This window comes from Astatotilapia calliptera, chromosome 19, assembly GCF_900246225.1.
Source record: "Astatotilapia calliptera chromosome 19, fAstCal1.2, whole genome shotgun sequence".
Lineage (NCBI taxonomy): Eukaryota > Metazoa > Chordata > Actinopteri > Cichliformes > Cichlidae > Astatotilapia > Astatotilapia calliptera.
Genome location: NC_039320.1, coordinates 29,668,223 through 29,784,053, shown reverse-complemented (window position 1 = coordinate 29,784,053; position 115,831 = coordinate 29,668,223). Strand labels below are relative to the sequence as shown.

The 115,831-nt window shown below is 41.8% G+C and overlaps 5 protein-coding genes and 1 pseudogene across 7 annotated transcripts in view; 2 read left to right on the top strand and 4 right to left on the bottom strand.

Annotated features, from left to right (window-relative positions):
* gabrg1 (gamma-aminobutyric acid type A receptor subunit gamma1) overlaps positions 1–12,859 on the top strand; it is a 13,488-nt gene extending 629 nt beyond the window's left edge. The window contains exons 2-9 of the mRNA XM_026152452.1: positions 3,327–3,487; positions 4,822–4,889; positions 5,430–5,650; positions 5,904–5,986; positions 6,714–6,851; positions 6,994–7,146; positions 8,734–8,933; positions 9,025–12,859. Coding sequence (XP_026008237.1) covers positions 3,327–3,487; positions 4,822–4,889; positions 5,430–5,650; positions 5,904–5,986; positions 6,714–6,851; positions 6,994–7,146; positions 8,734–8,933; positions 9,025–9,306 — 1,306 coding nt within the window. The 3' untranslated portion in view covers positions 9,307–12,859. The remainder of the gene's footprint in view (positions 1–3,326; positions 3,488–4,821; positions 4,890–5,429; positions 5,651–5,903; positions 5,987–6,713; positions 6,852–6,993; positions 7,147–8,733; positions 8,934–9,024) is intronic.
* A 5,108-nt stretch (positions 12,860–17,967) lies between these two features.
* Positions 17,968–24,367, bottom strand: LOC113012419 (glucosamine-6-phosphate isomerase 2). Of its 2 annotated transcripts, XM_026152627.1 has the most exons (7): positions 24,050–24,367; positions 23,558–23,696; positions 23,362–23,463; positions 21,604–21,786; positions 19,862–20,046; positions 19,017–19,191; positions 17,968–18,515 (listed from the first exon to the last, which is right to left on the bottom strand). In XM_026152627.1, exons 2-7 carry the CDS (start codon positions 23,679–23,681, stop codon positions 18,457–18,459), a joined length of 828 nt encoding a protein of 275 aa, XP_026008412.1. In that variant the 5' UTR covers positions 23,682–23,696; positions 24,050–24,367; the 3' UTR covers positions 17,968–18,456. The 2 variants fall into 2 exon arrangements, with proteins under 2 accessions (XP_026008412.1, XP_026008413.1); XM_026152628.1 differs by lacking the exon at positions 24,050–24,367 and having other exon boundaries at positions 23,558–24,043.
* Positions 24,368–28,221: 3,854 nt separating this feature from the next.
* On the bottom strand, positions 28,222–31,747 carry cox8a (cytochrome c oxidase subunit 8A). The gene is made up of 2 exons (XM_026152701.1): positions 31,509–31,747; positions 28,222–28,580 (listed from the first exon to the last, which is right to left on the bottom strand). Exons 1-2 carry the CDS (start codon positions 31,623–31,625, stop codon positions 28,485–28,487), a joined length of 213 nt encoding a protein of 70 aa, XP_026008486.1. The 5' UTR covers positions 31,626–31,747; the 3' UTR covers positions 28,222–28,484.
* rrh (retinal pigment epithelium-derived rhodopsin homolog) lies at positions 29,949–67,643 on the top strand. Of its 2 annotated transcripts, XM_026152700.1 has the most exons (8): positions 29,949–30,658; positions 44,424–44,546; positions 47,008–47,198; positions 54,288–54,387; positions 59,679–59,832; positions 66,151–66,319; positions 66,721–66,899; positions 67,096–67,643. In XM_026152700.1, exons 2-8 carry the CDS (start codon positions 44,435–44,437, stop codon positions 67,199–67,201), a joined length of 1,011 nt encoding a protein of 336 aa, XP_026008485.1. In that variant the 5' UTR covers positions 29,949–30,658; positions 44,424–44,434; the 3' UTR covers positions 67,202–67,643. The 2 variants fall into 2 exon arrangements, with proteins under 2 accessions (XP_026008485.1, XP_026008484.1); XM_026152699.1 differs by lacking the exon at positions 29,949–30,658 and having other exon boundaries at positions 44,201–44,546.
* Positions 67,644–80,246: 12,603 nt separating this feature from the next.
* Positions 80,247–80,795, bottom strand: LOC113012715 (oxygen-dependent coproporphyrinogen-III oxidase, mitochondrial pseudogene; annotated as a pseudogene).
* A 33-nt stretch (positions 80,796–80,828) lies between these two features.
* Positions 80,829–114,296, bottom strand: enpep (glutamyl aminopeptidase). The gene is made up of 20 exons (XM_026152794.1): positions 113,159–114,296; positions 111,810–111,951; positions 110,769–110,903; positions 110,538–110,658; positions 107,795–107,949; positions 105,532–105,645; positions 105,302–105,436; positions 104,380–104,445; positions 104,191–104,256; positions 101,187–101,347; positions 97,330–97,412; positions 96,022–96,158; positions 95,779–95,834; positions 95,528–95,678; positions 91,193–91,266; positions 84,319–84,423; positions 83,566–83,739; positions 83,139–83,279; positions 82,481–82,562; positions 80,829–82,322 (listed from the first exon to the last, which is right to left on the bottom strand). The coding sequence occupies exons 1-20, from the start codon at positions 113,794–113,796 to the stop codon at positions 82,176–82,178; spliced, it is 2,883 nt and encodes a 960-aa protein (XP_026008579.1). The 5' UTR covers positions 113,797–114,296; the 3' UTR covers positions 80,829–82,175.
* Between the last annotated feature and the right edge of the window lie 1,535 nt (positions 114,297–115,831).

The window sequence follows — 115,831 nt, the reverse complement described above, 5'->3', positions numbered from 1 at the left end:
TTTGTCAGCAAAACAGTTTGGCTTTCATTTCAGCGTTTTTCTCAGTCGCGTCTAATAGATTTTTATTTGACCTCCATACAGGTTTATTACTGAGAAGGTAATAAGGCTTTATCTGTCTTGTTACATCAGTAGAATATCCTGGGGCTCTTCGTGAACACATAGCTGATTATTTAGTTCTTGGACTGACGCAAAAGACTTCTAATACTCAGGACTTCTGTCACCAAGGTGTAAATTATGTCATGACTCTCTGAATCAACTTCAGCTTTATTAACACAACCCTGGCACCAGTTCTCTGAAACAGTCACTTTAAGGACTTTGTAAGGTAAAAACAAATATTTGAGAGAGACTCATCAGTTGATGTGCAGCAGACCCAGGTTCAAGGAGCCGCATCCATCTACTGTGACTAGTTGGGGTTTGGTAGGAAGGAGAAAAGAAGAAACGAGAGCATAGAGAGACAGAAGATTAAAATTAATGCAGACGCCAAAAGAGGGGAGTGGAGAACTGAATAACTGCTCAATGCATCATTGGAAGTCCTCCAGCATCCTAAAGCCTTTAGCTACAAAAATGAGGCTTGGTCCATAAGTATAGTTAAAAGTATTCTTAAAAGGAAGGTTTTAAGCCTTCTCTTAAAAGTAGAGAGGGCGTGTCCGGTAAATCCTAGCTCGGAGCTTATTCCACAGGAGCCTGATAGCTGAAGGCTCTGCCTCACATTCTACTTTTGGAAACTCACCAAACCAAAAATAAGCCTGAAGTCTAAGAACAAAATGCTTTACTGTTAGCACGCAATACTAACAGGTCTTTAAGACGTGATATGGCCTGATTATTCAGGACTTTGTATATGAGAAGAATCATTTTACAAACAATTCTGGATTTAACACAGAGTAATAAAAAAGGATATCTATCCCACTCTCACTCGTTTTGGATCAGCTGAAGTCTTCTCAGGGAACTTTTTTTTAACCTGTCCTGTCCAGCAGTTGTAGCAAGCAGATTAATGGTCTAAATGCTTTGTTGTGCCAAACATATTTCCCAACAGGGCCAACGTAGACTCTCTGTAGGCTCCTCTTGGTAATGTTTTGGTTGTGTTATTATCCATATTATTGTCTGTGTGGATATTATGCTGGAGCAGGCAGTGGGTCTAGAACAGATTGGCAAAAGATAAGAGAAAAAAGTGGAGAGAGGAAAGAGAGAAAAGAATGGTGATGGGGGAAAATCCAGGAGGAAGCAAACAGACAATCTGGATCTGTAACAAAGCACTCACAAGCAATACACGACACCTGAAAGACAAAACAAGAAGGTACACAAGCAAATATATATTTTCACTGTGTGTGTGTTGGTGTGTGGGTGCATGTGTGTTTGTGAGTGATAAAGAGAGTGGATGTGAGCGTGTGTTATAAAGCCTATTTGAAAGAAAAAGGTCAGAAATTGCAACAATGGGAACTTTCAGGGAACTTTTAGAAAAGCCTGCTAATAAAAGTCTTTTAAAAGGAGCAGTCTGTAAGAAACCATAGTCGGGATTCTGTGAATTCCAGCCTAGAATTAACAAATGCATGGTCATGTTTCCCAGCAGCCTGAATGAGATAGGTCCAACTTTAGCAATATTTTAGCAGAGATGACAGACGTCCTGGATATTTGTTTATTCTGGATATTTGTGGCTGTTGCTCAGGTATTAGAACAGGTCACCTACTAATCGGAAGGTTGGTGGATCAATCCCTGTTTGCTCCAGTCTGCATGCCAAATATCCTTGGACAAGATACAAACCCCAAGTTGCTCTTTGATGCATCCATTGGAGTGTGAATCATTGAAGACTCTAGTGGACCCAGGCTCACCCAAACTGGGAGCACTGAAGATTGAAAAGCAACAGAGAAAATAACGAAACAAACAAAAAATATGTGTAACAGTTCTGTGGAAGCTCAGGAATTGTGCTTTACTCTAAAATTGTAATAGTGTTTCTATAACGTTACTCTAACCTGTGAGAGATTTTGCTCAATAAACAACTGCGTTGCACCCCTGTCCTTTTATCTGCTTAATATTGCTAAAAGAGAAGCGTTCTGTCTCTGAGTGATACTGAAAAGCTAGTTCATGCAGTTATTATTTCTAGGCTACTTTAAAAGCCTTCAGTAAATCCAAATCACTGCAGAAAGAGTACTTCAGAGAGACCACTGAATGATCTGGGTGCAGCTTTCATGTGGTGTGGCCACTGGAGTGAAGTGTGGGTAACCAGGAGGTAACAGTGGAGGACCCCGACCACTGAATACCCAGTTTTTTTTTCTCTACTGTGTTATATTGAGCCTCCCACTCCAACAGCTTACAGTTATGATTATGATGTTCTTATTGTCTTCAATCAGTGATGAATAGTAAGATGTTCTGGCTTTGCGGAGGGCTTTCTTATAAAGCAGCAAAACTATTTCTCCAGGCTAAATGATGATCCTCTAAATTTGTGACACGCCATTTCCTCTCCAGCTCACGAGTCATCAGCTTCAGGCTACGTACTAAGTTCCTACACTTGGCCTTCCACTAAGTCTGCACAAACAACTCTCAACAACTTTTGTACTTATTTTATTCTGAGTGCTCAGTATGCAATTAACTATTAAAGTGATCTAAAATTAATTACAGTCCCCATACCGTTTGCTGGGGATTTATTCATGGATTTATTACTTCCAGGCTGGACGACTGTAATTCATTATTATCAGGAAGTCCTAAAAACTCCCTGAAAAGCCTTCAGCTAATCCAAAATGCTGCAGCAAGAGTCCTGACAGGGACTAGAAAGAGAGCAGATTTCTCCCATACCCCTATAATATACTACATTAAATCCAGAATAAAATTTAAAATCCTGCTCCTCACATACAAGGTACTGAATAATCAGGCCCCATCTTATCTTGAAGACCTGATAGTACAGCCCAATTGAGCATTTTGCTGCCAGACTGCAGACTTACTTGTGCTTCTTAGGGTTAAAAGTAGAATGGGAGGCAGAGCCTTCCACAAACAAACCCTGACAGGCACACCTGTGAGGTGAAACCATCTCAGGTGACGACATCATGAAGCTCACTGAGAGGCTGAGGGTTGGCAGCGCTGTCAACAAAGCAAAGGGCGGCTGCTTACAGGAATCTGAAATATAAGACATTTTTATCCATTTTTCTTTGCTGCATCATTCCTTATATCTTGTGTCATATATTTAATGTCCTCAGTGTGTACCTACAATGTAGAAAGTGGTAAAAATAAGGAACCAACCAATAAAGGAGAAGGTGTGTCCAAATGTTTTGCTGGTAGTATATGTGTGTGTGTGTGTGTGTGTGTGTTTGATTTTCACAATGTTTTCTCCTCCACAGTTCAGCTATTGAACCCAGTAAACAGGACGAAGAGGACTATGAAGATGTACCCATAAATAAGACCTGGGTGTTATCACCAAAGGTCTATGAGAGCGATGTAACGCTGATCCTTAATAAACTGCTGCAAGGTTATGACAACAAACTACGGCCTGACATTGGAGGTACATCACTTCAATTTAGCTGACCTAAATTCACAATTATAGTTATCTTAAGGGACTTTTCATTGTATGATAAAGATATTACAACATTAAGTCATGTGACACTGTGTGGCAGGCAGAGCTTGGACCCAAATGCACTTAGAAACAAAGGGAGTAACTAAAGAAGGCAACTTTATTTGCTCTAACACCATACTACAAACAAAAATACAAAAAGACTAACAGAAACAACCAAAAAACTAGAGAACTAGTGACAGAGAACTAGGAGGCTCAGAGGTTATGAGGGGAAATACAGCGTTCACAGGAGACATGGGAACACACGACAAACAGGGCGACATGACAACGAGCAGAAGGAGACTGAGGACTTAAATACACACAGGATAATGAGAGGAGGCAACAGGTGGAAACAGAGCTGGGGTTGATACAGACCAACAGGACAGGGGGAAGAAAACAGGATACAGTGTACACAGGACAAGAGACTGTCAAAATAAAACAGGAAGTACGATAAACAAAGATTAAGACACAGGCAGGACAGTGAGAGCCGGGGGAAAAGACAGACATGACTGACTGAGAAGACAGAAAGGGAACATCAAACACGGAGACAGGAGATAAACAACATGAAGACAAGGCTGACTAAACACAGGACTGAGGAAGAACTCTAAGATTACTAAGAACCGAAGGCCATGAACCTCAGAATCACATAGAATATTCTTAATAAGCAGTAATGTCCAGAAACACTGGATCCAAGACCCAGAACCATGACAATTATAGAGTGATTAAGTCTGCACTGCATGCTTCCACAAGTATTTAGATAGACTCTTATGAATTCAGATTTAATGATAAATATTTTTTCTTTCTTTTTTAATTAAAAGTTCAGTAAGAGTAACGAGTCACCTCATTACTGTTACATAAGTAAAGTCTGTGAAGAATATAGTTCGCCAAATAGTGTCGCTCAGCATATGAACTTGTGTGCTGTCGTGAGTATCAGCTCCCCTTTGGCTTCTCTCTTCCACTGTCAGGTTGTGCAGAGTTGATCTTCAGGGCAATTTTGGAATAATAGTAGAATAATAGTATTATTGTATTATTCTATACAATATAAAGCGCCTCGAGGCCACTGTTGTTGTGATTTGGTGCTATATAAATAAAATTGAATTGAATCTTTGATCTTCCATCTTATGCAAACACGAGAGTTGCTGTTTAGAGTTAAATTAAGACACATCTTAGAAAAGGTCAAATAATTTTCCATCATTTCTGCAATTCTGACCACGCTTTCAGTAAACATAACTTCACCCCCACCTCCAAATCAGTGATGTGCAGTATATCTCTCTGTTGTGTTTCAGTGAGGCCCACAGTGATTGAAACAGCTGTGTATGTCAACAGCATTGGACCAGTGGACCCTATCAACATGGTAAGCCTGCCTCTCAACATATCTCTAGATTCTTTATCCAGGGTTACTGAATGTCTTTACAAACCTGAACAGTATCTGGACAACTTGTATTCATGCTACAGTTTGAATGCTCTTTCAAAGAAGTCCCCTAACAGTATTTTTCCATGGCTTTCAACTTCAACCCACTGAGGAAGAGTCCTCCTTGTTGAAAACTCTGTTTAAATAAAGTGAAACGTGGTTCACAGTGCCAACAATTTATTAAGGGGAAATCTCAATATTTAAGATTGTAATTGATTTAATTATTTAGCAGTTTTAACACTTATTTAATGAATGTTGATCATTTGATTTCACTCTCTATGGTCAACATGTCATCAAAGTCATTCAAAGGCATTTGAACAAACTTGTGTCATTTTTATAACATCTCAGTGAAAAAAGAGAAGTGATAAGAGAACATCTGAGTCAAATATGCAACACATTATAGAGGTGGCAAAAGCAAATTCTTCTAGTAACTGTTTAAAAATTGTTCTGGTTTGTTTGCATGATTCCCAACATCTGTTGCAGGAATACACAATTGACATCTTCTTTGCCCAGACATGGTATGACAGCCGCCTGAAGTTCAATAGCTCAATGAAGCTGCTCATGCTCAACAGTAACATGGTAGGCAAAATATGGATTCCTGACACATTCTTCCGGAATTCCCGAAAATCAAATGCCCACTGGATCACTACTCCCAACCGCCTCCTTAGGTTGTGGAGCAATGGGAGAGTCATGTACACATTAAGGTAGGACAGTTTTGTAGCCAGTTTGCTAACGTCTTTGAAAGTATTTGTCATTTGTGCAGCTTTAGTGTGTACATCTGCTTTTTGTCATGTAGTTCTCTTTTAAGTGAATCCAATTTGTCAAAGTCTGATAGTTTTTTATGTATTTACGCTCTTAAATAAAGACAAGACATACAGTGACTTTAATACTATTAGGCAGGGAAAAACAATTCCGACATATATTATTTTTTTTCTGACATAATTCTGTTTCTGTCAGGTTGACTATAAATGCGGAGTGTTACCTTAAGCTGCATAACTTTCCAATGGATGAGCACTCGTGTCCACTGGAGTTTTCAAGCTGTAGGTGGTCAAACATATTCCCCTCTCATTGCTGAGTCTGTCATCTCAACTGCAGTTTCTGTAATTTATCAGAAAATCATACCGACTAAGCCTTTATTCGCCCTCTCCTTGCCCACTGCCCCATCTGCTTGAGGCTGGCTACTTTAAGCTTGTGCCAATCTATCATCTACTTCACCAGGAGAGAGAGGAAGCCACACAGTCCCATGTCTTGGACAGACTTAATGAATTATGCACTTTTTTCTGTGCTGTCACGTTGTCCGTTTCATCCTTCATTTGTCACTTGCATTGTGCTTTGGCTGCTCATCTCTTATTGTCTCAATCTTCTTCGTAGTTTCGCTTCTTCCATGCTAGAAGAAGGACAAACGCATTACAGACATTTGGTGTAAAAACAGCTTTTCATACTTTTTTGTTTATCTTGTTAATGAAGTCTGAGCATGTCAATGCAAATAAAAGTTGATATTTGCTTTTATCTTAATCAGAGCCATTGTATTTCCTAAACATAGGCCTTTCTTAAGCTTTGTTAACATGTAACCCATAACCTTAGAAGTATTAGAACGACATCCTTAAATGTGCATTTTGAATCATTTAAACCTTCGAACATGTAAACATTATAGAAGTCAGATGAATGTATAAAGACTTTTCCTTTTTTTAAATACACACCTCAGGTGGAGCTTCTTGTCAAAAACACAGTTATGTATGTTTAGGTATGTTTATGTTTGGGCTGTAGATGGTTATCCTAAAAACGAGATCATGTATCGGTGGCAGAGACGAGCAGTAGAGGTGGCGGACCAGCGGTACTGGAGACTCTACCAGTTTGCCTTTGTGGGGTTGAGGAACACGTCTGATGTCGCACACACGCAATCAGGTTAGAGACTGTAACCAAGTTCACTATCATAGTATCAAAGTTGACTTTAATCTTATGCTACAAGCTGTCGTTGTTTTGTGAAAGCAGAGAGTCAACATTGTCACGTGAATTTGCTTTTGCCCTTCATTTATTAAACTTTCAGGGGAATATGTCATCATGACAATCTTTTTTGACCTGAGTCGGAGAATGGGTTACTTCACCATCCAGACCTACATCCCCTGCAGCATGATTGTGGTTTTATCCTGGGTGTCCTTCTGGATTAACAAGGACGCCGTCCCAGCACGAACATCTCTAGGTTTGATCATTTAATTCAGGCACAGATAAAATCAGGCTGTAAATGTTTCTGTAAATTACTGTAATATCCTTTAATCTTTGAAATATTTCTATATAATGAGCTGCAATCAGCTTTTGACTATTCTTACTATAAATTATACAGCACACATTATGGTCTGTGATATCTGAAAGTTGAGGGTTAAGTATTCTCCCTGTGATGGTGTTACTGGTTTAAGGTATGCAGGACTATAAAAGGAAGATTGCATACTCTCTGCCCAATAAATAAACGTAACCTTATTTTTCACAATCAGCCAGTCTTAAATTGAAAGTTGTTTACTGCGTTGCTTTTTCAGTGGAGTAAGTGTTTCATCACTGCTCACACCAGCGTCCCTGTCCAGCACATCCTCATCACTGATAGACCCGGCCATACGAGGTCGTGCTCTGTGTCGTGTCATAGCCAGAGGTCGTTCGGTTACAGCATACACTCTATCCTCTGGGTCTTTTTGATATGATGCCTTCTTCTGTGCTCACTGCGTCTATGGGGATGGTGTTCGCCCACCCAATGTATATTCCAGTGGACGATGAGAGTCAAAACTTAAAAACTGATCTATAGATCGCCTTGAGGCGACTGCTGTTGTGATTTGGAGCTATATAAATAAAATTGAATTGAATTGAATTAACAGGTGAAGATGGCAGAAGTACACATATGCTGTACTTAAGTAGAAGTACTAGTGTAAAAATATACTCCAGTAAAAGTACTATTTTGTATTTTTACTGGACTCTTTCACATCCTGCTGGTCTGAGCAGGGAGACAAGGAGGCCGTTTATGTGGAAAGACTGATCAATGGTTATGGCAATTTGTATATTAAGGATCATGAAACTGACCTCATGGCCCGTGTTAGTCACGTGTTAGTCACGTGTTAGTCACTGGTGCCAGTTTGGTAATTATGCAGATTTACTTTTTTAAGGCTGGGAAGACCTGCGGTCATTGAATGCATGATGGAACCACTGAAAATGCTGCTTCATGTTGAACAGAATCAGCTTTCTGTCTTGTATGCTTCCACTCTTGCTATGCTAATTCTTTAGAAACTTTGGAAGCATTGTGGTAAACTCAGTTCATATTATTTCACTTCCCCTGTCTCTTATCATGTGTGCCATGTGCTCGTGAGCAGGAGCATTCACAGTGATATAGTAAAAGGACACAATAGTGACTGAACACTCAGCTATTACATATAAATTAGGTGAATAACATATATGTGTTTTTATTTTTCCTTTTCTTTATCCTGTCATAATTTAGATGACTAATGAAAAGTAATTTAACCAAATAAATGAATATTTGTTATGTTTTACTTTGAACAAAGTTAGGAAACAATGTCCAAGTAAAGGCTGATGTTGCATACACATTAAAAATATTACTTGTCTGTTCTGCAACGTAGAAGTTTCCTTTATGTCTTTAAGTCTTACGAGGTGCTGCTGCTTATACTACTGCAATTCTTCCGTTCAAGTCAAGCTAAAAACAAGTCCAACATTGAAACCACCTTGTTTTTATGTGTTCATGAATATTTGTAGGACTGATATTCTACCACTAAATTCGTCTCAATCCTTTTAGGCATCACCACAGTGCTTACCATGACGACTCTCAGTACCATCTCCAGGAAGTCCCTGCCAAAGGTTTCCTACATCACCGCCATGGACCTTTTTGTCTCTGTCTGCTTCATCTTCACCTTTGCTGCTCTGATGGAGTATGGCACTCTGCACTATTTCACCAGCAACAGGCAGACAAAGAAGTCTAAAGCCAGCAACACACAGGTACCAGATTTTTATTTGATCCCTTCTTCATTAAAGAGCCACAGCATCAAGTACTAACACGGGGAAATGACTGTGTGTGTTCCCTCTACAGCAGAAAGCATCAAGCATGGTGAATATCCGGCCCGGCCCGTCGCTGTTGCAGATGAATAACATTGTACCCTATCACGGGGAGGATGATTACGCTTATGAGTGTTTAGATGGAAAAGACTGTGCCAGCTTCTTCTGCTGCTTTGACGACTGCCGTTCAGGTGCCTGGCGTGAAAACAGGATGCACGTGCGAGTTTCCAAGATCGATTCTTATTCACGAATATTCTTTCCTACTGCTTTTGGCCTTTTCAATCTGGTTTATTGGATAGGTTATTTATATTTATAAAACTGGCACCTCAAAGGACAACCGGAGTGTATCATATACAAAATTTCCCAGAGACTGAGCTACTTGTATATAGTTAGAAATAGGAGGTAGTCATTTTAACGGCTTACTGTTACCAGCCGTCCGATTCCAGCAAGATGCAAAAGTCAAAATAGGAAAAGAACCCTGAATTTCATTGAAGCTATAGTTGTGGACATTTGGAATTACATCAAATGTTTGCACGGGTTAAACTCGAGAGAACACGGAGGAGTTTTTGGCGTCACTTTTTAATATAGTTTGTTTATTCCTTGCCACTGTGCTATTGACATTGTAAAGTAGGAAGAAGAAGGTGCATTGTAGCTGTAATATATAATGGCAAACTATTAGATTTTTTTAACTCTTTTAGAAAAGCCAGTAGCTCTTATCATATAACTAACCTGATTGTCAGCAGGTCAGCAGCCAATATTTGAAATATCAGCAGTGTGTTTGAGAAATGTCTGGTCCTGTTGGTCATTAGTCGTTAAATAGCTGAAAAACCGGAGCATCAACTGGACCAGCTTCTGCTCAGAATCTAGGAAGGATAAATTTGTAGTATTGGCCAAACGTTGAGTTGTCGAGAAGCGGTGGTTTTTACAGAGGCCTGATTTTATATCATAACATCATAAAGATGATGCACTGCTGAAGGCACAATTCTGAATTTAAAGGAAGAATCAAACTAGACTTGCATTTCCTTTTATACATTTTTGCTGCGTATAAAACACAGCGTGACTTTTGCCACATGACAAAGAGCAAAGTGTACTGAAACGTTTTCAGTAATATTGTCTTAGAATTACAACATTTTCAACAACATTTTAATGGCAGCTTTCAACAATTTAAGATTTTTACTTAAAGCTTGCTTTGTTTCCTATTTTTCCTCAGAGATGACAGAGGCTCATAAATCTTGTAGCTATGTATTTTGCAGTGAGGTAGAAAGCACCATTCACCATATATCACTGTTTAAGTCACGCCAGTGGAAATTTGGACTCCTGTTCTCAAAATGATGATCTTAATATTTTGGACTTCTGTTGTTCTGCAATACTCAAATCAAAATTAGGGCTATGGCTAAAATCATTCACTACTTGCTGGATATTGGACTGTACAGTAAATTTCTCATTTGCTGTCTGGAGTACGGAGAGAAGTTACCTTTGAAAGTGTTACGAAGTTGTGATATGATCCACAAGCGTGAACTAAGATTTACAAATCAGCGATTTCTGTGGGACTTGTGCAGACTCACAAGTGCGGCTCCACATACAGACACAAAGCAATGTGACCACACAGGAGCTGAACGTAATAAGTTGTGGAAAAATAATCAGTATTTATTCAGATTTGGTTTAAACACATTTGTAAAATAGTTTCACGTGCTTCATATTTGTGTCTTGCGCATTAGTGAGTCCACAAAAGTTACACACAAATCACTGCACACATTTGTAAGTCTAAGTTTATGCTTGTGGATCATATTGTACGCATTCGTAACCATTTTAAGACAGATTTCTCTTCATGATGCCATCAAAGTATCCCACAATGCCTCGTGAAAATAGCGTATACCTGATGGCCAGTACCTGAGCATTTCCTACCATCGTGCTCAGCACCAACAGAAACATGTCAGATGGAGAAGAGGAAAGAGAAGGCGGTGCCTTTGCTTGAAGATTCACTGTTAAAGAACTACTTTTGGATTCAGTGTTGTCAAAAAAAGTGCTGCAGTTTTAATTTGCGACAAATAATGTAAATCATGAAGCTCAAACTTTGTTTTTAAAAGGGCTCAGTACTACGCAATTGTGGTGATGTTAGCCAGTGTTAAGATATTGGATTTTATATAAACAATGACTGTGTGTACTAATACATTTAGGATTGGGTAATTTCCTACTGTTTAACAAATGTGCAAACACAAAGTGCTGAAATGAACTCACAGCATTATGAAAAAATACTGAGAATTACATGTAACTGTTGAAGGACGCAGCTTTCATTCCTAAAAATACTCATTCTTAATAAATGTACTAGTTATGGTTTAAGGAGCTCCAAAGACTACGACGACCTGGATGACTGAGAACCTTCACAGATATACTAGTTATGCTAGCGCATACTATGTGTCTGCATAGAACTGGTAAAGCAAAAAGAGATTAAAACAAAGGTCAGATTCAATTCAGTTTTATTCATGAAGCGCCAAATTACAACAACAGTCGCTTTATATTGCTAGGCAGACCATTCTTATTCTTTAAAACGTCAGACTTGGAGATAATATGAATAGATATGCTACAGCAAACTCTCCCATAAGAAAACTACAGATAATAGTTTAGTGCATTTTCAGATACACCAAAGAAACATTAAATGACATTTAGTAGAATACTGTGTATAAATGTTACACTTTAGTTTCTTTGCATAAATTCTGTGCATGTCTTGTTTTGCTGTGGGGGGGGGGGGGGGGCTGCAAATGTAATCAGGTCTCCATGCACAGTAGTCTTAACCTTGCCCATAGCGTTTCCTTATAGCCATAACACAGTTGTTCTGACAAAGGTGACATGAAGATGATTTACTCGCTCGAAGGTGTCAATAGACATGTCATTCTCAAAGAAGACAAAGAAGTGGTAAACTATGCAAACATTGACAGTGTAGTTATTGTTAAAGTGTGTTCATTTCTAGTTAACCGTCACTGATCGAACCAAATTATGTAAAATAAGGATTACTGCAATTATTAGTATTAACAAAACAGTAAATAATTAGATAACAGATCATTAGTAATGACGTTCGAGCTCTGAAACCAAAAATCAAGCAGAAGTCTCTGATCTTCTATAGAAGTCAAATATGTCATTTTTGCTGATTCAGGTCAAAATAATTAAAAGCTGAAAGAATGCAGTGCAGAAGTTGATGCAGCCTTATAATCCTGTTACTGTACCAAAAGGAAATGACATACATGGTTTACCAAACTGTGGCCTGACGCTCATCATGACAGTGCTTTTAAATACCACAGATTGCATTTCAATATAGTGCTGATGAGATAAAATGATATTTTGCTTTTGATTACTAATCGTTCATAAAAAAGTGTGCATTTTGTCAAAGCTGTGTCTTTAGTGTTAGCACTGATAGCTTGTCTATGGCGAGACAGGGTCTACAAAATGTGATGGTCTTTCATTCGCCACAGCTTCAACACACCCCTCTTGTAACTTAAGATGATTCCAATGCTTTTTATTTATTAAAACAAATATAACAAATGTTTATTGCTTACAAATACCTGGAATGATTACCTAAATATTTGCTCTAATGATTGAATAATATTTTCCACAGCATTGTTTTGTAAAGTAGCTCATTTTAAAAAAAAAGTGCTGTTTTCATTCAGCCCAGAAACCTCAAAGCATGTTGTGTGATCATGAGCATTGTGAGAGGAAGACTGGTATAGAGCTGTATGTTCATTCTACTCAAGCCATATTAACACATCTAGCACACATCTGTGATACAGTGCCATTCTCTGTAATTGTTGCTCATACTGTATTGTGGCTACTATCTCAATACACTGTGACAAAATAAATCAGTGCCTAAAAACGGTTCCAATGGTTTTACATGACTGGATGTTGAAGTGGGAAAACCTCACTAATGTTTATCATGTGAGAAACTGTCAGTCAGTATTAACCATGTTTTTTCAATCAGTATTTCATAGCCTGCCACTGAATTCGTGTATTTATTCCAGTCACACAATTACTTTTAGCCATGCTTCTTGTGATAGTTAACAACTTGTTGTTTATGCAATTGAATATTTTGTTGATGATATTCCTTATATAAAATTGTTTATCTATTTTCTTTTAAACTTGTCCTGTCCGGCAGTTTCAGGAGCACACTTCTGGACTTTGTTGTGTCATACACATTTGCTTTGCCAAGAGGAGCGCTATAGACTCTGGGTTCCTCTTGTTAATCTTATTTTATCTTGTTATTCACATTATTATCTCAAAGTCTTATTATGCCAAAGGTGACGGGTGGTGAGGGCCAGAATAAAAATCAGGATCTATACAAAAATCTTTGCTCCGTTAACCTGACTTCAGCCCAGGAAGCCTTAAGCATTGGTTTTCGTCTTTACCTGTTCTGGCTCAACTGGGTCCTTCTCTGCAGTTCACTGTGGAGGTCGATGCTTCAGGTTCTGGGGTAGATGCAGTGTTGTCCCAGAGAATGATTGATAAAATGCAGCCCTGTGCTTTCTTTTCTCATCGCCTGTTTCCCACAGAACACAGTTATAATGTGGGGGACCAAGACCTAGGCTTCTCCACTTCCTTGTCGGTTGCTCACCTGTAAGAGATCAGCTGATTAGCTCACCCGTTGCTCATCAGGTTATTATTCTGGCCTCTTAAGACTGAAGCAAACAGTCAGTCATCATCAGATCATTGTGTCAGGCCTCAGTCATGTAGGGTTTGCTTGATTTCTGCCAGTCTAGTACTGGAATTAACCTGTTTCTGTGTATACTTCTCAGCATTTTCTGATCCCTGTAAGCTTTAGTGACTGATTGCATGTCTTTGGACAACCTGTAAAATCTTTGTCATCTCTCTGATGATGTCACAGCATCACAGACAAGGATTTTCTTTGTCCACTTAGTCTATAAATAAACAGGTCCATCATTCTGTTGGTTTCTTGACAAGTTCAGGTGGTTGAGACATTAACTAGGGTGGTTCTTAGGTGAGGTGTTTTGGAAATATAAACCCTGGAAGAAGCTCAAGAAATGCTGGAGAGATTATGTGTCATGGTTCACATAATCTCTCCAGCATCTCTCAGTGTCTCACCAGAAGAAGTGGAGAAGATGACTTTGAGGAGGGAGGTCTGGGCATCTCTGCTTAGAATGCTCATCCCGCAACCCTGAGCCAGCTTTGACAAGTCAGACAAAGCAACAGCATCAAACTGACCAGCAATGGCAGCAGTGTCTTGCTGGAAAAGCTTCTCAATTGCATCTCAAAAGGACTGCCACATTAACGGCTCCAGTGAGAGAAATTTAATTCAGTTCAAATAATGCCAAATCAGCTACTTATTGGAAGGTTGGTGGTTCAATCCTTGGCTTCCCCAGCCTGCACGCCAAATATCCTGGGGCAAGATACGAACCCCAAGTTGCCGTCCGATGCGTTCATCGGAGTGTGAATGTTGGTTAGTTTGCACTTGAGTTTAGAAGTGATGTGAGTGGGTGTGAAAGGGTGTATGAGGCATGTGGTGTTGAGAACTCCAGGAGAGTAGGAAAGCACTATATAAGAATCAGACCCCAGTATGTGAGGCTGCAGGACTGTGTGCCTGAGGTGGTAGTCTGTAGCACGGGGGCCCCACAAGGAACAGTGCTCGCCCCTTTCCTCTTCACCCCGTACACTGCAGACTTCAGTTATAACACGGACACTTGCCATCTCCAGAAATTCTCGGATGACGCCGCCATTGTGGCCCGGGTGTCGGAGGGAAACGAACTGGAATACAGGGGGGTCATCAACGACTTCGTCAGTTGGTGCAAACAGAACCATCTTTGCATCAATGCCAGCATGATGAAGGAGCTGGTGACTGACTTCTGCAAGAAGCCACCTCCTATTACACCAGTGAACATCCAGGGTTTGGACATTGAAATGGTGGAGGAGAACAAATACCTGGGTGTTCACCTCAGTAACAAACTGGACTGGTCCACAAACACTTTACAAAAAGGGTCTAAGTCGTCTCCACCTGCTACAGCGGCTGAGATCCTTCGGGGTGAACAGGACACTCCTAAGGACGTTTTACGACACTGCGGTGGCGTCTGCTATTTTCTATGCTGTGGTCTGCTGGAGTGGTGGAATGGCAGAGAGGGACAGGGGGGAACTCAAACTGGTCAGGAGCACTGAGCAGCTCGTTCAGCAGTAGACTTTTGCACCCACAGTGTAGGAAGGAGCGCTATCGCAGGTCATTCTTACCAGCAGCTGTCAGACTAAATTACACAGTTTAACATGGTCATCCTACTCATCAGCTTGTTTCACTGTACATTTTATATATAGTTATGTACAGTTTTTCTATACATATTCTGTACATTGTTACCTGTATGTACGAACTTCAATCGCTTATGTAAATAGGACCACCTTGTGTCTTCCTTTTATATTTTATATTCCCCTTGCTATAAAAGCTGTGTAACACCCACATTTCTCATCTGTGGGAAAATAAAGGTTTATTCTATTCTACTACCAGTCAGAAGTTTGGACACACCTTCTCATTTAATGGGTTTTCTGTATTTTCATGAATAATTACATTGAAGGCATCAAACTATGAATGAACCCATGGGGAATTATGCAGTAAACAAAAGAGTGTGAAATAACTCAAAACATGCTTCATATTTTAGATTATTTTGCTTTGATTCTGCTTTGCACACTCTTGGCATTCTCTTGATGAGCTTCAGGATTTCGTCACCTGAAATGGTTTTCCAACAGTCTTGAAGGAGTTCCCAGAGATGCTGAGCACTTGTTGGCCTCTTACTTGTGGTTGCTAGCATATTTAAAAGTTGTAATGGGAACCAGTTGGATTCAGAGGAAGAGACACCCTGTTTACTTTTAAGATTAGGTTTAAAACTTATAGTTTTAGCTTATAGTTAGGGCAACACAAACAAAACATTGAAGAAGGCGCAGCAGCGCCTCTTCTTTCTCAGGAGACTGAAAAGATTCGGCATGAGCCCCCGCATCCTCAGGACCTTCTATCACTGTGCCATTGAGAGCATCCTCACTGGATGCATCACCACCTGGTATGGCAACAGCACCGCCTACAACTGCAAAGCTCTCCAGCGAGTAGTGCGGTGCTCTGAACGGATAATTGGAGGTGAGCTTCCCTCCCTCCAAGACATCTACAGGAAGCGGTGCCTGAGGAAAGCGGGGAGGATCATCAAGGACTCCAGTCACCCCAGCATAAACTGTTCAGACTACTTCCATCAGGAAGGAGGTTCTGCAGCATCCGGTCCCGTACCAGCAGACTGAGAGACAGCTTCTTCCATCAGGCCATCAGACTGCTGAACACGTCATAGACACCTCAGCTTCACTACTGGAACTTTAACATTATGCACTCCATACTGTACAGTAATGCCACTTGTTCTGCACATATTCAACTCTGTATATTTTATATATTTTATTTATTGTTTACTCTATTTAATTTGTAAAATATGTGTACACACACACACACACACGTAGAAAAATATTTAGTATACACATCCAGAAATGCATATACTATTATATATTGTACATATATTTATTAGTTTCAGATGTAGCCATTCTTGTATTTTGCACATCTCTGTTGCTTGTGAAGCTCGCACACAAGAATTTCACTCACATGTGCTGTACCAATGTACCTGCACATGTGATGTGACAATAAAAGTGATTTGATTTGATTTGATTTGACACTGGCAACACCTAGGCCAAGTGTTTTTGACCCATTAACACCATTTTTTGGGTCATTTGCTGGTTTGCTCTTTAAACAAATTATGTAAATCAACAAAGGCAGCTACAGATATAAGTCTGGGATCCTCTTCTTTGCTCTCCCAAAGGCAATAAATTCCTCTCCCTTTGGTTGACACCACTGGCTATATGGGACAGAGCAGCAGTGTATCATATCATATCGTTTCATTTTATGTATGTTTCCCCCAAAGTCCAACAGACAGAACCAATATCAATGATAAAACCTTGGGTGTAATAAATACATTTTTTTTAAAAATAGTCTTCAAATTTACTTAAAAAACACAGATTCAGTTCAATCATCTTGTTACATTACACTATTCTGCTGGTAAACAACTGTAGAATCACTGTGAACATCGTGTGGTAGGGGTACACAAGACCACTTAGACCAAGATCATGACATATATGCCGACATTATATTGTGATTCTGTCTTCCCATATGGTGATATCAATGTTCAGGTATAAATGTGTAGTTTTGTATGTATCAATATATGGTCAAGTGATCAGGGCTGTGATAAAAATATGTTTTGTCACTTTTGTTAATTATCCCCACCAAATCAAAACTGATGTATGAGCCCAACCCAAGGCTTTGGACATTTGTAAAATCCTGCTATGAGGCGTAATCAGATTAGGCAATAGGCCACCTACGAAACAGGCCCTTGCCTTCTAAGGCCACATCCAAGTGAGACGGATCCATGAATGACTGAATGTAGTGTAAAGCGCTTTGGGGTCCTTAGGGACTAGAAAAGCGCTATACAAATGCAGGCCATTTTACCATGAAGCAAAAAGTCAAGCAGCCGTTATTGTGAAGCACATATACAAGAATGTGTTTCAAGTAAAGTTAGGACAAATTAAATTTATGCTGCAGTCACACTGCATTTCAGTACACTCAGGTGTAACAGCATTAATTAATTACATAGGAATACACACTCGTCCAGTAAGTGTATGAAACCAACACCTTACATGTCTGGGACACATGTTATGAACCCCTTGTAAAAGAAAACTGGGTGGAGTTTTTCACTTTGACACTAATTTTTGTTCTTTGGCAGTGTGAAAGAAAATCATCCCAACAGAAGGTTTTCTAACAGGAGCATTAAACCATATCTCAGTCTTCAAACACTGGGAACATCACCTCAAAACCACTCACAGTATCCACATGTGAGACACTCAAATCCACCGACCGATAATTATTGTTGGACAGTAACAGGCTCTCTTTAATTAATTGACGAGGACCCTAAAATATATCTACATGTACAGTGTTTATTTGGTTGACAAGATTTGACCAACATACACATCACATTTGCTTCTTTTGTTGAACTGTTGTCCGCACATTGTTGCCTTCTACTTTGGGAATGAATATGGACAAAGAGTCTAGGTTCGCTTCAACCACCAAACAAATTTGGGCGTTTTGTTTATGGTCATTACTTTATAGAAAAAAGTAATCCTGAAAAAACGAGTTAAACATTAACTAGTTTTAATTAGTTAAAGATTAAACAAAACACCTCAGATAGGTAAACTTGTGTTATAACTACATCGCAACATAAATGAACAGTGACCTTTCACTAATAATCAGTAACAGTCTGAAAAGAATAACATTCAAAGTAAGTTTCTGAATAAGCAACATGCACAGTTAAGGACTCAAACACCAGCTCTTCAGACGTGGAACAGATGTTGAATCCAGAAATCATTGGTCACAACCTTCAGTTGTCTTCCTTATTCACTGGCTCCTTTACTGGTCTTTTATGCTGAGCACTGGGTCCACCAGTTTATTATGGACATGCATTAAACCTACAACAAAAATGAAAAGAGTAAAACAAACTGCTGGGATGTGGACTCAATGCCTGTCAAATATCTAAGCTAATGCTAATCTAATGCTAAGCATATATAAGTAAATATGTAAGTTTGCAGCTCTCGGTCTATTTGTGTAGCTAAATTTAAACACAAGTGTGTTAAAAAAAATGTACTAGTTAAGGTTTTCCACACATTGTTGATTTTATTCTACAAGCTTTTGCATTTTTCAACATATTTAAATATGTTGCATGAGGAAAGTTGTATAAAGCAGTCAGGTAGAGAAACATAAGAACCAGCCCATTTATCATTAGTTAGCTAAAGCTAAATTGTTTGATCGCTTTAAGGATGACATTTTAGTCCTTTTGGTTCACATACCTGTACTTACGGTACACATTTAAGTCAGTTAGCATTTTTCTAATCAGTTACCTGCACTGTAGCTTTTTAGTTAAAAATAAGCAGGTATTAGAAACAGGCACACACAACAGGAGTGACTGGTACCTTTGAAGTATTTGACAGTTTTGACTCTGAGTTCCAAGGTGGCATCCTCATCACAGACAAAAATGGTGCGTGGGTGCTGCTGGAACGCTGATACTGTCCACATGTGGTTAACTCCCTCCTCTATGGCTTTGTAGAGAGCAAAAGCTTTGTGTGCTCCCGTGATAAGAATCATCACCTGAGCAGAGGAAAAGTGTGTTAAAGTTTTATTGTACTGAAATGACTATATTTAGCAGCAGCCACAACCATGGTTATTCAAGCAACTTTATATTGTAATTGTTATTCGTGTGTGATCGAGTACGTGACAGGAGTGCTGGACTTTTTTCATATATAAATGAAATACAATAGACACTGTTTTTAATGCACCTATCCCAAATTAGATCCTGATTCGTCTTTAATGGTGAGAGAGACTAGTGAAAACGTCCGTTTGTAGTGGTTTGTTGGAAGTTTGGAGATAGTAATGTTCAAACTTTTGCAGTTTAAAAGGGTTGGAAAGAAGGTCAGTGGAGCATTTTTCAAAAAGTACATCTTGACAAGTATTTGATATATGAAGCTAAAGTTTCACAGCACTTATTATTTATGTTCAAATTTTTTGCACGATAACATTTTTGTACAAACTGGAGACGGCCGAGTAGAAAATGTCTGCAACTTGAGACGGAGTAGCCCTTACAGAAGAGAAACAGTCTCAATAAACATCAGCTGGTAAAATATTCGCTGTCAAAATTCTGCGTGCTGGCTTTTCTTAAGGCCTTTACACACACAAGAGGTAAAATTTGTGCAAATATTTTGCATGTAAAGTGTGTAAACAGGACAAAAAAAGGACTGAAATAAGTGCCCTTTAATCTGACCTCCTTGGCATCCATGACAGTTCCTACACCAACAGTCAGAGCCATTGTGGGAACCTTGGAGAGGTCATTGCCAAAGAAACGAGCATTTGCCACAATGGTGTCCTTTGCGAGGGTTTTCACTCTCGTTCTGGAAACCAGGCTGGAGCCAGGCTCGTTGAATGCTATGTGACCATCAGGACCAATACCTACAGAACAAAATTCAACAGCATGTGGTAAAGAGCATAAAATGAAATGAATTGATCCCTATGACATAGTAGTAGGTGCTGCAACGGTGACATTTTGCACATAGTTTTCTAACTACTTCACTCCTTTAACAACACAGACAAAGATGCGAGGGCGACATATTTTTCTAATTTCATCTACAGCGGCCGAGGGAATTCAAACCTTTTATTTGCCACAATCAGCCAACCTTACTGTTCAAAAAGCTCTTACGCCATCTGACCCTGAGTTCATAAGAGAATTACTCATTCTCTGACGCCTGGCTGTGTCCCTACGCATTTTAATCAGACTGTTATTGACCCTCTTTTTAAAAAGTACAGTGCATTTATGTGGACCTCAGATCTCGAGGGCTTTAAGAGGCGCATCGAGTGCTCGTGCTTGTGTTGCATCTATCCCCTCAATCACACTCTTAACACCTCATACACTAAGGCAAACCAACACATGCAACCAACAGGCCACTTTATAACAGACAAGCCGGGAGGAGAGCAGGTGGGTCTTCTTCCACCCCACTTTCCTAAACCCTGTCTGGGGGCGGGATGGCTGTGCAGGGGGCGCTGCTGCATCCGTCGTGAATATGTTGTGTCTCAAAGTCAAATGGAAATGATTACGCATGCTTTCATCTCGCCCTGATCACTGTCATTTGTTATTCCTCTGCCTGAGCAAATCATCTTTGGATTGCCTATAGATGGTTCACAATGCTGCTGCGAGGCTTCATGTGACACATGCGGACTTCAGTGATCCTTTCAGAGCCCTCCACGGTCACATGACTCCACATATCATGAACTGCTTCAGCCATACAGCACTTAATAAATAAACCTTACTTACTTACATAATGCAAATTTAACAACAGAGCAAACAACATGGAACACAGAATTTGTAAACCAAACAATTTGTAACGATAAAGCTATTTTTGGCTGCTCGCTTATTCACAGGAGTTTGCCACAGCCGGTGTGCCCAGTGACCATATATTAAATTATCTGGCCACTGAGCACACAAGTAATGCTATCTAGCACGTTAGCATAAACATTGCTACATTCAAGAAGAGTAAATATTGATGGATGATGAAGAAACGAAAAAAACAGTTCAAATGAGGAGCTGTCTGTGATCGACTCAAGCACAGAAAAGAACAACTGCCTTGAGTTCAGGCAACTTTGCACAATAACAGCGAACGAGATGTGGCAAAGGTACAGTTTACTCTAAGCTAGCAGGTTTTCCTTCTAATCAAAGGTTAAGTCATGCCAAAGCTTAGAACTCCAAATCGAAAAAAAAGGAAGCCAAGAATAGATTTTTTATTGTTTTAGCTGTTGGGTTTATCTTTTATTTCTTTGTATACCATTGGTGTATTACTTATATTAATAATATCCCAACAGAAAAACGCCACTCCACTTGTGCAGAGATAGAAACAACAATAATAATAATAATGTAGTGAAACAGCCACAATCTGCAGTCACAACACTTTCACAAATAGTTTGCATACCACGCAGCACTGCTGTGCAATCTATATCAAAAGCCACACGTCTGACCTCCAACAAACAACTCGATTCCTCCAGCTTCAGCGATCTTCTGCTCATAAGCCTGACACTCCTCCTCCAAGTTCTGTGCATTTCCATCAAGAATGTGAGCGTTGGCTGGATCAATGTCAATGTGCTTGAAGAAATTGTTCCACATGTAGGAGTGGTAACTCTCGGGATGAGCACGAGGTAGACCTGAACAGCAAAAACGTGTTTACTGAGAGTGAAATTAGTAAGAAAAGCCGAATGAAAAAGAAATAAATAGCTCAAAGTAACTAATCGTGTAGAGTATCACTCTTGATCACTCAGTTTGATGAAAATCTCTTCATACAACTTACTAATGTTAGTACATTCTGTTACTGCTAGCCCAAAGCTACTGAGTATTTTAGTCCTGTTAAGCCTGATGGTGGACTACAATGAGAAATAAATGGTTTAGTGAGCAGTTCTGAGCTCGAGGTCACATGTTTCTGTGTCATGAAACTGTCTCTTTTTACTTGGCTAAGTCACCACTGACACCTAAGCTGAACACACAACCTGATCATGAGGTTATTTAAGCAGCCTAAGATCAAAGTGCTCTGTTGGGGTGATGCGGTACTATGAGGTCCTTAACATAAAAAAATGGGACTTTGTATGCAAGGGGAAGGATTTTAAATTAAATTCTGGATTTAACAGGGATCCAATTAAGATAAGCTAATATGGAGATTTGTTAACATTTTAATTGATGCCCAACGCCACTAAATTATTGTGTCTCCTGCCATCTGGTGCGAGACGGCTGCATAAATCTGTTCATCTGTGCCTCATCTTTCTGTTAACACTATTAGAATGAAATCGCAGATACAAGCAGAGGAAACTAACTTTCTCTGAAAGGTGGATGGGCTCCCCTTAGCAACAGGGTAAATTCAGTCCTTCAGGAGGGGTTCAGAGTAGAGCCACTACACGACATCGAAAGGAGACAGCTAAGGCTGGCGCCTCCTGGATAAGTTGTTCTGGCCGGGCACGTCCTACCGAGACGAGGCCCCGGCATAGGTGCTGCGCATGCAAGCGGCATTAAGCAGCATTGTAGGAATGGGGTCTAATAGACACAGTGGAGGATGTGATCAGAGAGAAAGAGTCTAAATAAATATCAATAGGCAAGTATCAATTATGAATATTTTCCCCAAATGGTTAAAATTTTATTTATGAGGAATTTCAAGAAGGTCATTTCAAGTTAAGGTTAAAGTTAAGGTTAAAGGAATGTTTGGCTCAGCAGAGCACCGACTCGTTATCAGCCTGCATACAGAGCTGAAGACAAACCCACGGTTTGTCTATTTTCTCCAATCAGTGATGAAAAATATGATATCCAAGCTTTATGGGGAGCTTTTTATAGAGCAACAAACTCTTTTGATGCCATTTCCTTTTATGCGTTATCTGCTTTTAGGTAAGTGTTTGAGGGTTACAACCGAGAATCAAGTGGTTCTGATTTGAGCCTGTGATGCTGTAACACTACTGATAAGATGATAAACGTCTGTGGGCCCGTTTTAAAACTGGCTGTAACATTTTTGTTTCTGTTGTCAACTGTGACATATCAACTTTAATGCAGCTCATTAGTCACAGTTAACACACTGTCACCAGACTTGAGCCAGCTGCAAAGCTGCTAGTTTACACTGCTGAAATTCTGGTTTTGTCTCCCAGTACACAGCCCCACCTCAAAAACACTTTCTCCAAAGAGCCCACTTAGAGTTGCACAACTAATACTGAGGAAAAAGCTGAGTCAGTTATCCTTTAACTCACCGACATATTCATCCATGTTAAACGTTTTCACATATTTGAATGAAATATCACCATGTCTGTAGTATTCAATTAACTTCTGGTAACAGCCATAAGGAGTGCTACCTGTGAGAAATGAGACAAATCCTACTTAGAGGGGAAACACAGACTTCACATTGCAGGACTCATTTTTCGCAACATGGGTATTGTTGTTACTCACCTGTTGGCAAGCCCAGAGTAAAGAACCTGTCAGCAGAAGGCTTAAACTGGACTATTCTGTTGCGGATGTATTTTGCTGCCCACTCACTGGCCAGATCATAGTCGTCGAGAATGACCAGCCTCATAGTAGTAAGCTCTCACTGAGTGTGTGTGAGAAAAATACAAGTTGGAAAAGTAAAAACTACTAAGTGTGCGCTTAGCTTATTTCAAATGCCTCCTCCGATAAATATTTGTATCTGAACAATCTGTCTGTATTCCTATGCAGAAAGGGCCAATGACAAACAGTCATTAGTGTCCAAAACTATACTTTAGTAAATGATCGGAAGTACTTGCTAATGCTAACAAGTGAAGCAAGTCGACCGGAGCGGAATATTTCACGTGTAGTGGTGTGTACACGTAATACTGCACAGTCTCGGAAATGTTCCGCACAGGATCGGGAATTACAAATCCGCAGCTAACACGCGTCTAACATTAGAGCGATAACACAGGTTACCTGCAAAATCTGTCGCTTGTCAGACCAGGAAGCAGGTGATCGTCACGTGATCATCTGCCCGTCAGCTGATACGTGTGGAACATATGGAAGTCCGCGTGGACCAAAACATGTTACATCGAAACACTAGCAGCAGTGTTACAACTTGAATATTCTTCTTACACTGAATAATGCTGGCAGTCTTTTCTCAACACCATCTTCTTCCTTTGACTTCTCGGGCGTTGCCTCAGTGGATCTCCTACCCTGCTGGTCAACAGCACTGGTGACAGTCCGTGTTTACCTGCGCCTCAAAAATCCAACATCACGTTGTCAGTGCGCCCCAGGGCAGCTGTGGCTACAGTGTAGCTGCCATCACCAGTGTGTGAATGTGTGGATGACTGGATGTAGTGTAAAGCGCTTTGGGGTCCTTAGGGACTGAGTAAAGCATTATACAAATACAAGCCATTTACCATTTATTGTTGATGATCTGAAGTTTTCATTTGCCTAAAATCTGACACTAATAACTGTTCTGATGCAATCCTCCACATTTACACGGGCCCCACGTGGTTGGAGTTTTTTCACTGTTGTGTGACCATTATGTTAGCTCGAGGTAATTCTTTAACATCACCTGGAAGTACTCATTAGGCTTTCCAGTAAGAAAGTTTGTTTTCAAGAATTCTTTTACTATATCTTTATTGATTACAATAAAGCTAAGAAATAATTCTCCATAGAAAGAATAAGAACAACTTTCACAATCTGCCATTTGGCAGATTTTAAGACCTGCTTGGACTTACACAACCCCCAACCCAGAGGGTTTGTTCCCTCTCCCAGCATCAAACATAGGAGACATTGAATGTGGAAACTACTACACTCAACAGAAACAATGAGAAGAAAAGACAACTTGTGGTTCCACTAATTCATAGGTGTCAAACTCTGGCCCGCGGGCCAAATTTGGCCCGCAGCCTAGTTACATTTGGCCCGCGAAGCCATACCAAATTACTATTAGAGCTGGCCTACTGGTATTATACAGCTAATATATATATTGTTTAGTATTAAGCTTTGCTTGTTCCATATTCAGTTTTTCAGCAAAACTTGTTTGAGTCCATAAGAAGAGATTCATTCTTATATCTGGAGGAAGATTTTTTTTTTCAATAAATATTAACGTTAGCCCGCGACCTTGTTCCAGTTTTGAATTTTGGCCCACTGTGTATTTGAGTTTGACACCTCTGCACTAATTGATTTCACATTTAAATGGTAGCATCCAGTGCTGACATCAAGCAGAGTGAATGGCTGAGCACATTGGCTTCCGCAAAACGTGAGACCAAATTTAGATTTACATAAATGGGATACAGTAAAGTTAGTTTGTGTACATGGAGATTTTGTAGCCATCTGTCCACAACCACGTACAGTACAGTCAAAGGTCAAATCAAATCAAATCACTTTTATTGTCACATCACATGTGCAGGTACATTGGTACAGCACATGCGAGTGAAATTCTTGTGTGCGAGCTTCACAAGCAACAGAGTTGTGCAAAATACAACAATGTAAAACAAGCAAAATACAAGAATGGCTACATCTGAAACTAATAAATATATGTACAATATATAATAGTATATGCATTTCTGGATGTGTATACTAAATATTTTTCTACGTGTGTGTGTGTACACATATTTTACAAATTAAATAGAGTAAACAATAAATAAAATATATAAAAATATACAGAGTTGAGACATGTGCAATCCTAAGGTTTGGACACACACACACACACACACACACACACACACACACACTGGGATACTGTGCTGCATTTTGCTGTTATTTTTTATGCTTTTGGCTTAATAGCAAAGTCTGTTAGTACTCAGAACACAATCCACTTTGTGCTGAAGAGTTAAATGGTGCATCAAATGCCCTCTTTTATGTGAGTGCATACAGAGCACACACTAATTAATGAAGAATCTCTCATTTTGAAGGGAGTTTCATTTTAATGGAGAGAGAAATTATATCAACTAAAAATCACACACTCACAAAAAACACAAGTTATAAACTGATTCATATGTCATTCAGTGAATTGTTTTAATCACAAAACATAACTTAGTACTTGGCGCAGACAGGTTGTTAGCGAGAACAGTGGTAAGATGTTTGTGATCTTGTTGTTGATCACCAGGTTTGCACAGATCTCAGGAGGCATTTTGGCGAACTCCTCCCCCTCCACAGCTTTTTTTAAGGTTAAAGAGGACATGAAACGCTACACGTGTAAAGCGTCTCTTCTACACAGTACTCATTTATAAAGTGCTTTACAAACCCCAACATTACAACTAACAGTTGGATTTTCCTGTTTGAGTCCAACTAGCCAAACAACTAACAGCCACTCAGGAGGTCAAGCTGGTTATCTACTGATCAGAAGGTTGGCGGTTCGATCCCTGGCTCCCCCAGTCTGTGTACCAAAGATCTTTGGGCAAGATGCTAACCCCAAGTTGCTCTCCGATGCATCCATCAGAGTGTGAATGTTAGATAGTAAGCATTTAAAGCTGAAGAAAGTGACTGTGGCATGTTGTGTAAAATACTTTTAGTGCTCTGGGAGAATACAAAAGTGCTACATGTACCATTTAAACAGACAGTGGGCAGTATATCCTGGTTTTCTTAACATGAAACTCACCGTTGCAGTCAGGTGCACCACGAATGTGATCCCCTTAAACTGATTTTAGTCTTGTTAGTTATCGATCCTATCACTAGTTTGCCAACATAAATCTATTACCACAACCAACCACATGATGTGACGTGCTGTACTGACAGAAGATGGTGCTGAACATGTTTTTAAAAATCTAAGCTTGACATAGTGTCATTTCTGGCAGGGCTCGGTGTATATTAGCCTTTATGTGTTTCAGAGACTGGCTTGACCGCTCCATTACCTTAAAGTGCTTCTCCTTTGTTGCCTTGGCACTATAATTTGATTCATCGTCATGCTGGAAGATCCATCTTCAGTCTTCTGGCTGAGGAAAGGAGGTTTTCATCCAAGACTTCACAGTACATGGCCAACAGACCGAGCAGCAGGTATTTTCTTGCTTCAACGTCCACCTCGGTTGGAGCTTTCGTGTCGCATATTAATTACATCGTTGGACACACAGAGGCGTGTGGAATGGAAGAAATTGATTCTGTGGAGTGGTGTGCTTCATAATAATTAGTCGCGATCAGGAACATCTGTAACTGATTATGGTCTGTGTGCCCATCACTGCGAGCCAGAACTCTGACGGGGTTGTTGGGGAATTAAATAGTCATTTCATTTGATGATACACAAATCAGTGGATACTTTTTGAGTGTTTTTCTGGATTTTTGGTTGACATTTTCTTTCCACTAAATCACAACTATAAAAATGATCAACTGTTCATTTCTTTTTAAGTAAGCAAGCCTACAAATTCAGCAGGAGATCAAATAAAGCTTTTCCCCAACTATATATCCCATCTGACTGATAACCATGTTACAGAACAAACTTCTTGCAGACTTCTAAAGTGGCAAATGTGTTTTTTCCTGGTAAAACATGTTCGTGCTAAAGTGAAACTTGGACTAACCACTGATCAGTTCTGCAACTCAAATAACCCGAGGAAACATCTGTTGACTTCTCTTTAGAAGCCACTAAAACTTAAAAGATTCCACTCTAATAAAACCTGTAATCATGAAGTATTATACAGCATGATAGAATTGATCAGTGTAAGGAGTTTTTATACAAGTATTTGGGATAAATTAAGGTTGGGTAAAAGTTCTTTCACAAACCTGTCATTGCTCATGTTTAAGGTGTAGTAAAACTGAAGCACTCTTTATACCTTTGTTTTTTAAGATTTCGTGACGGGATTTCTTTTTACCCCCAGAGTAGGTGGGAAACATCCCACTCACAAAAGAAGAAGAAAGTGTACTTTATTGGTCCCCGTGGGGAAAATCCCTCTCTGCATTTAACCCATTCACTCAGTGAGGCAGTGGGCAGCCACTGGGCGCCCGGGGAGCAGTGTGTAGGGACGGTACCTTGCTCAGGGGTACCTCAGGGTAGCTGTTCAGGGGAATCGAACCCCCGACCGTCCGATCATGGGGCCACCACTCTACCTACCACTGCCCCTGTAAAAATATACACTAGTCTTATATATATTTTCCTTTTTTTTAAGTTAATGTAAAACCTTCATCAAAAACAAACAAATACACAGAAACAGTAACTGTCATTTATAATTTAATTCTGTAACATACTTCTTGTGAGGAATGCCAACAGATATCCATGAACTCAACGCATCAGAGACAATCTTGGGGGAAGTTGCTCTGTGTTTAGGATGTGGAGTGGAACTGTCAGAGAGGTAGAAGAGTTAAACGGTAAAACTTGTTCCATAAGCGTCTCTGCAGTTAGAATAAATGTGATGGTCCCAAGCTGTCACTGAACACGGACACTGAACATGCCAAGTAAACTCTTAAAATGGCCATGCTACTCTTTCTTCTTGTAGTCCTCCAGATGAGCCAGGATCCACCCCGATGGTCCCAGGATGGTCAGGGAGAATATACCCAGTCCAACAGCAGTTTCCTGGACATCAGAAGGTGAAAGAGAGGGCACATTGTCAGCTGTGAACCCGCACTATCACAAGAGATTTTTTTCTTCTTTCTCTTTTAAGGGGGGGGGGGGGGTACTGCAACAATTCATTGAGTAACTCAAATAATTCAACTATAGAAAAAACAAACAAACCTCAAATTCATTGATGCTTCACACACAGCCCTGTAGCATGCCAATGTCTCAATTTTGTATACATCTCATTTTATTTGACTTTGAATGTTTACATATTTTTGCATTTAGGAAAATATTTTCTTTATAAAAAAAAAAAAAAAAAGTAATTTCACTGCAGCACATACACTCAAAGAGTTGTTTTTCTGACAAATGTAGTATGCAGTTAAATGTTTCAACACTGCAATTTCTATAATGGAAACCAATGAGCAGTTCATTCTGGAAGACCTGTTTCTTTTCTAATTTGAATTTTCTTTTTCTTTGCTCACGTCACAAGTAAAAAAGTATTTCCTATCCCATTACTCAATTAATCCATGGAATAACCAATAGATTACTCAAACACTAAAGTAATCGATAGCTGCAGTCAGAGTTGAGAAGGACTAGGGCCTTATGGAGTTGTACAGCATCTCACAAAAGTGAGTACACTCCTCACATTTTTGTAGATATTTGATTAAATCTTATCATGGGACACCACTGAAGATATGAGCTTTGATAGAATGTAAAGTAATCAGTGTACAGCTTGTATAACACTGTAAATTTGATGTCCCTCAAAATTACTCATCACACAGCCATTAATGTCTTAATTGCTGGCAACAAAAGTGAGTATACCCCTAAGGGAGAATGTCCAAATTGCCCCTATTTAGCCATGTTCCCTCCCCTTTGTCATGTGACTCATTGGCGTTACAAGTTCTGAGGTGTGATTGGGGAGCAGGTTTGTTAAATTTGGTGTTATCATTCTCATACTGGTCGCTAGAAATTCAACATGGCATCTCATAGCACTCATAGCATAGCGTGTATCCTCCAGCTTCACTGTGTTAATGTATTTATATTATGCTAACATAGCTGTGTCGCTAGCGATCACATAGCACATCATTATATACCAGCTAGCAAACTTCAGTAACCCTGCGAACATCACTCCTGTCTTCATTTATGTTGCTAAGTGATAGCAGAGCTGTACGTTTGAATTCTCTCAAATCTCTCAGTCAGAACATGCTATATCATGTTTAGGTGGAAACTAGCGAGCTAACTTCCTGCTAACTTCTAACTCTGATAAATTTAATAAATTCTGTTTTCATGGATGCCTCGATGTTAAACTTAATTGTTACACCCGGTAAAGCAGCAACGCTGATCATTTTATTACAGATGAAAGAATTTAGACAGTTTTTAACTCTTAGTGACGCCGCAGTGCTCGTTTGACTTTGGGACCTGAAGTGGAGTTTGGACCCAGAAACAGCTAATAACGTCAGACTTAAAGATCGGATTGAAACCAGACACTAGGGCTGCAACGATTCATTGCCATAATCAATGTCGTTGACTGTAAAAAATTTCATCGATGTGTTTTACTCTAAAACGGGGGTGAGCAACTACAGTCCTCAAGGGCTGGCATCCTGCAGGTAAATTCAGACATGCAGTTGTACCGAAAATAATGATACCAAACAAGGAAAAGTCAACAGTTTTTAAAAGTGAAAGATAAAAGGTAAAATCAAAAGTAGTCAAAACCCTTGACCCCAGAGGCTTTATGCTAATTCAGCTCAGAAGCTCTGACATACAGATGAACAGAGGAAGATGTTTCAGCAGTTTGAAAACTTCAGATTGTGAAACATTGCAAAAAACCACTGAAAGTCTTGGTTTCATCTCCTCCTATATCAGTGCTTATGTGGCGATATTGTCTGGGTAGCAACACCTGGATGATCTGATATCCTCATCATCATAATAAATGTTGTTCCAGGTTCAACATTGCAAGTGACCAATCACATTGTTGTGACGTCCCCCTTTTGTGCCTTTGAAAAATCTACTTCACTTGCGAGAATAGAAACCGCTTCTGTCCGCCGATCCAGGAACTTGAATTCTTTGAATTTCAGGATACTTTTCTTTAGTAAACGGTAAGCATTATACATATTGTCCTTACAGAGGCGGTTTCTCTTCTCGCAAGTGAAGTAGATTTTTTGAAGGCGTTTGTTTTTTTTGTTTTCACATTGCAAGTGATTGGTCACTTACAATGTTGAACCTGGAACAACATTATTTATGATGACAAGGGAACAACACTAACACAGATCGTCCAGCGACACCTATCGTTCAGGAGGATACTGCAGTGGTTTCCTGCGCCTTAATGGCAGGTATAGCAAGGTTGCTGCCATAAGTGAAACGACTACTACAACGGCCTTAATGGCCCCATTACTTCGGGTATACTGGGGCCAGCAGTTGATATAATTTTCGGCGGCGAACATAAAAACAGCCTCGTCGCAAGTTGGAGTGAGCAGAAAGATTTAAAAAAGATGAAAGTTTACTTCAAAGTTTCTTGAAAAGAAAACGAGTCTCAAGCTTGTATAGAGGGAGGTTGTAAGACCTCCCTCTATACGATATGATAGTCTCCGATCTTCTACACACTTGCTTAAACTGACAGAAACGACACCTTAAAACCGGCCGCGCCTCCCACGAGATCCGCGCAAGGTTACATAAATTGAGGCGCACGACCGGCCTACAGCACGTCAAAGCGCGACGCCAAAGCCCCCCATGTAACGCGGGAACGTTACACCCTGGAGTCTCTAACATTATAGAGACTCAGATTAGTTTATTATATTTAAAAAAAACCCCACTTACAGTCAGAACAAAAAATACATTAAGCTCCGACCGCTGCACAGACAGTGACCTCGTCAGCCAAGGACAAACCATAGCTGCTAACACATTTAAGCGCGACATATCAAATGTAGTTCGCCGATAGATCAGACTTACAAAGGAGCCGATCTTGTCCTTCGCTGGTCTAGTGTAGATGCTGGCTCTCTGAGCCACGACGTGTCCCCTCAGGACAGGAGCAGCACGGCGGGCAATCACTCCTAGAACTCCAGGCATGTTGACGAATGATGGCTACGAAATGCGTTGGTTTCTTCTCGGCAACAGAGCAGCTCTTCTTCGTCGTCTTCTTCTTCGTGCTGTTAACTGGCCGTTGGCACACAGTTGAACTGGTGCATTACCGCCACCAGCTGGAGCTCATTTAGAACACCTTATATTCTGTTTAATGTCCGGCATCCTGTTTGATTAAGCATGTGTTTGTAGTGGCTGTGATGACCATATATCTCTGAATTAAAAAAAAAAACTATTCATAAAATATTAATAACAATTAATAACAGAAGAATAGATAAATAAACAGGCATGAGCAGAGTGACAGTTTTTTAAATTTAATATTTACATTTAATATTTTGAATGTTGTGGTCCAAATTTAACATAATGTTCTGACAAACATTTGGTAAATCATTATAAAGAAAATAAAAGTGGTTCAAGTAAGGATCCTTGGGGTACTCCAACCATATAATCAAGGTAAAGAGATTTCTTACCACTGTTAACAGGGGGCATTAAAATATGACTGAAAAATTATTGTGAACTGTTGGCAAAACATCTGGTTAAACATATGACATTCAGACATTCTCAAAAAATGTGATTTATAGAGCACCAAATCACAACTTAACAGGCCTTTATATTGTCAGGTAAAGACACTGCACAACGCATTGTGGGGAAGATGGGGAAGCTTAACTTTAACAGACTTGTGTTTGCTGCTGAATCATATACTACAGATCCATAATATAACACTGATCGTAGTTGATTAATGTATCTGCCCCTCAAATCCCAATCTATCTAAACTAAACAGCAGACTATATTCAAAAGCCAACTCTCAACATCAGTTGCCTCACGAACCTGTTAACTGCAAGGCATATATGTCATTCAAATAAAAACTAACAACAAAAAGTTGGCAACACAAAGAAAAGCTCCCTTTTAACAGGAAGAAACCTCTGGCAGATCCAGAGTCAGCTATCTGCTGGGGTCACAAATAAAACTGGGACATATGGGCTTCTTCTGTATTCCTCTGTATTTACACATGGACGTGGACATGGATCTGTTTGAAGCTGGCACTGTGAAATTTGTCTCAAAAGCCCATGTGGGCATGTGATGTGGTCTATATCAGCCATAGACCACACACGTATCTAAGGTTGTGTAGTGAACGAGAGGAATATTCCATGTAGTCTTAGACATTTGTATGTAAAAACAGTTTTTGAAAGACAATATGATTTGTGAAGCTGAACTTTATAATATTTTCCGTAAATAATCACAATCTTTATCAGGTTTGGATGTACACATTTGTAAAATAGTTTTACGTGTGGTCAGATTGCTTTGTATTTGTGTCTGCATTGGTGTATGCATTTGTTAGTCCTCAAACGTTACGCACAAATCATTGTATACATCTGTACATCGTAGTTTATGCTTGTGGATCATATTATATCCCTTCGTAACACTTTTGGGGCTTGCTGCACTTTCAGAAGGACATCTGTAGTAATGAAATATATTAATAATGTTATTAACCCTTAAGGACCCACAGTGACACTGGTGTCACCGCCCCTTTACACTTAGAGAAAAACTATTTATAATGGTTTAACATCTACTGCACAAACTAGTTCAGTCATCTGACAAGTGAGGCACTCTGGGTGTTCAAGACACCATTTTCAAAGTCTTGGTCCACCTGGTTAGCTAATGAGATCACTATGCTAATTTTAAAAACTTTCTATTCTTTTTGCAAAGGTAAGCTTTTACTCATTCAGCAATTCTAAACTTTAGATAAGATGTCATAGGTCACTTGTAACCTAGTTTGGTAATATTTCTGAAACAATTTGATCTAGAATCAGTTTGTTAAATATCGCTGTGACAAATATGTCACATCGGGCATTAAACTCCAAATTTTCTTTAAAAAACTGATGTGACATATTTGTCACAAAAAGACAAAAGCTGATCATTAGCTTAGTCAGTTTAGCTCATTCAGTTATTTTAAGTAAATGTATTCTTTGTTGTTAATTCTCAGTCATATTTAACTAAATTCAAGCATAACTAATTTATTAAAATACCTAAATTTGTGATGGAACTTTACTTTAACTTTGTTGAGGCGTTTTTCAGTTACCCCCAATTTTTTGTCATTTTCAGTCTTTTGTAGAATGGATAAAAAGAAAAAATATAGTGTTCAAGATCCGCTGGAGTTTATCACTGCAAAGGACAGTGAGTATGAGGGATGTGAAAGTAGCTCAGATGAAGATTCTGAAGACCCTAATTACATCCCCCACAAAGACGTGGAGAGTGATGAATCAAGTGAATCCAGTGATTCACTCTGTTGATGAGCAAATGGTACCCTTCAAGGGGACACACAGCCCAATAAGGCCGTATGTGAAGGGAAAGCCCCAACCCTGGGGGTTGAAAATCTGGGCCTGGTGCTCATCCTCTGGTATGCTCCATGATTTTGTTGTTTATCAAGGTGGTACTGGGAAGAAGACTTTACTTGGGATTGGAGGAGATGTTGTGGTGAAGTTGTGTGAAACTCTGCCAGCTGAGCAAAACTACAAAGTTTTTGCTGATAACTTCTTCTCCTCAGCCCCACTTGTGCTCACACTTCTTCAACGACAGATCTACTTTGTAGGAACACTTCGTGGAAATCGCATAGCAGGTTATCAGCTTGAAGATGAAAAAAGTCTTGCCCAGAGAGGCAGAGGATCTGTTGATGCCAGGGTGAATAAGGAGGAGAGCATGGTTATTGTGAAGTGGTATGACAACAAATCTGTTACCCTCATCTCATCCTATCCGATTGTTCAGTCTGACGTCACTAGCCGTGTCTGGGTCTAAACTCCGCTGCAGGTCCATATATCAAACGATCACTATGGCATTACTGAGAGTTAAAACACTGTCTTAAGTCTTTCATCTTTAATAAAATGATCAGCGTTCTGCTCTACCAGGTGTAACTATGACATTTAACATCCAGGCATCCATGAAAACGGAATTTATGACATTTAACGGAGTTAGAAGTTAGCAGGAAGTTAGCTCGCTAGCTTCTATCTAAATACAATATAGCATGTCCTGACTGCGAGGTTTTGGAAACAAATTAAAACGTACAGCTCTGTTATCACTTCCAGCATAAATGAAGACAGAAAACTAAACAGCAGTGACGTTTGTAGGGTTACTGAAGTTGGGCTAGCTGGTATATAATGATGTGCTACGTGACCGCTAGCGACACAGCTATGTTAGCATAATATAAACAAGCTAACTTTTTTTCCACTCGATAAAAGTTAACGTGAGTGTTCTCGGTGGTCAGGAACAAATGTAATCGCATGGCAGGATGCTGTAAAAGGACCAAACTTCAGCCAGGAGAACAACTGAGATAATCCATCCACAATACGAGGTTAGTCATTCATATACTGCTGCATGGGCTGGGCTGTAGTTACATCCTAAGGTTTTAAAAACTGAGCTTAAATAAATGATTAGCGGTAATAAAAGCCGAGGGAGGTCAACAGTGATCACTGACTGTTTTAGGAGCTTTTTGAGATTAAATAGAAGAAAATGCAAAACATTAAACATGTTAACAACACAAAAGCCATATTAAACGCAGACTACTTTAGGCCCGGAAGTAGGATTCGTCACGTCATCACTTAATAATCGGATTGTGCAACTGAGCCTCAAGATACAGTCCGTCGCTGGAGCAAATCGGGCAAGGCATTTGTTGAGGTTAAAAGGCCACACATTGTGAAGGAGTACAACACATTCATGGGGGGTATTGACCTGCTTGACGCCTGCATTGCAAGGTACAAGTACCACATGAAGTCACGGAGGTGGTATCTCTGCCTGTTCTGGCAAGCCATCATGCTTGGTGTTGTCAACGCATGGTTGATTTACCGTTGTGACTGCAAGCTACTTGGTGTCCAAAAGCCACTGAAACAAAGAAGCTTCCAGGCAGAAGTTGCCACAAGCCTGATCCTTTGGAAATCACACAGGGGCGCCCATCACAGAACATCTCATCACCATCTCCACCACCCAAGAGAGTTCGTGTTGGAGTTCCAGAGGATGTCCGGACTGATGAGGTTGCACATTGGCCTGTAAAATGTGAAAAGCGAGGTCGGTGCAAAAATTGCAAGGTGAATGCAACTACCACCCTCTGTGAAAAATGTGATGCACGTCTTTGTTTCACAGAGGAAAGAAATTGCTTCAAAAGTTACCATTACCAAAGGTAAACTTCTAACAACTGCAATGAAAAAAAGCCATTTGAGCAAGTTATTGACTTTATGTAACATTCTTTTCTATTTTGGCACAATGTTTTTATATGCTCATGTTTTTAGTTCATTACACCTCTCTAATGTTAATGTTTTTTCAGTGGCATTTTCAATTGTACCTCCAACATTGGGCTGATTTATTTAATTTTTTTTTCCAAGAAGCTTGTTGAAGTAAACCAAGAAGTGTTACCATCATTATCCATGTTAAGAATTTGAAAATAAAAAGGAAATTCTGTTTTTAAAAGCAAGAAAGTGTTTACAGAATTACTTTCTAAATATGGAACAAATGTACCTTGTATGCCCAATGTGACGCATATGTGACATTTCAGATCTGGGGCAGTGGGTGGAGCTATTACAAAAAAAAACTTCATAAATGTGTTATATATCATTCATTTGATATAACTTACAACCCCCGTAATCTTCATGAAAGTAGAAATAGGTATAATCATCATCATCTAATAATAATATAATATTAGTTCGTATGACTGTTACTATAAATGTTTGATTCATTTACTAACATAATCATCCTGCTGTAACCAGGTTTATTAGTATGCTGCTCGGCAGATACCCATCACTAACCCCAGCAGTTAAAAGACATATACATTGTCTTGTTAAACTGTTGCCTGATAACTTGTTTCCCCAATCAGTTTGGACCTTAGTGTATCGATCTGTGGACTCAGAATCCCACTACAGAGTCTTGCTCTGGTTAAGAAGTCCAGGCTCCGATCCAGTAGGCAGTGCAGAGCTTAGATGGGAGCCAATGGATGAGAGGACCTGCCCAGTTCTAACCGCCGCTATCCTCCAGATATGGTAAATGGGCTGCGTCTTATATAGCGCTATATAGCGCTTTTCTACATGTAAACCCTTTAAATGCCAGTTTAAAAATTGGAATTATCAATTAATTATTTTAATAAAATTCACAAAAAGGAATTATTTTCTCTATAATAAACAGTAGAGGGTGGGGCATTGGGGGTGATTATATAGATAATAATTCATGTTTTGTGGTTTTTTTTGTAAAGAAATTGTGCAGTCCTTCAAATGTTTAAACTGGGATTTAATGGGTTAAAATCCTGAAAACGTTTGGTCATTTTGACAATGGCTCAAGTTAATCAAGTGATTTCTGAACAACAAAGCAGAAAAAATGTATAGCTTTATGAGGATTTCATGACAGATTATGTGCACAGATTTTTTGTCCACGAAGATGTCCAAAGATTGCAAAATTTAAGCAGTTGAAAAAGAATTAAACACAATTAACTGTCAGCGAAATCACATGTAAATTATGACTCTGTGTTTAACAATTACAGCACACATAATACCATTTTTTTTAAATCAAATCAAGCTCAAGCTTTCTACTTAAAATCAAAAACTGATAGTTGCACTACCCACCTCTGCTTTTTTGTACCCAACTTGGCTGTTTTGAGGTGGCAAAGAGGATTATTATCCGTTAACACAAGGAACTTTGATCCCCAAATAATCTCTGAACGGTTCTTCACATTTTAAAGCAAGCAATTCAAACTTTGTGCTACTGTAGTTGTGGTCATTTTTCTCAGCCTGGTGTAGCCTGCGGCTAGCATAAGCTATGACCCGCTTGGTGTGACCCTGCTGCTTACACAATACAGGCTGTAACCATGTTGACAAGCATCTGTCTTTACTATGAAGGGTTGAGTGAAACTGGCAAAACCCAAAATGGGAGCAGAATTAAGTTTGTCGTTCAGCTGCTCAAAAGCTAAATCACACTCAGGAGGCCACACAGCAGCTAAGTGTGGACCAGGTCTTCCTGTTTGCTTGGCACCTGTACTTCTGTTAAAAAGTCATAAAGTGGAACAGCAATCTGTGAGATCCCCTGAATGAATCTCCTCTAATTGCTGCAGAACCCTAAAAATGAGTCTCTAACAGAGCCTGGGACCCTCCACTTTTTAACAGCAGACCTTGTATAGTTGTGTCCACACACTTTACCTTGAAACCAGATTCTGCCAGTCGCTTAAACACAGTCTCAAGCCTCTCTCAGTGTTGCTCAAAGGTCCCTGAAAAAAACTAAATGTTATCCAGGTTCACAAGAACGATCTGAAAAATGAGATCACCGATAATCACCTGCAACAGTATTTGATATGTGGCAGGTCCATCACAGATACCAAACAGCATCCTGGTATATTCACTGCACCAGACCAAATGGAGGTTACATTGTGCTTCTCACACACACACACGCATGCACACGCGCACACACACACACGCATGTATGCACACACATGCATGCGCACACACACGCACGCACACGCGCATGCACACACACGCAGCTCTCCAGCATCTGTTAACATTTTTATTGCAGACTGTAAACTGTTCAAATCTGAGGACCTTTGAATGAGAACGAGGATTGACCAAATGATGTTTTGTATTTTGATATCACCATGAGCTACACCTCTGGTTACACCGCCTGTGCTGCTGGCTTTGAGAATCATTCTGTGTACTAACTCTGCGACAAGACCCTCGATGCATTTAAAAGTCAGTTTCGAAAAAGAGAAATCCACACACTCATCAGCAAACGCACATAGATTACTTAATTTAATAGACTACTCATACAGTAAAAACACTGAAACCACAATATTATCTCTAGATGCAGAAAAAGCGTTTGACAGAGTTAACTGGAAATTTTTAATTGCAACTTTACACAAATTTGGTTTTGGAAACTCTTTCATAAACTGGCTAAGAATATTATACAATTCCCCAACAGCTCGTATCAGAACAAATAACCAAACATCCTCCAGCTTCTGTCTCCTGAGGGGCACCAGACAGGAATGCCCACTCTCCCCTTCACTTTTTGCAATTTTTATCAAACCACTAGCAGCAGAATTTACAGGCTACAACAATTAAGGGCATAAAATGTAAGAACATAGAACATAAAATCAGTCTCTATGCAGATGATGTGTTGCTTTTTCTCCCAAACTCACAAACCAACCTTTCTGAGGTAATTACTCTAATAAACTGGTTTTCAAGAGTTTCAGATTATTCAATTAACTGGTCAAAATCTACAGTTCTTCCAATTAACTGCTCCTTCCATAATTCTTCTTCTGCCCCACTACAATCTGGAAATATTAAATATTTAGGTATTAATGTTTCTCCTAAGCTTTCAGACTTAACTAAATTAAACACCTACGACTGCACAGCCACTAACAACTCCAACATCATTGTGAAGTTTGCAGACGACACTACAGTGGTGGGTCTTATCACCAACGGTGATGAGACAGCTTACAGGGAGGAGGTCAGCGCCCTGACCCACTGGTGTCAAGACAACCATCTCACCCTCAACGTCGCAAAGACAAAGGAGTTGATAGTGGACTTCCGGAGGTGCAGAGAAGTACACACCCCCATCACCATCAACGGCGCTGCTGTGGAGAGAGTGAGCAGCTTCCGGTTCCTTGGCGTACATCTGGCTGAGGATCTTACGTGGTCAGTACACACAAACAAAACAGTGAAGAAGGCGCAGCAGCGCCTCTTCTTTCTCAGGAGACTGAAAAGATTCGGCATGAGCCCCCGCATCCTCAGGACCTTCTATCACTGTGCCATTGAGAGCATCCTCACTGGATGCATCACCACCTGGTATGGCAACAGCACCGCCTACAACTGCAAAGCTCTCCAGCGAGTAGTGCGGTGCTCTGAACGGATAATTGGAGGTGAGCTTCCCTCCCTCCAAGACATCTACAGGAAGCGCTGCCTGAGGAAAGCGGGGAGGATCATCAAGGACTCCAGTCACCCCAGCCATAAACTGTTCAGACTGCTTCCATCAGGAAGGAGGTTCTGCAGCATCCGGTCCCGTACCAGCAGACTGAGAGACAGCTTCTTCCATCAGGCCATCAGACTGCTGAACACGTCATAGACACCTCAGCTTCACTACTGGAACTTCAACATTATGCACTCCATACTGTACAGTAACGCCACTGTTTTGCACATATTCAACTCTGTATATTTTTATATATTTTATTTATTGTTGACTCTATTTAATTTGTAAAATATGTGTATACACACACACACACACACACACGTAGAAAAACATTTAGTATACACATCCAAAAAAATTTTTTTTTTTTTGCATATACTATTATATATTGTACATATATTTATTAGTTTCAGATGTAGCCATTCTTGTATTTTGCTTGTTTACATTATTGTATTTTGCACAACTCTGTTGCTTGTGAAGCTCGCACACAAGAATTTCACTCACATGTGCTGTACCAATGTACCTGCACATGTGATGTGACAATAAAAGTGATTTGATTTGATTTGAAACCACATCCCACTTCTAAAGAAAGTAGAAGGCGATCTGACTAGATGGAAATCTTTACCCATATCACTCATGGGAAGGGTCGCCACTATAAAAATGATGATCTTGCCAAAAATAAATTATTTATTTTTAATGATCCCGAACAAACCATCACAAGATTGGTTCAGATCTCTGGATTCAAATATTTCTAAATTCCTTTGGAAAGATAAACCCCCGCGTATTAGCTTAAAAACGCTTCAAAGAACCAAGGATAAAGGAGGATTAGATCTGCCTAATTTTCAACAATATTTCTTGGCCAACAGGCTTCAGTAAATCTCAGGATGGTTAAAATGTACCCTCTTAGATGAACCTTGGCTAGATGTAGAACAGGCTCTATGCAATAATGATCCATTTGGCAAAGTAAATCCATTGGGTATCCTTGTTGGTCTTCGGACAACAATTCTGACGGCTAAAGAACCAAATGGGACAGGCAAAAAAAAAAGAGAAATCCAAAAAATGATCACAGATTAAGACATTGTGGTGGCTGTAGCTCAGGTGGCTGAGCAGGTCAGCCACTAATCAGAAGGTCGGTGGTTCGATCCCAGGCTGCCTCCTGGCTGCATGTCAAATATCCTTGGGCAAGATACTAACCCCATGTTTGCCTACTGGTGGTGGTCAGAGGGCCCGCTGGCACCAGTGTCCGGCAGCCTCGCCTCTGTCAGTGCGCCCCAGGGCAGCTGTGGCTACAATGAAGCTGCCATCACCAGTGTGTGAATGACTGAATGTAGTGTAAAGCGCTTTGGGGTCCTTAGTGACTGAGTAAAGCGCTATACAAATGCAAGCCATTTACATTGTGTTCCTCCAGTATTTTGCAGTGTTGTCACTTCATTGGTTTTTCTTTGCTTGTTTATACAGTAGCATCATAGGTTTTAAACCAGATTGAGTTGCTGGGCTCCAAGCACTTAGAGATGAGACAGACTCATGGCATGCAGGTGCAACTGAGCAGCTTTTCCACATAAACATGATCTTATAAAGCAAAAACAGAAAGCCAGTAATAAGTCTTTGCAGCCACAGGAGGCTGTGACACCGTAGAGAGGAGCGAGCACAGTCTCAACAACAGAGTGAGGAAGAGACAGAGGGAGGTGAAACTGACATGGTAAGAAAACAGATGGAGGGTCGTTATCAGGAAGGGAGAGATTCAAGCAGAATAAATGGCTTTATTGACCATGAGCCACTTAATTGTCACATGCTGCAGTGCAGTGACACTAAGAACTACAGCAACTGTACCAAGCTGATAAAAACAAGCAAACAAAAGTTACCATATCAATAATTAAAACAAAGTGAAGTATATTTATTTATTTTTAATTAGTTAAAAAAAAAATTTCAGCGATCATGATGGGTTACCTGGACCAAAATTGCCAGGTCCAATTTTGTGTTCAGCCCTGTGTGTGTGGGATTATTCTGTGTTGTTGTGTTACATAGTTATCATCACTGAGGTGGATCTCATGTTGTATTTCATCAATGTAACCCAAATCCTCATCCTCAACTGCCATACCCTCCAGTGTGTATATGAAGGCTGCATTTTTTGATCACGTTGATATGACGCTAGGACGAGTGTGCTGAATCTTTGACAAGGCCAGTCTTTCTCTTCTCCACACTGATCATTATGCAGGCACTATCCCTCCCCTCTTCAGCTGGATACACATCATTGCCATTTCCTTCATCGATGCCACTCAGTGCTTCATAAAAGGAGCAGCCTCTTTCTACTGGTAACAGGCCAAACCATATTTTTCCTACATTCCTACTTTTACATGGTTTTTCTTTATCTTCAGTCTCCTTCCAGCTGGTTGAAGATTCTCCAATAATCGCTGGCTCTCCCTTGTAACCTACCTGGATCCCTTACCTTCATCTTCTCACCTGCCTGCTCATCCCCTGCTGCCAACACCATTACTAACCTTCCCCTGTTTGAGCATAATAAAAACTGTGAAACCGTGTCTCACCTGGTTCTGCTTTTAAGTCAAATCTAGTTATTTGGTCATGCAACCATGACATTTGTTTTCACAGCCACTATATATGCTCCCCAAATGCAAGTAAAACTTTCACAGTTTTTCATAAACGACAGGTTTCTCTGGCGTTCCATATCTCTGACACTCATTCAGATCTCATGCTGTATATCACAGAGGACAATGTTTCCTTCCTTTTTCTTCCTCTAGTTTTTTGGAGTGTATTTTTGTTTACAATAACAATAACAATTCTGGACTGTGTCATAAAATTAAAGCCAGACATTCTCCCTAACATTCCTACAAACATTAGGAGAAAATTATCATATGGGTACTAATTTTATCCAGGTCAGTAGTTTAAATTTGCCAGCTGGACTCCCTGCAGTATCCATTGAGTCCTGGTGGTGAAAAAGATGCCTAAAGAACTTAAGTGTGTAATAGACTCAGTTATAAAAATTGTAAACTTCATAAAGACCAGGTTGGCCTTTCCTATTCCATGAGCTCTGTAATAAGATGGCCAGCAAACATGTCCAGCTTCTGCTCCATACTGAAGTATGATGGCTTTAAAGAGGGGAGAAACTTTCTAGGCTTTTTGAATTTCACAGAGAGGTCCAGGTGTTTTTGAAGACACTGTGTGGCTCAATCAGCTGGAATACTCGTTGAACATTTCTTGTTTAAATGAGCTGAATTTGGGACTACAGGGACTCTCCATCAGTGTTTTTGATGTGCAGGACCAAATCAATACAATGTCGAAGAAACTGGAGTTTTTCAAACTCGAGGTCAGGACAGGCGATGCTTCAACTTTCTCCAGTTGGAGAGTTTCCTGTCTGACAACAACCCGACCCTCACCAAGTCAGACAACAGTTCATCTGTGTTGTCAGAGTCACTCCTTTCAGCCACGCTAGGAGAGTTATTAGCTGACTTTGTGCATGCATAAGCTGATCGATCACTATTTTCTGAGCTTCTGAGATAATGCCCCTGATCTTATTCCCTTCTTTGTGTTTTTTCCACCTAGAAACACCAGGTGCTGTAAGCTCAGGGTGGCTGTAGCTCAGGAGGTAGTGCAGGTCATTACAAACTGTAAGCTTGGAGATCCCTGGCTGCTCCAGTCTCCTGCCAAATATCCTTGGACAAAATACTAACCCGAGGTTGTTCTCTGATAAATGAATCAGGGTTTGAATAGCACATAGAAAGCGTGTTGCATGAAGCACATTGAGTGCTCAGGTGGTGTAGGAAAAATGCTATTTAAGAACCAATCTGTTGACCCAGAATTGTAGATGGATATTAGAGGATCAAATACTTATTTCAGTGAATCACAAGCATATCGTAGCTTTTGTATAATGTGTTTATTCTGGATTTTTGGTTGATATTGTGTGTTTAGCATAAAAATTATTGGCTGTTCAGTTCAAACTTGTGTTACTCTCTGAGGTTTGTGATTGCTGCATATGTGCATCAGATTTAGAAATGCTCCCATTCAGTGGTCCATGGTATGGCATACAGAAGGAGGTAAATGACCTGCACTGGTACTTCTTCAGGGACCCCAACAAAATGGAAATCTTTGGGACTGAAAGAATAAAACACCAATTAAAAGCGGTGTCTGGAACAATAGCTTCAACCAATGGAACAGAGAAACAGGGCTTTTGTCTACATAGAGTCCCTGCTTCAAAGAAACAAGTCTTCTGACCTCTCACTCCAAATGAAAACAGTGTTTAACACCACTACTGTTTGAATATTTTTTGGATAATTTGATTGAAAACTCCTTCTACAAAACAGGGCCTCATGGTTTGATGGGAGTTTCCTGAAGGCTCTTTCTGTTACAGTTGATTAACTAAACGTTGCCACACAATGTGCCTTTGTGGACCCATAGGCACATGTAATCCAGACTGAACGAGACTTTATTGTTCCTACTGTACGCATTCTCTGTGAAACGACCAGTCATCCGTTTGAGGTATTTCAGTCTTCGATTCTGTGTTGTAATGACAAAGCTCATTGACGACATAACTTGCCAGCCACTCCATGTGAGCGGTAATCCTCTCTTACAGAGCTTTGTTACCAATGTTACGTGCAGATTGCCGCCTGCTAACAGGGACCGAGGAGCAGTGGAATGCAATAATCCCATAAACCCTAGTCCTCACGGTTTACCCACCACTTCTCCACAATAGCATCATACAGATTTTAGTTAGGACAGCATTTTACAAAACTCCCTGCCTGCATTCTTCTTCTAATTTTCTTCAGTTTAAATTTTAAGGATCACCATCATTTTTAAGTTTTTTAGTTTTTACCTTAATCGGGTATTTTTTGTTTGTTTGTTTTTATCTAGAAGGTCACTAAATGGGGATGGACTCTGGGGTTAATATTTCAAATGAAGATGCACCTTATGGGGGGAAGAGTGCATTTACCCAACTGGAGCATAACATTGTGGCTGGATATCTCATCACTGCAGGTAACAACAAACAACCCTTATGCTGTGTTTTGCCATGTTTGCTCTGCGTTATGTTCTTCAGTTTTGCAGTTGTGTAAATGCAGTCATTGTGTGGTTAAGAGGGATAATAGTCTGTTATAATCATTTGAATTTTAATGGTTAAATCCTAAATGTGTCTTTGATATTCTTTCTTTACCAGTGAGATGTCATAGGATTCATCCAACCAAGCCCAGCGAAGCAATGTGGTTTCTTGACAAAACTTGGATATCAGCATTTATTGAGTTTTAACCAGCTAGTTCTTATTTTCATATAATTTTTACATTTTAATTTGATTGATGTATGTTATTTTATGGAAGGTCATCTCCTTACAAGCTTAAAGAGAAATTCTTGTGAGTGTTGGTCGTGTTTATTCTTCAGCGTATGACTGGAGATAATCACTATTGTAACCACTTAGCAGCAGCCACCTAGGTGATTAGAATCATGCCAACCTCCTGGGTGTCATGTATGTCTGTTTTGTATTTGCTATTTGCAGGACAGATCAAACTATAGGTTTTAAGTGAAATCAACAAAGACTTGTAGTCAAAAGTTAATTCTATCTTTGTCTTTCTCCCTGATGCTAATGCACATACCATCTCCAGTCCATATTGGGTTCATTTTCGAAATAAGAGTCTATACTAGGTTATAGGATGTTGGCACAATGCTCCGTTTTATGCTGGGTTGCAGATGAATGGTCAAAAAAATACCTTGCATGTCACCTGCTAATTGAAAGGTTGGTGGTTTGACCCCCTGTCTGCTCCAGTCTGTTGTATCCTTGGGCAAGATACTAACCTCAAGTTGCTCTTTAAAAATCCATTACAGTTTGAATGTAATGAACAGCGTGAATGTTAGAAAGAGCACAGAAAAAAGTGCTTGTGTGAACGAGGCAAGTTGTTGTAAAGTGCTCAGACAGTCTAGAAAAGCGCTGCTATATGAGTCCTGTCCACACTGATAGATGATTTTTCTTGACCTCCATAAAAAAAGGACTGCACTTATAGTAGGCCATCTATTAATATGACATTATCCCATAAGTTTAAAACTACACTGTTGTGAACATGGACTACAAAAAGCCTTTTGAAATAGTATGCTATGTATAATAATGACTAATCATCTCCTAAACTAAAGTCTGGGCTCTATCACGCGTGCATAAACACGATTATTTATTTACAACACTGTTCCAGTTACTTATTGTCAGCAGATTAGACATGTGACCCCTCTGGGCTCCAGACAGCTGACAATAAACTGGCAGCTCAATATTAACCAACATTAGTCCAACTAATGTTAGGCTTGAGTTGACCGAGAAACAGTTTGATTACATTCTTACAATAGAATTCAATAGAATAGAATTCAACTTTATTGTCATTGCACATGCACAGGTACAGGGCAACGAAATGCAGTTTGCATCCATCCAGAAGTGCTTTAGTGATATAGATATATTACAATATATATTAGCAATAATATAGATATGTGAGTATATTACAGAAATGGGTCTATTATGGTATGTTATAATGTACACGGTATGAAGTATGTTGTGAATATTCTATAACTAAGTATGTACAGGCTGTAGTGAGTACAAGCTATGTACAGGCTATGTACAGGATATAAATATGAAAAACTATACAGAATATGAAATAAATAACTTTACAGAAAACTGAGATATACAGCTATACAGAAATGGGAACTGTGCAAGTTGTAAACAGTTGTAGGATTAAAGATTATCGAATGCACAGAATGATTATTTACACAGAGCTATACAGTAGTGCAGTTAAGATAAGTGAGATATGTGGATAATTTCTATCATTCTTGAATGATATGAGACTTTATTTCCTAAAAGACGAAGACTTTAAGCTTCTTCAGGGCCACTTCCCTCATTTACAAACCAGCCTAAGCAAAACTGACTATTTGACGACCAACCTGGAGCCCCAAACAGGAGAGGCCTGGTGTATGTTGGATTTTTAAAAATATTAAATATAGTAATATTTGCTATTATGCTATTTATTTCGTCATTTATATTCATAAATATTAGAATTCTGCTACAATTTCTTTCAGCTGGAAAACATGCTACATGAGTTTGCTATGTTTTATCGAATCTAAGGCCCCAGAGAATACAGTCTGACACTGCCTATGTTGACATATTTAAATACGTTACAGTATCCTTTTTAGCTTTAGACAAAGCAACTGGAACCTAAAGCACTTTTATTTACTTTCTCCTCAGTCGACTTTTATTTGGATGAAGATATTAAATCTCGTATTAAATCTTGGGGGGTTGCACTCTCTGAGTGCTCTTGTTTGTATTTCTGTCTTTTTTAAAAGCTCCTTTTATCCCTTGCCATTGTTTAATAGAGAGCCAACAAATAAATGGTAAGGGTAAGGGTAAGGGTATCTTAATCTTAAACTTCATGTTTGACTTTCACACTGTAACACTGTCTTTCTTTTCATTTCTCAGGTGTCATCAGTTTAGCGAGCAACATTGTGGTGCTATTGATGTTTGTAAAATTTAAGGAACTTCGCACACCTACCAACTTCATAATAATCAACTTGGCTTTTACTGACATTGGAGTGGCTGGTATTGGCTATCCCATGTCCGCTGCTTCAGACATCCACGGCAGCTGGAAATTTGGCTATGCTGGTTGTCAGGTGTGTAGAATACGACTGCCTCTAATTCCACTACATGCACATCTAGTTTTGTCATTTTATGCTGTTTGTTGTTTAGGTTATGTTCAACCAACTGCAGCTATAGAAAAATCTAGCACTTGTTAACATTGTTAGTGAACCCAGTCGCAAATAAACTAGGCAGTTTTTACCCATGTCTGTGTCAATATGTGGAGAGTATTTATGAGCAGTGTTGGGGAGTAACGGAGTACATGTACCGCTGTTACGTATTTAAAATACAAAATATGAGTAACTGTATTCCGTTACAGTTACCGTTTAAAAGGTGGTATTCAGAATACAGTTACTTTGTTGAAGTAAATGGATTACATGGCAGTCTTTTCCTGTTTCATATATTGGCCTATGCCCTCTCGATTTTTGCTAATTCGGTGCCGGTGGAAAACAAAACACACAATAAGAGGCTCTAATGCCTGTCTCAATCTCGCAACCCATGTCACCTCTATTTGAGGTCCGCATAATTACGTGAAGAAATATTTTTAAAAATTAATATTCAAAAAATGATTTAATATGATGCAATAGGCAGAGTGTTACAGGCATCGCCCTAAAGAATATAGCCTGTAGTCCGTGCTGCAGGGAGAATGGACTGCTGTACCCGTTATGTGTCTGTGAGCGAGGAGGGAGAAAAAGGAAAAGTAGGAGCTATCACCGAGCAGAAACAGGAGCTGGAAGCATGTAAATATAATAATAACCACTGCAGCCAAGAATGAATGAATGAATGAATGAATGCTTTATTGGCCATATGCAGGTTGCCCCACAGAGGAATAGGACCCCCCCCCCCCGACTTACACAACAACAAGACAACACAAGGGAATACAGTCGGAGATCGGCAGCGTTGGGAGAATAACACTGAAAAAATTACACAACAATGGGAAAAGTACAAGAGGAAAAAAAGAGACCTCTTCACACGCTGGGCAACCTATGGGAGGACAGCATGAGAACAGGAAACAAAAAAACTCCTCTGCACAGAGAGCACATTAATGTCCACATCACAACATCAGAGCACATGACAAGCCACAGGGGATGGATAGGGGGATGGGGGGTGATTCGAAGGAACACATCAGTCGTCCTGCACCATGCTACCATTTCAACGCGGCACACAGACCCGCTGCATTCCCCCGCAGGAACAAGCATCGAAGGCGTTTGGAAGGGAGGGGGACGAGTGCATGCTTATCAGTGTAAGTGTGTGTGTGTGCGTGGCCATAGTTCAGCTGAGACAGTGTCCTTCGCTGTATCAGGCTAAGTAAACAGTCCTCCAGCCGATCCAGGTGTCCTTCATGGGATGGGAAGAATAGTCATCACACAGTCGTTATCAGGGAGTTGTTTTGGTGGGCTCCAGCCTTGGGCCTAGCAGCTGGCGCCGTGGTGTCCAAATGTAGAATATTGTTGATTTCTCCTTTATGCGAGCAGCGAATTTAGCACTCTGACACTGGGGCCTCGATTTCCCGTTGGAGCGCTGCGAGCCTCCCCATGATGGTATCAAGCTTCTGTTCCGTGGTGTTGTCATTCTTTTGGTTCTGAGACCCCACAGCTGCAGTGAGCCGTTCTGCGATGTTATCCAACTTTCGCTCAAGGGTGTTATTGTGAGCAGGCCCCTCTCTGATGTATCCCATCATACGCTCAATGGTGTTATTTTGAGTCTTCACGGCAGCTGTAAGCGTCTCCAAGGTGTTAACCATGCTGCGTTCGGTGTGGGAGGCCGCGCCTCGTCCCATCGCTTCAATTCCAGCGGTCAGCTTAGGGGGAGTTTGAACAGCTGGTTCCACTCTCTTATTTCTCCGATAAGTTAGGGCCAAGCCACCTCAGCAAGAACCCTGTTATCATGGTTCCGAATAGGTAAATATCCTCAGCGTCCTCGATAGACAGTCCCGCCAGGCACAAGATCCTCCAGGTCTGCCACCCATCCATCATGTATCCGGCAGGGAAAGTCCCTCCAGGGCACTCGGGCTCTCCCGAGCCCAGACTTCTCGTTGAGAAGAGGGTGTCAATAGCATTCAGAGACCAGTTGATCAAATCCATAATTCTCTGTTAGGTTTTAGAGAACGACAGTGAGAGACTGTTCAAGGGAAAAGTAGTGCACGCGAGACAAGACAAGGACACAAGAGGCTAAGCAGGGAAGATAAGGGGAAGGAGGAGAGGAGAAAAGTGCGACCGCCTTCACCGAGAGCCAAGTAAGAAAGAGAGCCTGACGAGACCAGCTGTAAGTAAGCTATTAAGACTCGACTGTACGCTGTGTTCGTGTTTTCCTCCGAAACAATAAGCAGCCTTTCAACACCTCTCTCTGTCTCTCGCTAGCAGAGTTGACCCAGACAACAAAGTAAAGCTAGTTTTCAGCTATGAGCCGACACGAACCCGACGTATCAGCCAGAGGTCCCTTTACTACGGTTCGGAGCCGCGGACCTGTTTTATATACGCGAGGAATAGTTTTCTATACGAGATCGCTGCAAAAAGTGCAGCCTTACCTAATGTCCACCTACTGTTACTCATTTATATTAAGATTTAAACATCTAGTTGGTGTTGGTATGGCGAGTAACCTTCAGTAATAGTAATAAATCACACAGCAATAATACATTTTATGTAGTTGTAAAAAGCATGATAATAGATTAAGTAATCCAAAGTATTCAGAATATGTTACTAGGGCTGCCACAAACGATTATTCTGATAGTCGACTAGTCACCGATTATTTCTGCGATTAGTCGACTAATCAGATCATCATCCATTAGACGTAAAACTACAGCTTATTGCACCAGCAGCATCTGCTCTTATATAACTATCATTAGCTTACAGCTGTAAGTGTTTAAGGTGCTAACTAAAAATAAAGACAAGATGATAGTTTATCAAATTTTAATGAAATTTGCAGATTGTTTCAGTGAAGTTTAATAAACTCCTTGCTATCTAAAATATAACAGGACACCGGAGTAAATTCTCGAGCATCTCACACTTCTGATAATCAGCTGTCTGCTTGACATTTATTCAGCTGTGTAAAAACTATAACTTTAATCTCAGCCAAACCGATTTACTCAGGAACAAATAAAATACTAAAAAAAAAGCCAAACAATAACATTTTTAAGTTATCTAAGTGACTCATATATGTTTAACCCGAGTATCGAAAGACGGCGGTGGGTTTGAAAACGATCTGCGGGGAGTCCGGTGTTCTCACGGCTCTAGTGAGCCTTGAACCCCAGCTCGCTAACGAGCTAGTGGGTAACAGACGTCTCTGAAAACGTCGGAGCGCTTTTGAAAATATGTGGTGTCTTGATAAACTGAGCCGATATTTGAGGTTTACACAGCTACATTCTCACCTGAAAATATGTTAAACGTTTATTTTGTGACCCAGAAAGAATAATAAGAGTAACATTAAAACTAACTAGCTGCCGCCATTGTTGGAAACTGAGCTGGGCTGCGCTATGAATTCTGGGACACAGCTTCTTCTTCGGGGTTTAACGGCAGCTGGCATCCTTGTACATGCAGTGCTGCCATCTTCTGTTTCAGTCCGTTATTACACTCTTAAATCCTGCTACTGATTCCTGCGTCTTTTGTGAGCTTACAAAGCTTCAAACGACGTGTTGACTATTAAATTAGTCGTCGACGTAATCGTGACTAGTCGACTAATCTTGGCAGCCCTACATGTTACTCTCATTAGGTAATGTAACAGAATACATTACAAAATACATTTTGGGGCATGTAATCTGTAATCTGTAGTGGAATACATTTTAAAAGTAACCTTCCCAACACTGTTTATAAGATAAAATCTGAAATAGCCTCTTTGTTACATAATGTCTTTTAAAGTTATAAAATGTGTTCCACAATCTCACTGTCATGAAACGCAGTGTGTGGCAGGCAGGTTAGGACCCAAATGCAGGCCTCTCAGGTTGGACTGAACTTAACTTTATTGCTGGAAAGTACAAATAATTAAATCCAAAATGGACAGATACTTATGCATCCAAACACTGGACGCCCTGAACAAATGTGACACACACCAAGAAGGAGATCATGACTAGGGATGGGTACCGGTGTCCGGTGCCATTATGGCACCGGTTCTGACATAAACGGTAGTAACCAGACCGAAAAGCAGCGTACATTTCGGTGCTTTATTTCCTGAGATGTCATACACTTTGGATTCTAGCCAATCATTTTACCTTACCAAGGATAGTAGGCGGGCCCAGGTACGTACGTTCTTTTAGAGCAGAGCTACAGAATAAAAAGTCTGGCTGTACTTCACAGCAAAAGATGCAAACTCAGCAGCCTGCAACAAGTGCTTTAAGGTGATACTGTGCAAAGGAGGTAACACCTCGAATCTGATGAAACACCTGGCAATGCATAGCGTTTTTTTAAAAGCTGAGAAATGCACAATATTTGATAGCTTGCTGCGAGACCTCACACCGTGCACATCTACAGCGGGTGTGGTGCCTGTTATCGACCCGGAGTTAGCAACATCTTCCAAAAACCCAAAGAGGAGAGTCCTGGCCCCTAGCCCTGCCAGTGTAGCAGAAATGATGAGGATGATGATGCAGCAGCAGCCGTTCTTCTCTGCGTGCGTACCTTAATGTTGTTTGTGTGTAATTTACGTTGAGTAGGCTAACCACGTTATTACATTAATGCATGTAAGGTGAACTAGCAAACATCATCATAGCTACATGCGGCTGTCTTCTTGTTTGATGGCAGATACTCCCTTCACCCTGGCCAAAAAGGCTAAAATGACCAAAGAAAAAGTGGAAAACGGCTAAACATGAGAGGTTTTTAGACAAAATTGGTGTTTTCTCCAATGATTAAGCACTGCTTCCAGCCAAGAGTGATACCATATATGCTCTATAGCTGCAGAAAAGGCTAACATTGTTATCTTTTTACCAAAAAAACAGCTAAACATGAGAGGTTTTTGGACAAAGTGTGTGTTCTCCATTCTTTAAGCACCGGTTCGAGCACTGTTTAAGCACCGGCACCGTTTCAAAAGTACCGGTTTGGTACTGGTATCGGATAAAACCTAAACGATACCCATCCCTAATTATGACAACGGACAGAGGGAGATACAGACAATATATACATAAGAGGGAATTGGGGCAGAGAGGAAACAACTGGGGGACACAGCTGAACATAATCTCACTGACGAGACCTGGGAAGCAAAACCAAACACGAGAGGCTGTCAAAATAAAACAGGAAGTACGAGAAATGCACACCAAGACTCAGACTGACTAATTAAAGATAGAGTGAGAGCGAGCGACACATAGAGAAAGACAGGGGAAACAGATAGTCTTGACTCCATGTTTATTTGCCTGGCTTAATACAGAAAACAGATTCTGGCTGCCCTCACCCTAGGATCAGCGATGGGTGCAGGAACCTGCCAGAAGCCAGCTCCTCTCACCTGAGGAACTATTACAGGTGCAGAGGTGGTCTATTCAATTCAATTCAATTTTATTTATTCAAATCACAACAACAGTCACCTCAAGGTGCTTTATATTATAAGGTAGACCCTACAATAATACATCTGGTCTTTGCTGGCATCACCCTGGGAGCCAGGACTGGTGCAGGTGATGGGTGGGCACCAGCTGGAAACCAGAACATGGATCGGCTGGGCCTCAGTCACCAACACCCAGGTGCATGAATGGGTGCAGATGAAGGCTGAAGGCAGAACCGCCTTGGGAGCAGGGACAGGGACTGGTCGAGCTCTACCTATCTTAATACCGGGAACTGAGATGGGTGCAGGGAAAAGCTGGGTCCAAGCCACACTGGGAGCAGGCAGAGCATATGGCTTACGCGAGGTCACAGGTGGAAGAACAGTCTTAGAAACAAGCAAAGATGAGGTACCACAGTCTTTAGAGGGAGCCCCAGAGGGTGCAACAGAACCAGTTCTGCACAGGTTCACAGCAAACAGTCTTCAAAGAGGTCCCCTTCAGGGTCCTCAGAAGTGACACTAACTCTAGAGTTGCTACCCCGCCACTTTGCAAACAGTTTCAAAACAAGGCAAATCATGAGCAGACCCAGATACACATTGTACTGGTTCAGGGTTTGGTTTAAAAACATGTATAGTTTGATTAACAGTAGATGAGATTTCATTATCCACCAGCGCAGTAACATCACATGAAGTTATGGTTGACCCTTGCAAGAACCCAAAAATTCTGTTTTGTTTTACTTTGTTTACTGGGTCAACTACAAGATACACATCTTTTATGCTGGCTGACTCTGAAGCAAAACAAACAGTCTTCGATTTTGCTGGGTTAGTGGTACACCTGGGAAACACAACTGGACTTAAACTAAGAAAGGCCAAGAGCAAGAGACACAGAGAGAGTGCGAGAGACACAGGGAGCGACATGACTGGAGAAACAGGCAAATGAACATGGAGACAAGGCTGACTTGATACAGAAAACGAGGGAGAGAATGAGAGAGGAGGAGTGAGCACCAAGGGAAACTAACAACAAGGCAAGAACTCAGCAGCATAACCAACTAAATCCAAGACTGCTAATAGGAAATTTCAAAGAAATAAACAAGTTGATAATCCAACTCAAAACACTGATGAAAAGACCCGGGACCTTGACACTTAAATTACTTATTACAAAATCTGTGGCCAGGCTGATTCACGGTCTTTTAGCAGATTTTTTTCACAGCATTGTCATGGCATAATATTGTTGAGCCATGTAATCCTTCTTATGAACGTATTAACAGAAGCGAGGAAACTAACAGCCATCATCTGCATTTGTGTGGCCTTTTTCTTTGAACCAAGACAATAACTTTCCCCGACATGGCTGTAATACACCACTGCAGACAACATACCTCACTGCTATGTTTAACAAACACAGATAACTAGACCAGGACTGAGAAAGGACATTTGGTCAGAGCAGTGTAAAAATCTGAATTTTATAACTTTTCCAAGTTTCTACAAGTTTCTGTTAAATCATAGTAACAGAATTCCAAAAGCCATTGTACCACAACATGTTAGCACCGTGGTTCTTGCTTTAATCTTTTGGATGCTAACAATTCTTGCCTCAAGCACAGGGCCATGATCATAGCCTTCTCGTTAAGAAGGAATCTAAGTACCTGTCTTTTTCTTTGTTTCTGTGTCTCCAGATCTATGCAGCTCTCAACATATTCTTTGGCATGGCTAGTATTGGCCTGCTGACCATGGTGGCCATTGATCGTTACCTTTCCATCTGCAGACCAGATATAGGTATCCCACTTAGAGAGCCTAATATTTGCATATATAATTTACCCGACCACATTGTTATACTCCTTTTTATCTGTTACAAAATTGACAAAGATATTTATGATCAAGGGTTACCATGTCATCTAATTCCATCATTCATCACACAACCAGTTATACTGGTCACAAAGTGATGTGCGATTAATCTCATGTTCCTTCTGTTGTCTTTTAACCACTGCTTAAATTGTTCTATTTTATTCATAAATCGTTTGTAAGTTCACCAAAATACAGACTCATTGAAGATGTTTTGAGGAAGTACAACCCAAATTTCAAAAAAGGTGGGACCTCTTATAAAATGTAGCAGGGAAAACAAAAACAAAGCGTTTCAAACACACACACACACACACACACACACACACATATGTATATTCAAGGGAGAATCTCAGACCAGTTGACTGAGTTACCAGAAAACTTATCAAAGATGTGATCAGAATGTGTAATGGCAAAAGTGAGTTTTTAGGATTAGAAGAATGTCATCAGCATACAAACTGATTTTGTGATTATGTAATTTTTTTTTTGCTGTACCGCTAATCAGTTATTGTTCACTGGTGGCAACAATAGGGCAGATGGCAATAGTGGCATCCTGGTCTAATGTCTCTGTTTAAATTGAATGAGTTAGCTATTTGCTCTTTAGTGATTATGGATGCTGTTGGAGTGTTATATAGGATTTGGAACCAGAAGCCAAAATGTTTCTCTTTTCTAAATTCAAAATTGTTTGTGGTATACACAATGAAAAAAAATCAAACTTTTTCTACTCAGATTTGATGGTTTCTTTTGTTTTGTGTGCTTGTAGGTCAATTGTGTTAATTTATTATGTCTGAATTTTAAAATAACTGTAGGTCACAAAAGAAGAATGGAAAGAATGATGCCATACCAGACAAGATAAATATTTTTACTGATTAAATATAAGGGTAAAATGAAAAGTAATTTAAAAAATGGCCAATTATACCCTAAACCAAAGAGGGTTTAATTCAGTATTTGGGTCAAGGTCAAGTTTATTTATATAGCACTTTTCCAAACAGTCTTAACAATGTAAACAGGGAGCCAATGAAGAGAAGGCAGTATGGGAAAGATATGCTCCATCTTTGTAGTCCCTGTCAGTACTGTTGCTGCAGCATTTTAGGTTAACTGGAGGCTTTTAAAGGAGTTTTTAAGACAGTCTGATAAAAATGAATTACAATCGTCCAGCCTGTAAGAAATAAATGCATGAACTAGTTTTTCAGCAGAGCTCTGGCTTTTTGTCAGCCTGGCTACAGGCTGCTGACAAGAAACCTAGAGTTGTTTTTATTTTTTCAATAAGTGAGGAAAAGTGAGATGCTCTTGCTTTGCGAAAAGCTCTGTCTTTTTTCTTTCTTTTTTTTTTTACTTTTTTTCCTATAAAACAAACTATTCTTACAGGCTAAAAAATGATCTTCTAAATTAGTGAATTGTTTCATCTTATAACTTCAGCTTATGAACTGGTGCACGTTTAAGAGTTATACCACAGAGTCAAGTAATTCTGATTTGAGGTTTTCGTTTTCAGTTTGGGTATCCAGAGTTGTATGCAGTGAAGATGTAATTAGGGATGGGTATTGATAAGATTTTAACGATTCCGATTCCATTTTCGATTCTGTTTAACGATTCGATTCCTTATCGATTCTCTTATCGATTCTTTTTTTTTTTAAAAGGAGAACACTAAAGTCGATTAGCTTAGAACTTTGTTTTATATCTTCTCTTTGAACAAGATAGAAATTTAGGAGTAACATGGCCTTACAAACCCAACAGTGAGATCTAAAGAGAGCCACAGCCTACGGCTCTTCAATGGGGTGTCACAGGGTCCCCAGGAAAAAAAATGTATATGTAAAATAATAAAATAAATATTCTCCTGTAGCAATAACAAAGTTTAACATAAATTATTCTGTAGCAATTACACAAGAATATCCAGTAATGTCCTGCCTACAATTAAACACATTCACTTACCAAAGTGAAATCGGGGCATCCGCTGTGGCAAATGGGTGCAAGCCTTTGACCACAAACTTAGACACTGCTCGGTGACATTCGTCTATCCTGGCCTGAAAGGAGACGCTACCGGTAGACTGCAGCGAGAACTGCCAGCATCTGAGCCAGACTCTGTCTCTCTCATCATGGTCACTAAATGCAACGCACAGTAATAGCAGGTTTTGTAATAAGGTAAATCGCGCTAACATAATATGCAATGCTAATTGATTAGTTACCTGCAGTATTAACGGGAGAGGACGTGGAAACGCTACCGCTGCTGCTGGGTTGAGCTTCGCTAGTCCGGAGCGGATCAAAAACACGACATTCGTTGAAAGCAATCGCGTGTTTTTTGAGCAAATGCTTTTGCATGTTCATAGTGTTTCCTCCCTTTGATGAAATCTCTACTTTGCAAGTATTGCACGTTGCCCTGTTGTCATCCTTTCTCATAAAGTGTAACCAAACTTTTGAGCGTTTGTGCCGCTCAGGTGCCGTGTTTCCTACTGGGTAAAAGACGCTACTCAACGTGATGACGTCATTCGGGGCGACTGGAATCGATAAGGGAATCGTTTTTAAAAGTGGCAAACGATTCCAAGGAATTGAAACAGTGGGAACCGGTTCTCAACAAGAACCGGTTTTCGATACCCATCCCTAGATGTAATACTATTAACAAGATAATCGACCTCTATGTGACTAGAATGGCTTAGTTACAGCACTTTCAGAAAGACATGTACTCTAATAATCGTGTTAACCACTGCTTTGTAATCTGTTGTGGTATATTTAAATGTTAATAAGAAATGATCTGAAAAAGAGGGTTTTTTGTTTTAGGAAATACTGTTAGTTCAGTTTCTATGCCAATATGTCAGAACGAGATCTAAAGTGCGATTAAAGTGGTGGGTGGGTTTGACGGCGTTGTAACGATAGAAATGGTAATTAGTTAGATTAGTCGTTACTGAAAAGTAACGCCGTTAGTAACGCCGTTACTTGTAATGCTAACTGAAGTCTGCAGTGTACAGGGTGATGAGGAAAGGGGCGAGCACTGTTCCTTGTGGGGCCCCCTTGCTACAGACTACCACCTCAGACACACAGGCCCACAGCCTCAGGTAGTCAATAATCCACTAGGATAGCTGATGGTCTACTCTCCCTGCAGCTTCCCCATTAGCACTGAGGGCTGGATTGTGTTGAAGGCACTGGAGAAATCAAAAAACATGACTCTCACAGTGCACCTAGTGCCCTCCAGATGAGAGAAGGCCCGATGCAGCAGCATCATCCACCCTGATGTTCAGCTGGTAGGCAAACTGCAGTGGGTCTAGGTCTCTCCTGACTAGTGGGTGAAGGTGGTGAAGTATGATCCTCTCCATGGTCTTCATCAGGCGTGAAGTCAGTGCAACAGGTCTGAATTGTTTTGGCTCTTATTTCTTAAACCCAGCTTCAGAGACAGTGTTGCATCTATGTCAGTTCTTGAGAGCAGGGCTCATGATGTAAATTAGCTTTTATATGTTTAGTGTTTCATGTCCTCTTTAAAGGATATACAGGGAGTTGGGCGGGTGTCCCCCACCTCTTGGGAAAGAAACTGTGTTTGGCACAACCAAGCATTCAGACCATAATTCAGTTTGCTACAACTTCTGGATGGGTTTTTGTTGTTGTTGTTGTTGTTGTTGTTGTTGTTGTTGTTTAAAACAATATCAGCAGTATGCAGTTTAGCAGACTGCTGATATATTCTATAAAGAGTATATGCATGTAGGCGCAGATAGTGACGTTTCAGTTCCAGTGTTTCCCTTAGTGTGTGTAGGTGTATATCTAACGTTTGTATTAGTTGTTTTATTTTGGTACTTTGGTGTCTGTGGTGCTTTGCATTTCATTATAGCTCCTCCTAGTCTCATTACCTAGTTTCTGTTCACCTGCTCACCCCAGTTGTGTTCATGTTCTCTAATTGCCCTCAAGTGTCTGTTTTTGCTCCCTGTGTCTTCCCTGCCCACATTATTAGATTCCTGTATGGACCGTGTTATTAGGATTTTGACTCTTCTGCCAGTTGAATAAAGGTACATGTCAGATTATTCAGTTGCCTTAAGAATCTGCATTTGGCTACTCCTTATGCAGAGCTATGATTGGTGCCTTGTGAAATGACAAATGTAACAAAGAGCCAGGATACTTGAGCAGCTAGAATTCTACATTGGACCACCACATTGGACTATTAGAAATGACATTATGACCACTCACAGGTAAAGTTAATAATACAAATTATCTGTTCATCATGGCTCCTGTTAGTGGGTGGGACATATTAGGGAAAATGTTTTTCTTCAAACGTCATGTGTGAGAACTAGGGAAAATGGACAACTGCAAGGTTTTGTTTATTTATTTATATTTATCACCATCACCTCCGTCATCAAGAAAGCCCAGCAGAGGATGTACTTTCTGAGGCAGCTGAAGAAATTCAACCTGCCAACACGGACGATGATGCAGTTCTACACTGCAATCATCAAGTCCATCCTCACCTCCTCCATCACCGTGTGGTACGCTGGAGCCTCTATCAGGGACAAACAGAGACTGCAGCGTGTTGTGCGCTCTGCTGAGAAGGTGATTGGCTGCAGACTCCCATCTCTGCAGGACCTGTACACCTCCAGGACACTGCGGCGTGCAGCCCGGATCTCAGCTGACCCTTCTCACCCTGGACACAGTCTGTTTGACCTGCTACCCTCAGGCAGGAGGCTCCGGTCCATTCGCACCAGAACCTCTCGCCATAAGAACAGTTTCTTCCCCTCTGCTGTTGGACACATGAACAATAACCGTATGACTGTTCCCTCCACTAACACATGACCCTACGCTGTGTTCACTGCATCATTCTATGTTTGGCACTGATCACCACCTGCACTCATGTATATATCATGTATATATCTATCTATCTACTTAGCACTTTTAATTCTTATTCTCATTTTTATTTTCATGTCTATTTAAGCTTAATTTATAACAGTATGTTTGCACTGAAGCACCGCAGCGATTTCCTAATGTTGTAAACCTGCTCAACATTTGGCAATAAAACCCTTTCTGATTCTGATATTTATGCACTATCCCAGCTTTTGTGGAATTGTGGTTGTACTTAAAAATCAACAGTTTGCTAATCTCTATTAAACATTTATTCAACTATCTGCAGCCTAAAAAAGTGCTTACTTTCTTAGTTATGGAGCGATTGTAGCGCTAACTACAATCGCTCATTAAATTCAAAATGACTTTATTGTCGCACTTTCCTGACCTTCATTTTTTCTATACATCATTTCTCTCTCCAGGTGAGAAAATGACGGTACGATCATACAGTCTTCTTATTCTGGCAGCATGGCTGAATGCTGTGTTCTGGTGCTCCATGCCAATTGTTGGCTGGGCTGGCTATGCCCCTGACCCCACTGGAGCTACATGTACCATCAACTGGAGACAGAATGATGCGTGAGTCTTTAAGGGATAATGTACTTGATATTTTGGATTAAAAGCTACTAAAAAAGAGTTTGAACAGATATTTGCCTCTCCATTAGCTCAGGTTTTTTTTCAATAGCCCAAACAGTCCACCCAATTAAAGCCATTGGTGTTTCTACTATCACAAGATGCAAAGGTAATGTTTTGGTGATTTGACACTATATAGCGGTTTTGCACATAACATCATGCACACGTTGCTCAACAACTGTCTGGATAAGTGGTAGCGGTCACGTAAATTCACTGATACATAGTATACATAGAAATTATCACTATTTCCCCCCTTATAATGCCTATATTCTGCTGCATGATTGGGTGCAGCAATGATCAAGGACAGAAATCCCAGGACAGGCTTGCAGGCAGGTGCATCATCTTTAGCCTCAAATTCTGGAGGCTTAAACTGCACTCTGTTGGGTCAAGCATTGTCATCTTGTAGACTACAGTTTTGTCCTAGACTGTGGAGATATGGGAATGTCACTGGTTACAGAATCTTATTTTAAGATCTCACTCCACTGAAATGGCCTCCAGTAACGACAAAAGCTTTCAGCCTTTTGGTTAAGCAATTACCATTGCATTTTCTGTGTCCTCTCCACAATTTGACCCTACAGTCCAGACGCAGTAGGCCAAAACTGTACCACTGAACATGATGTTTCTCCACATGTTCAGCTTACAGTACACATGTTGTCAGCACCAGCATAAACAGGTCTGATTGTGAAGGGCCTCCTGGGCGTCACATGAGACTGGAGACTGACTGTATGCTGTCTTTTAAGTGGTGACAGGTTAAGGAAACTGTCTTTTTTGGTCTCATCTTCTTGGGATGCCCACTTTGTGGCCTGTCTGACATTTCCCTTTAAATGACCTTTAATTTGGAGATGGTGCTAGGGCTCACTCCTAAATAATGCTCCAGCTTGGTTTTCCGGCATTCCAACTTGGCCTGGCACATGGCCTATCCAGATCAGTCAAATATGGTTATGTTTGGAACAGACACTAACTATATGCTGACAGCAAAACAACTAGTAACTCAGTGTTCCAACATTCGGAAGAAGGGACTACTCTCACGAGGTACAACACACATGCTATGGCAAGGGGGAGCCAGGACGACAGGTCAGGGAGGAGATGTCATCATCATCACCCACACCAGAGATTGGGTACCAAGAGGAAGGATCTTTGAGTGCGAGAAGAACTGACCTGAAAGATAGGATCATGGTAAAGCTTGAAACCTGGATCCTCCGTAGCCGGTTACCAAGATTAAGTGAAGTACCCTCAGAAGAGCTACTAGATGATGCAAATGCAGCACTACGGAAGATACTTACCGACACCATTACCAAGAGTAACCAGATGATCTATACTATGGCAGCAGTGCTCAGTGAGAAGCTTGGCTACAAGTTAAAAGTACCCTTCATGGGGAAGGAGACTAGAGGCCAAGATCAAAGCTGCAGAAAGGTGCAACAAAGAAGGTGCCGAAGAAGTACAGCAAGCTGTACATACCTGAGGCCTTGGAAAATGCCGGCGAAAAAACTCACAGCCTTGGCCAGCTACTTGAAGAGATACTCCAGGGAGATCGAAAATGTTAGGTTTGTAGCATAAACCTATTCGCTGGAACGTTAAGACAATATAATTACACTGCAAGCAAGACACAAGTAGGCAAACTTCTTCATGGTACTCGTGCACGGGAGAGAACCAGACAGGCACCGTTCCTTCGCTTGACCCCAGTAGCTCTCGTCCGTTCTCCCGTATCACTGTCCTTTTATTGAGGTTACATGAATATGCATAAGTTCATTAACATATGACGTCTACATACACAAAGAGTACCTTGCCTGTGTGTGTGTGTGTGTGTGTGTGTGTGTGTGTGTGTGTGTGTGTGTGTGTGTGTGTGTGTGTGTGTGTGTGTGTGTGTGTGTGTGGACTGCTGATCAAAGGGTCAAACATCCTTGGTCAGGAAGAGGGTAGCCTCCCCCTCACCCTAGATGGTTCATCCTAGATAACACGGTGAGGAAGTCCTGCAGTTCATCTAAACAAAGAGCACTTAGACTAGAACAGACGCAACTACGTTAATCCTACCATAAAATAATAAGACACGGTATGACCTCTCATGCTCCCAAAGTGCTGTCTAATACACACAAAGTTTGCAGACTATCAAGGATCAAAACCTCTACCAATCTACAACTAATTACAAAACTCTAAGCATATATAAGTAAATATTTCTAAGCATAAATGACAATCAACAATACAAATCTAACAGAAGGCAGGAGAATAAACCTGCTGTTCTCCACAGAACCAGCCAAGGTGTACTCACAGTGGCAGAGGAACAATATGAGAACATCACCACCAAGACTGGAGATGGAGCAATACTGCAAGAGCATATGGGAGAAGGACACAACCCATAACGGCAATGCTCAGTAGCTAGTGGATCTGAGGGCAGACTACAGCTACCTCCGGTGAATAGGGTCCAGTAACCATCACAGTAGCAGACATCCAAGACAGGGTCTCCAGTATGAAGAGTTGGACAGCACCAGGCCCCGACATGGTTCACGCCTACTGGCTGAAGAAACTGACTGCACTCCACGAGCGCCTGGCAGCACAAATGAACCAGCTGCTAGTTGACGAAAGACACCCAGAATGGCTAACAGAAGGCCTGACAGTCCTGATCCTCAAGGACCCCCGGAAGGGACCGGTTCCGTCCAACCACCGGCCAATAACCGCAAGACAGCTCGTGTCAGGTGTCATAGTGGCTAAGATGAATAAGTACATGGCTCAATACACGAGTGGGGCACAGAAAGGCGTTGGAAACAATACCAGAGGAGCGAAACCCCAGCCACTGGTAGACAGAGCAGTCGCCTGAGAGTGCAAGACTAGGCTGACCAACCTGGATTGATTACAAGAAGGCCTTTGACTGGATGCCCCACACCTGGATCCTTAAGTGCCCAGAATTGTACAAGATCACCAGGACCCTAAGAGCCTTGATCAGCAACTCAATGGGGATGTGACACACAACACTAGAGGCCAACTACAAGTCCATAGCACAGGTCGCCATCAAGTGCGGGATGTACCAAGGAGATGCTCTGTCCTGTTAAATATCGACACTTCACCAAGTTCTTGTGATTCCTCAAAGCCATCTGATGGAAGACAACACACTGCTCAATAGACCATTTTACACTTCCGGAAGGGAGATGCGTCCTGCATGACATGCTGCTGCGAATCTCGAAATGCCTAACAATTTTATTACAGGCTGTCCCACTCTAGTCTAAACAACAGTGTTACACAAGCATTAAGTAGTCACGTTGCATAGCGTACTCAGAGGTTTTTGTCCATTAGCTGCAAAACATCTTTTCTCAGCTCCGGCGAGGCTGTGACCTTGCCTTACTCCCTTCTAGTAAATTTCCACTGGCAGATGGTTCCATGTTATCAGCTTCTGCAGACAAACGTGGGTGAGAGTCTCCAACATTCTACCACTAAAGGACATGTAGTCTAATGCCTTTATTATCAGGGCCATGCCCATTCAATACTACACTATATAATTATATGACACTTATTAATATAAGCATTGAGACACTTCAGATATTTTCTTCTTAACAGTCCCCACTGCTGTTCTACCTAGGCCTGAATCTTCTCAGTGAAATCAGTGACAGGACTGACTATGGATACCAACTACAGAATGGAGCAATTGTCAGCCACCTCCTCTACATGCATGACATCAAGCTGTATGCCAAGAGTGAACTAGACATTGATTCACTGATCCACACCACCAGGATATACAGCAATGATATCGGAATGTCATTCGGACTGGAGAAGTATAGTCGGATGATAACAAAGAGAGGAAAGGTACCTGATCAAGTACCTTGCTGGGATAATAAGCCAGCCAAAGAAGGAGATAGTAGCCCCTGACATCAAGACCAGGAAGCCCTGACCATGAATGGTTCCAGTCCAGCACCCTGAGGCTGTACACTAAGCGGAGAGAAGGAAGCCAGAGACTGTGAGTGTCAGCACCACAGTCCAGGATGAGATAACAAACATCCATGAATCCAGTAAGATGGCCCCAACCAACCGCATGTTCAGTGAATACCTCAGGCAGCAGAAACCCAAGAAAGAGGAGGAAGAGGAGGAATGATCATGGAAGAATAGGCCCCTGCACGGTATGTACCGCCGGCAGATAGAGGAGACATTGAGAAGTTGACAAAGCTGGATTGAAAGACAGTGCAGTGGCACTAATCATGGAAGCACAGGAACAAGTTCTGAGCACAAGATCTATAGAGGCTGGGGTCTACCACACCAGGCAAGACTCCAGGTGCAGGCTGTGTAAAGATGCCCCTGAGACATAACAGCAGGGTACAAGATGCCAGCAGGCAGGGCATACATGGAACGCCATAACCAAGTGGCCAACATAGTGTACAGAAACATCTGTGTTGAGTATGGCCTGGAAGTCCCGAGGTCTAAATGGCAGATGCCCCCTAGAGTGGTTGAGAATGACCGAGCTAAAATCCTGTGGGACTTCTTGATACAGATGGGCAAAATGGTGATGGCTAACCAACCAGACATAGTAGTGGTGGACAAGCAGAGGAAGACGGCGTAGTGATAGAAGTAGCAATACCGAATGACACCAACATCAGGAAGAAGAAACACGAGAAGCTGGAGAAGCACCAAGGGCTCAGAGAAGAGCTCGTGAAGATGCGGAAGGTGAAGGGGACAGTGGTCCCAGTGGTAATCAGAGTGCTCGGTGCAGTGACCCCCAAGCTAGGCAAGTGGCTCCAGCAGATCCTAGAAACAACTACCAACATCTCCCTCCAGAAGAGCGCAGTTCTAGGAACAGCAACACTGCGCAAGACCCTCAAGCTCCAGGCCTCTGGTAGAGGACGTGAGCTTGAATGATAGACAGCCCAACACAGACAGAATTTAAATGCATTTCACAGCTCTGTTGAAGAAGCTGTCTCTCAGTCTGGTGGTGCATGTTTGTATGTTTCTGTACTGCTTTCCAGAGAAGAAAGCAGTATACATAGTCCTTTGCCAAGGTGGCAAGAAGGCCAGATGTATCGCTGCAGACACCACCGTCTGCAGCGATACATCTGGCCTTCTTCTGGATTCATCCAGCATATACCAAGTCCAGATGTGGGAGTGGACTTTCCACAATCCCCTGTGCTGTTTTCACCTCCCAGGCCAGTTTTTCTGTCTTGTGCTGTGCTACTGCCATACCATACAGTTATACTAAGATAGAAGGTGCTTTCTATTGTGGCTCTGTAGAAATTCACAAGCAGCCAAGAAGAGCGTGTGATCCATTTTAGCTCCCCGAGGAAGAAGTACCTTTGTTGGGCTTTCTTCACCAGGTGTGATGTGTTCAGCGACCAGCTCAGGTTAGATGTTATGTGGAGACCCAGGACCTTGATGCTGTTGTTATCTAAGAACCACTGTGTCAGGTGTTGGATCTCCTCTCTATAGTGAGTCTCATCATTGTCTGATATGAAACCCACCACAGTGGTATCATCCAAAAAGTTAATGACTATGTTAGTGAAATTAATGGCAGAACAATCGTGAGTGAACAGAATGAATAAGGCTGGACTGAGCACACAACCCTGTGGTGTGCCTCTGTTCAAGACCAGTGTGGAAGATGTCCAGCTCTCTATTCTCATCATCTGAGGCCTGTTCGAGAGGAAGTCCCTGATCCAGTGGCACAGCGATGTTGGCACACCCAGGTTATAAGGCTTCAGAACCAACATCGTAGTATAAGAGCTGGAATGTTCGAAGTGGGTCAGGGCTCAGTACAGTGCTAATGCGACGGCATCCTCTGATGCATCCTTTTCAGGAAAATCCTGTCAGTTGGTCAGTGCATGCTTTCAAAGTCCTGCCTTCCTCCTTATCTGGTCCTGTAGCTCTGTTGGTGTTAATCCTCCTCAGGGTGGAACTCACTTGGTTTAGATGAGGGATGATGCTCGTTAGCTCCCTTATATAGCAAAAAGTTCTTTACACCGTGCATCATGATCATCATGCAGCCTGCTGTACCATTTGCTCTCGTCACCTGTAGGCTGCCCTACCTTTTTCACCTTTTGCATCAACAGGTGACCTTACTGAACTGAACCATGACACAAAAAATAATCAGGAAGGGGGCAAATAGTTTTTCTCTGAACTGTTTATTTTTTTCACTTACATTGTAAGCATGTTTGCATTCAATATAACGGAATTTGAATATTATGATTTAAAACCCTGTTTAAAATGTTAATATGTCATTGCTTAGCTGAGATAAAACAAATCTAGCATGTCTTGGTATGAGAATGCTTTATAACTATCTGTGTTTTTCTTTCCCAGGTCTTTTATTTCTTATACTATGGCAGTGATTGCTGTGAACTTTGTGGTTCCTCTGTGTGTCATGTTTTACTGCTACTACAGTGTGACAGTCACTGTCAGGAGATACAAAGCAAGCAACTGCCTGGACTGCATTAACATGGATTGGTCTGATCAAATGGATGTCACCAAGGTGAAACTGGGCCACAGTTTTAGGCTTTGTTTGTTAATGCCACATGCATCTGTATTTATCAAATGCATGTTTAAACAGAGAAGAATACTTCTGGTCGAAATTAGTTTTTTTTTTTAAACAAATATCCAATCTATGTTGTTCAATATGACAACATTACCGTTGACACTTTTTCCGAGTTTGGTAGGCTAACCATTTTGTTTTACCATGGTTATTTATAGCTTTAGTTCAGACCACAGTGTTCTACAAAATTGGAAAGTAATTTAGTTCTATATAATAAACATGAAATTCAGGAAAAATATAGACTCCCGTGTGGTTTGTGGTCCACATGGGATACATAATTTATACTACATGGAGTAAATTTGCATGTTTTATATAATGTTGTTGTTGTTTGTTGCTGACAGATGTCAATTGTAATGATTGTCATGTTCCTGGTTGCCTGGTCTCCATACTCCATGGTGTGTCTGTGGGCATCGTTTAGTGACCCAAAGACTATCCCTGCCCCAATGGCTATTATTGCTCCACTCTTTGCCAAGTCCTCCACCTTTTATAATCCCTGTATTTACGTCATTGCCAACAAAAAGTGAGTGTTCTCTCTTAAGTATGCTATGACAATAGTTAATATTTCTGTGCCAATAAACTTTTGCATAAGAAACCAATATGTGGGATAAAGTGGGATATTTCTGTGTCACATTAACATTTTTATATACTGTGTACTTCTGTCTGTAGTGTGTAGTGATGGTGGTGTGTAGAAGGACTTAAATCGCCTTTTCTTGCAGGTTCAGAAGAGCCATTACAGGCATGATTCGGTGTCAAACAAGACAGCGAGTCACCATCAATACCCAAGTTCCCATGACAATTTCCCAACAACCTCTGACCCAGTGAGATGATATTGCATTCAGCATGATGTCACATTAATATTAAAATAACTTGGCATTAAAACGCTGTGTAGAAAAATGCAATAATGACACCAATGAGTGACGGTGCTTCCACTGTCACCTCAGCAAATATTTTGTCTCCCTTAGTTTCACAAAATGTAACCTACAAAGTCTTTAGAAGGGTGAGAGCCATAGATGAGCTGCTTAGGCTGGGCCCTTAAAAGCACATGGGCTAAGCCATTTTTTTAAAGATTGCAGCTTCCACTATCAAACACCCATGCTGATGTTTTTCTGATAGCTTGATTGAAAAGCAGCTGTAGTGTTTCCTTCTTCTCCTTTATTGGGACTGTTATAGGGCCATCGGTCTCTACTGTCCCTTCTATCAAAAGTCTTAAGAAACCTGTGAATAAACACTTAAAAAATAAAGAAAAAACAACGTTTGTATTGTATTCATGCCTTATTTTTTTGTCTGGTCTCTCATATGTTTGCAGGTACACTTAGCTTGACTACATGGCCCATATTATTTTTTATGCTATATATAAATTACATGAATATGAAAAAAAATCATGTTTTTCTTAACAATGTAGGTCTTTATTCTTATGATGAAGTACTTCTTGGGTGCATCTCTGGAGTACACCAAGCCTTTTCTACTCTTTCATATACATGACGATGCCCCCCTCCCCATTTCTCCCACATTCTTACTCTGTCCTGGTGTGAATATGTGTGATGGGGTACAACCTACCCTGCTGTGGATGGTGTGACTTAATGTAAACATAATGTGCACTTTATTAATCCCCATAGGAAAATTAAAATGGCCTTTACTAGTCCCTAAGGACCCCAAAGCGCTTTACACTACATCCAGTCATCCACACACACACTGGTGATGGCAGCTACATTGTAGCCACAGCCACCCTCGGGCGCACTGACAGAGGCGAGGCCACCGGGTCCTCTGACCACCACCAGTAGGCAACGGGTGAAGTGTCTTGCCCAAGGATACAACAACCGAGACTGTCCAAGCCGGGGATCGAACCGGCAACCTTCCGATTACAAGGCAAACTCCCAACTCTTGAGCCACGATCACTTTGATTACTCCTCTGCATTTAACCCATTCACTCAGAGGGCAGGCAGGCAGCCACCAATCCAGTGCCCGGGGTGCAGGACCTTACTCAGGGTGGGCGTTCAGTGGATTCGAACCACAGACTTTCCAATCATGGTTTGGCCACTATACCTACTGAGCTTGGGGCAGGGATACCTTGTAATTAAACCCAGTGGTATTCCAGCAGATCCCTCAGGTCAGATTCAGGTCACCTGAAAAAGAGGATTGTTGTTCCTTCAGCGGTCGATTACCAAGACCATGTGAAGTACCCTCTGAAAGTGAATACAGCATTATTGTCCCTGCAACACCACAGCAACAGTTATCCTTGAGACGCTTGGCAACAAGTTAAAATGCCACAGGGAGATGTACCCTCCATGGGGAACGACGTTACAGGCCAAGATCAAGGCACCATGGAGTTTGCTCCTTATTGGAACTGCAGAAAGGTATAAAAATGGAGAAAGGGGTTCAAGTAACAAGTAACAAAAAGATTCCTTAGAAACTGCCACGCAAAGACTCACAGCCTTCGCTAACCGCTTGAGGAGGTATACCAGAGAGATAAAGCCCAGAGAACAAACCAGTTGTTTTTTCACTGAGCCATTCAAGATATACTCTCAGTAGTAGGTGAGCAATATGAGAAGAGGCCTAGAGGAACTGAAGAAGCTTCTCGGATGAGAGGTGAAACGTCTTCAAGCAACTTAAAGAAGTCCAGACGCTTTTCTTTGCAAGCTCCTTTGACTACGATGACCTGGATGACTGAGAACCTTCACAGACGTATTGTTCTACAGTAGTGTAAAGTCTACAGTGACTGTAGACAGTTACGTCTTTTCACGATGGCCTATGGGCCAATAGGAGCGCTGAATCCCACTGTAGACCAAGAGCACCTGGCTGCAGACACTGTGGAGCTCCACAGAAACCGGAAACACTCCACCTCCACACTAGGTGGAAACACATGACTTCAAATTTGAACAGAGTTACATTGCACCAGCTGTGCCTCAATACACAGTGTACACAGTGCATATAAAAAGTTTGAAATATAACTCTTTTTGGGTCACAAAATACACTTTTAAGATATTTTCAGGCGAGAATGTTGCTGCAGCCACTGTGGAGCTCCACAGTGGGCAGAAACACTTGACCTGCACAGTAACCAGAAACGTGTGACTTCAAACTGGAACACGGTTATGTTGCACGACCCATTTCTCAATATGCGTGCTTTTTGTTTTCAAACCCCCGCGGTCTTACACTACTCAGGTTAAACATGATATATAAGACATTTAGATAACTTAAAAATGTTTGTTTTATTTGTTCCTTAGCAAATCGGTTTGGCTGAGATCAGTGGCGGAGCGGGGGGGGGGGGTTGGCTTACTGGGCTTAAGCCCGGGTTGTTTTGTCAGAAGCCCGGGGTCTTTTGGAGTGTAATTTTTTCATAGTTAGATGCCTGGCTGACAACTGTATAAAACAAAAACTACACACAATATTCGAAGCACATAGTGCACACTGTGGGAATTTACGACTGTGCGTAAATCCCCCCTAATATTGGTATGATCCGAGCTCAGGCACTAAGTGACCGAGCGAGGGGGCGGGGCAGCTGCTGCCTGCGAGTGAGCTGTTGGAGAAACGCAGCCAGGCAGACAGAGGAGAACTGAAGTTCGACCAGGTACCAAAGCAAATCATTCGTACTGTACAAATAATGTAAATATGACGGTGAATCATGAAAGATATCAAAGTGATCACTTGACCCATGTTACGTTACTTGCTCTTCAAGTGAATCAACAAATGAAAAGCCGAACAACAACAATGCTGTTTCTTTAGAGAGTCTTAGCTTACACGTGTGTTTATTTCATATTTTCAGTTGTTTCCCTCCACGACTAAATAAATCGGTTTCAGTAATGCACTGATATACAAGAATGGACATAAGGAGCTTCTTTCAAAGAAAAAACTCTGGTAGATGTTATTTTATATATTATGCTTTGTATGTTGTTCAGTATATTTCTATGCAAAACAAGAGGAACTTCAATACACAGCAGTATATTCACAGCTGAAACCAGATATTTACACTTTATGGAAAACACAAGAACATTTTTTTACTGCACAACATCAATTTAGAGTAAACTTGTTTTGTTTTGGATAAATAAATATTGAAATATCTTTTGAATTAGTTAAATGTCAGAATAAAGAGAGACAGAGCTTCTATTTTATCACTTTCATCAAATGTAGGAGTACATGTACACTAAGTTTATTGTTAATTAATAAGAAAACTGCAGAAGATTCCATTCTGAGCTGAAGAAGCTTCTGATAGGTTAGTAGAGTCCATGTGAGTAAACTGGTGGCACAGCTGTGGATGCATATAAGGCAAAACACAGAGGCTGTTTCTTTGACATGGGAATATCAAGAGATGTCAACCAAAACACCAGGAAAAGAACTGTGGAGCTCCATAAGTGTGGCTCAAGTTTGAATACAATTTGGTGCCATTTGCAATTAAGAAATACAGACAGTTTATCTCTTTACTCTTAAAGTTAACAAATATGTTTTTTATATTTATCTAAAAAATAAACATTTAGTCTGATTTGATGTTACAATTAAAAAAGTGTTTTTATCTGAAGAGTCTGTAAATATCTGGTTTCAACTGTATATTTGATGATTGTCAGCACAAAGAGAGAGAGGGGGGGGAACAGAGAGGGAGAGAGAGGAGAACGAGGACAGAACAGATGAACAAGAGCAGGTGAGACACACATGTTAGTCACATGGTTGTTTACCAAAAGTATCAGCGTATCACAGGTCCTCATGTATCTCATACCTAGTGTTTCTTTTTAGGTTTGTTATTTTTCAAATTCTATATTTATTAAGTTATGCAGCTTGTTTGCACAACAAGGCTGAATAATTATATAAACCTTTCTCAATCTAAATATTGGACTTTGGTAGAATTAAAAAATAAGTGTAGTGCAGGTCTATGATGATTTTTAGTGCTACTATCATCTAGTTCTGATTCTGGTTCTGTCTTGGTTAAGTCCTCAGTAGTCCTGATTTTGAACTGCTGTAGTCCTGTTTTAATTCAGGATCAGTTCTGGGTCTGGTTGAATTGGGGTTTAGTCCTCGTGTCTTGATACAGCCAGACTTTGTTCTGCCTTGCTGCTTAATTAAAAAACTAGTTTAAGGTGTCCTGCAGATGTGATATATATTTTTCCCTATATGAAGTCATTCTTTTTTGAACAAAACTCAAAACAGAGCCAATTAATCTTCAGTCATTTCTACCCTAACCCCCCCCCCCCCCAAACATGATCCAATTATATTTTAAATATTTGTTCAATTCTCTTCCAAACCCAAGCAGCTGTCTATTGTAAGTTTTCAGTGTCTACTAAAATAAAAATAAAAGCATTCTAACATCTCACTTGTTTGTTATTATTCAGGCATACATATGTACATGTTTTCATACATGTAGTGATTGTGTTTAACTGTATGAAGCTTATTAGACGTGGAACAGATCATACATAAAAGCGAATTTTGCCAGAGTGCTTAAGATACTTTTTGAAAATTATCTTTTTTTCTTTTTAAAGGAAACAAAAGAAAATCTACAACATGATGTGTAATTTCTATTGTAAATATTAATCACAGTTAAATTAAGAGGGGATAGCAGTAAAAACTCCGGATTGGTGATGTCATCAAGTGCGCTGCTGTTCCAATTGTAGAACGAAGTCCGGCCTCACATGTGTGCTTAAGAAGTCCGGACTCGCGTACTTGAGAATTGAGAAACAGCTTCTGTTTTTGTGTTGTATCCCATATTGCAATACATTGGACGTGGTTCTACCTACTGTGGAGGTCATGTGTTCCCTTTTAATGTGGCGCTCCACAGTGGCTGCAGCCAGACCCTTCTCCTGTAGACTATCGTCTGTCGACGGAAGTTGCATCACCAAAACAACAACACTTTTTTTTCTATTAACAATTTAACAATACAATCAAGAATAATATAACACAATACAATACAATACAAAGTAACTCTCGCAGAAGCTAAAAAATACAACAAAAATAACAGCAAGGATATAAGGGGGTGCTAGAGTACTAAAGGAACAGAATAACAAAGGAAGAGCAGAGGTTGACACACAATGGAGGTAATAATCAAAACAGTAGCAGACGGGAAATGTCATCATAGATCTTAACAAATCTGCTGGACTTCAGTTTTTTAAGTGACATGCATGAAGTAGTGTTTAAAATCACTGATGAACTATGGAAAGGATGGTTTACTATTACTCCATTTACAACAATGATTATGGTGTTTCCCTAACAGGATGATAATGTTAATCACAGTAGAGACAGGTAGATGTAGTTCAGCTATATAGAAAATAATATCAGAAATATTAAACTGCGGGATATCGTTGATCTTGAGGGATAACCAGCTGTGTAGTTCTAACCAAAAAGCATCTGATGCAGGACATGAGAAAAACAAATGGTGTAATGTTTCACAGTCTGAATCACAGGAAGAACACAGGTTAACCTCAAACTTAAACCTCCTCTTTAGAAATTCAGACACAGGGTATATATTATTAATTAAATTAAATAAGTTTCTTTAACTTTAGGGAAAACAGGCCACTTAATAAATTCAGAAAACACTTTTTCCATGAGTGACTGATCCCTGTGAAAAGCTTGCAGATGTCTACCCGAGTCAAACCCATGGAAAATAATTGATTTGAAGTTCATACTGATAAATGTGTTATTACATTTACTATCATTTAGATGGAAGTTTCCAATTTTTAAGCTTGGCAGCGTTGGATTGACGTCAGAATATAACATTGTGTTGCGTATTAGTTGCCTTAGAGCCAATGGGATAACACGACAAACCTTTCTGTATTCTTTTATTGGACGATCTGGGTTGTGTATCTTGGAGAAAGATACATAATCCAATAAAGCACCACTCGAATCAGCAGGTCAGTTACAAACAAGATACCACTCTCAAACCAGTTCCTGATAAACAATGACTTTTTGTTTGGTCCATAGGGTCGACATATGTAGGAGCCATAATTGAATGTATTGAATTCTGATGATCACTGGGTTTTTATTTGTTTGGTTGTTATGGGAGTCACGTGGGTGCTAGCGGTGACATAAATGGGCGTTGTCAGTCTGTCATTTACTGGTTTTGATTTTGACAGAGAGGAGGGCTGGGTAGCCGTAGTTTTTGTTGACCGCTGCACTACATGTTTGCTTCGTTATATTAGAGCCTGTGATGTTGTAAGAGTTTGAATCAGGAGCCGATGATACTACTCTGTAAAAATCGCAAAGCACTTTAATAAACAAGCAAACAATTCCACCTCTCGCATTATTGCGTAAAGTTGACAGCGCGTCAGGCAAATAGGCAGGCTTCATCCCCGGCCTCTAGCGACTGTGGAAGTCGCTACAACATAGGTTCCATAGGTGTGAGGAGAGAAGTTGTGTGTAAACATCATTTTCCAAAAAGAAAGTATCTGTTTGTGAAAACTAGATATTTTACTAATCTCAAAGTCACATCTTAATAAAAAAATAAATTCCTTCTAATTCCTTAAATAAGGATCTGGGTATATGAAACCACATGGAATCAGACTGAGATAGACAAGCTCTGAGCCAGTTAATCTTAAAAGCTCCCACCATTGACTCGAAGTCTAAGGCTCTAACACCACCCTTCTCATAATCTTTAACCAGAAATATGACAGAGAATGACATGGGTAAATTAATTTAGAAAGACCTTCAGCCAAATATAGTGATATCCCTGGTCAACCAACGACTAACGGATTTCTTCATGTCGACGATACGACTGCAGATGTTGGTGTCTTCTCTTCTGGTCATATTTTTAAAAATCACTATACCTAAATATTTAATTTCTGATTCTGCCCTTATAGAAGCTATATTAGAATCAGAACACGTGTGACTAGGTAATAATTCAAATTTGTTAATATTCAGACAGTCCTGAAGCCTGAGAGAGTAATGAGATAGTGTTGTGAGCTTTAGCTATCATGGACTTATCTCTTAAAAACATCTGCAAACTGGCTTATTTTGAATCCTTTGTCAAAAATGTTTACACCATGTAAATCGGGGTTCTTTTGGATGATGAATGCCAGCAACTGAGTGGTTAGTATGAACAATTTGGGGGAAATAGAGGATCCCTGATGGATACCTCGTTGCATTTCAAACCTAGGCGTCATTCCAGGGTTTAGTGAAACAGAGCTACAGATGTTACTGTAAAACATTTTGATTACTGTTATAGCAGACGCCCTGGACCACTATCTCTGAAACGTGATTTGGTACTGTTCCCTGGTAATAACGTCCGGTCAGAGACGGGGAATGATGTCAGAGTGGAAGAACTTTATTTACCACGAGCCCACATCTAACACACGCTCTCGTAAGGATGTGGTTCTGTAATTAATACAAATAAGAAATAACATAATACTTCATTATTACAGAGAACACCATACCAGATTATAAATGGACAGATCCAGATACCAGAAAAAGAGCTTAGAGTAATAACAAACACAGAATCATAATGAATTTAGGCCAATTCCCTCATTTGTGAGTCAACACCACCCTCTAGTGGACACAATTGCTCACTCAAAAGCCGCAATGCAGGCTTTATAGACAAGAACAGATTTGTATGCTAGCTTAGTAACTCCATCAGGTAAAATCTTTGTGAACATTAACTCTCCACAATAACTGAAACAACTTAGAAATGAGGAATATCCTGTGGAGCCAGGCTACTACTTACTTTATTCCTACAGCATAGCTGCTAACACACAAGGCAATAGCAACAGATGTCTACATTGGTACATTAACAGCAACAGAAATAAAATACGTTCCCAATGTGACTTACTGGGTCTACGAACGCACACTTGCCCGCCTTAGTCCGATTCAATCCAAGTCTATAACTTGCCTGCAGCAGCGTTACTCTCCACCTTCACTGTTAATTGCCACAGCAATGAGAGGACGGCACTCTGAGTGGCTATTGGCCCCTGGGGGAATCATGCTCTGCCCTGGCAGGAGGACTTTTTAACAGCTGCCCCCAGATTTCCTGTGGAAATCTGTTGAGCTCCGGTGGCCATCAGGCAGTAATCATCCATTAGTCTGGTAACGCTCTCGAATTGCCACTTCTGTCTGGTCTGCAGGCTTGGAAGATAATATTTAATGAAATGCTTCCAGAAGTGATCGGCTAAGACCTGGCTGTGGCACCATCTCCATTTATTCAATATCTACGATTCAGGGTAGACAACCTGGTGGAGAGATGCAACTGGCCGCCCCAACAACAGGGTATTTGGAGTAACAGGATCTACATCAGCCACATCTGAGGAAACATAGCCCAGGGGCTTTGAATTCAGAATACCCTCAACTTCTGCAGGGAGGGTCTGCAGAACCTCCTCAGTTACAGTCTGTGCCCCTGAAGTTGTCTGTAGAGCCTGCTTCAAGGAGCGAATCTCTCTCTCCCAGCAACCACCAAAGTGGGGGGAATTTGGTGGGTTGAAGTAGAATCTCACCTGCTGAGCAGCTAGGTTTGTCTGCATTTCAGGCTGTAGAGCATCAAAACCCTGCTTCAGCTCTCTCTCCCCACCTCTAAAGTTCGTTCCTTGGTCAGAAAGCAGTTCAAACGGCTTCCCCTTGCGTGCTACGAATCGCCGGAATGCCATTAGGAATGAATCTGTGCCAGTGGTGGGCAGGAGGTCAAGGTGGACAGCTCTAGTGGTGAAGCATTTAAAGGTGGTGCCCCATTGTTTCTCATGTCTTCAGCCCACTTGAATAGAATATGGGCCAAAACAGTCCACACCTGTTGAATAGAAGGGGGGCTGATGAAGCTAAAGCCTTGAAGGGGGCAAGTCCGCCATCTTAGGTGCCTCTGGCTTGCCTCTCCATTTCCTGCAATCAAGACAGCCTTGCTGGTGCCGCTTTACTGCTTCTGTCCCTCGTAGTGTCCAGTAGCGCCTCCTAGTTTCCGCAAAAACTCTCTCTGCTCCAGGATGGCATAAGGCTTCATCCGTATCTTCGATAATTAACTGGGTGATCCTATGTTTAGGATCAAGCACGATAGGGTGGGTGATGAATTGGTCCTGGTAGGGACTGTGGCGAAGACGTCCCCCTATGCAAATGAGTCCTTTATTTGTATCCAACTCGGGAGCCAGAGCGACGGCTGGATCTTGGGAGTTGCTTGCCCTCTTGTAAGTGGACCGACTCAGAGAGGAAACACTCTTGCTGCACTTGTTGCAGCAGCTTGGTTTCTGCTCTTTGGTAGTCCTACGCTGTCAGAGGGGCATCTGCTGGCTCACGCAAAACTTGTGCTGTAGCCTTAAGGAGGTCCTTGAATGTCTGAAATTGATCGGCTTCGGGTAAAGGTGGGCTGCATGGCGTGATGACGTGTAGACAGGTGAATGGCTTCCGTAGTTCCTCATCATTCAGGGGTAGGAGGTGTGGTGTCTCGGTCCACTGATCTGGAGGCTCATGGGGGAATGGAGGACCTCGGCACCAGTGGCTCCACTCGCCTAAGTGAGAAAGATGCCTTCCCCGTGTAATGTCATCTGCCAGGTTGTTGGCTGAGTCAACATATCTCCAGGCTGCCCAGTCTGTCAGCTCCTGTATCTCCGCCACCCGAGTCCCGACGAAGACTTTAAATCGACGGGTGTCTGACTGTAGCCAGGTTAGTACCGTGGTAGAGTCGGTCCATAAAGCGACATAGCGAAGCGAGGCTGTTAGTTCAGTAGTAAGCACTTGTGCCATCTGTTAATGCTGCACTTAATTCCAAGCGGGGTATGGTCTGTTGCTTCCGGGGTGCTACTCTGGAACGTGCTGTCCGGAAGGCAACTTCCACGGTGCCACTTGCATCCTCACTCCTCAGGTAAGCCACTGATCCATAGGCCCGTTCAGAGGCATCGCAGAATATGTGGATGTCACATTGGCAGGTGCTTGAATCAATGCTGGAGCTGGTGTAGCAATGAGCTAATGAAATGGTTTGCAGCTGGGACAGTTCCTGCTCCCATTCATTCCAGGCCTGGAGAAGGTCATGAGGAAGGTTGGTATCATCTCAGTCAGTCCGTGAAGCCCACATCTGCTGAACAATGATCTTAGCTCTTGTGGTGTATGGCACAATGTAGCCAAGTGGGTCGTACTGACTCGCTAAAACCTTGTAGACTGTGCGCAGGGTCACTTGAGTATGATCAACAGGGCGGAGCTAGTAGTACAGCCTGTCTAAAGAGCAGTGCCAATGGAGTCCCAGTACAGCTTCTTTCTGATCAGGTTTGCCATGTGTGATCCAGAGCTCAGCGCTGTCTGATTGAAGCTCTGGGGGGAGCTGGCTGATGATTGAGGGCTGGTTACTGGCCCATTGTCTTAACTCAAAACCTCCCTCATCCAGAAGCTTCTGCAGTTTGTCCACAAGTACTTTAGCTTCGACCACTGTCCGGAGGCAGTTGTCGACATAGAATGACTGCATCACAGTCTCACAGACGTCCTCCCCTGGGTTGCTGTGATCTAGCACATGTTTTTGTAGGGCAAAGATAGCACAGCATGGGCTACATGTGGTGCCGAAAGGGAGTACTCTCCACTCGTAGACAGAAGGGGGGTTGTCATGTTTACAGTCTCGCCAGAGGAATCGGAGGAGTGGCTGGTCTTCTTTTAGTAGTCTGACCTGATGGAACAGGGAACTGGAATGAGCAATTGAACACAACTCGATTCTTGCCGTTATGCTGCACCATGTGGTGTGGGATATACAAGCTAGCAGGAGTGTTGTCAGCTCCAGGCTCAAGCTTGACAACAAAACCTTCCTGTTGTAGTCTCTGAATCTCAGTTGTGTAGGAAAGGACCTTCTCTGGTGACTTCAACAACCTCCGCTCTGTACTGTAGAGCAGAGGGAGCACCTCCTCCTTAGGCGCAGACAGGGTAGGCATGTTAGGAACTCATAGGAGTGGTGTTGCATGCCGTTGAACTCCCCTGATCTCTACTCTCTCCGTTTTAGTCTCAAGAAGCTTAATAGCTTCTTGGTCTTTTCGTGACCTGGTGCCGACTTTGGTACTGCGCCAGGGTAGCACATCCATTTGCCAAAGTCTTACAACATCTCGCAGCAGGTCTACACCTGGGGACTGACAGGTGGTGAAGTAGCACTGTTGCTCTCTCAACTGCTTCATTACATCTTGAGTCGGCCCTTGTAGGGTCCAGCCAAGGCGTGTCTTGACAGCTGCAGTCCCACCTGGGTGGGAGGCCGAGTCGGATTGGCTCCACTGGGGTGACCAAATGCGGGTGGTCTGATCCTATTAGCAACACTGGTTTAGCGTTGTCAATTTCTTGAAGCACCAGACCCCTGAGATGATGATATTTCTACTTAACGGCATTCACTGGGTGAGTGTGCTCTGCTAGCCCAAGCGTCTCGGCTGTGAAAACTTGGTTGATTTTGAAAATCTGTCTCGGCTGGGAAGTAGGAGAAATGCTGAAGGAGACAGCCTCCCCTTGGAGAACATGGAGGTCTTGTCTCACGGTTCTCAGTGGTAATTCTTTGGGTTGCCCCTTTAACCCTAACTGCTGCGCAGCGGTGCTAAGAAGGATGGTCTGCTCAGACCCATCATCCAAGACAGCGTAAGACTCTAGGACTAGATCGCCATTCCTCAGTAAAACTTTGCTGATTTTCAATAGGACTTTACATCCTCCTAGTGGTGTGTCAATGTACAACACTTTCTCGCCCACTCGCGCAGTACCTGAGTCTGTTGTTGCAGAAGAGGCCTCGGAGGCTTGCACATTTTTAGCGGACCTGTCAGTGAGTTTGTGGAGGACAAGGAGATGTCGTTGGTTGCATGTCTTACAGCGCATCTTTAGACCGCATTCTGCAGCCTGGTGGGGCCTCCCACAGCACCAGCACCGGTTGTTACTCTTGATCCAGTGCTGTCTTTGTGCTTTGTGTAGCTGTCTGAAATTTGAGCAGCTGTTTAAAGAGTGGTCAACGCTGTTGCAATTAGGACAATACTTCTTCCCATTGTGTTTGGCTGCTGCCACTGTTGGAGGGGCACCAGATTCTTGGGACTCAGTGTTCAACAGTATTGTGGTTGTCTTACCAGTGAACTTCCTCTTCTCCTCTCGGAAATACTGCTTTCTTTGAGCTGGACCGTGCCGTGTCGACTTGCACCTGCAGCTTATTATATATAAGCCGGTGTGAGAAGTCAGTCAGTGTAGGAATGGGAATGGTTTGAGGATGAATATATCGACGGAAGCTGGACCTCAAATCATCATCATAGCGCAAACATTCTGAAGGTCTTGGTATCTCCTGACATAACAGGTAGCGCTTGAGTGCCAGTTGATGCGGCTGTCCATACTGGTGGTTGAGGGCATGCCAGCGTGTTGCTGTATGTTCTAAAGGGTGCACCTTAGTCCGATTCAATCCAAGTCCATAACTTGCCTGCAGCAGCGTTACTCTCCGACTACACTGTTAATTGCCACAGCAATGAGAGGACGGGTGCGCACTCTGAGTGGCTATTGATTCCCCCAGGGAACCTGCATCGCCCCGTGCGCAGGGAACCTGCATCCTCCCATGCAGGTAGCGCATGGGAGGACTTTTTAACAATCACATTAAATGGCAATGGATTGGTTCTTATATAGTGCTTTTCTACTCTTCTGAGCGCTCAAAGCGCTTTACACAACTTGTACATTCACCCATTCAGACCAACATTTTCTTAGTACACACACATTCATACTCCGATGGATGCATCGGAGAGCAATTTGGGGTTAGTATCTTGCCCAAGGATGTATGCAGACTAGGGGAAGCCAGGAATCGAACCACCAATGTTCCGATCATTAGATGACCTGCTCTACTGCCTGAGCTACAGCCTGCCCTAAAATAGAAAAAGGTCTTCAGACACTACAGTGCAGCTCCATGTTATAAAAGCAGTATTAAATGTTACCGAGCTGGTCGATCAGGCCAGCTTTATAAAATAGACGTTTTTGCCCATACTGACGTCCAAACCTGGGGGTGCTCTGGTCACACCCAGTCTTTGGGGTTTCATAATGCGTCCAGCATCTCAACCTTCCGGGTGCCTTTGGCAGGCTCGTGCATGTACTCCCACTTTGCAGGGAGTGGGAGGTACATGAGGATGCTCTCAATTCTTGAGCCGGGCGTGGCCAGGCCAAACTTCACTCCCCTGTCGTACACCAGGTTAAACTCCACATACCGGCCTTGTCGAACCTGCTGCCAGTCCCTCTCCTCATCAGTAAAAGAGTCATTGAGATGTTTGTACACAAAGGGCAGATAGCAGGGCACCACAGTGAGGGTGCAGCGCTTGACGAAGCTGAACACCTCCTCCTGATTTGGGGAGTCCAGGTCGTCAGAGAAGATTCCTCCTATACCACGGCTCTCTCCTCTGTGGCGGATGTAGAAGTACCTATCAAACCATTTATTAAAGTCGGGCTAGTACTGTGGGTGGTGCTTGTCACAGGCCTTCAGGGTTTTGTGGAATTGAAAGACATTACAAAAGTTTACCCCCAAACCCAGGTGACATAAGGCTTTAAGCAAAAAAGGATGTTTAACCATGTCAGACGCCTTTAAAAAGTCCAAAAACAACACTAAGCTTTCTGTCTTTATTAGTTGATGATAATCAAGCATATCAAGGTTGTGTACATTTCTTCCTTTTATAAAAGCCGACTGACAATCGTCCACTAAAAAGCATTTATTCATCTCATACGTTAATCAATGTGACAGTTTACACAGTTTTGCTTCCTCTATGATGCTAACTTGTTTACTGTTTCATAAAGAGTCAAAAGGGGAATGTCTTCAATTTAGACTTTTGAATGCAGGGCTTTTTTTTTTTTAGCAATTTTGCAAGGGTAAGGCAACGCTTTATCAAATGGTAATAATCAGTTATGAATTTCATCCTAATCTAACTAACCTATTCTAAACTAGAGCTGATTTCTGATACCAATCTTGAGCTGAATGAGAGAAAAGAGAACAGATACACCCAGGACACAGATGCACTGATTTCCATCCCATGCCTGATAAAGTCCAAAAGGGGAAGCACTGTCTCGGTACAAAGTCCTCCAACTTCTTTGATCCTATAATCTAACACAGCAAAAATGAGCAAAGAAATAGCCAAAAATTATCATTCCAATTTGTACGTCCACAAAAATTGGGCAGTGGTTAATCCTCTGGTGCTTTTCACTGAAATTTCTACCTGTGAACTCCAAAGTGATGATGCTGCTCTTTAGTCATTTGTGTGAAACTAGAGAAAGAACCCCAAATCTTCTTAACAGCTGCTGTTATACTCATTTATGTTCGATGAGAATTATACACGATTAACTATTTACAGATATACACATAAAGAAATACTCTGATATAGCACTCTGTATTACTTTCACCATATAAACTCTTTATGTTAAGTCCTTTATTCTCCTCTTGGATGGAGATAAGCCAGTGGATTTTAATCTTCTTGGCAATGGTAATACATGTGTGTGAAACATTGCATATGTTTATTAAAAGGCCACCATCAAAGTTAAAGGTGGTTCAACGAAATTTTAGAATGTGTGTGGGTTTATTAGGAAAGAATAATGCATATTCACAGTGATAGAAGCCAGTTTCATATGGGAGCATGTTCATTTACATATTGAAATATCATATTTGTCAATTGCTGAAAGCAAATTGATTCCAATTTCTTTTCCAAGTTAATTTAGTGTGTATACAATACGCTGGTATATCCTGGTAGCAAGTGCCAGAACCTCAGAATTTGGGTGTTTTTTTAGACCGTCATGTTGTTTTTACTGATGAAAATCAGAAGAACCCTCGGATTAGTAGGTCCCTGCTAAAAACAAAGACAAATCACCGAATTGTGTCATTACAAAGTGCCAGTTTCAACAAAGTGTTGTGGGTGCTCTAGTTCTTTACAGCAACAGTATGAATGTACACCTGTGATGTTTTCCATCAGGCAATGTTACTGTCCAGCCACTCCTTGATCTCATTTTCATTCCTCCTAATCCATTCGATATTGTTCCTCACTGTCTCAAGTGCCTGCTTCCTGGGCATCTCACCAGCACCAGCATTTGGAGTTAGGTTGAAGAAATGCTCCATCTAAAAAACCATAAAAAGGCATAAAAATGTACAATAACTCTAAACACAAGGTGTCAACCTGAAATTGTCAGTAAATAAAATCTATTAGCTACAATTAAAAAATCACAGCCTTGTTTGTATAAGGGCAAAGAGAAAGTTACATAAAAGCTCAGGCTAACCTTCCATAACTGGAGCTCTGTGTTGAATCTGGTGGTAATTCTATTGAGTAGGCGACCAAGGTTCCTGTCATCGATGGTGTACCTGGTAAAACAGTGTAATATATAATTTCCAGGAGTGAGTTTAAAGAAATTCTCTTGTCTTTCCAGTTGTGCCTGTGTGACTGGTGCTTTCATTTTTGGGAAGTGGACAAGTCCTGATAAAATGAATTAAGTCTGCATTAGATGACCTGCTAGAACACAACAAAATTCAGATTATTTCTACCAAGCATTCTCCCTCAGATACCTTAGGACTTTACAGAGGAACTCTGCACTGACAGTTTAAACCTTTGGGATGAATCCCTGTGATTAAAAAGAAAGACATGCAGTTTCCCTCATCTGGTGGAACATATACTCAAAGTGGTGACATGGTGGTGTAGTGATTAACACTGTTGCTTCACAGCAAGAAGGTTCCTGTTTTAACCCCTACTAATTAGTATTTAATTCAAAACACACTTAACTCTCTTAATGTTATAACAGAACAATAGAACTAGACCAGTCTGACCATTTACCAGCCCTACTGTTTCAACGTGGTCAAACATAAATAAACAAATGAATCTACCATCCAAAGTTATGATCATGGTATGCGTGCCTACTTTGTGTGCTGGCTTATTGTACTGACCTGTTTACCAGATAGTCCCAGTTGAGTGTACTCCACTCCCAGGCCATGCTTTGGCCAAGTGGGTTATAGGATACGTATTGGACCAAAGTAAACAAATCCTGACTCCTCACTACGCTCTCATCTTTTGTAGCCTCCAGGAGCCTGTTAGACAAGAAAATGTATTCTTCCTCAAAAAGGGGAACGTTTATCTTAGTTGCTTAAGCCTAAGTTTAAAGGCAAAAAAGCCTGTGCCAAAACCAGAAAATTACTTGCACTGTTATTAATTCTTATAGTTCACTTAGGACAGCAGTCTACAGAAACATATTTTCAGTGAGTCTGAATTACAGGCACAGACCTAATGAAATATGGGTTAGCTAAATATCACGTAATGAAACTGTAGAAGACATGATAAGTGAACCGGTCAAAATAAATTAGACAGTGTTATTACCTATAAAGAAGCTCCACATTTTCCACAGATGCCAGTCCATACAGCAGCTTGTCCTTCTCTTGGGCCAAAGACGTCTCTTTATACCTCTGGAACATTATGTTCCACTTTTCTTCACTGCCTGAATTCTTCATACCGTATTGATATACCAGCAATCTCAGGTTGACTGCTACGCTGCTGTAGATCAAAAGATAATTACATGGTGCAGTGAAATAAGTTAAATTATTGTTGTTTGGGTTTCTTTTTCAATTTAACCTTTATTTATACAAGTAGTCGCATTGAGAGCCAAGAGAGACCTGTTCCAGACAAACATATTAAAATTACAACAATAAAAAAAAAAAAAATAGCTACAGTTGTCTTATGTACACAGTCATATTAAAAACAAGAACAAGTTCCCAGAGATGATTTCACAAAAACATTTGTACGTCTTTTGAGGTCTGCAAGTGAAATCAAGTGAGAGAGCTTCAAATTTTTCTGCAATGTATTGCATGAAGACGGGGCAGAAAAGCAGAGTGCCTTCTTCCCACGCTCTCTACAAACTGATGGAACGGTGAATGTCCTGAGACTGCAGTCTGTAACTAAACTGTTTGCATAAACAGTAAACCAGAAATAGAATTGAAGTTAAATTGACACCAACCATCCTGTTCATTGGTGTCAACCAATAATTGCTGTGTTAAAATAATAATGAGAATAGAAAATATATAACTTTTGAATAATATATTTTCTGTCTGTTAGTTAGAACACTGGAGAACTTGCCTAAGACTTCCACTGATCCACTGGTCAAAAATCCGAGAAGCTTCGTTCAGAGCATCCTGATCTCCCATCTGACAAGCGATGCCAAGCACTGTCTCCCTTAGTAACCTGCAAAATATAACATCATTGAATAGCCTCAGAACCCTGACCCTGTTCCAACATGAGATAAGACTCATCTGTGCCTGAACACTTCTGTAAATGTCTGAACACAACTCGCCAAGGACTTAGTTACTTATTTGCACTGTCAATTTTCAAAACCAATACAGCACCACTTGTGCAATACCTCACTTTTCATTACTTTTATGGACAGCATTATGCATATGTTATTAGCATAGGTGGGAAGTAACAAAGTAACAATACTTTGTTACTGTACTTAAGTAGAATTTTCAGATATCTGTACTTGAGTATTTCTTTTTCTGACACGTTTTTACTTTTTACTCCTAATATTTTCAAAACAGACTCTTTAGGGTCAACCGTATCGTTTATAGGGTTTATACTCAAGGCTTAAAGAGGGCGTGTCCGTAAGTTGTGTTCGCAGTACTTCAGAATCTATCTACCACTACAGAAGAGGAGTGAGCATGAAGGGAGTTATGTTTTTTAAGTGGCAGGTAATTTCAATATCGATGTCTTTTTGACTGTCAGAGAAGTGTTTATGTTGAGGTTTTTAAAGCAGTTATGACGCTAAACACTGGAGCTGATGAAGTCACATTAGAGATTTTTAATTTTCCACAAAATACATGTTCTAGGTCCAGCCAAGGCCCCTCTAATAAGCTTGGTTTAATTCATTCTGAAACATATAGCAACCTATTGGAGAAGAAGCAGTGATAGAAACCTGGCAGTTCTTAGACCACCACTGTGTTTTGATTTTTACAATGTCATGGTCCTGGGCCGGGTTGGCCCAGTATTCTTAGTTCTCTTGTATTTTTGTATTCAGTTCCCTGTTTAGGTTCTGTTTCCGGAGTTGCCCTGTTATGTTGTTCCCTGTGTGCTTTCCCTTTGTGACTCTCACCCCCTGTGTGCCCCTCTATGTATTCATGAGCCCTTGTCCCCTTTCGTGTTTTATTCCATGTTTCCCCAGCCTGTTATGTCTGTGTTCTCCCCGTGCTCTCTCCTCCTGTCTGAACCTCTGTGTACTTCCTGTTTGACTCTGCCCGGCTCCCGTCAGTGTTATGTTCACCCCGCCCTGTCCCGTTATGGTTATCTGTGTCAGCTGTGTTCCCCGTGTGTTCCCACTTTCCTCGTTAACCCTCTGTGTATTTCTGTCTGCGTCTCCCTCTGTTCGGCGTCGCGTTCTCCCTCATGTTGTGTGTTATTCTCCCCGTGGTTCCTGGTACATCTCATGTTTAGTTTTTCCAGTTTAGTTCAGTACTGTTTTGTGTTTCACCTTTAAGCCAGCATTAAAACTGTGATCTTTAAGTTTATCCCCGTGTCTGTGAGTCTGCATCTTGGGTCCTTCTCCTGCCTGCCACACAACGAATCATGACAGAAGAACGCGACCCCGAACTGGACCCAGCAGCTCACAACCCCTCCGCGGACCTCCAGGAAGACTTGGTCTACACGGTGGAATACCACTGTGAGGAATGGGCGACGCTGCCTAGAGGCGAATACCGGGAGACCGTAGCCGTCCGTCTTCAGCGGATGGTGTCCGGGCTCCCGTGGCTATTCGGCGCGCTGCGCCCCCACATCCGGGCCTTTCTTGTGTCCGCCGGGGGCATCCGCCCGGGGCAGCTGTCCCAGAAAGAACCGGAAACGGTCAGGATCGGGACCATGGGGCTCACCACCGTTACGCCGCCTGTTCGCTTCTCTTCGGCTTCTACATCTTCGCCACCGCCTGTCTACACTACGTGGCGCACGGAGATGCCAGAGGCCAGCGACTTCGGTGAAGAGGAGCGGCAGCAGGTGTTACGGGCATATCAGGAGGACGAGCTCTGTTGGAAGCCCTGGCTTATCACCGAGGAGGAGCTCTCGTCAGCTGTCCCACCACAGATCGACCACCCACCCTCGCCGCCGCGATCGGGCTACTCGTCTCCTGCTTCCTGCCTGGCACAGATGTGGTCTGAGGGCGAGGAGCCGGTCGCCACGGAAGGCCGGGCTGAGCCCACGGCCGCCCCTAAGAGGAAACGGCGTTCCCGCCGCTGTCGCACACCGCCACGGCCCGTTCTGCCCTCCACTGAACAACACGAGGTGGCTGTGGGGGGCGCGGATTCCGACCTCGAGGAGCGGCAGCGCGCCATATGCGCGCAACTGGAGGAAGAGCTACGAGAGGAGCCATGGCTCGCTCCCCCCTACGATGAGGTTTTCCGCGGGACACGGCTAGCCCTTGGGGGGCCCCCGGAGTTGCCTGGGACTCCCGCCTGCCACTCCGCTTACTACCGCCTCCTCAGCCGCTGCGACGCCTCAGGAGCCTCCATCTCCCACGTCTACGGGGCCCACGGCCAAAAGAAAACGGCGTTCGCGTTGCCACCGCATCGCCCGATGCTCGGAGGTGAGTGAAACTGTCCAGTCGCTCCAAGTTACCTCTGAGCGGAAGGCATGTGAGGAGGCTACGGACTTAGCCGGTGAGGTGGCTAGCAATGAGCCATTCACCGAGCCGCAGGCCAGAGACAGTTCCGCTCCCGCTTCACTCAACCCGGCAGGGACCACAGACTCGATGCACAGACTGACAAGGTTTCCCACCGCCTTTGGTTTTAATAGCAGTAGGGAGGTGTTTCCTTTGGTGTCTCTTTCCGTGTCTGCAGTTCCAACTAAATCTGAGTTGCCTGTGGTTTCTCTCTTCCCTCCTGAGCCGGCCCTGCTCCTCCATCGGTCACTGAATGAAGGCAACGAAAGCATAGCTAGTGCTCCGGTGTGCCCAGCTACACTTGCTTTTCACGAACCAGAGACTGTGAACACTGGTCATGAACCCCTAGCATGTTACCAAGATGCACACATAACAGCAGATCATGGTGACCAGGACACTGTAATGTCACAACACGTCTCCTGTCTCCCCATAGGTAATAAACCAGGTGGTTCTGAACTGTTTTGCTCCAGCACCATAACCACCACTCAGGAGATGGAAGCTGGGGTCAGGATTTATGTGACACCATTTTCTCCTGCCTCTATGAACTCGTCACTAGATAGGGTTTTGGCCCTGAACAATGTCGTAACCACCCTCTCTCAGCCTGAAGTGTCACCTGCTTCAGTTAATGGTTCACGTACCGTTTCACCTATATCTGTCTCTCCACTCAATAGGGTTAGCACTCTGAAACCACAGATCACTGCGGGTACGGGTTCCAACAAACACATCCATCCAACACACCACAGTCATGCTACCACGGTGCCAATGGTTAGGTCCATATCTGTGTATTTACTGTTTTTCCAGGAGTCAGCTCCTGATGATCTAAGCTTTGTTTTTGTGGATCAAGTGGTGGTTCTTGTTTTCCGTATGGTCGAACCAGCTCCTCTGAGCCGCACACTACCACCGGTTGAGTCCAACCAGCTTATGTTGACCTCTCCTAGGACTACACAGACTGGGCTAGTAACCTCTGAGCCACTTTGGACTGATGTAGACTCTGGGAACCTAATGATTGCTGGCTCAGAACTGGTGGTCCCTACCACTGTCCACTTCATGGTTTCTTGTGTTAAGATGTTAAGCCCTATAGACTGTTTTTTACCTGCTCTCTCTCTCTCTGGGTTTGTGCCTCAGCAGCCTGTGTTTCCTCAGCTCCTAGTCCAGCCAGGGGCCTTCATAACAGTTTGTCCTGCGTCTGCTGTTGGACTCCCAGGTGTGCCTATCCGGCACCCTGCGGCGACGCCACCGCTTCGCGTCACGTCAGCTGGAGGGCCCGAGGGGCCCGTTCAGTCACCCGTCTCCGCTGGAGGGTCCGAGGGGCCCGTTCAGCCTCCTGTCTCCGCTGGAGGGTCCGAGGGGCCCGTTCAGCCTCCTGTCTCCGCTGGAGGGTCCGAGGGGCCCGTTCAGCCTCCATCAGCCTCTGCAGCTCCGCCTGGTCCAGCCTCAGCCTCAGAGTCTTCGTCCTCGTCTGGCCCAGCCTCAGAGTCTCCCGCCTCGACCGGTCCCGCCTCGACTGGTCCTGTGCTCACCGGGCCTCGGCCAGTACGCCTGACACTGGAGAGCCGCCGCTGCCTTCCGCGCGGCCGGCCTCCTGAACTGCTCCGTCTCCTTCGCCGCCGCCGCTGCCTTCCGCGCGGCCGGCCTCCTGAACTGCTGAGTCGTCTCCTTCGCCGCCGCCGCTGCCTTCCGCGCGGCCGGCCCCCTGAACTGCTCCGTCGTCTCCTTCGTCGCCGCCGTTGCCCTCCGCGCGGCCGGCCTCCGGGTCGGCCCCCTGAACTTTATTTGAACTATGGTCTTGTGCTCCTGTGTTTTCTGTTGTTCGTTTTTGTTTTTTGTTCCGAGCCCTCCGTCCTAGGCCCCCGCCACCCGCCCTGGGTCGTTTTCTGTTTGGTTTTTGTTTTCCTGTGTTTGGGCTGTCTGGAGCCAGCCCTTGTGGGGGGGGGGGTGATGTCATGGTCCTGGGCCGGGTTGGCCCAGTATTCTTAGTTCTCTTGTATTTTTGTATTCAGTTCCCTGTTTAGGTTCTGTTTCCTGAGTTGCCCTGTTATGTTGTTCCCTGTGTGCTTTCCCTTTGTGACTCTCACCCCCTGTGTGCCCCTCTATGTATTCATGAGCCCTTGTCCCCTTTCGTGTTTTATTCCATGTTTTCCCCAGCCTGTTATGTCTGTGTTCTCCCCGTGCTCTCTCCTCCTGTCTGAACCTCTGTGTACTTCCTGTTTGACTCTGCCCGGCTCCCGTCAGTGTTATGTTCACCCCGCCCTGTCTCGTTATGGTTATCTGTGTCAGCTGTGTTCCCCGTGTGTTCCCACTTTCCTCGTTAACCCTCTGTGTATTTCTGTCTGCGTCTCCCTCTGTTCGGCGTCGCGTTCTCCCTCATGTTGTGTGTTATTCTCCCCGTGGTTCCTGGTACATCTCATGTTTAGATTTCCAGTTTAGTTCAGTACTGTTTTGTGTTTCACCTTTAAGCCAGCATTAAAACTGTGATCTTTAAGTTTATCCCCGTGTCTGTGAGTCTGCATCTTGGGTCCTTCTCCTGCCTGCCACACAACGAATCATGACAGAAGAACGCGACCCCGAACTGGACCCAGCAGCTCACAACCCCTCCGCGGACCTCCAGGAAGACTTGGTCTACACGGTGGAATACCACTGTGAGGAATGGGCGACGCTGCCTAGAGGCAAATACCGGGAGACCGTAGCCGTCCGTCTTCAGCGGATGGTGTCCGGGCTCCCGTGGCTATTCGGCGCGCTGCGCCCCCACATCCGGGCCTTTCTTGTGTCCGCCGGGGGCATCCGCCCGGGGCAGCTGTCCCAGAAAGAACCGGAAACGGTCAGGATCGGGACCATGGGGCTCACAACCGCAGACCTCGTGTAACCACACCAGCCCAGGACCTCCACATCCAGCAGGTTCACCTCCAAGATCGTCTGAGACCAGCCACCCAGACAGCTGCTGGAACAATTGGTTTGCACAACCAAACAATTTCTGCACAAACTGTCAGAAACCGTCTCAGGGACGCTCAACTGCATGCCCGTCGTCCTCATCGGGGTCTTGACCTGACTCCAGCTCGTCGCCGTAACAGACTTGTGTGGGCAAATGCTCACATTCGATGGCGTCTGGCACGTTGGAGAGGTGTGGGCTTCACGGATGAATCATGGTTCACATTGTTCAGGGCAGATGGCAGCTGACAATGTCCCAGTTCTTGCATGGCCAGCATACTCACCGGACATGTCACCCATTGAGCATGTTCGGGATGTGCTTGACCGGCGTATACGACAGCGTGTACCAGTTCCCACGAATATCCAACAACCTCGCACAGCCATTGAAGTGGAGTGGACCAACATTCCACAGGCCACAATTGACAATCTGATAGACTCCATGCGACGATGTGTTGCACTGCATGAGGCAAATGGTGGTCACACCAGATACTGACCGGTTCTGGGTCCCCAGACCCCCAATAGCGCAAAAAACTGCACATTCCAGGGTGGCCTTTTGTTGTGGGCAGTCTGAGGTACACCTGTGCACTACTCATGATGTCAGATCAGCATCCTGATGTGGCACACCTGTGAGGTGGGATGGATTATCTCAATATAGCAGATGTGCCCACTACCACACATTTGGACTGATTTGTGACCACTGTTTGGGAGGGATGGTTATATTGTGTATCTGGAATGAATTTTAGGTCTCTACGTCCATCCCATGGGGAATGGGAGCAGTAACAAAGGTGTTGCGTTTATATTTTTGTTCAGTGTAATTTGGTGATAGAGCAATAATCTATTAGTTTACATTTATTATTTGCTGAGTGTCTACCCTTGATTAAACCTGTCTGGTCAGAATTAATTATGAATGAGTGATTTTTTTTCTAATCTTCTGGCAAGGACATTGCAAAGTATTTTAAGGTCTACATTTATAGTAATAAATCACACAGCAATAGTTACGTTACAAAATACATTTTGGGGCATTTACTCTGTAATCTGTAGTGGAATACATTTTAAAAGTAACCTTCCCAAAACTGTGCAAGACACAGGTGACCTGCATTAGCTGACGATCCTCCCATGCCAGTCAAACAGCAGACCGTGAGTGTGGGAGGGTCGTAACACTGGTTATTAGGTTTTGGGGGCTTACTTTTTCACACAGGGCCTGGTGGGTTTGTATAGCCTTTTCACATTCATCATGTTGTATTTACCTGGTATTCAGTGCATATTTACCTACATTGTTAAACATTAAAGTTTAATTAACGATCTAAAATATTTAAGTGTAAGAAAAATGCAAAAAAAGAAAAAGATTGAGGAAGGGGCTAATACTGTTTGACAGAACTATTAATGTTGTACCTCTCTGTCTGTGTTCCTTCATCCTCCCATCCAAGCTGTGTCGCGATTGCTTTAACATGGTCACGAAACAGTTGCTGGAGAAAAGAACCAAACATTTTTGTTAACTGTCACAGGAAAACCATATGTGTGTAGCAGTGCAGAAATGTCACATTGCAATATAGAAATGTAGTTTCTTCTGAATCAGTGATTACTGAATTTTTACATATTTGGACTCTAGTCTAGAGCCACCCCTCATTTCTTCATATTTTGCTGAGAAAACTGGAACATTTTAAACATTAATGAAAATACAGTATTTAAGACAAGAACAGAGTTTCTGCATTTGTTACAGACATGAAAGTCAATAATTCTTGTACACATCAACAACTCGTTTAGACAAGACTTGTTATGGGGTATTGGCTTGTATATTATGTATTGCCAATGCTTTCAGCTTCAGGTACATGAGCTAGTGCAGTGGTTCCCAAACTTTTTTTGCTAGGCCCCCTTTGTTTTACAACAAAAATGTTCGACAGAATGGCAGATAGACAAAATACTGTTAATCTGACTATCTGCAAGTTTTACACGCTTACATACACACAGGCAGTTACTGTCCCTCCATTTACAAAGGCAGAGGCGTCACGGTGCGATTATTTTACGTGTAGTTGTTTTTTCCTGTGTAATAATATTCAACATTGCTGTCAATACATTTTTCAAAAAATGCCTCTCTGTACAAAATGGGTTCAAAAACATAAACAGCTGTGGGATCCTGTTTGTCTGTGATTTAGACAGGGGGAACAAATCGTGGCAGGATCAGCCTGATGTTATTTGTATCCCGCTGTAACTTTACTGTATAAAGAGCAAACATCTCCAAAATGTCAGGAGCAGTTAGTCATTACAACAAGTGTTTGTGAACTAAAAATCAAGAATGTGGGATCCTGTTTGTCCGTGATTTGAACAGCCCAGCGCTGCTCCCGACGCAGGGAAAAGCAATTCTGCAGGGAGACCTTCCTCAGCACTAGCTGGACTGGCCATCGGGCATACCGGGCATTTGCTCGGTGGGCTGATGGTGATTTTCCGTTTTTATGGGCCGATGATTTTTTTTTTTTGTAACAGCATGAACAATGAAAGGTGGTGGATTGGCCAGATGCTGGCTGGTGTGTAAAATAACTCAATTGTTTGGTGGTGGCTATGGCTGAGCTTCCACAGATTCAGTAACATTAGCAAGTGGTGGAGGCCAGCAGGTGGATGAGGGAAAGGGGAGGCAGGAAGAGGAGAGACCCGAGGCGGCTGCAGGTCCGAGTGTGAACTGAACTTCAGGTAAGAAGTTATGACCTGCAGTCTATCTGGGTCAGATATAAACCAACTTTAGGTGGAGTTTATTTTCGTTGTGCTGACTTTTTACCGTCAGTTACAATAACTCGTACTGCTACTAGCTAGCATGACAGAGTTTCTATACAGCTGGGTGGTGCTATGATGTTACTGATAGTGAACTTTATTTTATTCATAAGGTTAGTTAGTAGACTTGCCAACCGTCCTGTAAAAAGACGGAATGGTCCCTCATTCAGAGAAAATATTACGCGTTTCGTGTTGAGCTGAGAAGGGACGCAGTTTGTCTAGGATGGAAAAAGACACAAAGCTGGATTTATTCTGTCGTTACGCTGCAGCTGCCTCTTCTTCTCTCATTCTCTCCCCTCCCTCTCCTGTTGCTACTTCAATCATGAAACTGATCAATGATCAGCTGATCGGCTTTTCTCTCTTGTTTATTTATCGCCCACTTTGCGCCAGAAACAGGAAACCAGCGGATGTCGCGTTAAACAACAGCAGCACGTTTAAGCTTGATCAGCTGTTGTTAGAATGTATTTAATATTAATTTCTAGTATCAGCTGATGTTTGCTGGAGCCACAGCTGTAAAGCTGCTGGTCATGATGTCGGTTTGGATATGTGGTGAGAGGGAAACATGAAGATGAAACCAGGAGATGTCCTTACTGAACCATCAGAGCTGAACAGGTGATGGAGAAGCAGGTTTACCTTTTAGGTGACATGAATGAGTTGAAGGGCAGTTATAAGGGAAGGAAGAAATACATGGATACACCCATAGACTCGAGACAGAATTCACAATGCATTTTTGGGACTTTCAGGTGTTTGGACCAATGTTTTATTTTCTGATCAAACCAGAAAGCTTTAATGAGCAGCTAGACTTCTCTTGCATTAACTGGCTGAGTTAATGCAAGGTGAACTCCCAACTCTTGAGCCACGATCGCCCCACGAAAGTAACTTAACTAGTATTATAACAAATGTCTTTCTTCTGGGTGCCATTAAGTAACGTACTGTATTACTTTTAAGAAAAGTGTTCCATGTGATATGTGTAAGAACTTTTTTACTTTACTTTCAATTGAGTAATGACCCAAACACTGATCACATCATCTGACATTTACAAACATTTGAGCACTCAGCATGCAATGTCTTTGATATGCTACTTAGAGATGGTGCTGACAAACCCAATTAGAATTGATAAGGGAATCAACAGGGAACCCAATCGATAAGTGTCATTTCTAATGGAATCGGAATCACTAAATTCTTATCAATTCCTAACCTTAGTGATATGTCCCTGTAAAAGAGAAAATACAGTGTAATCAGATATTAGGGTTGCTATCCACTTTTATCATATCGATTCTCTAGAAAACGAAACGAAATACAAGTCATAATCACACAATCAAACGAATACATTTCTGTTTAACTTAAGTAGTGTGTTGATAAATGCAACATGAAAAGCTTAAAAAAGAGAGACATTTCTTCATGACCTCATACCACTGAGCCATACAGCAATACTGGTAAGATGACTTGATCTGAACAACTATAACTGGGTTCCACAGTTCATACCGTCTGATTTGTTGGTATAAACCTTTTCATCACTACCAAGTTAAATAATTTGGTAACCAATGAAATCAGCTCTGCAGGACTTGCACTCATATTATACTATTTATTTATGAGTGACTTATGTATGTATGTATGTATATATATGTATATATTGTACTATTCTTAGTTAGTGTATTGTCTGTCTTGTCTTAATGTTGGTTTAAAATGGAGCACTGTAACAAAAAATAATTTCCCCCAGGGATCAATAAAGTATTCTGATTCTGATTCTGATTATTATTCTTCAGATACTTGATCTGGGTTTTAACCTCTTCCTCAGAAAAAGTCTTGAAATTAAATATTTAAGTAAATTTGTATTAAAATCAAACAAATCTGTACCATACGGCTTTAGATGTTTATAACCATGAAACTCCTCTACCGTTATTCCATCACAGGCAATCAGTTGTGAAGATGTTCCTATTCATTATCATCCAACACCCTTTAGCATCCTTACTTTTATAGTTAAGCGCATATTAGTTTCTTTTCTATACTTGAGTTTAAACTTAAGTAAACTTTTACCCTGATGGGGGTAAGGCACAGGATATCCTGCCTTAATCTTTTCTTCTTACACTCATGATACTATTAACATTAACAGTTTTCACCATACCATTTATCACCTTAGACACATGTAACCCACTAAATACATACCTAATTGGATGATCTACATTATTAACAAAACCTTTTCCTTCCTTCCAACTTCTTTCTATTCCTTCCAAGCCCAGTGAGAAGCTCGTCAGAGCTTGTTAACTCAATTCTTCTCCCACCTCCACCTTTTCAATGCAAAACAAATTTTCCTGCCCAAATTAGGAGGTATCTGCTTTAGGCCGTGACAGATGTGGCAATCCCAGCTAACACCAGTATCAGAAAGAAGCATTTGAACACTGACAAATGCCAAGAGCTTCCAAGTGCTGTAGCAACCACTGGAGAAGATGTGGAAGGTAAAGTCCAACACAGAACACCCAAGGAGACACACACTTTGTATATATGGCATATATAAGTTAATAAGTATTTCTACCTATCTCACTGTTATGAGCATTATTTCCTGGGGACATTTTTCTAAATGCTACAGGTTGATATTATAATGTAGAAGAGAGATTAAAACTATCTCACCTGGTGTATATAATGGTAATAATATCAACGAAGCATGTGAAACTTGCACATTTCATTGCAGATGGAAACTCAATGTCTTACCCAAAGCACAAGAATATCATCTAAATTGCAGCTATAAAAACTATGCAGATAGTGGGATTAAAAGTTGGAAATGAGTTGAGACGTATTAATATTATTTATTAATAACAGCAATAATAAACTGACAGGTTTATATACTGTGGCCTTGTTTTGTTTGTGATTTGTGTTTCTGCTTACAATGATTATTTGCTTTTAAATAACTGAGCGCTTAAATGTGAATCATACATAGAAAGACAGAAGCGTTAACATTGTGATTACCTGAAACTTTGGATAGAGTAGAGCATTGCTAGACAACATGTTCCGGACATAGGCAATGGAGGCATCCACACGGTCCCAGACTATATACTCCGTCTCACTTGTCAGGTACTTAGTGAGGTTGAAGGCGTGACCGTAATCTATAATGTCCGCTCTAAACAGTTAAAAGAAAAAAGATTAGTATTCTGTATTTCCAATTAGACATCAATGATTTGTTTATGCAGATTTCTTTGAGTGTTTTGATGATATCCAACCTTGCAAGAGCAAAAACATCATCAATATAGCTTGTGCGATCAGCTGCATCAAACTCCTGGGGGACAAGAGATTCAGAAAGAGTAACAGTGAGGCCTATGAATGCTGTGGTATGGTTTGGCTCTGCCTCTTCATTTTCTAACTCCTCCATAATAAGAGTTTAGCAACCCAGATAAAATCTACAATATGATTGGTTGAGTGTAGAATAGATATTATTATGTTCAAGTGGGGTCTGAAAGGTATACCAAATGGTTGGTTTGAAGCTGTTGACTAATAGCAGTCCACATGCGGTCATCATGGTTGACTCTGTAGAATCCAATATGATCATCGTTAACCTTTAGCAGCCCATCCGCTAATGGTGAGTAACCGGTGATGGTTTGCTCTGAAAGTAGTCATTATAAGAACAGTGAAGGAAATATTATGAGCAGTACTGTTTGAAAGTTTGATGTTTAAAGTTAATTGTTACTTGTCACTTCTCTGGTGGGGATAAATCCCCTGGTTGAGCGATACTAACTAGATATATTTGGGCTCGCCTCAAAGCACAGCTCAAGCTCTGGAACCAGTGTCTATCTATTTCCCCCAAGATGTGCCCTCAGTGGGAGGTGGCAGACTGGGATGAATTTACTTGTATCCTCTTGGTTCAATAACTGCATGTTCAGTGTTTTACCCAGTGGATAAAAGGGTTGCCTGCCTGTGCCATCAGATCAGGGAATGGGTCCCTACTGTCGTAACTGTGCACCAAATAACAGTTCAGAGTACTCAGCATTATTGGAATCACTGGGTAGAATGGTGAACAGTGTTCCACCTGTGGACTCCACTGTTGTGCTGGGCACTTCAACACTCACCTGGAGGCTTGTGACCGGGAGGAATGGCCTGCCTGATTTTTCAGTACTGATCCTGGATTGCCCAATTAATTCTCTTAATGCATGAGTCATGAACTCTGGGTATATATACTGAGCTCTCCATTAGGAATATAATGAGCAGCTCAGCTATTTAAGAGGGGTTGGGAGTACAGTTTCTTCTTCTCCATATTAAAAGGCGCCAGTTGAGGTTGTTCGGGTATCTGACAAGGATGCCTCGTAGACAGGTGGAGGCATCCTTGTAGGACAAGCCCAAAATACCTCATCTTGGAGGTCCAAGATGAGGTATTTTGGGCTTGTTCTACTGGCAGGAGGCCCCAGGGCAGACGCAGGACTCGTTGGAGAGATTATTTGTTGGCAAGCTTGGTAATGACTCGTGTCCTCTTGGATGAACTAGAGGAGGTGGTTTCCCTGCTTTGACTGCTCTCCCTACAACCCAAACCTGGATAAGTGGTAGAGAATGGATGGATGGATGGACAGTTATTACCATCCAACTGGTTGCACTTAACATAGATGTTTCTCTATGTAAGAAGATACCAGATAAAAACTAAACTATGTACTATCAATTGCAGCATCTCAACTTTGCTTTTAGTGCAAAACATTTATATCACTGTCCTGCCTGCTGGTTGTGGATTTGCTTTTCATTATAATAAATGTTTTGTAGATGACCACAAAAAATTTAAGCTGAAATACCTGCTGTGTTTTTGTTAAACATAAGCGACATGTTTTTGTCACTTTGAAGAGAATGCCATTGGACTGGAATTGTCCACTTGTACCTGGAACAAAAACACATTTATAGTGATCAATTCACATACATTTTTTTTACTTTTTACCTATTCTGTGACTTAACTAACATGTCCTTATTTAGTCTTTTTCATCAAGATCAACAAATACTCTCCTTTACTGCTAAATGCTCCAATAAGTCACAAGAAAGTCTCTAATTTTGTCTCTCCAAGATCTCCAAGCTTCCTTTTATCTCAAACATTCTTGAAGCAGTTGTAAAACAATAAACAGATCGTCTGCAGCAGAATGGTTGATCTTAAAAGTTTCAGAGCTCAGCACAGCACAGAAACAGCTTCAGTGAAGGTTACAAATGATCTTCTTATGGCCTCTGACAGTGGACTCCTCTCTGTGCTTGTCCTGCTAGACCTCAGTGCAGCGTTCGATACTGTCGACCATAATATCCTATTAGAGCGATTATGCTGTAGCATGCGGTCATTAATGTCGACAAATCAAAAGGGGTTTTCTTGAATTGTACAGGTCAACGGGTCTTTCACTTTTCACCCAGGTATAAACCACATCAACTCATTTCTTCAATATTTGGTAAAACTTTGGGGGGGGGGGGAACTTTGGTAAAAGATGTCAGGGAATATTTGTCCACCTGTCAAGCTTGTGCCCAAAACAAGGCAGTCGCCTCCCTTTCTTCGGGACTTCTCTGACTTCTTCTAACAGACTCTGGACTTCATCGCCTGCCTTCGTCCCTCAGCAGACAACACAGTTATACTAATGCCTTCAAACAATTCCTGTGGATAATTGTTTTGGATCAAAGACTCCAATTCCATTCTGGTATCCATCCTTAGACCAAAAGCCAGGCAGAGTGGTATCACTGTTCTGGGTCTATAACCCTTTTTTTTAAAACTTTGTTATCCCTTTAATGTTTTAAACTTTATGTTTCCTAGTCTCTATTGGTATAGTTTAGTTACTGTGTGATTATGACTTGTATTTATTTTATGTATCTCTAGGGTAATTCAGACAACTTTAGATATTTTAGCTTTCTTTAATACGCTTCTCTTGAGCTTTAGCTTTCTCTTTGTTTTAGTATTTTTCTTACTTAGTCTTGTTGTTATGTCCAGTCTGTCAGAGTTTTGTCTCTATGTTCTGTGTACAGCGTCCCCATGTTTGGTTCCCTTCGCGCTCTATGTCTCTCATGCTGTCTGTCTCTGGGTCGTGGTATTCGCTTCCAGTGTCAGCTTTGTTTTGAGTCTGGGTATCTTTCTGTGTTTATTGTGTTTCCTGTCTTATTTTGATAGTCTTTGTCTCATGTGCTTTGTGTTTAGTTTTGCTTCTCCTGTCTCGTTGTATCTAATTCGTTCCAGCTGTGTTCCCCTGCTGTCTCCAGTCTGCTCATCACCTGTCTGTGTAGTTAATGGTCGTGTCCAAATTCATGGGCTGCATCCTCCTGAGGCCGCATTTGTAGACCGATTACGTCACAGCAACGCGCCGAAGGCTGTCCAAATTCGTAGACTCCTCCGAATACAGCCGACAAATGCGTCCTCCTTTTCCCTTTGAAGGATGGGTCGGGTGGGTCCTTCATGGCCTACCATATCCCAGAATTCATAGCGCGGACCAGCCAAACTCCAGTTTCCAACAATGGCGGCCGCTACTAAGTTTTAAAATTACTCTTACTAATCTTTCTGGGTCACAAAATAAACTTTTAACATATTTTCAGGTGAGAAAGTAGCTGTGTAAACATCAAATATCTGCTCGGTTTATCAAGATATCCCATATTTGCCAAAGTGCTTCGATGTTTTCGGAGACGTCTGCTACCCACCAGCTCGACAGCTAGCCGGGAGCTTGAGGGTCACTGAAGCCGCCGAGAACGGCACAACTCCCGGCACATCATTTTCAGATCACCGCGGAGTTTCGCTACTCAGGTTAAACGTAATATATAAGTCACTTAGACAACCTAAACCTTTTTTCAGTGTTTTATTTGTTCGTGAGTAAATCGGTTTGGCTGAGATTAAAGTTATTAGATTAGATTAGATAAAACAAAACTTTATTAATCCCCCGGGTGGGTTCCTCCGGGATTTTCACACAGCTGAATAAACGTCAAGCAGAAAACTGATTAAACAGAAGTGTGAGACGGTCGAGGATTTACGCCAGTGTCCTGTTATATTTTAGATAGCATGAAGCAGACGGCCGAGTTTATTAAACTCCACCGAGACAGCGGTGACGCTAATCTGAAGGCTAGACCATCCAATTTCCCCAGTCATTTACTTCCAGCCTACCCGACCTTCTGAGGACCCGGCCCACGTAGACCGCGAAGGCCGGGTCCTCAGGAGGATGCAGCCTATGAATTTGGACATGACCATTGTGTGAGTTCCTTTTTGTCTCTCACCGGAACGTCAGCTGACCTCCCTTCGTGTCTTTCCCAGGTTCTATTGTTCTAGTTCCTATAGTGTTTTCCTACTCTTGTTTTTTGCAAATGTCAGTCTTACAGTAATTCCCTTTTGCTTTTTGTTTGTATTTTGAATAGTTATTAATCAGCATTAATAAACAATTCGCCTTTTGTTAAGATCCCATCTCTACATGTGCATTTGGGTCCTGTTTTGCTAAACACAATCTGCGCCCCACAGATCCTGACAACTGGACCTAACTAAGAGTGAGCTGGCCCTCCGGTGTGATGTCTATTCCAACCTGTCCACCTGGAGCACCAACTGGCCTTGATATAGTTCCCGCACATATCCCTGACATCCTCTGACACTGGCCTCTCATCTCTTGAGTCGTCACTGGGGTATCAGTTGCCTTTGTTACCTTCTGTTAAGGGTGAGTGCACTGTCCCATCTGTTCAGCACCACTTATGCTGGTGTCGCGAGCTCTGGAAATCTGCTCAGGCCACCTTGCTGGGCACCGTGGAGCAGAATAAGCAGCTAGCTGGTCAATGCTGAACCAAGGAACCTCACTACCAGCCAGGTCAGAAAGTTTGGAAGAGGGCTGTGATATTTAGTGCAGCAGTCCCCAACCTTTTTTGCACCACAGACGGTTTAATGTCAGACAATATTTTCATGGACCGGCCTTTCAGGTGTGGCGGATAAATACAGCAAAATAAAATGATACGATCAAATGCGCCAACAACATTGAGAGTAAGATCCTCCTCTCTGCCACTTTATGCTCTCTAGTCGCTATGGTAACGTGTAAATATTTCTTTCAAAATAAGACACACAACTACAACACGGGAAAAGACCCAGGGAAACCGAGTTAACGATAAAAATCCTGAAAACCCTAAATATCACACCCGAGCCTCAACTCTTGCGGCCTGGTACCAAACGACTCACGGACTGGTACCGGTCCGTGGGCCAGGGGTTGAGGACCACTGATTTGGTGGACTGCTTATCAAAATATCAGAAGATTGTTAAAGCTGCAAATTCTGCATTTATGTCCAGTGTAATTTCTGCCCCAGAAACACAAAATACAAATAATGACAGAGCTGGAGCCGGTAACAAAGTCAGTCGGATGACTGGAAAAGAACATGGCACAGTAGAGCACACAGCACTGAGGGCAAGAGGAAACCTGAGGTACAAATACACATAAGCTAATGACTACCTTAGTAGCCTTCACGAGAAACTAAAAATAAAAACTAAAACTCTCAAGAATAAAATCCACAAAGAACCACAAAACAAATAAGACTTATAAATGCAGAGAAAATTCAACTAAAACCACTAAACAAACTGCAACTAAATACTAACTAGAACGAGGACAAATACTGAGACACAAATGCTGGGTCAATGACCCGAGGACGCTGTCATGGTTATTTTTTTTCTTTCTCATACCCAAGATCTGAAGGAGGCTGGCTAGTATCAGCTTTGGGGTCCAAGAGGAAACGCTTTTGGCTCAGTCTGGCATCCGTATCAGAGACAGACAGGTCCAGCACAGGATAGCCCATCTGTTTGGTCCATGTATCCATGACTTCTGCAATCGCCAACCCACTCACCTGGATGCAGAGAGGGTAAATTAGCTATGTGCTAAGGAAAATGTAAATACTTTTCAAATACACTTTAATGCTCTTAGATTAAGATATTTGTAATAAATCAATATTAATGTCTTTGTATTAAGTAAATATCCGAGGTTGGGATGCTGGTAGTTTGGCTCAGGTTAAAACTACTCTCAGCCGCCAGTGGTAATCCTCAGCCTTCTGGTAGATGCAGCTGGTAGAAGGTATGGCATAATTTTGAAATCCTACGTCACGTCATTCTCAAGTTATTGCATTCACGAGACATTCAGAAAACCTGACCTTTGATCTTGACCTTGAGGTTGAGGTCTATGAGAATTGAGCTCGTTTGTGATCTTTAGTAGATGCACCTAACATTATCAGTTTCAAAATCATGTGTCTCTTACTTCTTGAATTATCACGTTAACAAGAGATTCAGAAAACTTGACACAGCGTTGCTCCTCCCGAGGAAAGCGGTGCCCACGCCGCCGTCATATGGACAATTCTGAGCAACTTGTGGTGGTGAGTTGAAATGACAACATTTCCCACACTCCTGAGCCAATAAACAGAAAGGACTATAATCTCACCTCAGACACCTTCGGGATCTCTTTTCTCGATGATGATTTGGATTGGGAGGCCAGTTTTGGTTTAGCTCCTCACGGTAATGACAATATACATTCCTCTGAGATTTTTAGTCCTAATACTGTTCATCGTGGTGGAAATAAGCTAAAACCCACTTTTGCCAAGTCTGTTTTTTCTAAACCTGGCCACGTAAAGTCAGACTGTGAAAACTGTTAAATCAAAGACTGTTGAGACTGTTGAGACTGTTAGACGTGGTGGTGGTAGGACGCTAACAAACATTTTAGATGAGTCTGTGTGCCCCTCTGTTGGTCTTCCTTGGTCTCTTGTGTTCTGGGGGCCTCTGGATGTCTGGATCTCCTCCATACCTGCTTCATGCCCTGGAGGACGGGGCTGTGGCCCCCCCACACCCTCTAGCAGATCATTACATGAAGGAACCTTTTAAAAACAAGCGCGTCCATGCTCAGGTGATTGATATATGTATTTTTTTGTCTGCTTATTTTGTTGGTTTTTGTTTTTTTGCCCTTTATCCCCGTCCCTCTTCTCCACTGTTTTTCCCCCTCTTCCTTTCTCCCTTTTCTTTTCCTCATTCAAGTCTGTCCCGCATCTAGCAAGTGAAAATAAAAAATAAATAAAATAAACAATAAAAGGTGAATCAAACAGACCATTACGGCAAGGCTGGGATGGTCCATTTGGTAAAGTAAATCCGTTGGGCATCTTTCTTCGCCTCTATACAATAATTCTTATGGCAAAAGAACCAAACGGGACAGGCAGAAAAAAAAAAAAAGACTGTGTTTGCTGAGCCTGCTCCTTCGCCCTGTTGTGTTCCTGCTCGGGCCCAGCATTTCCCTGCACCTGTTTCAGTGCTTCAGGTGAGGGAGGCTGAGGTCCAGCTGGTCTCTGCTCCGGTGTCCAGGCCGGCTGAGGCTCTGCCTGTCGCTGCACTCGTACTAGCTCCTCGGGTGGGGACAGCAGCGGCCCAGCCGTTGACGGTGCCTGTCCCGGCTCCCAAGGTGAGGATGACCGGGAACCAGTTAGCTCCACCACCCGTACCTGCACCTGTTTCTGACCTCGCACCACCCTCTGCGGCGCCACCCTCTACGGCGCCACCCTCTGCAGCTCCCACGCCGTCGCCGGCAGCACCACCCTTTATGGCTCCCACGCCATCACCGGCAGCGCCACCCTCGTCTGGTCCAGCCTCCGAGTCTTCACCCTCGTCTGGTCCAGCCTCCGTGTCTTCAGCTTCTGCGTCGCCTGGTCCTGCCTCACTCCGTCTAGCTTCGTCTGTGCCTGAGGTCTCCATGCCGTCTGGTCCTGCGCGTCCTGTCCAGCCTGCTCGTCCTGCACGTCCTGTCTGGCCTGCTCATCGTGCACGTCCTGTCCACTTTCCAGGCCGATGACTGGACGTCATTGCCGTCATGGATGGCCCCCTGAACTAAGTCGCCGCCAGTGCCCCCCGCCCGGCCAGCCTCCTGACCTGCTCCGTCGCCGCCGGTGCCTCCCGCCTGCCCGGCCCCTGAACTGTTTTCTGGGCTCTTGGGCCATCAGCCTCCGGGCCGCCCCCCTGAACTGCCCGGGTTTGGACTATTGTGCCGTCAGCCTCCGGGCCGGCCCCCTGAACCTTGGGTGAACTGTTTTTCCTGGCCGCCTGCGCCTGTCGTGAGCCTGTTTTTGTTCTGTTGCTTTCCAGGCTCCAGTGTTTGCAACTTTTTTTGTTTCTGGCTCCTTGTGTTTGGTTTGTTTCGAGCCCTCCATCCTGTTTTATTTTGAAGGTCCTTGCCTGAGGTTAATGTATCTGGTTTCGCTTCCCCTTGTCTCATTGGGCCTGATTTGCTGCAGCTGTGTTTCCCTCCTGTTATTCATTCCCTGATTGCTCCCTCTGTGTATTTAAGCCCTGTGTTTCTCTGTGTCCGTGTCGTGATCTACTGTTTATCTAGCTGTGTGTTCTGTCAGTCTTCCGGTGTAAGTTTATTTTGATATGTCCAGTTATGTTACATCTGAGTTTAGCATTACAGTTGTTTTGAGTTCAAGTTTTGCCTCAGAGTGTCTGCACCTTGGGTCCTTCTCCTGCCTGCACACAGCCGGTCATAACAGTTTTAACAGTCTAGCAGCTCGATGTTTTTAGGGATTTCAGTTGCTTGAATAAAATTCCTGAAGTGTTGATATGATTAAGAAAATAACCCTAAATATTTCCTTTTTCTTTTAGCAATTGTGTATTTTTCTTAGTCTTAACACTAGCACAGACTGAAGGGCAAGTCCAAACATACACTGGCAAGAGATGCCCAGAAGTCGCTCGTTTTGGCATTCTTGAAATAGAAGTCTTTCAAATATTTCTGTTGAATGAGAAAAAGACTTGATTACTCAGCTGCTGGGAGATTTGAAATTATAATTAATGTTAATCAAAAGAGCAACATCAATTTTTTAAATACTAAAAGAGCTGTGAGTCTATGACTTACTCGACAACCATCTCTGAACTCGTCTCTGCCCATCCAGTCCTCCAGCATCCTGAGAATAGATGCTCCCTGGAAAAAAGTTGAACAATTTTCATTACAAGGTAAATGGGCCGTGTTAAATCCTCCCAATTCTTTTGATCTTTGGGCTGAAGGAAGAACAATACTCGGTGTATAAATGCTCACTCAACAATCCTTTATTCCATACAATTCAACACTTTAAGAGCACAAACCATCCGGATGGGGAGACAGCAAATCTCAAAAGGGTGGAGCGTTACTCAAACCTTTATAGCCTCTGTTGACCCCCACCTAGTCGTAAAAGCCTAAAGATACATACCCTCTAACTCTCAGTGAGCCTGAGTTATGACCTTGGCTCCCTGTTTATCTGCTTCCAACGAGGGGGTGAAGCTCCTGTGGAATGTGCTCTCTGCACACAGTATTCTCTTCTTAACTCAGCAGTATGAAATGTCATGGAACAGTAACTCATTCACAGTAAAGCAATATAGGTTAATTAAAACCTATCTAATGAGTCTAATGATTTTCACATTCTTTTGTCATTCAGAAGCATAATGCAAACTAGAACTACGGCTACATACTAATTATACTCTCTATAATAAGAAGTATGGTGTGGCTTACAGCAGTATAATAATTCACGCATTTCGATTATAGGCATAGGATAACATGATAAAATAATCTCACAATTGATATCCATAGAGCAATTTTAATGTATTGTTGACAACTCACAGGACTTTTATAGTGCAATCTACATCCACCCATTCAAATATAATATCCAGTATTTATTCTGTTCATCTTAAGTGCTTAATCTGTCACACACAGTCACGAGTGATATATGTTGGATCTTGTTTGCATGTAGTGTAACAGTATGGTTAACTTTTATTGTCTGAGTGCTTACAGAGAGATCTCATACCTTGCTGTATGAGATGGCATCAAACACAGAGGTGATTTCAGCTGGGGTTGATACATCTACAATGATCGGATGAGAGGACAGCAGAGCGTCATCCACCATGACAGGAAGCACATCACTGATGATCATGATGTCTCGCTGTAAGACCACAGCAACACAGGTACTGAGAACTTCCAGGTGACTGGCAGTAATAGCTCGGTGGATCTTTAATGTGCCTTTAAAGGAGAACTCACCATGCCCCAGGTTGGTTCTGCTAATTCCACTCCGATGTACTCAAAGAAGCTGGCAAAGCCCTCATTGAGCCACAGGTCATCCCACCAATCCATAGTTACAATATTTCCAAACCACTGAAAAAAATACAACTGACATGAGTTTCAAGAGTCCACACAAAATAAGAAATTACAAAAGCACACAAAACAAATACGGAAATAGGAAAAACGAATTTCCATTTTCTTTTTTCCTATTTCTGCTGTGTTTTGTGTGCTTTTGCAGCGTTTTTCTTATTGCTGGTGTTTTCTTAAGTCGCAGTTTGTTTGGCCTCTCGGGGCCACCGTAAACTCTCTCTACATTGTTATAAGTGTGCCACAAAACCAACCAATCACAGACTAGGATGCAAAAATTCTGATTGGCTGTTACGGCTACAGCTGTAGCTAAATCCAGTGGAGTGGTTTGGTTTAAACTGTGGTGGACCACTGGAGGGCTCCACTTCCCCAGTGGACAGGAAATGGTTGCTGTGTTTTGGAGCGCAAAGTATTCAGTTGTGTGGTGATAGTGAATAAACCAGGAGTGATAATTGAGAGATCTCGTGTCGTCTGTGTTTATCTCCACAAAACTCGATTAAAACCAACAATGGTCTTAAAAAATAATATATTTCAAAATAAAATAATTAAACATACTAACTGCAGTAGCAGTAGGAATGCAGTAGCTAGCGAGTTGATTGGAGACCGTAACAGCCAATCAGAATTTTTGCATCCAAGTCTGTGATTGGTTGTTTTTGTGGCACACTTATAACGGTGTACAGAGAGTTGAGCGCGCAGGGAGCAGAGATGCTGAGAGCAGGTCTGCAGATGTCTGTGAGCACACAGAGCAAATGCCAACAACTGAGCGAGAGGGGCTGTTACTGTGTGTGTATATGGATGATAGCAAACACTGAAATACATTTCTTGTTCGCAGAAATGAATTTTGTTCGCTCAAATTAAATTTTTCTTCACTCAAAATAATTTTCTCCTCAAAATGCAACATTTGCCCTTGCATTTTTTTAACGTGTGCTCAGAATAGAGGCACAAAAATAACACCATATAAACCTAATGCAGACCGGTGAATAAAAAGTAGTGCACAGTTGTCTTCAGTATTCCAACACAGCAGTGCACTACCCTGTAAAAGCTTTATTGCTCAAAACATGTAAGAAGAGGGTTTTGTAAACATCAACTTAACTGCAATTTTAAATGAAAAACTCATCCATTCCTGTCAAATATCTGATATGTTGCAATGAATCATGTACATCATGCAAAAGGTTGAAGAACATATAAAGAATTTTTCAATTATACCTCTGGATTCTCAAATGAGTCTTTGCGCTTGCAACTGCTGAATTGTGACATACTGTAGAGGCCTGAACTAACCAAAGACCAAGTCACAATCAATGTAAACAAGTACAAATGGTCAACAGACTGGCACTTTTGTACTTTACTTAAGTTCTTTATACTACATGCCTCATTCAGCCATTCATAAAAACACTTTTTTCTATCCTTTATATTTAACATTTCCGTTCTGATGAATGCATCGGAAAGCAACTTAGGGTTCCTTATCTTGCCCAAGGATCAGATTGAAGCAGCCAGTCTGAACAACCTTTCAATTAGCAGATGAGCTGCTCTACCTCTACCCCGACGCTTACAGAAACTGGTATTCCCAGTTTTCTCTCATCCAAGAAAACTTGGTTCAAACAAGAGTGGTTCCATGATGGAGCTACTGTTTTATGCTTGTTCCTCTTAGCTGCATAAAATTTAAATTAGGATGAATGACTAGTGATGTTTAATACTGATGTTATAGAACTCGACCAAAAACACCCAAACTCTATCAAAACAGTCTAAAAATTCAAACAATGTTTGCCATAGAAGAAGAAAAAGACACATGATCCGCTCTGTTATTAACCATAAGATGAAATCCCCGCTGAGCGGGCTGAGCTTGCCCTACAGAGCTTCACTATGTTAGTTTATGACCCAAATTAATGTTGGACTCTGTCGTTTTCTCTGGTCCCCTTCATTCTTTTCTAAGAGTGAGATTCTAGTCACACATTCTCCTTAATTTCTTGCTCAGTAAAACTGACTTGAATTAAACTGAATTGTATCATACAGTTGGCATTTCAGTGGTACGTAATTCATTCTAAAATGTTTCTTTTAGTCACTACATTCAAGCACAAAATATAAAGTATGCAATTTAGCAAAGTGGAAGAAAACATTTTCAGGAAAAATGTTTAATCAAAATATATCAAAACATTACCTGGTGAACCAGTTCATGTGCGATGACACTGGCAACTCGCTGCTTGTTGTAAGAGGATGACTGGTTTTCATCATAAAGCAAGTTGGTTTCCCTGTAGGTGATAAGACCCCAGTTCTCCATGGCACCAGTACCAAAGTCAGGAATGGCTATCTTATCTGGATCCAAACAGCAGAGAGGTACAAATCACCACACACACACATACATGATTACCTCCGATGACCACTGGGACCACTGTTACCTTCACCTTCCATATCTTCTCCAGCTTCTCGTGTTCCTCTTTCCTGATGTTTCTGTCATCACTACATCTATCTAGGGGCAGGGATAGCTCAGTAGGTAGAGTGGTGGCCCTGTGATCGGAAGGTTGGGGGTTTGAATCCACTGAACGGCTACCCTGCGGTACCCAATGGCTGCCCACTGCTTCACTGAGTGCATGGGTTAAATGCAGAGAGGAATTTCCCCACAGGGATCAATAAAGTATAAAGTAAGTATATCACTACGGCCGTCTTCTTCTGTTTGTCTACCACCACTATGTCCGGTTGGTTAGCCACCACCATTTTGTCCGTCTGTATCCGGAAGTCCCACAGGATCTTAGCTCGGTCATTCTCCACCACCCTTGGGGGCATCTCCCATTTTGACCTCGGGACTTCCAGGTTATACTCGGCACAGATGTTCCTGTACACTATGTCGGCCACTTGGTTATGGCGTTCCATGTATGCCCTGCCTGCTAGCATCTTGCACCCTGCTGTGATGTGCTGGATTGTCTCTGGGGCATCGTTACACAGCCTGCACCTGGGGTCTTGCCTGCTGTGATAAACCCCAGCCTATCACAGCAGGATCTGTGCTCAGAGCTTGTTCTTGTGCTGCCATGATTAGTGCCTCGGTGCTGTCTTTCAGTCCAGCTTTGTCCAGCCACTGGTAGGCTTTCTGGATGTCAGCCACTTCCTCTATCTGCCTTCCATGATGGTTCCTCCTCTTCCTCCTCTTATTTGGGTTTCTGCTGCCTGAGTACAGCCTCGGGTGCTGGACTTGGGGTGAAACCCTCCATGCATGGTCAGGAGCTTCCTGGTCTTGATGTCAGTGGCTTCCGTCTCCTTCTTTGGCCAGCTTATTATCGCAGCAGGGAATCCGATCATGGGCGTGATAGCTTACTGAACGGTAGATCTGGGCTATCAATACCTACGCCCTGCCTGTGTTCAGGTACCCTGCGGGATAATAACGAGTACATAAGAAAGATGGCCACAAATGACCACATGCCCAGTGGATATCTCAGGCAGCAGAAACCCAAGAAAAAGGAGCAAGAAGAGGAACCATCATGGAAGGACAGGCCCCTGCACGGTATGTACCACTGGCGAATAGAGGAAGTGGCTGACATCGAGAAATCCTACCAGTGGCTGGACAAAGCTGGACTGAAAGACAGCACAGAAGCACTAATCATGGCAGCACAAGAACAAGCTCTGAGCACAAGATCCATAGAAGCTGAGGTCCATCACACTAGGAAAGACATAGTAGTATACGTAGTATATACTATAGAATATAATTGTATTTTTTATATTTCAATATCACAATAATCTAACAATTTAGAACTACAAGTTAAAAAAGAACTAATATAAATAAAATACACTTCAGCTAAATACTTCTAATTTATTTTCCCAAACCACGCAGAGCCGCAGTATAAGGACTAAAGAGCCGCAGGTTGCCGACCCCTGTGTTAGTTGGTTTCAGAGAAAGAAAAGAAAGCTGCTAGCATGACCCAGCTAATGACCTGACCCGAATCCAAGTAAAAATCTATGATATGAACTAAATCTCAGAGTACATAGACGGTGGAACCTTCAGGATTTGAAAACTGTTTGTGTGAATGAATAGGACAAAATTACATCTGAGCAATGCATGCAGCTAGTTTCTCCATATACGAGGTGTTTTGAAGCCATCATCATCAACAAAAGTTATTAAATTAAGTAATAAATACATCTCAATGCTTTTTCCTTGTGTCGTTTCTCTTTATCATACTTTATTTGTGAACATCTATGGCTTGATTTCTTTGTCTAGATTGGATGGGTTTTTACGGACTGGTGAGAATTTCATATTAATAGCACCTTTAGAAATATATTTTCTTATAACACTAGTGACATGTTCAATCCTCATTTTACCCACTGTATACAAGTACCTAGGTATTCCACAGGTCAACAGGAACCATGATAAAAAGGCACGAAGGTCAATAACAGCCAAATAACGCAAGAAGGGAGCTGAGAAGCCAGAACAGTATTGATAAGATCCAAACCATCAATACATACACCCTATCAGTCATTAGATACCCAGATGGAATAATAAGCATCTGCCAATCATGTCAAGACATCATGGGTTTACACTATCGAGGGACAGAGGAAGAGGATGGCATCATAAGGACAGCACTCAGCCTCTGGTCATGGCAGCATAAGAACAGGCCCCAAGCACCAAATCTATGTGGAAGGATATATCCAAAGTGGTCCCGGGATTATTAGGAGCTGTAACCCTTGCACTGGAAGAGTTATTGCAGCAGATTCTAAGCACATATCACAGGTCTCTGCTCAGAAGAGTGCAGTCCAAGAAATACCTAAGTGATATGCAGAACCCTCAAACTCCCCAGCCCGTCAGAGGTCCCGAGCTTTAGGCTAACACACATACCACCCGCCTTGGGCTCAGAGGCAGATTTTTTTGTTGTTGTTTTTTGTTTCATATCACAGAAGTTGGTTAGTGTTCCATTTACCCAATTTTGAGATGGAGTATGTCATGTTGAAATATTCCTCAAAATAGTCAAAAATGAGCTTGGTTACATTTACTGCATACAAAGCTGTGCTGATCTGACTTGGCTGGGCCCAGATTTTCAACTGCAAAAGAATGAAAAATACAAAAAAGTGTGTGACAGTATAAATCCAACAGTGTGAATTAATGAATCTTATCAATACTCTGCAATAGTGGCATATAAATGTAAACTCACGGGAATTCCTCTGGCTGAAGTTCTCTCTACATAGGCAAACTGGTGCACAGCAAAACATACCAAATAGGTGCTCATTGGAACAGACTTCTGAAAGGTGGTTTTGATTTTATTGCCTAGTAGTTGCTGAGGGGAGCCCTGGAGATAGACAGCAAAAAATTATTTGGATTTTCTGCCCTATTATCACAAGAAGAGCACCATCTCAACTGTTGTGCTTTGAGATGAGATCGTCCTGTTGCAGGAACTGATAAACCTGACCTTGACTGTGTAACTGTCATCTGTGACAGGTGTACATACAAGGTTTACACTACACTCAGTTAGATGGTAAAAAATGTCACTCACCACCACACCAACTGAATTTTTTTATCACATGCTAAGATAGACGATGTTATGCTAATGGGTGCAAAGGATGATAATGCATGAAGACACAGCTAGCTTAAGTGAGAGGATTTTCTTGCTTCCTCCCTATTAAACAACTGGCATGTAAAGTGCCTAACACCAAAACAGTTGTTGACCTTGAAAATACTAAAATGCATAGAAATCTACTGGAAAATTGGCAAATATCGTTAAAAATGTATCAAATTACAGTAAATCATTGCGACTTTTTAAAAAAATCAGTTTTCCTCTGTTCATGCTCGACTACTAATGAACTCTACAGTTAGGGCCAGAGCTGTCTCTATTTCACAAGGCAGCTGAGGTCTTTCAACATCTGTTGGACAATGCTTAGGATTTTCTATGAGTCATTTGTGGCGAGTGTGGATGCTGTTGCATGCTGGGACAACATCCATCAGGCTGATATTGTCCAAGATAAATGTAACGCTGGACAACAACCCCCAACATTTCCATGATGTGCCAGCCAATCACAGGAGCGCGTTCAGTGAAACTGAGATTACCTAAATTCACCACTGACTGTTTTGCATTTTCAGGCATGTATACTTTTTCTACGACTTTTACTCACTGTACTTTTACACAAATACCAATTGTTTCCAATTTAAATACAGCACATAAAGTCTATTGTGATGGTAAACACACATGCTGACTTACCTCTACTGGCATGTTGGACAGCACGTTGTAATTAACATCATGAGTTATTGAGATGGTGTAGGTGGCTTTCTTGTTAGGTTCATCAAAACAGGGAAAAGACTTGCGGGCATCCGTTGGCTCGTGATCCGTAGCTGCAATCTTTCTGGTGTTCAAATCGAGGACAGATTATTGGAAAATGTAACTTCATTATTGGAGATTGTTTGAAACCAAATGTTCTACAATCTTTTTCAGCAAATTTTACTTTGAAAACTAATAATATGTGACAATTTAAACTAAAGAGTTAAGTTTAGAACAGTCATATTTGATTAATAACATCTTTCAGTTATTTTGTTCAGTTAGTTCTATACAAGCTAATGAAAACAAAAGTACCAGATGCCAATCCCAGCAGTACTAGGAGACTACAGGGGTTTTCCATTTAAAGTAGGACGCATAACCAAAACGTACATCTGTTTAAATCCCACATAATGTAGTGACTCTGAAGAAGTAAAGACCAAATAGCTGGTGAATTATAAAAAGTCTTCTATTGATAGTTTTTACCTTTTTTTTTAATATTTAAGCCACGTTACAGTCTACAATCTACCTCAATAAAATATGTCATAGAACAAAATGACCTGGACCTCTTTAGTGTAGAAATTCCATCAAAGAAGGAGCTCAGCTACATAAGAAATACAAGTAAAGTCATCAGTAAATATGTATGTAAAGTGAAATATGATAGGATGACTAGACTAAGTCTAAAATGATGTTTTGGTATACAGTGGTAAAGATATTCTGTATCTGTTCTTGTGATAGCAAATCTGAAACAGATGTCAGAGAAAGTTTTCAGCTCCATGTCCAATGAGTGATGCAGAGGGCAGGATCCATTAATTATCCACATCCACTGACCACAGCCGCAGTCATGTGGACGATATCTGTGTTGCTTAAGGATCCAGGAAAGAAACAGTTAGTAGAAGACTTGCTGTTCCTCCTGAGCCACAACCAACGACTCTGGTTTTTATCCAAGATAAAACCAGATAACACCAATTTTTACAACCATCATAAACCTGCTCTTGGTTGCTTCTCAGAAGACAAGTTTTACACAAAATATTACTCAATAATTAGTTTTCATTCTTAGCGGAACTTGTTTTATTCCAACATTTCAACATTTGCAACTTATGAACTATTGCATAGAATGTCCACAGTTATTTAACACCTATTAATACCTCCAGAAAAGACTGTAAGGCGACTCTGAATTTTCTTGAAAGATGCAACTATTTCACATGTTTTATGCCTTCTTGCTCTGTTCTTTTCTAATTCTTGATTAATAAAGATGTTTGTGTATGTTTGTGACAGAACTGAATCACATGACTTACTTGGTGATTCCATTCTCCATGTAGGTAACTCTGTAGAATCCCACCAAAGAGCCATTGAGCCAACCCTGGAAGTCTAGACTGAGGGTGTATACCTCCCCTGTGTCCAGGACAGGCAGCTCCTCTGTGGCCTCCACCACCACATACTGCTGAGCTTTGTATTCAAAGCAGCTTTTCACTGCCACTTCCCTCTGTCCTCCTTGGCTACTCAGCACCTTCAACCTTGGCAAGGTACTGACAAATGTCTCCCTGATGTGGAGCCAGAGATGACGGGTGGGCTTGGTTACTTCAAGCTGGATATCAACAGTGCCTGTGTAGGTGTCATCCTCTAAGTTCGGCTCCAGGTGCAGATTGTAGTGGACGGGATTCACATAGTCAGGTAAGCGGAAATTCCTCCAGTCCCCACTGGAGTCAGTGGAAGGCAGGCAGGGCCCTCTGCCAGGTGAAGGGGGCTGGGTAGGCCCCGCTGTGGGGGCTGGTGTGGTGGTGGCAGCAGGAGTGGTGTTGTTTGATCGAGAGAGACCCACCCCGAGGCCCACTGCCAAACAGCACAACACCACTGTTATGCAGATGATGACTGCATGCTTGCGTCGAATAAAGTAACGCTTCTCTGGCTTCTCCATGTTCAAGCTGTCAACCATGGTAACTCCCAAAATGAAAAGTCCACCTGACAAAAAAAATCCCAAAAAACAAAACACAGCTTTCTAAAGGTAAAGTGTTTAGCTGACCAGAGGTCAGAGCTGCAGGCTTTGGCTGCTGAATTAGCTGTGTGAACTGAATCAAGGCTTGCCTCTGTGGTGCTGAGGGGTGGAGAGAAAAATGAGAAGTGAAGAGTATCAATCTTTCAGACGGCCAGAAATCGGAAGGATTTAATCTGTCCTTTGAGCTTTCAGCACACCTCCTGTTAAACATCTACAATCTTCCTGTAAATCAGCAGCTAAAGTTCTTTTTTTATCAACTATGCTAAGCTGCAAAACTGAACGTGTTGTTCTCACGTGAAACTAAACAATACACATGACGCCTACATCTAACATGTGAACCACTGTGCATGTCAAAGTGTTGTCTGGTTTGAATTTGAAGCATCAGAGTCAAATTTCAAAGCGGCTTCAGCGCAGCACAGTCTGTCTTCTTACAGTGCACACACTGCAGAAACACTCTATGATCTGGACATGAGTCAGCATGTGGTCTTTGGTCAAAACAGTGATTGCAACAGAGACGTATGTGAAGCCAAAACAATGGTTTTATTGAACTGAGCCACGGTAGAATTTCCACAAATATTCTTCCCCTGCTCAGTTCTGTGAACTCTGGAAAAGACATTACTGAAATATCAATTTCTATCATTTCTGTCCACACAGATGATGTTTTGACTGGAAAACTAATCACGGTGTAGAATTTTCATTGAAATCAACTACAGCTAAGTCTAGGATATGTAAGGGTGTTCATGCACAAATTCCTAATATTAGGAACACACCCAGAGAAATACCCAGTACAAAGTGTGCACTGGAACTACAGTAAGTGTTACGTTTGTTTGTTATAGTTTGTAGTATATAGTACTATAGTTTATAGTGGTAGTAGATAGACATTTTGAAGTGGGCAGTTGTCCATTCACACACACACACACACACAAATCTGGTAGGCTGAATAGCCTCAACCAATGTGTCTTTTGGAAAGTAAAAACTTACAAATACTTGCTGTATTTGCTGTACTTAAGTAGAAATTTCAGGTATCTGTGCTTTACTTGAGTATTTATTTTTCTAGCAACTTTACTTTTACTCCCTCCATCTTTACACAAATATCCGTACTTTCTGCTTCTTACATGTTGAAAGCAGGCTAGTTATTTTAGGTTCAACAGTATCATCCATAGTGTTTATACTCAGGGGTTGAAGTGGGTCGGAAGGAGAGCAGGTGTCCGTCTTCTATAGCTACCTCTATAGAAGAGGAGGGAGTATGAACTGAGTTTTCTATTTAGTGTTTCTATCACTTTAAGAGAGTTAACTTCACTCAGAGAACAGGAGAAAGATAAAGACAGGACCGGAGAGGAAGAAGAGCGGTTAGATTTAAAGTGATGTTTGATAAACTGCTAATTTAAAGCTTACATGCGATGTCATTATTGGATTTCATATTGTGAAACATCCTGCTAAACTTTATCTTATTCAAATGTTGCATGAAAGTACCGTGTAGTTTTATACTGGGCAGTAAAAAAAAGTTGCTTCATTACTGCAACTTTTACTGGACGAGTTTTTAACCTGTGTTTCTACTTAAGTAAAGAAAGTCTCTACTTTCTCTGGTCTTTTGATTATGTATTTCATGACCTTCCAAAACCTCCCATAGGTGACTTCAGTGAGCACTTGTGATCTTTGTGAAAGCATGTACTTATTATATTTATGTAAGTGTTTTATAGAAGGTGTTGACACCAGGACGTTATGTAGTAAGTTTTGTTTCTACTGTAGTTAAAGTGTAAAAAAACGTTTAACAAACAGCTCATGTGACAGTGAGCATTTTGTGGATTTATTGGCCCTGTTATATCATACAGATAAGACAGTCGTAAATGTAATGGCTCCCTTATCCTTGAACTGTGCATAGGATCTGCATAAGAGACAACAATCACTGTCACTCAAAATTTTAATCACCGTCTAAAGTCATGATTCTTTCATGACGTTTATGAGACGCCATGAA

Coding starts and splice junctions, on each gene's coding strand:
- cox8a (XM_026152701.1), bottom strand. CDS start 31,625: ATGCCTGGAGTTCTAGGAGTGATTGCCCGCCGTGCTGCTCCTGTCCTG. Junction 28,581..31,508: donor AGGACAAGATCGGCTCCTTT/GTAAGTCTGATC, acceptor TCTGATGTCCAG/GAAACTGCTGTTGGACTGGG.
- rrh (XM_026152700.1), top strand. CDS start 44,435: ATGGGGATGGACTCTGGGGTTAATATTTCAAATGAAGATGCACCTTAT. Junction 59,833..66,150: donor AACTGGAGACAGAATGATGC/GTGAGTCTTTAA, acceptor TTTCTTTCCCAG/GTCTTTTATTTCTTATACTA. Junction 66,900..67,095: donor TACGTCATTGCCAACAAAAA/GTGAGTGTTCTC, acceptor CTTTTCTTGCAG/GTTCAGAAGAGCCATTACAG.
- LOC113012419 (XM_026152627.1), bottom strand. CDS start 23,681: ATGAGGCTGGTCATTCTCGACGACTATGATCTGGCCAGTGAGTGGGCA. Junction 20,047..21,603: donor AATCGAGTTGTTTGTTGGAG/GTCAGACGTGTG, acceptor TTTGTTCTGTAG/GTATTGGTCCTGATGGTCAC. Junction 19,192..19,861: donor CTGTCATGGATGCCAAGGAG/GTCAGATTAAAG, acceptor TCCTCTGCTCAG/GTGATGATTCTTATCACGGG.
- enpep (XM_026152794.1), bottom strand. CDS start 113,796: ATGGTTGACAGCTTGAACATGGAGAAGCCAGAGAAGCGTTACTTTATT. Junction 111,952..113,158: donor ATGGAGAATGGAATCACCAA/GTAAGTCATGTG, acceptor TTTGAACACCAG/AAAGATTGCAGCTACGGATC. Junction 110,659..110,768: donor CTTCAGCCAGAGGAATTCCC/GTGAGTTTACAT, acceptor ATTCTTTTGCAG/TTGAAAATCTGGGCCCAGCC.